This window comes from Clarias gariepinus, chromosome 3 (genome assembly GCF_024256425.1).
Source record: "Clarias gariepinus isolate MV-2021 ecotype Netherlands chromosome 3, CGAR_prim_01v2, whole genome shotgun sequence".
Taxonomy (NCBI): domain Eukaryota; kingdom Metazoa; phylum Chordata; class Actinopteri; order Siluriformes; family Clariidae; genus Clarias; species Clarias gariepinus.
In genome coordinates this window covers 18,244,338-18,377,500 of record NC_071102.1, presented here as the reverse complement: position 1 = coordinate 18,377,500, position 133,163 = coordinate 18,244,338, and the positions used below count along the sequence as shown (strand labels likewise).

Here is a 133,163-nt window from a genome sequence, read left to right as displayed (position 1 = left end):
CCCTGCTGATTTCTTCTTCATTTTTTTTCTCTCCACAGGGAATTACTTTGCGAGTCACTTCTTCATGGGAGGGGAGAAGTTTGACACCCCTCACCCAGAAGGTTATCTGTTCGGCGAGAACATGGATCTCAATTTCCTTGGTAACCGTCCGGTGCAGGTACGGAAGAGCCGAGTGAGATTATAAAGTCTTCGAGACGTACAAGTGTGTGTTTGTGTGTATTTCCTCAGTGTCATTATTATCATGTTCGTTCATCACCGTGTAGTTTCCGTACGTGACTCCGGCGCCACATGAGCCCGTGAAGACTTTGAGAAGCCTTGTGAACATAAGGAAGGACTCCTTGCGCCTTGTCAGGTGCAGAATTACTTTTAAATATTTATAACTCAGAATGTAATTAGTAAATATCACATGTCTCGTTTATGGTGCTCGAGTATCTGGTTCATCATAATAATAATAATAGAGGTAGAGAATACTTTTATGATGGCTGTACGGACTGATGCTCGGTTGTGTGATGCGTATAGGTATAAAGACGACGGCGATTTGCCTACCGAGGAAGGAGCGAAACCCAAGTCTCTATACGGAGTGGAGTTCACCTTTGACTCAGACGCCCGAGTCGCCCTCACCATCTACTGCCAGGCGTTTGAGGAGTTCTCCAACGGGATGGCCGTGTGAGTGTCTTATTCAACTGTGTTTGTTTTTATTCCCCTCCACGCATCACCTCAATTAATTTATATATATTTTTTATATATCTCTTGATTATATGATCTTGATCTGTGGACAGATTATCGAGCAGACACGGTTCCTCTCAGTGTGTATTTACAGGCTTAAAGAAAACATTTTGCTCTTCTAGTGATGATTTCTTCCTCGAGGCTTGAAATAAATCATAGCCGTAAATCTGTGAGAAACCGAGTATCATTTGGAGCGCTTAGCAACAGCACGTTTCCATGGAGATGCAGAAAAATGTATGCCAAGAGGGGAGAGCGTGTTGTGGGTTTCTGGAACCTTTGATTAATTAGCTACTAAAGTTTTCGTTCTTGACACACTCCTCCACATTTATCTTTTATATTCGATCAGATTGGATACTGAACCTGCTTGATCTTGATATTTCTCTTAGTTTCTGTAGCCTACTAATAAATAATATTTTTTTCCCCTTCCTGTCAAGTTATAACCCCAAGAGTCCCGCTATGGTGTCTGAGACTGTGCACTACAAGCGAGGAGTGAGCCAGCAGTTCTCCCTACCCTCCTTCAAGATCAATTTTTCCGAATGGAAGGAGGAAGACGTAAGTGAGGGCGGACATAAGGAATATCAATGTCTTTGGGAGAGGTAGGGGGATAGGACTGTATAGACATGTGGGTAAGCAGTTTAATGTGTTTAAGGAAATGCATTTAATACTGAACACCAAGGATAGCGACCATCGTAGCCTAGCTGACACGTGCTGGGAGCAATTAGCCTGCAGTTGGCTAAAATGACCGAACACAAACCCTGTTTCTTTTAGAAATTGCAGTTCTACAGCAGTTTAGCCATAGCACAGACTAGAAGCATACACAGGTACTCTGTGATTTGTAAGGGAAATGAGATGTAAACAATAAACAACACACAGTACAGAAGATTTTAAAGTTTCATGGGTGCTTTTAGTTGTTCTTAATAAAACCAATCCTGTCCCTGTTTGACAAATCCGGCAGAACCCGTCAGTGTTGAAGTGAATCAAAACGAATCGGTTCACAGCTTTAATCACAAACTCAAAGTGCAGTCTCTACTAAATGTGTATTGCTTTTGTATCATCGTGTAAAAAAACAAAACAAAGGTTAAACAAAGTTGTGTACCGTGTGTGTAAATGGATTTTTTAAAATGAATAACAAAAAATGCCTTTATGTAATTTCTTTAAATACAAAATAGAATAAACAAGTCTGTTATTGACAGATTAATATAAATGACGGTAAAGATGAAGTAATTATATAGTTGTATAAGTACGCTGTAATTAAATATTGTGGCTAGACACACACTTATCTCACTGCACGGAGAGAGAGAGATTACGTAAACCTACACAAGACAGAAGGGCTTAAGTGTGTCGGGTTAGTCATTACTGTCTCACTCGTCCCCAGCCAGGACAGACGTGTAAACCCTAAGTGCGCATGCGCGTGTAAAACACATGGTCACACTGAGGTCGGCTCGCTTGATAATTTAACATTCAGTCGGCGCCCCTGTAGTCATAGACGCCCCTCTGACTCACTGTGGTGGTTTTCACACTGCAGGTCTGTTAAACTTCTAAAAAAGGAGTTAGTTTGAAAAACATCACGCAGTTTAAGACGTCTTGACATGAGTCAAGTTTTCAGTAGCACTTGTGTCCATACTCTGTAGAAACAATAAACAACAACAACAGACTGACATCACTAAGGCCCATCTTCAGTGTTTTTGTGAATCTGATTGATGATGATGATGCTGCATAGTAAACCTGTGTAGAGTTTTAACTCTGTGTTCCATCTTGCGCTCTTGTCCTTCCAGCTGAACTTTGACCTGGACAGAGGAGTTTTTCCCATGGTCATCCAGGCAGTAGTGGACGAAGGAGACGGTACGTGGTCATGTGACAATTTTACGTTCTACCTTAGCAATGACGCAGGCGCTAGTCTCTAAATGCTGCGTTCTCATTTCAGATTGTTTGGGACACGCGCATGTGCTGCTGGCCGCCTTTGAGAGAGTGAGTAGAGCTAAACTAGCCATTAAAGAGCAACACAAGGAATATACTTTCATTAACATTCGGTGTGTGAGTGTGTGTGAGCTGTTGGAAACTAATTGTCCTTGACTTTACTGCAGCATGTTGATGGAAGCTTCTCAGTCAAACCTCTAAAGCAGAAACAAATTGTAAGTAATATAAATCATTAATAAAAGAAGGAATAATTCTTTATACGAGGTTAGAGTTTAGTTCGACTCGTTGCTTGGTGTCGATGCTCGTGTTGGCTGTTTTTACAGGTGGATCGGGTTAGTTACTTGCTTCAGGAGATCTACGGCATCGAAAATAAGAACAACCAGGAGACTAAGGTAAATATGAAGTACAAATGCTATCGGTTTATTCTTGCAGACTAGTTTAGTCCCTTAGCATTTCCTGTCTTGAGTGCTAACACTTCTAAAAGGCGTAAATGTAGACGATCCTAAGGCTAAATGATGAAAAGTTGTGATCTGTGATCAAGAATGACCAGACATGTATATATTACAGATGAGGGGGGAATTAAATTAATGGATTGCCCTTCTTTGTGTGTAAATTCATGCATCATACTGACTCCAAAAACAGTAAAAAAATTATTATTATTTTTTTTTTACATTTATACTGTATATGTTTGCATTTGAGGCGATAAAACGTTGCAGTTCCTCTACAATCCTACAGGTGGGGCTCTAAACTGTTTACAAATTATTAGATAAAGAATTGAAAACAAACCACAACGTTTTCTATTTATTTTGGGATATTTAGAAAATGGCGACACAAACTAAATCTCCTAAGACACAGGAAGTGAAAAGTGTTCTTGCTGACATCGACACCTTTATGTTTTAATTTAACTGCTAAACGCCTTCATTTGATTCCCTCCCTCAGCCCTCTGATGACGAGAACAGCGACAACAGTAACGAGTGTGTGGTGTGCCTGTCAGACCTGCGGGACACACTCATCCTGCCCTGTAGGCACCTTTGTTTGTGTAACTCCTGTGCAGATACGCTGCGCTACCAGGCTAACAACTGCCCCATCTGCAGACTCCGTATGTACTAGCCGGACTGTACATAAGCATTTGGTTCATACATGATTAAATACTGTTTGTTATATATATATATATATAATGTGTGTGTGTGTGTTTAGCTTTCCGTGCCCTGCTGCAGATCAGAGCAGTGAGGAAGAAGCCCGGCGCGCTCTCCCCCGTCTCCTTTAGCCCCGTGCTGGCTCAGAGTATGGATCATGATGAGCACTCGGTGTGTGTTGTTGTTGTTTTTAACCCCACTGCACTATAGTTGTACAGACGTCATAGTTGATCATCAAGCTAATGTTTCTTTTTTTCTGTCTCCATCATTAGAGCTCAGACTCGGTTCCTCCTGGATTCGAGCCCATTTCTCTGCTGGAGGCCCTTAATGGTCTCACCGCCATGTCCCCTGGTGTGCCCTCAGCCCCTTTGTACGATGAGATCAACTTTTCAGGCAGCCTGAGCGGGGAGAGCAGGCAGCTGAGCTCTCCTGAGCACTCTGGAGAAAGCACTCTTCCAAAAGGGAAAGTCAGCAAGTCACCCGACAGGTACGGGGCTGTTCCTACACAACTCCACAAAGACTGCAGCGTAGAATCCTGTTTAAAACCTGCATTTCTCCACAGCACGCTGTGCTCACCTTCATCACCGATTCAGGAGGAGGACGAGGAGAAGCTGTCGGAGATGTCTGATGCACAGGCACACACCCTGCTGTCGAGCAGTCCAGCTCCAACCGAGGTCAGGTTCGGTGTCCAGTCAGCTCTGTTTTCTCTGATTAACAGTCTCACACACTCACGCTTCCTCACTCTCTGATTTGTAGGGCACCGGGGCAGAGGACGCTCCTGACTCTCTCACTCCAGAAGACGGTAAGTGCACAAGAAGTCTTTCACTTTTTTCACAGGCGGAGACCGGGATCAGACGCAGATCCGGCACCAATTTTTAATTAGATAGAAAGTAAAGAAAATAAAGAGTGAGATCCAATTTCATAGTGCATGTAATCTGAAATATTATAGTTTTTTGACACACTTTAGAGTGTAACATAACGCCGTATAAAGCAGGTCATGTTTTTAGAACACAGTCAACCTTAAAAAAAAAAAAAAAGCCTGTACTAAGAAACCTTGCTACCAAGCAGTAGTAAAAACATTGTGATAAGTGCATTAGTGTATCAGGGGATTATATAGAAAAAATTAAGGGAGTTTTTACTCTCAAGACCTGCTCAAAAGTCCCGCTTTGACTTCATTTTCCCCCATCTGGGAATGTTTTCCTTTTCTTTATTGCATCACCAGAACTTGTGTTGTACAAACGTACATGGGGCCTGTGCTTACAGGGGAAAATAAAAGAAAAATTTTATTTTAATTAAGTTCCACACTGAGTTTATGTGAACTTTATATGGTGATATACAGGATGTAATCTTGACAGACATCAAAAGAGAAACGTTTGACATCATTGAATTTAACACACTTTAGGTTGTTTGATCTTTGCGATTGGTGTTTTGTGTGATGTACTGTTAATATATGTGTGTGTGTGTGTGTGTGTGTGCAGACGACAGGGTGAACTCTGAGGGGGAGATGATACCCGACTGTATCAGCGAGCGCAGCAGCCTGACCAAAGCTGAGAGCGACCCACCCGGTGAGCAGTGTTTCTAATTCTGGAAAAAATTTCCATCTCTTGCTCCTCCTCGCGCTGTGTGCTTAGTTGGCAGTGTGTTTCATCAGTCTGTTCCTCTTCGGCAGTTTTTCTAGCAGCCTCCCCAAATCACTTTAACCTGTGTGCTTTCTCCTCTTCTTCCTACTTTTGTTTGCTTGCGTTCTTTTTTTTCTCTGCCTGTGGCTTCGCACCCGAGCAGCTCTAGGTCCTGATTCCTGCTCTATCGGTATGGAAGAGTAACTCTGGTATGTAGGCCTTTCTGTCTGTCCTCATGTTCTCCTCTAAACCTCCTACTAGACAAATCGTGGTCTCGAAAATGTTGAGTTACATCACGGCGTCTGTGTTTAAAAACTGACTTAACATACACGCACACGTTTCTGCCCTGCAGGTTTGTCAGGCTCCATGGAGAGTTTGATCACGCGGAGCACGAGCAGCTCTAGCCAGCCGCTGCTCTGTCCCATGAGCTCTTTGCACATGGAGGATGAATGACTGGACCTCGACCTCCGTCTCCCCCCTCAGCCCAGCACAAACCTCCGTCTTCTTCAGCTCCGCTCACCAAATCCGGTGTCTAGTCGCTTTTTCTGTGTTTTTGATCTACTTTTGTTTTATGCAGATTAAGAGATAAAGTTTGTTTCTTTGTGCAGTTTATTTATTTAACAGCGCTGTCAGATCCATCCTAGCATACTGTACAACAACCTAAGAAATGAGGGAGAACTAGAGGATTTATTCTTGTTTCCTGAAGTTAGGATTGTAGCTTTTAGTTATTAAATGGAAGAATCTAAATTTTACAAGTATTACTACAGATTTAACACTAACCCTGATATCGTTCATATTTAAAGCACAATTTAATATTGTTTTGTTTTTTATATAAAGTAAACAGTGTTAATTTATAATCTAGAAATATTGAAGATATTTGTGTATAATACAATAACCTGTAACTTAATGAATTTGATACGGAGGCCAGTCCCGGACCTTCTTCCTTGTTTAAGATGCGTATATGTAGTGTACAGACTTTAGCTTTATCAGATTCATGACCAAATATATCCGGCTTGACGTGTGTGTGCTGCACCTCCTCCTGCGTGTATACTTCCTGTATAAGCTATGACACTATGTCACGTTGGAGTGTGTATGAAGTCATTCCTTTACCGTATGTAGGTGTGAAGGAGAGATCGGCACGTGGTGTGTGCAGTGGGCCGAGTGTCCTCACGTGTCCGTTCCGTTCCCGCCGATTGGCCGCACTGCGATGTGCGTCGTCACGCAGATGCTTTGTAAATGCAGCATTATGCATACGAGGTGTGTATGTGTGTGCCTGCCTTTATAAAGAGGCTCTGTTGTTCAGTTCTCGTAATTAAAGAACACATCTGTTGGAAAGAGGTGTGTGTGTGGTGTGGTTTGGTGTGTTCTTTCAGCTTTACACTCTAGACCGGTGTTATGATACTAAGTGAGTATTTCTAAAATGGCTTCCCAGTGTTTTATGATGAAGTAATCAGCCACAATATTAAATAATTATATTCATTAATACTTGTTTGGGGTGTGTAGAGAACATGTGAAGGCTGTATAAAAGTGCATACACAGTACGGGTGTGGCTTTAGCGTAACACCAGACGAAGCTCTGCATGAAGTGTAAATAAAGACGATCTCTGTACATCTGTATTTAACACTGTTTCTGATCTCTGACGACGTGCTGTTTCACCCCTGACGATCCACCGTGCCTTCTCGTACCTCCTTGTAATCTTATCGGCCTGGTATCCAGGATGTTAATGTCGGCTCAGCTGTGCTTCTCAAACTCAACATTAACTCCATGATGTGTTTAAGTGTGCAGTGTACAAGTGCATGTGAATGACCAATAAAATTAATTCTTCAATAATTATACCTCTCGTCATTTTTAATGCAGAAAACAACTAAACTAGGACTCGATCTTATGTTGAGAAATCAAATAAATCCCTGAGTGCTACAACACAAAGCAAACTGTTTTAAAACCTACAACGAAGTGTCTAATTATTAATGCAGTGTTCTTTTATGCAGTATTTAAAAGAAGTTTAAGTGTGTAGTGTTACGGGAAAAACCAAACAGCAGCCCCTTTTATAGTTCAATTCATTAAAGTTAATATAGCGGCAAATTGGCACACAAATGTTACGCCTTTTGAAACCGATCAAAACTTATCTACGTCAGTGGAAAGTCAAATGAAGCTGATTTACATTATTTTTTGTTCGTTTTTTTGCATTTTGTGTAAGATTTAGTGAAGACGTAGCAAGAAGAAACGGGAGCCACTTTCAGTTTGTTTTTTAAAGCAGTTGTTGCCAAGAGGAATCATAAATTAAAGTTAAGTGAGGTTTACTGTTAATTTTCAATTGTTTTTAAATGCAAAAATATAATTATAGTGTTAAAAATTGGTAATATTGGTAATATTGTTTGGTGGCTGAAACGGATTATCTGCATATACATTATTTCCTATGAGACACTGTGTTTCACAATACAACATTTCACCTTAAGGACTCGCCTCCAGAGCGGATTAAACTTGTATGCCGAGGTACCGCTGTACCAATATTTGACCTTGTTTTGGGCCCAAAATGCAAATACTTTTTCTTAAAGCAATATAAATTAACATAAGCAAGATTAAGTGTGATGGTGAAAATATCTTGAAGAGGTGTCAGTCTTAGCTTCTTCACTAAACCTCTTTGCATTACAGAAATCTCCCACAATCTGCTTATCTCTTTCTGTCTGTGTGTGTGTGTGTACTGGACTCCACCAGAAGACACCGACCCACCTGTCCTTACGTGCTTAGGGCCGAGGGTTCAGCTCCAGTCATGACATCATGACCTTTAATCAGACATTAATTAAACAATGATTGTGCTTAAACAATTCTAATTAGTCATGAATGATTGATATGATTTAATAAATAAAGTGATCACACTCTGGTCCATGTTGGAGTCCTGGAGCTACCTGAAAGGACGTAACCTTTCCCTAGTGTGTCTCTCTGCCTGTGTCTCGTTTGTCTCGTTTTGAGGTTAATCGTGTTACTCAGACAAGTTGAGCTGCATCAGCTCACCTGACACCCACGGCTCTTAAGACTCACGTGCGCTTGTGTCCATCCGTCCCTCTTTAGAGGGCGACGTTTAAGGGGATCAGGACTGGGGTCGAGAGAGGGCATGGTGAGAGGAGCAGGGTTGGGCGAGTGGGCTGGACCAAGAGAGATAGAGAGAGGCTCAAGAGAAGAAGAAAAAAGTGTCAGAGCAGACAGAGAGTCGGCAGTACGAGACACTGATGGAACTGAAGTTGTGAATGATGATGATGATGATGCCCCAGTAGCTGAGTTCTTTACTCTTCCTAAAGATGCCCCTGAGCGTGCCCAGTCATGTGCGCCAGCGACGCCACACGCTTCCCGCCAGTGAGTTCCGCAACCTCACGCCACAGGACGCCATCAGCGTGTTCGAGATCGAGAGAGAGGGTAAGGAGCGGCCTGACACAGAGGAACCTCTATCTTTAAATTACTGATTAAACTTTTTGAAGTTGTTGAAGTTTGGAGTCAGCTCCACCGTATTATTTGTATATTACAGATTATTACATTATATTTAACCGAAACGTCTGTACACCTTCTCAGCCGATCACATGGCAGCAACATCACACATTAAACCATGAATCCACAGGTCACGAGCTTTACTGACCCTGTCGATGTTCTGAGCTAAATACAAAAAAATAATCAGAGCAGAATAAAAAAAAATGGTGAGGAGAATGACCAGACTGATTAGAGCTGAGTTCAGAAACACATGATCAGGTTTCTCTCCTGTCCAACACCAAGAACAGAATCTGAGGCTATAAGAGTGATTATACACTATAAGTCACTGTATCCTTCCTGCCAGCCTGAAACAATCCGTCCATTATTCTCAGACGTCTCTCTCACCGGCCTCGGACCTGCCGCTCACTCGCTGGTTTTTAAGCGCAGGACTCAACCCTAGGCTGAGGTTAATCTGGCTCTGAGTGAAGACTTGTCTGTGTGTCTGTGTGTGTGTACGTAGCTTTCATCTCAGTGTCCGGCGAGTGTCCGCTCACACTGGACGAGGTGCTGAACTTCTTACATCAGTGTCCCGAGCTGTCCATGGGCTGGTTTGAGGAGGGACAGTTGGTGGGCTTCATCATCGGGTCTGGCTGGGACAAGGAGAAACTAACACAGGTAACGTGTACAGATCAGACAGCACTCTTCTATTAGACACGTGTTAACACAGCGTTTGTTCTTTTAAAGGTTCTCTTCTCTACAGCCTGATTTATTTATTTATTTAGAGAAATGTTAGAATATTGTGGGGGTGTGTGAAGGTCATGACCACGAAAAGTCTTATAACGAATTCACTCTGTACATATTTGGAAGATTCTAAAAGCACAGATGGGAGTTAAACCTTGGGGTAAACTAAAACAAATCTCTAAGGGTAAAAATGGTGGATCAGGAGGGTCCGGGAAGGTGGTCTCCTAACAACCCTATCTAATTGGAAGTCAAAGTTATCAGAGAAGAAACCCAGGGCTGTTTTTTTTTTTTTTTTTTTTTTTTTTACCACTTAGTGTTCCTCTGCTTTAATAAACTCATACATTACAACCAGCTAGCGATGGTAATGAATAATCGTTAACTCTATTGTTAAGAGTTTAACCAATTGAAAATGTATTAACCGATAATGTTTGTTGTTCGTAATATTTCTCACATGCTTATCAACTTGTTCACCACCAGAGGGCGCACTCGGTTGTCAGGCAATGCACAGTACTGAACAGCACATTTTTTAAATAAGGACAGAGATACACACACTGTATTTTTTTTCTACAGCCTTATATGTTTTATTTTATTGCAACCCTCATACCCAAGTGTGATGTCCTCACACACACACACATCCACCTGTGTTTGTCTTTTCCAACAGGAGGCTCTAACACGTCACGTCCCCAACACTCCTACTGTCCACATCCACGTGCTGTCTGTGCACCGGCACTGCCGCCAGCAGGGGAAAGGCTCCATCCTGCTGTGGCGCTACCTGCAGTACCTGCGCTGCCTTCCGGGTCTGCGCCGAGCCCTGCTCGTGTGCGAGAAGTTTCTCGTGCCTTTCTACAAGAAGGCTGGCTTTAAGGAGAAAGGGCCTTCAGCCATCACAGTAGGAGCTCTGCGCTTCAGAGAGATGGAACACACACTCGCAGGCCTGGCCTACGCGCGGCGCAAGAGTGACTGCTGAAACCGCTGGCAGGGGTGTGTTTGTACAATACAGGACACTGACGCTCAGATTGTGGGCGTTATTCTGAAGACTCAGGAAAGAATTAAAGGCCTTTGTGTCATCCTGATGAGTGGAATCCAAAGCGAGGACTGAAATAATCGATGGTCGTTCTGCACATCGTAATATAAATGGCACAAAAGGTGGCAATGAAATGACAGAATGTGTTAATGTGTACAGTTTTTTTTAGTTTAAATGATTCTGTAAGCATTGCATTGTACAGATTTAACTACACAGGGAGAACAATCGATTCTGTTCGGTATCACGACTCTGAAATGTATTTTTAACATAATTTTATCATTTATACTGTATACGTTAACATGTGAGTTGGTAAAACGTTGCAGTTCCACTGTGATCCTACAGGTGGTGCTTTAAACTATTTACACATTGGCAATGAATTGTGATAAACAAAATAGTATCGAATCAGGATAATTTGGTGATATCATGATACTTACAAAATAGCAACGCAAAGTGAATCAGCACCTGGGAATCGTGATGAAATCGTCTGTCTCCTGGTGCGTCCCTTCACTACTGGACATACTGGTATGATATACAGGATACTGTTCTGGTATATTGTTTTGTATTGTGCTACAGTATATTGTATTGTAACAACAGTATACTGATTTCTTTTTTCCGTCTTTTTTTTTCCCGCCTCCTCAAAAGTTTAAGTTTCCTTTATTAAGTTCATTAACGCATGCTGCTTGACTTGGACAAAGATGAGTTAGAATTATAATTATACGATTCTATATAATTTTTTTTACATTTATATTTAATTCTCTTATATAAAATCTAAATGAAAAATTGAGACATTACAAAAAAGTTTATAAAATAAAGTTCGGAAAGACAAGAGATTGTTGGTGTCTCAGGAGAGCGTCTGTGGCCATGAGTTTGAGCTGCTAAAAGTGTTATATTTTGGATTGATAAAATATTTTTAAAGATTTTTTTGTTAGGATCATTTAAAAAGTAATCAGACCTAATAAAACAACGATTTCAATTGTGTGTTGCTCATCATTTCTCTGTTTCTCGTGTGTTGATCAGAGAGCGCCATGATTAAAGGCGACCGTGGCCTTCATGAGAACATAATCTGTAGATCAATAGATCTCAGACAAAGCCTGGCACCTGACATACAAAAACTACACACAGATTTATTCACAGCCTTCATTAACAAGCAGTCCCAGTTTGACTCGAACGGTTTTGTCAGCACCGTATGGTTTTATGTTGTGTCACATCTCCTTTTTTTCCTTTTTATTCATGGAACAAGAACCAGACAGACACCACGATGAGGTGAAGAGTGTTTCAAGCTGTATTTTGTAACAAGTAATCATGAGGGTAGCTAAAACGCTACCCTTAATAAAACATTTCATCATTACTCCATTTGAAGCAGTACACAAATAAAAGAATAACATTTGAGTGCTCGACACGTAACCAAAATACGGTAGGATTTACCAAGGCACTGGTGGTTCCGATTGTTTTTCTTTTATGTCCCTGGAAAAACATCTGAGGTTATATCTGAACACTAAAACCTTCGCCTGATTTCGTGGCACGATAAAATATGAAAAGTAAAAAATAATACATCTAGTAATACCTATTCTTCTGTTTGTGGTACCAGTGCTTATAATCTCTCTCTCTCTGTCTCTGTCTCTGGGCGTCTCGGAGTATGTGTAAGAGACGCTCGTGGCTGCCTCCGTGTTTCACAGATGAACAATAACAGACAAGAAAACTAAAAATAAAAAACTACCAGGAGAAAGGGGGTGGGGGTGGGGGGAGGTGTTAGTGGCGGCGGTGACGGCGATCTCTTAAGATTCATCCAAGTGGTCAAAACTGGCGTTGCAACGTACAGTAAGAGAGGAAAAAAAGATACAACACAAGCATCGTCCATGTTGTCATCGTCCATGCGTCAGGAGGAGCCGTGGGGCAGTTCTACAGGCGCTTTCACATCCAAAGCTGGAACAGAACCAGAACCAAATGGACCTGTCTCTCTGTGTCTCAAAGTCCTGCCTCATCTTCCTCGCGTCTCTGTCAGTGGAGATGTGCATTCAGGTCGTACTTCTCACAAAACTTGTCTGTCAGGGGAATGCAGGTGAGCAGCTCGCACCACTCACACTTGATCTGCTCGACATAAAACAGCACCACGAAACCCGAGAAGATGCCCACAAAGAGAGTGAGCGACACCAGGATCTGGCAGCGCTTCCGGTACATGTCCAGGCGGCCGAAGCTGATGTAGGGCAGGAATGCGAACGACAGGAAGAACCCCGACACGAAGCCGCAGATGTGGGCAAAGTTGTCGATCCAGGGCAGCAGGCCGAAGGCGAAGAGGAACAGCACCACGCACAGGAGCTTGGCAAACGCCCGCCACGGCTGTGCCAGGATCTGCCAGCTCTGGAAGAGCTCCACGAAAAGGCACGCCAGGATGCCGAACTGCGACCCTGCAGGACCGACCTGGGCACGGAGGGACAGAGAGCTGTGTCAGAACCAAAACACACCTGCAGTAATTATACACCATCAGACATCAAGACGGCGTGTCGCGGGCACCTCGGCTCTGTAGGGCAGGAAGATGGCACTCGCTAGGTTCCCCGTGATGCCGCTCAGGATGTAGATGATGGAGATACGCAGCCAACCGGCCAGCTTCTCAATATCTCTCAAGATGGTCATCTGAAATATCACCGAAACGAGGCAGTGCAAAATCCTGTAATGCACACACATATACACACACACACACACACATAGAGGAAGAGATAAGAGTCTTAGAGCAGGTCACTTTCTTTGGGTGGATTTCTGAATGTTGCTTTTACACAAATCCAGTCCCAGACCTGGAGGACTAGAACTCAGCACAATTCTGTTCCAGTCTGTGTTTAAAAACGTGACGTCACTGATGCCCTGAGACGTTCAGAGCTGTTTTGGGCCAAATGAGCTCAAAGAGGAAACTGGAGTGGCTGTGTGGAGAAGCGTGTGTGTGTGTGTCATGTGAGGCACGTGCACGTGGGCCAAGCTGTGGAACGTGCTGAGCGAGAGGGAATCGGGAGATGAGTGAGCGAGCACTCTCCTAATCATGGTCCAGGTTCAGAACAGATTAGACGAGGCTCAGACGCTTAGACGCCACTGAATCAGAACAACTCAGTTACACAAAGCTTTCATTAGATTCCCTGGTCAAACACGAACCAAACAGCAACATCAACGTGTGTGGAGGCGACCCAGCTTTCAGAGGTAAATTCAATAAATCTAAATGTACATGAAGCTGCAGCTCTAGTGTTCATGTGCAGATGAGGAACAAATAGATTCCTAGATTTTTGTCATTTTTTTCTTTTTGTAATGAAACAAGTCAATTACATGAAAGCCCTCATGTGACATCATATAAGAAGAGCCCCTCCCCCGGCTTGTTGCTCAGGTCTGCTCAACTGTGCATGAGGGGGCGTGGCTCAGAAATAGCTCATTTACATAAACACTTAAACTGTGTGTTTGGAGGAGGAGTGAAATAAAGGGAGTGTGAGATACAGTACGTCCATTATCCAATAAATTAAATACATTAGTTTAAATAGTTAATCAAAAAAATAAACAATTATTCAGTGATGTATTGCAATTTTTTTAAAGCTTATAACAGCCCTGCCCTGTAAAAGAAAGTTTTTTTTATTTTGTATTTTTATATTTATATAAACTCACCCAGCGTGTAGAAAGAGAGAGAGCCATAAGCGGTAGAACTGGTCCGGTTTCTCAGGGTTGAGGAACGGCAGCAGGCCGCAGACGTCATCCATACAGTGAACCTGGAGACAGAGACAGAGACACGCGTCAGACCGGACGAGCAGTGCTGAAAAAATCACACACACAAAAACCTATATGACTGTGAGGAAATCTAACACACACACACACACACATCCTACGGCTGTCTTAGTATGACGCTCAGACAGCAGTCACGGTAAACAGAGATTCTGCACGGATTAACGCGGCCTTAATGAGCGCTGAGAAAAAAACACTCTCCTTACACCAGAAGCGTCGGGACTCAGTACAGACAGGAGAAAAATCCACTTAGTCACGTAGCACAATTATTTGCTTTTCTGGCAATTTCTGAAAAATCCATCGCGCCCCATACTTCAAAATCGATTTATTTATTTATTTCGAGGCATTATTAGAGGTTGCAGTTCCTCTATGGTCCTACAGGTGGTGCTGTAGAAATTATTTACACATCAGCGAGCAGCAAAGTGTCCTGTGTGATAGGAGCGAATTATTCGCCAAGTTTGTTTCATGGTGATTTTGTTCCTATAATCTTTCGTCCTTTTTAATGGATGAATAATTAAATACCTGTTGTAATACTTCAATCGTAGTTAAAAAAATTAATAATACAATCTTACTTGTGAACACAGCGTCGCTTCCTCGTGGAAAAATCCGTTCATGAAGTCGCAGTATTCCCGTGACGTGATCTCACACCTGCACAGAGCGAGCAGCAAGTCAGAGTGGCTCACTACGTTCATACTTCTTGTACAGCTTGTCACACACACACACACACACACACACGCACACAGGTAAGGCTGACCTCACCTCCCTTTAGTTCCGATGCAGCACGGCCGGCCGGTGATGGTGCAGTCAATGTGGGGAAGGTTAGTGTGGTTGCCAGTGTTGTACTTGGTGCAGATCTAAAGTGAACATCACAGTTTCAGAATCACACGACCACAAAAACCTCATCTCATCACCAAACACACACATAAACCACACAGGGCTAAATCTGTGCTATACTCATCTCCTTCTACAATCCTCTAACGGTCCAAAAAACACTCACACACTTTAATATTTCATTAGACACCAACTTGATACAAGATCATAATGTTTATTTACAGGACCTTTAGAGGTTTATTCATTTTTCTCCAGCAAGTCCTAAACACTCTCAGGACTCTGTGTTGTTCAGTTCATGTGTGAAAGTGATTCCTTACGCTCCCTGAATCTCTCTCACACACACTCAGAGAATTAAACCTCCATAGATGTGATACTCTGGTGATTCTGTACATTCAGGTGGTCAGCTGACTTCATTTTATTGCCCCATAACGTTACTGAGTCTAGACCTGAGTAACTGATCAACCCCAGATCATAACACTGTCTCCAGAGGTTTGTACAGTGGACACTATGCATGATGGGAGCATCGCTTCATGTCCTTCACTTCTTACCCTGACACGCCCATCACTCTGGAATAGGGTCAGTCTGGACTCATCTGGTCACATGACCTTTTTTAATCGCTCCAAAGTCCAGTCTTTATGCTCCCTAGTAAACTAGAGGCTTTTTTCCGATGAGTCTCACGGACACACAGCGGTTTAGTCCCAACCCTGTGAGTTCTCATCACATTGTGTGTGTTTAAAAAATTGCACACGCAGCTATAACGTATTAATAATTGCAATAATTATCCCGTTACAGTCTCCTAAGCAGTTTCTTATTTAAACCCATATGATGACTTTCTTTTGGTCAGACAGTGTACCTGTACATAATAACAATCATCAGTACGGCTCCACATCAGCTGTGCCGTCACACTTACCGGCCACTTGGTGATGTCATCAGGCCACTCGTGCGGCGCTACAGACGCTGGCTCCAGACAAATCCTGCACAAAAATCCCCACACAATTATTCAGACCATGAGTACCACAGTGTGTAAATCATACAGACCCACGTGTTCACGGGGACAGCCGTTTACCTCACCTGGGGTCCTGATGGCAAACGGAGCCGTAGCTGCGCGGTTTGCCATCTAGTAGTGGAGTGCTGTCGTGTTTGGGCCACTTCACCCACTCGGCCAGTGTGCTCTAAGAAAAAGCGAGAGGGTAAAACAGCGAGACTGAGTCACAGGCTCGTTTACGATCACCAGCCGTGTCCTAAAATCACACTGCGTGCTGAACTCTATTAAAAACGTCCCCATGGTTAAGCGGCAGTTATTATCTTAACGGTACCAGAAACTGCAAGCAACATCTACAGATACAGAGCAATAAGGCGGAGTTCAAACCTCTTCAGTTTTCACACACTTTATTAAATTACATATTTCATTAACTTGATCTACAATGATTGCAAGTTGAGTTTTTTGCTTTCCTTATCTTCAAACGCCTTTGGAGCTTGACTGGTGTCTATTTGTGGCAAATTCAAGTGTACTTGTGTGTAAGTTCTCACAATTCACAATTCATACAAGACCAGAAGAAAAGTCATGTCGCAGCCTGGAACTCTGTGTAGACCTCAAGACAACTATCCAAGAAACGCACAACCATTCAGACATTTCAGGTTTAAATGCCATCTGAAATTTTCTAGCTACCCGCGGTTTGCGAATGTTCCCGCAAGACAAGAAAAAGAAATTGTAATAAATTTTGACATGGAAAACGAACAAGTCTTGATTTACGAGTACCATGTATCATGCATGCGCGTCTTGTTTTGATGCCAAGCGCCACGTGATCACAACTGAGCCAACGGTTTTTCTCTCTCTTGCGCTGCAGAATTGTGAGTAATCGTCTCCCCTGCTGGGTCTTAGTGCACGTCTCTTACTGGTTTAATCAACATCCGTGCACGCGTGTACTGTTTACTATAACACTGTGACCACATGTGTGTGCATCCTTTATTTTGTGTTTGTATGCGTGTGTGTAAAAGTTGTATTTTTTTTGGGCTGTGGAATGAATAATTTAAGTTTACATTTACAAGAGTTTTGAAATATGAGCCCGCTTCCGAAACGAAGTATGTTCGTAATCCAAGGTTCCATTGTATGCAGCACAGTTCGAGTCAAAGCGGGACTTTTGATTGTACAGAATAACAGAACACAGTTCTGAGAGTAAAAACTTTGTATATACATTTTATATTATATTACTATTACAGCACAGATCTTATTACAGATGCTATTCATGCTCTCTGAAGGCAGTGTCTGTTCTCATCAATATCAGCGAGTTTATAACACTGAGAGCGGTAGGAGTTTACCGAACACTCCTCCTCAGACGTCTGCAGGCAGCCCGAACGGTCGTTGCGCACACAGCAGCCAGAGTTGCGCTCGATCTCACGTTTCTTCAGGATTTGAGCGTGCACCTCCTCATCCTGTCGCATACAGGGTGAGAATTTGGCTCCCAGATGGATCAGAGCCTCCTGATGGTGGTAAATGAAAGAACCATAAGAACACAAACACCACCAGGATTTATTTATACATCATGTGGAGTGACGGCCAACATACCGAGCTTGGTCCAATCCAAAAGTTCTCTTGCTGCACATACTTGACATTCTCATATACACCTTTGTTTCTTAAAACCTTCGAAATACAAAAACCACAAAGTCGTACCTCCATACCATGATTTTGGTTTAAAACTTGAAATTAAATAAATAAATTAAATGCTTTGCACTCACAGAATCAACCGTCTCGTGCTGAGAGAAGCCCACGGGTGCTATGCCATAAATACACACAGCCAGAATAGTGATGAGGAGGTGGACAAACGTGATCCAGTAGGTGAAGAAAGGCCTGAAAAAAAAAGACTTACAAGTTTACCATCTCATACTCGTGTCAGACACATGCAACCATGAAGTTATGTCATTATTTAAAGAAACAGAGGATCTCCATTAATGTCACATGGCTAAGGGGTCCTTCACACATTCCAGATGTTTAACCCTAAACCTGAACATAGGGTTCATCAGAAACCATCAGGAAGTTGGTCAGAATTTGGTACAGCTCGCCATGATTTAGGGAGCCATCAAAAAAAAATTTTTTAGGTAAAATACTGAACGGTGCACAAGTTATTTGTAGGTTGATTCTTGTAGTTTTTTGGAAAATTGTAAGCATGTTGTTATTTGTAATGCATCTTAGAATCCAAAAATATGCAGAACTACTGTTTAACTAAAAAACTTTCCTGAACTTTCACAAACACAGCTCCTGATATACCAGCGAGGTTTAGCATTTGTGCTAAAGTGGGCAAACATTCATTAGCACACGGTTCAGACATTGTGTGTGCATTTCGTTGCCTCTAGTGGACAACATTGGTACTGCCAACTGATCACTGGTATAATTGCAACAGCGAATCTTTAAAAAGTTAAAATAAGGTGCTAACTTAACAAGGTTTATGTTTTTAATGTTTTAAACACTCCCCATTTATTTAAAGTGTCACTTTTCTTAACTCTTGGACGAATATTGGACGAATATTAGACTCAATTTAGTGACGTATTTCAGCCACTGGGGGCAATGCGCAGACACATTGTAGCAGATCAGGAGGCTTCTTGGGTACATTACCACATGGTTCACAGATAGTCTGGCACAAGTCATAAACTACACAGTAGCTCGAACTGCCAAGAATTTCATTTTCAAGGAACAGTTTAAGAAAACCAGGACAAAACAATGTACCTGTGGTCGTCCATATCCTCAATCTGCCTTTTCACGTAGCTGTCTATGCGTTTGCGGTACGTCCGGTTGGTCAGCTTGCCCACCATGCCGAGCCCGTACGGCCGTTTCTCTCTTGCAAACAGCTTCTTGACGGGCACAGCAATCCGCTGCCCTCGCCTCTGCCCGCTCACGCTGACCACTTCCTGTTTTAGCCGGACTTTTGGTGGCGCCGGAGTTCCCTCCTTGGCTTTTCTCCAGCCTCTCTCTAGAGGTCTGTTAAAATAACGATGTGTCTTATTATTTGGCTCGTCTTAAAGTAAATCGCTGACTTCTGCCTTTATAATCACAGACTCGTTTACACTGTGCTGATTAAACCAGCGTATGCAGACTCACAGCATCAGGTGACTCCTCTCGAGTTCGTTCTTGTCTAGTGCGCTGCCCGTCAGCTCGGATTCGTCCAACTGTTTGCTGTCCACGTCCTTGGTGGTGGAGTCAGAAGGAGACTCGAACACCTCGTCATGAAACGTCGACATCTCCTCCTGCATCAGGACGTCCTGTGGGAGGTGAGGTGAAGAAGGTGGAGGTGCGACTACGTACGACCAGGAGACAGCATGTCTAATACTAAAGCCTTAAGCGAGACGTACTTCACTTAACTCTGTGTTATGTTTAATTATTTTTACAGTTTAATTTGAGATTAAGCAGACCGCTAACAAGCAGACGGCTCCTTTTGATCGGCAAGTAATGTAACCTGACATCGACACCACCCATGTGTACACCAACTCAAACTGACAAGCAGAAAAAAAATCAACAGAACAGACCTGCGCTGGAGGAACTCCATGCACCAGCACAATAATATATTAATATAATAATATAATAGTTTCTGTCTCCTTATTAAGAGTTTAATAAGGAGACAGACACTGTCAGCGCTTTAATGATTTCTGACTTACTCTTGCGAAGAAGGACGTGTCCAACTCATCTGGAAAATCCACCACGTCCTCCTCGATGAAGCTGGCCGGGGTGAAGCTGCGCCTATGAACCCGCCGCAGCGTGCTTTCTTTAAACGAGCGTCCCTAAAAAAGAAAAGAAAAAAATAATACACACAGGATTCATAATAAAAGCACGTGCTGGACATTATCTTACTTCTACCTAAAGGAATGGATTTTATGTAAAAGACCTCCACTTTGTGTCCGTCTGTTACATAAAATCCCAATAAAATACATTTACGTTTGTGGTTGTAACGTGACAAAAAGTTCAAGGGGTATGGATATGGATAAGGCACTTCACAGGAAGACATCAGAACATAACTTTTCTCCTCTGTGGAAAAACAAAACAGATGCCTTGGAGTTAGTTTTTATTAGCACCTCGTATATCCTCCACTCAGTGACCAGCAGCGTCAGTGCAATAGGTTTCAGAAGTGAATATTTCCGAATTACAAGTTATGACCTTTACTCAAGCGCAGCGCTTGAGGGCCATCGCTCCCACCTACAGAGGAGGATCAACTGTGCTCCATTGGTTTTCCCTGAGAGAATTACTATTTCTAAACTTTACCACCAGTTTATCTCTGCTCATGCTGCTGTTTTAATCAGTATCACTGAGCCCCGAGAGAGTCTGGAGACTAATCTTGACTCACCTTGACGAGGGCAGCTGCTGCCCTGAAGCTCATCTTGGCCACAGATTCACGCTTGCGTCTGCGAGGGATCCGGTTGAGACCGGATCGTGAGCTGGTGAAGGAGCAGAGAGACGTGGCACCGGGTGTGATGGGCGTATGGGGCACGCTGTAACCGTCCACTTCCTCCACCATGCGGAAGGCCCGTCCACGCGCCAACGGGTCCACGATCTGGGCAGAAAGTAAACTTAATTTAATGGATGTTCTCGAGGAAGAGGTCCATCAGAAATAATCGGCAGGGAATGTCAAATCCTTTGATTTATCTAAAATATGTTTAATCTTCAAAACGTGTACCTTTGGTATTCCGTGCTGGGACGTAGGTACATAGAGAGGCGGCGGTGTCTCCGTACTGGTCATGGAGATGTTGTCCTGGCTGGGAAGTTCCATCTCCCGGAGCACCTGAGGCTTCAGCTTACCGTAGCGCAGACTGCAGTGGCGCAGACTCTTTCTTTGCCATTTCTGTGTCGCGTCGCCATCCTTGCTAACCCCGAACCAGTCTGCTGTGCCCCTGATGGCAAAGAAACACGCCCTTCAGGCTCATCTCACTGATTCGAACACAGGCGCTGCTTTCCCGCACCATTATGCTCCTGTGGGTTTGGTTCTGCTACAGAAAGTGAACGTCTAACAGGAGTTAGAGGAAGGAGATTGCCTCCAAGGTGATGCGGTTTTGAGAGAATGTGTGGAAAATTCAGTGAGCTAATGAAGGCATATTCCAAGAAAAAGAATAAAGTGCTGAAGATCAACAGGTGCTTTGAAGGAAAAGAAAAAAAGGACGTGCCCAGACATGCCTCCGGACTCACTTCCCTTCTAGTAGAGGGGCTCGCTCTATCACACACACACACACACACACACCACTACTCCACCCCTCAGCACGACCGCCTGGCCATGTGCCACTGAGCAATAAAGGCAAACATCTGATTCATTTATGACTCACTTAACTTCGCTGATAACAACAACCAGCGTGCACACTGTATCTACGTTTATGCTCCGGTCCTCACAATGTTATTAAACCAAGTTTGTGTTAACGCAAATAAAACTGTAATGAATTCACCGGCCTAACAATCAGTCTTAATATATTTCTGATGAAGTTAAGAGACAATCACAAATCCTGATCATGTGTTTAAAGTTTGTCTTCACAATGAAAGTCTGTGATATTTCCACAAAAGCGTGCACTCTTCCACATGGCCTTGGCACGTGTAGTGAGCTGACACTGTCGTGATCCGCTATAAATAGCTTTGCATTCAGTTAGACACCTGGAGCCATTCAGAACAAGGTGGAGGCTAAGCTAGGTTCTTTCTTAAACCCTATTCGGCGTGTTTGGGATCGCAGCTACAGGAGGACCTGGAGACACATTGGACAGTCAGTCTACACTAGGAATAAACATTACAGTGCAAGTGTAATGCATCTACAATTTCTTTATATAAGATTACACTAAAGCATCTTGTCTGGACATATTTTACTATTGTCAGTGCTACTTTTCTCATTCTATTGGCAGGTAATTTAGATTCTTACCAGAAATAAATGCTTACAATTAGCAAAAAGTCTTCCAAAGGTGACGTGATTCATCTGCCTACTGAATGTTCTACTGTACATTTACGCTTCCTAATTAAGGTTCTGTGAGGGTTTGGTCAAATCTCGGGTGAATGGTGCTGACGGATGACACCAGCTAACCTTTGCTAACTTTAAGCATTTGTGCAGCTAGAATATTTTTTTATTTGGAAGCAAGTTCTGAAAATGTAGCTTGAAATTAGGAAACATTGATCGAAATAGGGAGGCTTCACTGTCTTACATTTGGTTTATTGTAATCTTATGGTGAGAATTAATAAATACACTGGACTTTATTCAAGACATTATTTTAGCAGCATGGGGTTTCCCTCTCTCTGAGCTTCGCGCCGTCGTCTTCTGGGACCTAAAGCTGCCTCAGAACAACATTTTATCGTAACCTTAGAACAAATGTTCTTGAGACAAAGAACAATCCCAGCCTCAAGTGGTGAGATGTAGTTTACAATAAAAGAACAGCAACAGGAGTTACACTAAACATCTGTTCCAGCTGAGGCCACCTGAGTCGACTCACCTGTGAGATTCAGCTCGTAATAAGTTACTAACTAGTGCCTGGGGACTGGAACTGATTTCAGGCACGCGAACGACACAGTTCACAGAAATGTGTGTGGAATCTGTGTTCAATCAATTCCATAAAATCCTCTGTGAACTCCAGTCATGTGTAAAAAGATGTGTGTGTGTGTGTGTGTGTGTGTGTTAGGTCTGCTCTCTACTTCTGCATTAATGCGTATGTAGGTCATGACACGGTATAACAGTGTGGTCTGCAGTCAGAGCCACAGGTCACGTATATCTTCAGGTGAACTCTTCTTGCTTGTTACAGAGGTGTGTCCAGGTGTGCCCACTGTAATGAGACACTATTTTATCGCCAGGTGTGATCCAATTCAGAATCATCTCATTGAGTTATGATGTTTAACAATTAAAAATAATTACAAATGTTAATTGTCCCCCTCCCTGTGTGTGCATGTGTTTCCCCCCCCCCACCACCCCAAATTCATTTATAATTTTCCCCTAAATTAACGGGACTGTATATACATCATTAAAGGAATAAAAAAAAGTGATAAATAAATAAGTAAAAATAAATAAATAAAGATCTAGACAAAAATGAAAGAAAAGGATGATCACAGGGGAAACAGTGGGGAACATGTATGAGCCGAGTTGACACTTTCATAATTTTTGTGACTCCTGGGTGTCACATGGTACGATCGCGGTGGGTGTGCCGCAGCAATCCACAGCTTCCCAGCGCGGGCCAGAAATTTTTCTGAGCATGCTCAGAAGCTTAATGGAGCAGCTACAGCTTTGTATGACTCTTCAGTGTGACACTTATGGCAGGTTCTGTGGCCACTCACGCCCCTCTGTGGTTAGTTTGGGGGGTGGGGCATGGGCAGGGTGTAGTGAGGAGACAGGATGGTGTTTTAGTTATTATATATTTACCCAGATGAGGATGGGTTCTCTGTTGAGTCTGGTTCTTCTCAAGGTTTATACAAATAAAACTGAACTGAATATATCTACAGATATGTTTTTTGTTGTTCAGTCATGTCAAGTGTGTTACAAACAGTACCGGTGCTTCCCATGGGTGCTGGACTGATTTGGGATCTGGGGTGTTTGGAGGCGGGTCGAGGGCTCTTCGTCTTAACGGGCTGGGGTACACTGGGTGTTCCCCTGCCTTTCTATCGTAACATGCATTGACCTTTCTTTTGGGTAGTTTGTGCTGCACTGGGGTTTCTGTGGGAAGTTCGGTTTCCGCAGGCGTGGGCGAGGCTTGGATGATCCTGTCGCCAGTTTACTGCACTATAAGTGACATCAGTGTTAATTTATTAATGGTGTTAATGTTACGGCTGTCAGTGTCGGAATCGTTTTCGTTCCTGCATTTATATAAAGCCACATTTATATAGTTGACGGTCGAGAGTTAATCATCAGAGCGCGTAGAGATTCTCAACAAAAAACATGAAAAAGAGAACTGGGCTGTTCTGGGATGTTTCAATTTTTTTAACCCTCTAAGCCTCCAACTGTACTTTACATCTCACTGTTTCCACTTTTATTATTTTCTCCTGCTCAGTTGCTGTAGGATTAGATATTATAAAGATGTGAGTTTCATGTTTGCTTTGGACGTGGTCATGTGATCACACATGCAGTCGTGTAAAAAACAGCTCTCACTGGGTCCTGACCTCATGTGTGTGTGTCTGTGTCTGTGTGTCTGGAGTCTGCTTGGTGTGTGTACCTGATGAGGGTTCTGGAGAGGGACTGGTGCTTCCTCACACTACGCCGCACGGCGCGGTGACCCTTAACGGGCACGGTGTTAATGCGCTCGAAGCGGACCCTCCTGCTGCTGCTCACGGGGCGCGAGGAGAGAAAGGGCAGAGAGGAGGAAGAGAGGAACGCAAAGACAGCGGAAAGAAGAAGAGGAGACAAAAAAAGAGAAGAGGAAAAGGAGTGTGAGAACAGCTGGAAGAGAGAGCGAGAGAGCCGGACAGATTAGCACGAGCTGAGACAGTTAAGGACGCCTGATTACGCGGCACACGGCAAAGTTAATGAGGAGTTACAGCGGAAATCCAAACCACTCTTTATCTCATTCACTTGCTAACACATTAACACACACACACACACACACACACACACACACACACACTCTCTCTCTCTCACACACTCACAAACACACTCACACACTCAATCACACACTCAATCACACACTCAATCACACAATCACTCACACTCACTCACTCACACTCACACACACTCATACACACACACACACACTTACTCACACAAGACACACTCACACACACACTCACACACACACACACTCACACACACACTCACGCTTACTCACACTCACGCTTACTCACACACACACACACACTCACTGTGATGCGGACTCTCAGGCATGCGGACGCTCACAGCAGAACAACACAAACATCACAGAGGGAGGAAAAGCCGAAGAATGTGTATCACAAACCAAACCACAGGGATGCAACAACCACCAACATAAACGCCAACACTGTACGTGCACGCTCTTCTTCTTCAGCTCACTTTTGTTAGACGTGACCTTCTGACCCTGCAGATGTCTCACAAAGCAAAGGAGTGAATCACGCCTGCTATTATTACCTCTTAATCGTCTGTGTGATGGACGTCTGGTGCTGCAGCGGAGGTCGCTGGTGATCAAAAAGGTCGTGCGGCGGGGACGCAAAGTGGGTCGTTTCGACAGGCATGCTGACGCTGCGGAGGAACCCCTGCCTCTTCACCGGCTGTGCGGAGAACGGAAACGAGAGAGAGAAAGAGAGAGAGAGAGAGAAGTGTGAGCAAATGTGAAAACAAGTGTTTCTTTTAGCATTTGGTGGAAATAAACAACAATAACAAGAGAGAGAGAGACAGAGAGACTCGTGCCTGGACAAAGGTGGGCGGTTCATCCAGAGACATCTGAGCAGTAGGAATGGTCAGTTTAAGCCATGGTGGCTTCTTCCTCTGTAGGCTGCTGGTGCTGTCACGCCGGGGCTCAGCCATGCTGTCTGTCTCTCCACACACCGGCCAGCTACAGACAGGGAGAAAGAGAGAGAGAGAGAGAAGGAGGGAAAAAAAACAAGTGTATAAATTTAACTGCCACGTTTCTCCAGAATCCTCAGATCTCACTTAACCCTGGCAGATATCTCCACTCACACAAGAATCAGGAATAAAAAGACTGAAATGAGGACATGTTCTTCCATCTGATCTAACAAACCTGAGAAATGAGTAGTCTCTCAACCCCAGGTACACACACACCAAAAACACACACACCAAAAACATAATAATCTATATAATTCAGGTTGCTCCGGCGACTGCACACGCGAGCTTCTCCATAACCGCCTGACATTATTTCTCCATGTACAGCACAGCACTCCTGCCTTGCTTTTTTTTTTTACTTTCTCTTTATAGATGTTTATTTTATGACTCTTGCATTATTGATTATCGGTGCAGAAACAGTTTAATATTTAACATTCAGTTCTAAATAAAACCGTACAACAACAAAAGATGTAACATTACAGAAAAACGCAGGTTGGTCCAGAACACGGCACGTTCCAGAACCGGAGCTGTGAGTCGATTCCAGATGTTTAGTGAATGATTTACTTCAAGAAGCTACTGCAAGTATTAAAACCTACTGGAAGTGTCTCGTACGTAAATTAAATGCCGTGTAACTCATGTTACTTATTTATTTTCTAAATGTTGTATTTCACACAAAGTGATATCTTCCACATCTGCTGTCACACTCCGGTCCTGTAGGTGGCACTGCACCAAAATACTCTTCCAAAACGTGAAGATGTAACTGGTTTGTGTTTTCTGCAGAGACTGTGGTGTATAAGTAATTTAAGGAATTCAGTGATTTTATTAGCGTTGACCCAAATAAGTCAAATGTTGATGTGAATCGGTTCTAAATTAAATTTCACCCATTAGACTAACTGAATCGATCAGCAAAAGATGAATTAAAGTGCATAATCAATTAAATCACAGCCGATACAGTCTAGGGACAGGAATTAGCGGTCACCTCCCGATACAAAATTATTGCGATGTCTCAGTGCCGAGTCGATTAAAATTGTTTTTATAAGTATCATGAGTTTATAAATATCCCAACCCAATATGATATTTCTATGAGTAATGTAAATATGAGTAATGTAGTAATATGAGTAAGGCAGTCTGCTCCTTATTACATTAGTTTTAGCATACTAACCTCAAATACAAAAGTTTAACAATTACCTTCAAATTAAATTAAACTTAGCAAATAATTCACTTCTACCACACTGCATAAAAATTGTAAAGGATTGTAAAGAAACAGTTACGTTTTACCGCCTCAAACGCCTCCAAAGTCTCAAAACTTAACGTGACCGCCAGCACGCGGATTGAGTGGCTACAATGATTTTTGACTAATTAGCGCTGGCAGTGTTGTAAGACTGGTGTAAGTGTGTGTAATGAGTGTGTTTGAGACTAATTCACTCACAGAGTTTGGAGAAAAAGTCAGATCAAAGTATTTAAACACGCGTGATGTTTGATAATGTAGCTCCATAAAAACACGTTTCTGTTGCTCCACTCTGAACACTGTGCTTCTGCGCTCGGTACAGAATGGTTTATATCTGAGGCTGATCAGCTGATCACCGGTCATGCCCACTCAGACTGAACACCAGACGATTCTGATCACTGAGCGATTAAGCGCTTCATCTCTATTATAAATTTAATAAATAGTTCCACTTTGTGGAGTCAGTGTGTCGATACGTGAATCAGCACACAATAGAATCGTGATTCATAACTGCACGTGTTATTTTAAACCAAAAGGTTATCACACCAAATACTGACTTTCTTTGGGTGACTAGTGAGAAAGTATAAGACATAAATAAAGGACGTCACCGTGTGAATCTTTTCACATGTGAACACAAGACGGCCAAACTCACAACTGTATTTATTGCCTTTTTTATTTCCTCCGAGAGGAAACGTCGATGCGGGTGCTTTAGCCCCGACTACACACATTGCGCGTGCTCTTACTGTGACTCAAAGTACGATTTTACTTCCTCTCCCTGTCCGTCACGCGCTCACACGCACGACCCACCAGGTTCTGTTTATTTAATGTTTATTACATTACAGTTTATTTAATCTGCTTTTCTGAAGCCCCTGAGCTTTCTCTCACATCGCTCTTGTTCCTGGTTCGGCTGCTGGTTTGTGTTTCGATCCTGACACTTCGCCTGGGTTGACGATCATCAGCAAACTCCAACGTTAGAGCAGGGATTTTCATTACACTCACTTCACTTCCAGCTAAGACACTCCGAGTCACTCATCACATGACACTCATCATTAGTCACTAATGACGCAAATCTTACTTCTGGAAATTTCTGTGCAAATAGAGATCCTGGTCTCTCAACCTTAACATCACCCACGTATTAGTGTGTAGTTCCCCCTTGTGCCACCAGAACCAGCTCTGAGGCATCGCGGCCTGCTCTCCACTAGACCTCTGAGAAGGTGTGTGTGTTGTCTAGCACTAAGCTGTACGCTGTAACGTGGCGCCGCCATGGACCAGACGGATCGGTTTCTCCAGCAAATCCCACTGATGCTCGATAGGATTAAGATCTGGAGAATTTGGAGGCGGAGTCAACACCTGGAACTCCTTGTCATGTCTATCAAACCGTTCCTGAACAGACCACTGGAATCAGGGACCACCGACTCTCGGTCAGACCACTCAGTCTGTAACAGTGTTTAGGCAGGTGGGGCGTGTCAGAGTAACGTTCACATGAGCGGCAGGACCTGAGGTTCCGTGTGTTCATCACCCTCACGATGGGTCACTCGTTACACGTAATGCATGCACTAAACGCTGCACAATGCACGAAACCTGTAGACGCTCTGACACAGACGTCTAGACACCACAATTTTTCCTCTGACATTCCAACAATTCCTTTTCCCCACACATCAACTTGAAGTGACAGAAATGACACATTTATAATCAATCATACATCATAGAAATGCCAACGAGAATTATGAGAAGATATTTCTGCCGTGTGACTCAGCTCTAATTCGCCCACGTGTTTGTGTCATAACCTAACACACAACCGCACCAGCAATATCTATTTAAATGAAGGTCAGGAGTTACATGATGCCGCCACCGCGATCCGTATAATGCTTCATCCTGTTCATACTTACACCACTCGCTGCTCCTCTTAAAGTCTGGGATTCTGGTTCAGGTTGTACTGCACAACCACAAGATGGCGCTCTGTAATCACATGGCCCTGCGATCTAAACCCAGAGCGTCGCCGTTACAGAGGAAGCTGCCAAATGCAAATGAAGAACAACTTGCCAGATGTTTGTGTTCAAACTCAAACGGCCAAAGAAGCCCAGGCTCGGGGCGAGTCTCCCTACAGCAGATGAAGTCTAACCTGATTATCCTGCACGAATCCCACAATAATCATCAGTGCTTTAGTTCAGAACCACCGCAGGTAGAGCCACATCACTGCAGTTCCACATCTTCCTGTAAAGCGAAAGCATTTCAAAGAACTCGCTGAGAAGGAAAAAACAAAAAGCTGACGTTTGTGAGGAGAGCAATTACACGTTCCTCAGAGGAGCAGCTAAGTTTGGAAAGTGTACAGCGAAGGCATGCCGTGTTCCTCTGTCGTGCCTTTTAAAGATTCGGGCAGGTCTGCAGGCAGTCAGCGCTCGGAGCCAGCGCAGAGATCATCCACACACGCTGTCGTCTCCACGAGCGCGACACATCTGGATTAGGTTAAAGCAAACTGGATTGTGTTAAAGCAAGGTTTTAACACAATCCAGAGATCTTTTGTTTCACACCACGGTCGATCACGAAACCTCAGATCCAGCATGCCGGTGATGGAAACACGGCCTGACAAGTGTGAGGTCTGGAAAACGTCTTCTGAAGAAACAAACGAGACACTTTAACACTTTACTGTCCTAAAATGTGGAACAAGCCTTAGAGTGAGTGATTCCCGTTAGGAAGGATGTGTAGGTACACGACACGGCCATCATCACACCCTTCACTCAGCACTCGTGTGGAAAAACACTAATTATTATTATTACTACATTTTTTTTTTACTTTATATAATCTGCTTTCAAAAGTACCAGAACAGTATTCACCACTTGGGGGTCTTGCCCAGGTTTAATATCTAGGGTTAACAGTAAATAAAAACTATAGCGATATTTCTGCATACCACGTCAAAATGCGTCACAAGGTCTTGCTTGGAACGGAGCAACAGCGCTAATGTTTCCTCTGTGGTTTGTCTCAAGCAGCTGTGTTTCTTACAGATTTGGAAGTATTAAAAACACTCAATAGTATCAAACATACACTAAAATATCATGTCCATCATTTCCTGCTAATCTACCGCGCCACACTCCGGTCCATTAGGTGGCGGCATTGCAGCAACCGCCCATCAACACTCAATGAAGGAGTGGAAGGAGTGATGCTCTCGCAGAATGTGGAAGACAGAAACTTTTCTGCAGACACTGCGCCGTATTTTTACAGGATTCATTAATTTTGGAGAATTTAACATTTTTATCTAAATAGTTTGAAAAAGTGTGAATCGATTCAGGATTGAAAACTGACCAACAAAAGATTGATTTAATCGCACACTTCTGTATAAAACCACCACTCATTTTTTTTTAGTTTTTTTTTTACTAGAAAAATCCAGTTCCCCCATGTTTCACTAAGCGTTCTTCTTCTTTGTGGATTTTTCGTGGCTAGTAATCAGTGAAATGGTCCATTACCTCTACAAACTGGTAAGGAGTGTGGATCAAGATTTTGTTCCCTACACCACTCTCCTAAAATAAATAAATTATAAGAATACAATGTTTTATTTATTTATTATTCTGGTCCATATAAGAAACTGTAACAAAAAGAGATAGAGATTTCTCTCCTGCCCTGAGTTTTTCCCTTCAGTATTCATCAAATCCCAGTTGTGTTTAATATTTTTAAGGTTTTCAGTATAAGATAATGTTAGTTATATATTCCTGGTTATACAGTATTGATGCCAGGTTTCACAGCCACATCCATCAAGCAAAAACCCAGAAAAAGGCAACGCAGGAACAAACGTCACGTCACAGAGGAGAAAAAAAATGATGTGGTTTCCATTTATTGTTGTGTTTAAGGAAAACCCCTTCCCCTCCCCGCGGCCTGTGCCAGGGCGTTACTCCAACACCGACGCCAGCTCTTACTCAGATGCAGCGGCTGCTATCATGGAGTCCGAGTCTGATGTAAAAGCCAGGAAACACACACACTCACCCTGCAACACACTAACGACAAAACATGCAAATGTGTTTTTTCTTTCCTGTTCTGTGAGAGGAAACAGAGCCGCAGTGTTGCTCTCTCTTCATCTCTCCTCCGTCGCTTTCCTAATCGCATTCTCCATTAAATCGGAGCAGAAAGCTACAGGCTGCTCGCTGCTCTGAGATGAGATTTAAGGCTGAGATCTGCTCATCTCGTCGTGGGATAGAAGCCTAATTGTGTCCTGCGTGATCCGATTCCCGCTCCAGCGGCACAGCGGGGACTCGTCTCTGCCAGGAAATGTTCTGCTCAGCTTCTTCTCGCTGTACTCTCGCCGATACCGTCCCACATCCCCAGGCCCAACGGTTTTATAACAGCACAAACGTGCCAGCTGTGTACTGGCAGACCAGCAGCTGGATACAGCAGAACACCAGCGGGTTATGAAGAACCATAAATCTTTGTCCTTTAGAGCTGAAGAACACTTCTGTATACGAGGTGGAATAATATTCTCAAATGTCTCTGAAACCTGAACAGTGTTACAGAGAGGGGAAAGATCTACTGGTTTCTGTTTGTGCCAGCCTGCCCCCCCCATGCCCAAGCTTGTGAACCAAATGGGCAAAAGTATGTGAACACCTGACTATCACATATACTCCGTATGTGCTTATTGATCATCCTGTTCCAGATGTTATTATAACCTCTGCTCCATTCTTCTATTCTGTGATGGCTGTACACTAGATGTTGGAGTGTGTGTCTGTAATTGTGTGTGTGTGTGTGTGTGTGTATTCACACACTCTACAGTAAACATTACTGAGCCGATGGTTCAGTGGGGTTGAGTTCATTCAGGGCTCTGTGCAGAACACTCGAGTCCTTACACTCCAACACACTCTTAACACACCGTGTCTTCACGGAGCTGACTTTGTGGGCGTCGTCATGCTGGATAAGGCTTCGGTTAGTTCCTCTTAGTTCCAGTGAAGGGGAACTCTATATGAATGGCTCTGAATGAGGAACATGAGAAAACTAAAGGACCGAACTAATACTAAAAAAAATCTAATCCAAAGAATGCAAGATAATTAAAACTAAACCTCAACGTAGAACTCGCTCTGAAGCGCGCGCTCGCAGAGAACCGGAAATCCGTAATTAAGTCCTAATTTATTCCATGTGTAGAATGTACAGGATTATGAAGTCCAGTTTGTGAACGCAGTAAGGGAATGTCTAGTAAGTGTGTTACATTCCACTTCGTGCTAGAAAAGCGCAGTTAGCTTCCACACACACGGCTCGACACAAACACCACCAAGCCTCAAAGATAAAAACAGCCCGGCCTTCTAAACCATTTCTGCATCTTGGATTAAAGGTCCCGTGTTGTACTATTTGTTTAATGTGTAACATGTCTCAGAGTTTGTGTGTGTGCCTGTGATTGCTCCAGCTGTGATAGACCACAGATAATGCATTTTTTTTTTTATTCCTAAAGCTTCATCTTTTTCACTCTGCATTTCTCATTTCAGACGCCACGTCGTTCGAAGGTCTTTGTGTGTTTGTGACTGAGCAGCTTATGAAGGACGAACCGACAAGAGACGCTCTCGTCTACGGAGGACTTTATCACACCAATGCAATATGAAGTGCAAATTATCTGTAAAATTATAATGATTGTGATGAGGGAGAGAAAGAGAGAGAAGGAGAGAGAGAAAGAGAGACAGAGGGAGAGAAAGAGAAGGAGAAAGAGGGGGGAAGAGGGAGAGAGAGAGAGAGGGAGAGAGAGGGAGAGGGGGAGAGAGAGATAGAAAGAGAGGTAAGGAGAGAAAGGGAGGGAGGGAGAGAGAGAGCACCCCTGACTGCAGTGAGTATTATTATTATTATTATTATTATTATTATTATTATAACACACTTGTAATATGTTTTCAGAGCGCGAGACCGACATGCACGTGTTGTACTGTGTGTGTTAAGTGTCGTAGAGCGTTTTTTTTGTAAGAAAGAAGAATCTGCTGATCTCTCTCTCTTTCCCTCTCCTCTTTCCTCTCTCTCCCTCTCTCTCCCTCTCTTCCTCCCTCTCTCTCTCCCTCTCGCTCCCTCCCTCCCTCTCTCTCTCTCTCCCTCTCTCTCGTTGTGTATATTTCAGTTCGCCGTGCGTTTCCATCTCTTATCTCGCAGCAGTGAGGACAGACGCTCCCTACAGCTCACTCTTAATAAAGGCTTCCTGTCTGACATTCAGAAGAAATATAAATACACACACACACACACACACAGAGCACCTGTGCAGAGGGGAGAGACACATTTCCGTTGATAGATAACACTAACGCAGAGACGGCAATTTTAAAATACTACTTTTGAGATATAAAGCATTAAATGGTCTCGCTCTGCAGTATCTGAGTGAACTGCTAGTGTCTTACGAACCGCCACGCCTACTTCGATCAAAGGATGCAGGCTGCTTGTCAGTACCGCGTATTATTAAAACTACAGCAGGGGGCAGAGCTTTTTCTTACAAAGCCCTAAATTTATGGAATAGTCTTCCAAATAGTGTTCGGGACTCAGACACAGTCTCAGTGTTTAAGTCCAGGCTAAAAACCTATTTATTTAGCCAAGCGTTTTTATAAATAGATTTGCTATAGGTAAAGGAGCAGATCTGGGGGACTCATGGACGTAGAGTATTATGGTGAACGTGTATGTTTACATTCTGTCCTCCTCACTCTAATAGCCCTATCTTACCCATGCAGTTTGACTCGCGGTGAGAGACAGTGTTAGGCACTGTCTTACTTTGTCTTTTCGGCTGTAAGTGACAGTAAAAAAAAAACCCACACACAAACACACCAACATACACACACACACAAACATGTAAGTCTTGTGACATTCAGAGAGGTTTACACATCATGTATTGCATCAGAGAGGTTTACATATATCCCAGGGGGAGGGGAATCATATACAGGAGGATAATTTTTAATACTTTTTAAACATTTTAAATATTTTTAATACTTCAAAAACTTTAGTCAGTGACGGCCTGAAGTCTGGAACCCCTGACCATCACCACATGCTGAGTCTCCTCCCTAGCGCTGCTTTCTGTGTGTGTGTGTGTGTGTGTGTGTGTGTGTGTGTGTGTGTGTGTGTGTGTGTGTGCGTTTAGCCTAACAATCCTCTAACAAGCCTAACGAGCCCTCTCACTTGCACCTCATCAGCACCTCTTTGCACCGCATGTTGAAGAGTTCTCATGAAGAGCCAGCAGGTTTAAATTCAACACGCCGAATCAACTCCAGACATTTTATCTCCTTAACTAGTCATCAAAGAACTAAGAAACAGGACACGCCTCGTTCTGAAACCGCTTATGAGTCAGATGTTTAATTACAGAGTAAAGATGGGAAATAAAATCTGAGTAATACCAGTTAATGTGATATTTTTCGTCAAACTGCTCAGATCGCGTCACTTAAAATCGAAGTGGTGCAGCACCGAAGCACAGATTAGACCAAACAGTGTCCTTATATATAAATATACAAATATGTATGGACCTGATTGTACATCTGTGTGTGTGTGTGATGGACATTTCCTTCCTCAGCGCTGCACATCCTGCTCATAGCCCTGGTCGTTCTCACCCTCTCTACACTCCCTGAGATTTGTTGTGTTCGTGACTAACTGGGAAACGGGATTTCCAACTAGGAACGCTCGATCTCAAAGCCTCTCCAGCTTACTTTCGATCCACATTTGATACATCTGGAAACCAGCTGTTCATAAACACAGACACCGTTCCAGCACTGAGCGCACACACACTGATTCACTATTACAGCGTTATACTGTACAACAGATTGTCAGGTGTGATTTGATCTGTACTGCGCTTCTTTTGCAATTTTATAAATTTCTCAAAGATACTAGAGAGAAATATAGAGGAACTGCAACATTTTACACCTCAAATGCAAAAAAATCGATTTTGTAGTCATTCATGGATGTTTCATGAAGACATTTCTCAGTCGAGCTATGGACACACTCATGTCACTTGACACCTGGGTTAATGCAGAAGGCAGGTTTGATCACATTCGAACAGCAAACATGAGAATACGTCAATACAAATTAGCAATGCTAGCTAGTGGGAGTTATGCAAAAATGCTCCGCTATCAGACTTTTGGGGAATTCTGTTTTCAAGGAAGTGACAGACGTGTGCATCGTGAAACTACAGAAACCAAACTATCTATGTGCATTAAAGGTCACATTTTGTTGCTTTTTTAACAGGTTTGCATTTATTTCTGTTTCACTTCTGTTTCAGTGTCTGTAGCTTTAAATGAAGCCCAACCAGCCAATCAGAACGCAGGGATCACAAATTTGGTTATACAGCATTCCTCTCCCATTCACGCATTTCTGACAAAAATGGGGGAAGAAACAGAGAGTATAGTTTGCATTGCTATAGGGTGACCCCTCAAAGGGAGCAGCCAAAAACTAACAACAAAGTGTACGTGCGCTATAGGGAAAAAAGTACTTGGCCAAACCTGCAATGACCTTCTACATATCCAAATACCCACACTTCAATATGGACTCGGTCCCCCTTTCACGGCTATAACAGGACTTGCTGTTCACAAGACTATGGAGTGTTTCTGTGTGAATTCGTGTCCATTCACTCTGTAGAGCGTTCATGAGATCAGACACTGATGTTGGACGAGGAGGTCCTGGCTCACGATCTCCGCTCCAGTTCATCCCAAAGGTGCTCGATGGGGTTGAGGTCAGGGCTCTGTGTTCGGGACGGTTGAGTTCCTCCCACACCGAACTGTTCCATCACTTTTCCATCACACTGTGTCTCTATAGTCCTCGCTTTGTGCACTGGGGCGGAGACCTGATTAAACACCTGAATTCAATAATTAGCAGGTTTGGACAAAGACTTCTGTCCATATAGTTTGTGTGTGTGTATATGTGTGTAAGAGTGGTAATTTATAAAGACGTTTTTAAATTAGTGAGACTTTTAGTTTAGACTAAGAGGTTGGAGCTGGGGGCGGTCTCTTGGTGTATGATGTCACAGTGGGGTGGGGGGTGGGGGTCTGATTTGCTTGTTTAAGGCCTGGTATGGAGAACAGACAAACAGCAGGAGGGGATTTTTTTTTCATTGTTCTTTTGTTTTTATGTATGGTGTGCACACAGACTGGAGACGCGTCGACATTGGTATAATATCTGCCCTTTAAATCAGGCCAGGCCTCAATCAGGTGAAAGTTGTCTTGTGTATTTTGCCACAGTGCACCGTGTGAGGCTTGGGTTAAAGATTAATAAAGCTGGAAGCGGCGCTGGCCGAGCACGGCACTGCTGACGGGGTGACTTCTGAACCAGATTCGATTCTAAAAATAAAGCTCATAATGTATGAGGAGAAGCAGAGCGGAGCGGAGCCAGGTGACTGGACTGTATTTTGGAGACTGATGCCAGAATGATGTAATGAAGGGTGCAGAGCAATACACAGCGCTCTGTCTCTCTCTCACACACACACACACACACGGTTATTAACTCGGTTATATGATTCTCACTCGCCGTCCCTCCCTTTACATCCTCTCTCTCTCTCTCTCTCTCTATTCTAGTCCTCAGCCATGATTTTCCTGCTTTTTAAATTTTATTGTATTTTATATTTCCTACATTTTGTTTTATTAAAAACTTCACTGCACCCTCAGACAATTACCTTCATAGCCAGGGGGATAAAACGCTGATGCGGCTCTTATAACTAAACGCCGTGTTTGTTCCTGACGCAGCTGTAAATCATTAATGTGTGTGAGATCCTGAGATCTGATGCCGCGTACACACACTTGGCCTCTGTGGTGCTTCCTGTTAAATGTGAATAGCTGTACGTTACAGCACGTAGCCTGTCCCCCACGCGTGCACTAGACAGTGTACACACGCCTGGACGGGGTGAAGAAGTGCGTCTACACACTCACGCTGAGGAGAAACAGCACATGAACACACACAAAAGGGAAAGTATTACCAGAATAAACAAAAACATACCTTGAATTCATTATGGCAGGTTCACATCGAGCAGAGTTGCTGAACGTCTCCATAATTTAAATGTTTTGATCATTATTATTTTTTCCCTGAGTAATTGTCCAGCCCTAGACATGATGATTAAAGCTGCATTTTCGTTCACTGTTCTTAACTGGAAGAATTCACTGAACAATACCAACTACATTGATAATACTAATAAAATTACAGCGGATTATCTCGGAATACAAACGGCCCCGCCTTAAGAATTTGCGGATTAAAAACTGAAATTTTGCAAGAAATTCGTCTCGTCATACAAAGCATTTTCAGCCTAGAAGTGAAGAAAATAAGTCTGAAATGAGTCTCGCTTACGTCTGGGATATACAGGTTTACACTTTTTTTTAGTTGCATTTTTTGTTAGATTTAGTGAGACGCAGCACCACGGATCCAGAGAATGTTATCAAGGACGGCAGCAAGAAGAAAACGGAGTCGATTTCAGTTTGGATTTAAAGCAGCCGGTGCCGAGAGGAATCATAAAGGTGAGGTTTAAGGTTAAATGAGGTTTAACATCTATTTATTTCATATTCTACTTCATTTAAGTGTCTTTTCTAAATGTTTTGATTGTTTTTATATGCATGAATATGATAATAGTGTTTAAAATTGGTAATATTGGTAATATTTTTGGGAGGCTGGAACGGATTATCTGCATTTACAGTATTTCCTGTGAGACTATAATGCAGCACATGAATATGCGTTTCGTATGTGTTTCACAACGTGAAATTTCACCTTAGGAATTTGCCTCCAGAACGGATGATGAATTATTAATTAATATCCCGAGGTATTAGTAATAATTAGAATGCCTTTTATTGTTTTGATAATAATTAATTTTACTGAGACAGTGTGTGTGACAGGACGAGGTCTAGAGCTGATATTATGTGGCTGGTTTTTATGGAAATGGGCGGGTTATCAGGACTGCATAGGGGGATTTTCAGTGTGACATCTGGCAACCGTGGTGAGCACAATACGAGTGTGTGGTAGAGCATTAGAGCGAGTGGTAATAACATTAATCAATGTCGCAAGAGGGAAAGTTTTAGAAAGTGAAAATGTCTTTGTGTGTGTGTGTATGTAAAAACTTGTGAATGGGCCAAACACCTACAGGGGCACAACACCATGCAGAGGCAGAAACATTTTATTTTGCTCTATGATACTTCAAACCCTCATAACAGACGCGTACTCGCACGCTGTACACCATCGCACACAATAATAAAGAGGAAATAAATAGAAAATAAATAAATAGACCCGGGGACTAAATCCGGGCCCTGGGTGAAATTTCAGCACCGTGTTCTATACATATATATCCAAACACACACACACGCGCGCACGTTTTGTCTATTCCTGTGCTACATGTGTTTATAGAGGCGAGTGGCAGGTTGCAAACCCAAAATACCCGGTCTTACTAAATAACAAGCACGTCCACGCATGCGCTCGCCCACCACAGCTGACCGCGCAATCGAGTCTCGGTGTACAGTGGGCGGAACCGCTCTTACATGGCGCTCGGGGACTCGGTAGCGTCTGCAGGTGGTGAGGGCTCTCCTGAGGGCTGTACAGAGGGAGGTGAAGTGTGTGAGACTGGAGCTGAATACGGTTCAACAATCAGATTGAACGTCTTGATTAGAAGTAATGAGCAATAATGAATAATGCACAAGAGGAAGTAATCTCTGTCTTTGTCTCACTTTGTCTCTCTCTCATTTGTCTTTATCATCACAATCACTTTATTCCAATCCTGATAATCACAGCCACAAATCTCCACAATAAATAAAGCTACAGGCTCCATTCTCAACACTACAGTACACACACACACACACACACACACTACGTCTGGGGTAGGGAGGAGTCGTACTCACACTGCTGCACATTGTTCACTGACCTTTAGCTGCTCGCGGTATTATGTGGACGTCCAGCTCTCAACACCCAGGTCTGGAAATAGGCGGATCACTCCGAGGCCCTTAAACTGGAGTTCCAGACATAATGCCTCGCATAAGTTCCTCTCAACACTTTACAGCAGGTCCTTACTCTTTATAATGCAGAGAGAGAGAGAGAGAGAGAGAGAGAGAGAGAGAGATGGGTTTTATAGCTCCAAAGGGCAAAGAAGGCCAGGAGACGTAAAGCGAAGGAATGAGGAGAGAAAGGAGCTGAACGCTAAATAAATACGGCGCGATTCCACCACGTCCAGGTGATTTCATTTCCACCTGGATGCACACTTTACAATCCTTCTCCCTCCCTCGTTAATTTAGACGTTGATGATTGTTTTTGATCAACTCTGTGGTTCCACTCAAATTTACAACACGTTAATTATTATAAATATCAAATTAATCGCTGTAGTGAATTTTGTTAAAAGAAAAAAAAAACACTACTCCCTAATTACATAGTTTAATTAATTACATAATTACACTAATAGTAACTACACTACTGGATTTCCACCATATATATACAGTGGTGTGAAAAACTATTTGCCCCCTTCCTGATTTCTTATTCTTTTGCATGTTTGTCACACAAAATGTTTCTGATCATCAAACACATTTAACTATTAGTCAAAGATAACATAATTGAACACAAAATGCAGTTTTTAAATGATGGTTTTTATTATTTAGGGAGAAAAAAAATCCAAACCTACATGGCCCTGTGTGAAAAAGTAATTGCCCCCTGAACCTAATAACTGATTGGGCCACCCTTAGCAGCAATAACTGCAATCAAGCGTTTGCAATAACTTGCAACTAGTCTTTTACAGCGCTCTGGAGGAATTTTGGCCCACTCATCTTTGCAGAATTGTTGTAATTCAGCTTTATTTGAGGGTTTTCTAGCATAAACCGCCTTTTTAAGGTCATGCCACAACATCTCAATAGGATTCAGGTCAGGACTTTGACTAGGCCACTCCAAAGTCTTCATTTTGTTTTTCTTCAGCCATTCAGAGGTGGATTTGGTGGTGTGTTTTGGGTCATTGTCCTGATGCAGCACCCAAGATCGCTTCAGCTTGAGTTGACGAACAGATGGCTGGACATTCTCCTTCAGGATTTTTTGGTAGACAGTAGAATTCATGGTTCCATCTATCACAGCAAGTCTTCCAGGTCCTGAAGCAGCAAAACAACCCCAGACCATCACACTACCACCACCATATTTTACTATTGGTATGATGTTCTTTTTCTGAAATGCTGTGTTACTTTTACGCCAGATGTAACGGGACACGCACCTTCCAAAAAGTTCAACTTTTGTCTCGTCGGTCCACAAGGTATTTTCCCAAAAGTCTTGGCAATCATTGAGATGTTTTTTAGCAAAATTGAGACGAGCCTTAATGTTCTTTTTGCTTAAGTGGTTTGTGCTCTGGAAATCTGCCATGCAGGCCGTTTTTGCCCAGTCTCTTTCTTATGGTGGAGTCGTGAACACTGACCTTAATTGAGGCAAGTGAGACCTGCAGTTCTTTAGATGTTGTCCTGGGGTCTTTTGTGGCCTCTCGGATGAGTTGTCTCTGCGCTCTTGGGGTAATTTTGGTCGGTCGGCCACTCCTGGGAAGGTTCACCACTGTTTCATGTTTTTGCCATTCGTGGATAATGGCTCTCACTGTCGTTCGCTGGAGTCCCAAAGCTTTAGAAATGGCTTTATAACCTTTACCAGACTGATCGATCTCAATAATTTTTGTTCTCATTTGTTCCTGAATTTCTTTGGATTTTGGCATGATGTCTAGCTTTTGAGGTGCTTTTGGTCTACTTCTCTGTGTCAGGTAGCTCCTATTTAAGTGATTTCTTGATTGAAACAGGTGTGGCAGTAATCAGGCCTGGGGGTGATTACAGAAATTGAACTGAGGTGTGATAAACCACAGTTAAGTTATTTTTTAACAAGGGGGGCAATCACTTTTTCACACAGGGCCATGTAGGTTTGGATTTTTTTTCTCCCTAAATAATGAAAACCATCATTTAAAAACTGCATTTTGTGTTTACTTGTGTTATCTTTGACTAATAGTTAAATGTGTTTGATGATCAGAAACATTTTGTGTGGTAAAACATGCAAAAGAATAAGAAATCAGGAAGGGGGCAAATAGTTTTTCACACCACTGTATATATATATATTCATTTACATTTACATTTAGGCATTTGGCAGACGCTCTTATCCAGAGCTACTTACAAAAAGTGCTTTAAAGTTTACATCACTGGATTGATATTTACACTGAGTTAATAACTAAGTGCCATCAGTCATCACAACTGGGAAGAGGTTTTTTTTGTGGGAGGAGGAGGGTATTAGTCCATTTAATCAATCTTGGAATTTTCTTCAATTCAATTAGTAAGGATCAATTTTTGGAGCCTGTAACAATATGTAACATTCGAACAAACATAAGTTCCTTAGCGTCCTGTGTTTGTTAGATATTGTTTTGTAGTTTTTAACACCTCAAACGTGACAATAAAACTTCAATGCTACTGAATGAAATCAAATGCACAAAGGTCACACGGAATGGATTAGACACTTTTCCCATGATCCACAGCTTCAGTGATAATCAATCGTTCCCCGAGAAGAAACAGGAAGCGTGATGTCACTCAGTAAAGACAGACTGGATGATGAATTTTATGACTTTTGATTAATAAGTGATCTGAAAGTAATCTGCAGGGTGACATTGGTGAGTTATCTGGGACTTTATACATCAGCTTCTGATTCAAACTCGAAAAAAAGCCATCAGCCAACTACAGGGGACACGAGGATCAACTCTGGAATCAACTTAATTCTTGTGTCTGACAGCTTCGCTGGTTACAACAATCGTTCAAAGTGGATTCAACTAAGTGGTCGATAACCTTAAATGAAAAAACACAAAAAAAAGGGTACATCACTACTTCTGGTAAATAATAAAATGTAAACAAATACAACAAAATGATTTATCTAAGCTTAACACATTCTATTCCATGAACCCTTTAGGAAACATGTGAACTCAGAATAACTCAGATTTGAGTGATAATCAGTGATCAGTCCTTCGTATAAGCAAAGAGCCGTTTTATTATACCATCAGTGTCGCTTCCTCGTCTCACATTTTACTGACTGCAGTCTCTCACACACGGGTTTTTATACACAGACTCTATACTGTGACATCATAGTAGTGACTATGAGGTGGCGATTCTCTGTCACAGATGCTGCTTGTGTGTCGAGTCTGTACCTTTTACTCCATTAGTGACTGTGAGGTGATGCACACTGTCATGTCACACTCTGATCGTGTCCCAGGTGTTCCTTGTCGAATGACTTCAGCTCCATCATTTCACTTATTTAAGCTTTACAGACGTCACACCCAGAAGTGCCGTGTGTGTTTATACCCACATGACCTGTTGTGTGATAGGCTACCTGTATCTCAGCGCCTGGTTAATGTTTACAAGGTTCAACCGACTAATGATTGACATTGTGGACATTTTTATAGTTTATATTTATGATTAATGTTGTGGAAGTTTAGAAATACAGACTCCTGATCTAAACAACCTTAGAAAGAAAGGAATAAAAAGTGGGTAAACGTTAGTGTTTGAAATTATAATTAACCAAATTTCTGTCTCTGCCGCATGACCTGTGGGTTCAGACGAGCGCAGCTCTTTCTTACTAACACTGCACCAGAGAGTTATTTATTGATGTATTTTGCTTACTGTATGATTACTATTCTAAGCAGCACCATTTTACCCATCAGGCCTTTAAAAAAAAAAAAAAAAAAGTAATAAAAAAGTAATTTAACAGCATGCACAGTGAAGAATAAAATAAATATGGAAGCGTAAGGCTAAAATAAGAAACTTAAATCGTACATTAAAAAAAAAAAAAGTAGTCATGATCAGTAAATAACAAACCGCGATAAGAACGTTTCACTTGAGTGGTGCTCTAGAGGATGGCTGAGGCTTTGGGGGCGTGGTCGAGCGTCAAGCGGGGAAAACCAGCAGGGTGGGTGTGATGACTCAGACACTTCTGTCCCTGTCCTTAAGTACACACAGGGGAATCAATTTATTGATCGAATGTCTGACTCCACTATGATAGGTGGCTGGTCCTGTATTCACTGTCACCCTGTTATTACATCACAGAACAACTGACCAGTTAATACTGCACCGCCCCTCACGTTGTTGTTCTCCATACTCGTGTACACTTGTGTATTTATAGTCTCCCATACAGCAGAAAACCAAAAAATGTCAAAAGCAACGCTCTCGCGTGGCTTTCTACTGTATCAGCTATGACGGTGTATTGGCTTTCCAGTCTGGTTCCATCCGTACCTGTGTACGACTCGCGATTCCCAAGCTTGGACTTAATTGTGTTCTGTCTGATCAAAATGAACCAAACTCTGGGGCCGGGTGTTTTTGGAAACGATTAAAGTGAAAACACTGTTAGCTAGCCACAAACTGGTATCATGTCGTGAGGTGAAAACATGTCTGCGTCTAGACTTTACTTTTTCGTCCAAATGAGATGAGCGCTGTCCCTCATGTTTATGGTGTTTATCTGAAGGCAGGCGACAGAGCTTTCTCAGCTCGACTCCCAGCCGCATCATTATCAGGGTGTGCTAGTCTGACTCTGAGAAGTTTGATTTAGTTGGATTGTAGTGAGTCATATAACCGTTCCGACTGACTCGTTTTATCCAGCACACGAAGGCAACAGAGATATAGCTGGAGAACCTCGCACAGACACACCCACACACACGTCGCTGAGCACCATCATCAACCTGAATCTGGGTCGGACCCAGCTCCTGGGGTCAAACACCTGGGGTCAGGGGTCGCTCAGGGAATAAAGCACTACCTTCAGGGAATAAGGCACTACCTTCAGGGAATAAGGCACTACCTTGGTCACACCCCATGACCAAAAGTTGCCCCTTAACCTTCAACTGCTCAGATGTATATTGAGATAAAAAAGTAAGTCGCTCTGGATAAGGGCGTCGCCCAAATGCTCTAAATGTTAAATGTACACGAGTCAGCTAAAATTCTGCCTGCCTCCCGGGTCTTCTTCCACACCCTCACAGGCCGAGGTTCAACACATCTGATTTGATTGTCTGAACCGGCGGTTTGTTTCCAGTGGAGAGGAGTCTCATCTTTGGGACAGGGAAGGATGTGTGTGGGAGTTAGAAGAGCAATACTGTATGACCTCAGGACCGAACGATACAGATCATCATGGAAAAAATGAGGCGCGAGTGGTTTCACCAGAGCCGCCCGGGTTTATCTGCACAACAAATGCAAAGTGACACCTTAGTGTTGATTACCGTCAGGATGTGTGACAATGTTAACGCTAAATAATGTGTTAAAATCGAATAAAAACTATTCTCGAAGAAGAAGTTTTATCTAAAATCAAGAAGTGTCGTATTCAAACTGGACGTGCCGCGTTGGTTAGCGATTCTGTCCGCGTCAGGGTTCAGACCTCTTCGTGTTTGTAACGAGCTTAAAGTGCACACAGTTTCCTTTTCTTTAAAGCTTTAGAAAAAAAGGGGAAGTTAGCTAATTCTCAAGAGAAACAGCAACGGAGAGATTCCCAGATGCGTCCCCGAACTGCTGAACAAGCGGCTTATTGTCTGCTGCAGGCTGGACGCTGTCCCTGTCAAGTGAGCTGAGAAGAGACTCCGAGACGGAGCATGCCGAAACAACATGTGATCCCCGGCGAAATTTCCAGCATGATATCAGTTCACAAAGGCACCTATTGTGTGACCTGAACCGCACGTGGATCACAACGGGAGGTCGGCATCCGGGGACAGAACCGGCTCGTCTGTGCTCGTCTCAGCCAAGGTCGTGCTCGCAGAGATTAAAGTGTCATGATAATTAACTGCGAGCTGATCGGTTGGTCTGCGACCAAACACTGACACAATGATAAATATTACATGAAACAGGAGTAGTATGTCTAATATTTCTCTGTGAGATATAATCAGACTCTGAGATTTTATCATATCTATACCTCTGGCTGCTGAGGCACGTCACACCCATTGTCAGTGACCAGGAAGCCATGGGGGTCAGGGATTTGCTTATTTAAGGATCAGGGGAAGGAAGTGCCGAGCAGAGGAGCTGATGAGATCCAAATGGAGGCAGGAAATGCACTCAAGTCCGAGTCTCTTCCCCGACAGAGACAACTGCTTTTTACTGTTTTTCTTAAATTATGACGTTCCTTGGAGAAGACGATCCTGATGCTTTAATATCATGTGTGTAAGATCTGATCTCCAGACTTCTAACTTCTTCGGTCGAGGTGGCTGGTTTAATAAGGAAAGAAAAAAGAAAGAAACTAACTGAGTGAAAATAAAAATGATTAATGGATGACACATGTTGCATTACCCAGGTCCTTCCGCACAGGAAAAAACAAGGAGAGTCGAGCATTACGGCACTTCCTGCTATTTTTCAGCCTGCAGTTTTACACAGGAACGCTCTGAACGAGTTTCTGATGAATATATAAAAGGAGAATGTTGGACGTGACTGCGCAGAGCAGCACTAAATATAACGCATTTATTGATATTAAACCTCAAACTCTTCGTCCCAACGACTCAGGATCCTGATTCAGACACGTATGCGCTACGCTCTATGTAAGAAACAGGATCGTGTATCTGGTTAAACAGGCTGGGATTGATTTCTGAACGATAATTATTGAAGGAGTTAAACCTGAACGTGTCACAGCTGATTAATTGTTTAAAAAAAAAAAAAAAAACAACAACAACAACAACACAGGGTGAGACCTGATAGGTGTTAGTGAGTGCGAATAAAGACTCTCTGGACCTGAAAGGCTTAGTCGTAGTGTCTGTGTGATATATTCAGGTTTAAGACAGACTTAAGAAGAAAATGATGCACTGAGGAACTCAGCTGGGAGTTATTGCCACACCCCCGTACAGTCCTGAACTCACTTCAGGCCGGTGTTTCAGACGTGAATCAGATAGGCGGTCCAATCATGGCTCTGAAAAAACTTTCTACCGTAGTGTCCAAGCACTAGTGAGACACTGGGATAAGTGCATTAGTGTATCAGGGGATTATATAGAGAAATAAAGGGAGCTTTTACTCTCAGGACTGGGTTCTGTTATTCTGTACAATCAAAAGTCCTGGTTTGACTCCAAGAACCCTCATATGTACTTTTAAATACTTTTAAAAAACATTTTAAATACCGTTTGCCATCGAAGCCAGGCGTTTATGGTATCTTGTATTTAACTGTATTTATTAGTGACACCACAGATACATTTATATTTCAGGTAAAATCTGTCAGATAGAGAAAAAGACAGGAAGTTTCGACATAAAAAGATTCCAAAATTAGTGTGTGTGTGTGTGTGTGTGGTTTGGGCAGGTGCTCTGACCTGACATGTGGGCTTATTCACTCACACCCTCACACACACGAGGAGCGACACGCAAAACACTGTGCCACATCCAGCAGGTTCAAAGAGCAGCCCTGAGCAGGAGCCTGACTCTGCGACCGACAGAACGTCCCGCTGATACGATCTTCATTACCGTGCAAGTGGTGCGGGCGGACGGGGCCCCCGGCTTGTTCAAACAGGCTTTTATGTGCAGACACTGAAGCAGCTGGGATGCAAATATGACTAAACAGGAGCAGGTATTTCAAATAACTGCAAGGTTCAACTGTAGACACCAAGCTCGTGATATAAGCCTTTTGATCATGAACTGGATCAGGACAAGGTTTTACTCTTTATTCAAACATCTACTAGTCGAGTAAAGTGTCAGAGTAGAGCATTGAGGTATTTGGTTCTTCAGTGGTAGGTGCCATGTGGACGGTCCGGGTTCGAGTCCCAGCCAGTGCTCAAACCCCAACCCCAAGATTTAAGCAGAAAACAGCAGTGTGTGGCTGTAAAAACTAGGAACTACAGTTTAAAAAATTAAATAAATAACTCAGCAGAGTTCTGCAGGGTGACAGCTTTACAGTGACTCATAAGACACAATAAAACAAAAACCTCTTTCATATAGCATTGCAAAAAATGACATCTTAGCAAATAAAACATCTCTCTCTCAGTCGTCTACACTGCTTTATTCTGTATACAGGGTCACAGGGGGCCTGGAGCCTATCCATCGAGACAAGGCAGGGTACACCTTGGACAGGGTGCCAATCCATCGCTTGGCCCACCCATACACACACTCATTCATACACTACGGGCAATTTGTGAAAGTGCAAACTCCATGCACACAGAGGCGGGAATCGAACCCTGACCCTGGAGGTGAAAGGTGACAGTGCTACCCACTACGCCACTGTGCCGCCCGTCTTATATATATACATGATTTCCCTATTAATGAGAATACGGGGAAACCTGAAACCTAAAAGTCAAGCCAAAGTAGCTTTTCCAACAGGTTTTAATAAAAGTCTAAAAGAATAATGATTTATACTGTATTTAATAAGCATTAAATTCCACATCATTAATCTTTACTAATGTCTCGAGGATTATAAATAAAAAAGTGATTGAGAAGCAAAACTACTGAACATGTTCTTTTTATTTAACATTGTTTTACAATTTTGGGTTATACTGCACGTCTCTCTGCATCCTTGTTGGAAGTCACTTAAACCCCCTGTTTTTACACCTTTGCTGAGGGTTGTATCGCTGGTCTGGTGAAACAGTCATGGTGTCTCATGAGGAGAACGCTCCCTCTGGTGCAGTCTGTGGCTGCGGTTCTGTTCACACTCGCTCCCCGTGTCGTCTGGATTTTTGGCTTACTCTTTGGGGTTCTTCAGTTTCAGGTGGTTAAACCGGTTTTGGTTAAACATGTTCCCTCAAAGCGCCAACCTCGCCTTTGCACATTTCAACAACCTGCGCTTTCACGGTGCAAAGAAAACAACTCGGGGTGGCACAAGCCAGCGCTTTTTGGCTCAGCTGATGATCTTTAGTGTCATGGTCGACTTTTTGGAAAAACAGCTCGTGGCGAGATTTGAATCGTTTACAGGCTGTAACTGTGACATCACCACTTGCTGTAGCCGTAATGCTCTGCGGCTGGGGAAGGTCTTTCTCCCCGTGACTTGTCCCTCCGGTCTGCCGCGGCTCGCTCGACACTCCTGCATATTTGAAAGTGTTTACATCATCTATCCTGGCATGCGGCGCTGCCAAGCCGAGAGGCTCAGCAAATGGAAAGTAAAGCCCGATGACTCCTGCACTCTGGCATTCCCAGCACTGCACAGCTATCGAGGTTTGCAAATTGTACAACCCCGACATTACCCGCTATTAGGACATCCATCAAACCTGAGACTTGCCAGCCGAATAACAAACAGCGCGAGAACAACCAAACGGACCCAGACTCCTACAGGCATTTGCTCTTACACAAACCTCTGCGCCTGATAGTCACATTATTCGCTAGTCACTACACACCTACTCCCAAAAGGTCACTAGCGGTCCAGATCACAAACGGACACACACTCGCTTTTTAGAGAAGTCTATAAACGGTACAGGAAGTCAGAATCCAGATCGCTGTTGCTCTGTGCACAAGACATTCCACTTTAGTCGAGGCTCAGGGAGTGTCTTCAGACTGATACTGCCTTCTAAAAATAGACACGCGGGAGCAGGTCATGCTATTTAAAACCACACGCACTCGTTGTTTAACACGACTCTCGGCAAGTGACGTGGCTTTTAATATCGTACAGGATTGTGCATTAGAACGCCCGTGTAGTAAAGTTGTATGCGGTAAAAAACACACACCCTTTGACGCGTGTGCATGGCTGCTCTCAGTCACGACAAACATGCAACCTCAGGTCAGTGCGAGTTCAAACGCTTTATCCTGTGACATTTTCAGCCACATTCATCATTCAAACACAAACACAGACTAACAAGAACGAACGCTGACCCGAAGCTGGAGGACGCGACGTCGGGGTCGTTATAGTACACCAGGAGCACAAGGTGACAGGAAGCGACCCAGTGACTCCGGCAAAACTGGAAAAATGTTACATTGTAGTATTTCACATTTAAAATCCGCTAATCCGCTTTGTTCTTACTCTCCTGGCAGATTCAGGTTTAACTTTTTTCATAAAACTAAACTCTTAACCATTTAACATCCTCATTAAAGAAATTTTTTTTTTTATTGCATTTCTTTCTCTTTCCTTGCGCCTTGTCCAAACGGTTGAGATATCGCTTCCTGGTAAAAATATCAATATATTTACAAATAGTAAAAACAATCAGAAAGAATCACATAAAATGCTAACCAGCACTTGGATGCAATGGGATGTCCTATTTATTTTTCATGATAGCTACAAAGCAATTATAAAAGATTGATGTTTGATGAGCGTCATCCAATGTATTGTTTATAAGCATAGCATAGCTCAACCAAATGGTATTAACATTTATTAATTAGAGATGGGGATCACCGGGGTCCGCCCGATACTATAAATTATATATACTTTATTATCACGGTACCCAGGTGCCTTTATAATGTGTATTGTGATCATTTAAGTATCACAATTTTATAAATATCCCGATTCAATGTTATTTTTATTTTTTTAGATTATGTTACAATTCTAAACAAACTTAGCAAATAATTTGTTCTCACTGCACAAGACGGTGCGAGGGTGTGAATAGTTTAGAGAGCACCTACAGGATTATAGAGGAACTGCAAAGAGGAACTTTATTCACCCCCCACTCCCCCCCACCCCACCCCATCTCTAATGTTAATATGAAATAATTCCTTAAAATCTGCTCTCTATCAAAACGTTTAACAGAACATTAAGGGTTTAAAGTGAGAAGATGTAGCTAACAAAATAACATGACTACTGTTTAAATTCTGTAAAAAATTAGGTTTAATAAATCATATAGTTGATTTGGTCACATCTTATACAAGGAAATACCAGATAAACTTGACTAGATCTAAAAGATTTTGAGTTATAACAGAAATATAAAATAAAGTATAAAATAAATACCACAAATATAGTCTATAGATAATTATATATCATAAATAATGACGTGACAATTCTTCAGCCATGTGTGTGGATTTAATAAGCGTAATAAAGATGCATTTATTAGCGCTGTGAGCATTAATGCAGGACGGATCTGATTGGACAAATTCCAGAGCCGGGAGTCACGAATGCAGAAACAAACACGGTTCCTAAAGTGCTTCCTCATCTTTAGGTCTAACACAGGCTCGCTCACTTGTTTCAAAGAATGCTTTTACTGCAGAACTGTTTTTTTCCCCCACCCACAAGAGCATGACGTCTGCTGCACCATCCATTAGAGCGCGGGTATATCAGAAAGTAAACACACCCTGCATGAGCCTCTGCTGATCAAAGCCCTGGGAGGCTTCCTGTGGGAACACCCACAACATTCCCACTGACCTCCGAATTACACTCGGCACATTCTCAGGCAGCACAAACACACACACACACACACACATTCAAGTGATGCTGAGCGTTTACACACACACACATACCCGGCAGGACAGGTCCCACAACATGCTTTGGGTCAAACCTGCCGCTGAGATGCAAACTCTTCTTCCTCGGATGTATTGATTTATGATGTACAGTACAGTGTGTGATGAGTGAACTGGGCAGTGTGATGGAGCTTTAAAGCTGCTGTAGAATCTACACTGTGTTATAAAATCATCATAACGCTGATAGACTGGAGACACTTCAGACACCAATCAGCACTGAACCTGGGATGAACTGGAACTGCAGCCTGTAATGCTCCTGATCCTCACCAGCTGAATGAACACGAACCCCGACAGTGCCACGGCGGAAAGCCTTCCCCAAAAAATAGAGGTCATTAAAACAATCCCAAGGCTTGAGGATTTCCGATACCCAGGTGTCTGCGTGCTTTTGGACTCGCGGTCCATGCTAACAGTAGGGTGCTGTACTGAAAGCAGAGCTACATTTATGAAAAACTCCTCAGGGTGAGCAATTATGGTTATTAGGCTGCGCGTAAACGAGGCTATTAAGTCGATAGCAGCAGTAAAACAATGCCGTGGCCGCGGTACTGCAGACAAAGAACCACACACACACACGGACAAAGGAATTTTCTGAGCACGGCCGATTCCCAGTCGCACAGCCCAGGAGTGAGAACGCTCACATTTACTGACTCTGGCCGTGTTTCTAATGAAACAGGAAGGATCTGCAAAAGATGTAAAAAAATAAATAAAAAATCATACTAAGAAGCAGAAGACACACTTCTGCACAAAGCTGACCTTTTCCTGACACACTGTAAGAATTTTAGAGTTATATATCGACTTATTAATAAGAAAGACACGAACAGTAACTGCTTCACATGATTTACCTAAAGTGACAGCGATGGCCTGGATTTGTTTTCTACACATCATACGGAATGCGTCATTCATACACCACTACAGATAACAACAGTGCTGTGAAACGCAAGACCACAGCGCAACCCCGGTGCATCATGGGCCATTGCGTTTCCATGTTTTACAATAACATGCAGCATAAAAGCTGCAGATCTAAAAGCCGCACGTAGACGTGTCATTATTAAACCTTCTCGAACAGGGAGAGAATTCAGCAACAAGCAGGTTTACAACCAGAACATAAATACAGTTGGGTACCGAGTTTTCACAAGAAAGGATTTCGACACCGCGACGTGCATCAAATGTTTTACAGCAGTTGCTTGTAAAGGGGGAAACACGTCAAATCTAATGAAACATTTGAGAGCACACAGAATAAAGTTAAAAGCAGAGGGATGCACCGTGATTGACAGCTTGTGGACAACAGCTGGCACTATCGGTGTGGGTGACCCCAGCCCCAGTCATACCAACCGTGGCAAAAAGGAGTCCAGCGATTATGATGACAACAGCAGCCTTTCCGCAGGTTAGTTGAAGACTAATATAATATTAATCACAAAATGCAAATCTTGCATTCATGCTAACAAATGGTCAAACGATTACATTAGTATTTGTAAAAAAAAACATGGATTCTGTTTATAATTGTCTTTTCAGTTAGTACTAGTAGTACTACAACAGTGACCCCATTTACCATTGCAAAGAAGGCTATGCATGTCCTATGCAGGGCATGAAGTAATTCAGGAAATGTGTCGTATTTTGCCAGAAAAGGCAAATATGGTGAAATTTCTGCAAAAGAATTGCTAAAATTTGAAGCGGTTTAGTTATTGTAGTTGGGTTAGGTGGCTTATGTTTTGTTGTTGTTGTTTTTTTGTATTTACCTATATATTCATATATTCTTTAAACTTTTAATATATTGTTCAATTTTAAGCATTCAATTTTTTGTTCAATAAAAATGTATTCTTTAGTCATCCACCATCATTTTGTGGCTTTTGTAAAGTATCGGTTCAGGCACCGTTTTGGCACCGGTACCGTTTTAAAAGTATCAGATTTGGCACCGGTATCAAAAAAACAAACAAACGATACCCCACCCTAAACATGAATGAATTCAACACTTTAAACCTTTGATTTGGAGGTGTGTGTGTGTGTGTGTGTGTGTGTGTGTGTGTGTGTGTGTGTGGAGAAGGTTTACATTTCTGTTAATGTGAAAAAATAAATCTATTCTCAGGTTCCATTTTTTCACGGTCGTCCTGCACTCACACACTTGGTGCTGGTTTATAGCTCCACTGGGTTGTTAATGGTCGTCACCGTTTTGGGCGTGGGGACTAAAAGCAGTCGTGAGCGAGAGAGACACGCTGGCCTTTCCAGAAAAAGTAAAATACACATTTCTTGATCATAGTGTGACTCATCGGAGCGTGACTCTGCATCTCCTTCCTTTAACAGCAGCATCCACGCACCTCCACACCAGGCCACAGGATGCTCGCTCCAGCTGATGCTCCTCACGCCACGACTCAAACTTCTTCCCAACTCGTGTCATGGAGCGTGTGCACGTGGAGGAACGATGGGTACACACACGTTCTGTTTCTTAGCGTGCACGTTTTGTTTGTTTATTTATTTATTTATAAAAGTCAATATCCTGCTTTTAGTTCACACCAAAGTCCAAATTCCAAATTCCCCCCAAAAAAAGAGCTAATTCACTGATTCTGTTTTTTAATTAAACAGACACGCGTGAAGCTTTCGAGTCGATGCCACACACCGGAAATGATTCTTTTAGAGCATATATGGTCAATTAAATGTTTAATTTTAAACAAAACAACGCTTAAATGCCTTGACCTAGATAAGATATAGTTTTAAAAACAGGAAATCACTGCTGTTCCTCTATAATCCTACACACCACTCACACACACGCAGGCAGCACGGTGTCCCCTGTCGTACTGGCTAACAATTTGCTATGTTTACTCAAAATAGTAATAAAATCTGACAAAAATAAATCTTGATATTTAAAGAATCGCAGTACAAAGTGAATCGCACCTGGGAATCATGATATTATAGCATCGGGCCACCCCTCAGGATCCTCGTCCCTGGTGTCAAGTAGGGCTGGGCGATAAAATGATAACGATATGTATCGCGTAGACACGTGATCGATATCAATAAAAAATGTGTTCGATAAAACATTCGATAATTTTTATTCTTTGTCGGAAGAAAACAGGTTGTGAAGCTAGTTTGGTTGCTGTCATGCGCACTCGCTCCGCGACCTGCACTAGGACCCTAAAGTAGTACAGTGGTCATGATTCAGGAAGTATAGAAGGAGACAAGATGGCGCTTCACATCGCTCAGTCATTGAGTCTGCCCATGCCGTTTCCGACGCTACGCCAGATCTTATGTGAGTACTCACCATTTTGGGTCCAATTCCTGATTGAGTGTGTGTTGCTAGAACGCGGGTTTATTTGTGTAAACTTTTGCTCTTGGCGTGAGAGTTCTTACAATGACTCGCGTGGTTATCCTGCCTGTTCGTGCTATTTCCGCGTTTCAGTTTACCATCCATGCAACAAGGGCTAACTGCTAGTCTTCTGGTCAGCTTCCGGTTGCATTAACAAAGGCACTCGCTCCCTGGTAACCTAGATACGTAGGGAGTGATACAATAACGTCAATCATGTAACAGTATCACGTTTGGTTGAGCCATGTCGTTGTCTCATGCTGGTCTGCTGGATTCCTTTTCAAAAGCAGAAAATGCACTTTGCACTATTTTATTACACTTTATTAATTATTGCACCTTAAATGTTAAGAGATAATCGTTAAGTGTTCATTGTGACTTTAGACTTATGTTAACATTTTAATTATTTGAGTTTTCCATGGTTATTGACATTTCTGTCTTAATAACTGAGGGGACGATGATCACAGGAAGGTTAAGTTAAAATAAAAATGTTTAAATGTAATATATTTTTCTCCTGGTCCTTATTTTAAATGGGTCATAAAAAATATCAATAATTATCGATATCGACCGATATGAAACACTGATATCGTGATACAGTTTTCAGCCATATCGCCCAGCCCTAGTGTCAAGTGTCACAAACATCCTATTCATGTAATAATCGATATAGTAACATAATTATTATTATGGTGTAACCATTCATTAATTATTCAACAGTAACCTGATTGGTTCTGCGAGTGCTTATAAACCGCGTGCGACATTTCACTTGTGTAAAAATTCCACTTGCTAGTTACTACACTGGAGTTAATGATGTCACCAGTTATCATGGCAAATGCACAGGAAAGAAGAACAAAACCTTAAACAGGAATACACACGCGCAACTGCGAGCTAGCTAGCCGGTGTGCTGTAAACTGCATACGACTTCTGTGCAAGCGGTTTCTGATAGCGGAGTTAACACACAATGCGCATTATGTTTGAAATGTCACTCACTCTATGTTAACTTTCTGTTTATAAAACCATCTTTAAATAGCATCGACCTTGGGCTTGCACCTGCAGCGAATCACACTCACATGGAAAATATTCAGAATAACCACGCCTTTGGTCGCGAGGTATGGCCTAAATATACACCAAATGTTTTATTCTTGAATGCGCAAAAAGTGTTTCTACCGTGACACAATTCTCCTAAAAATTATTTCGCTGCAATTAGAGCTGAAATATTTCTGGGATGTGACTCAAAAAAAAAAAAAAAAAGGAAAGAAAAATCAGTTCTGCACATCTGGATTCTGATCATTTCACCCGAATGTTTGCAGACTGGATGGACTGGGCGTGGCCGTTACAGTATCTCTTCTTGACACTCTTATGTAAAACCCAGATTTTTAAAATCCCAGGCATCTCCTGTCTGATCTGTGGATCATTTTAGCTTCTTCAGAGTTAACCCTAAATCCATCTGTGCCATTTTTTTTATTATTAATCTGTTTATTTTTTAAGGAATAGATTTAATTGTCCACGACAGCAAGTCCTCTAACACAATTTAAGATTTTCCACAAACATGTGCTCCTGCACTGAGATCATGTGACACTTAAATTACACAATTCTGTGCCTTCTGGTGTCGAACGTCAGCACCGGAAACAGTGTCCACAGGAAAGGGGGTGAATACTTACGCAATTGTTATTTTTTACAAATCATTTTCTTGTTGTAAATAATTTTATAAACTATATTGTTTGACCTTTCATTTTTACAGGCTATTTTACATACACTGTGACACAGTATGTGCTTAAAAGTTTCTGTACCCCTGACCCTCACTCTGACGTGTCCTTGTTGAAGATTTCGGCTTAAAATGATCGCTGCTTTGCCGTTATAATGCCCTCCACTCTTCTCTTCTCTTCTGTGAAGGCTGCACGCTAATTGTTGAAACGTTGCTGACACTCTTTAGTAAACATTACTGAGCTCAGGCGCTGATGTCGTGATGTTGAGGCTCCAGTTCATCCAGTTCATCCCAGAGCTGTTGGTGGAGTGGGGCTGAGTTCAGTCAGGGCTCTGTGCAGAACACTCAAGTCCTTACACTCCAACACACTCTTAATACACTGTGTCTTCATGGAGCTGACTCTCACAGAAGATCTCATAACATTGTAATAGGGCAATTCAATATCATCACAAAACACAGATGCCGATTCAATCTGTCTTGCGATTCTGTTTGGATCACAATTTTATAAATGTCCGGATTAAAAAAAAAAAAAAAAAAAAATATATATATATATATATATATATATATATATATATATATAAACTATACACAATATTACCTTGTTTAATATTGTTTGTAGTATGATACTAAACTTAGCAAATAAACCGCTTCTTTCCGAGTCAGAGTGGCGATACACATCATACACATCATATATACCGGTTTTTCCTGTCTACAGTGTCACGGGGGGCCTGAAGCCCATTTCATGAGACTTCCTCATGCACCAAATTGAGTGGATGGGATGTCAATCTATCGCAAGGCACACAAATATATACACACACTAAGGGCCAATTAAAGCAATAATCTGCTTGTCTTTGTGTCTACTGGAAACTGAAGCACCCAGGGGAAACCCCTTGTATAAGGAGAACATACAAATTCCATGCACACAGAACCTGAGGCAGGAATTGAACCCAGACCCTGTAGGTGCGAGGCGACAATGTTGCGACACACGACACATGAATTGCCACTCAAAGAATTGCAATATGTAAACGAATTGATTTTCCCCCCTAATTCTAGTCGTCATGCTTGATAAGGGGGTTGTTTGGGTTATCGTGTGTGACGGAAACCTTAATAGTAAATGACAGGACAAGACAGCTCCACATATGGTCAGGGGTGCACATACTTTTAGCAATATAGTGTACTGTATGTAAGTGTCCATGAACCAGTTCTAGGCTGTAACGCGACACAAAGCCACGCCTCCTGTAACACACACACACACTACATACTGCGACTCTCACCATCAAATAAATGCCCCTGTCACCTTATGCTATGGGCAAATGGGGCAGAGACTGACAGGTGGCACCGCAGACAGGTACAGGCCTGGACACTCACTGATCGGGAGATCCTGGGACATCAGGTCACTGCTCATAGGGTTTAATTATAGGAAATAGAACAATGTTAAAAATAATAATAATAATAATACTGAAATCCACTCACCCTCAATCTGATCCCGAATTATCCGAGTGGACAGAGGATAGAGTTAAGCAGAAATCCCGCGGACACACACACACACACACACACACACACACAGGAGCGCGCTGTCACTTCATCACAGACGCGCCGGAACAATATGGAAAACAAGTCGGGTTTAATGAAACGACATCAAAGCGTCGCGCTGCCGCCGAGTCTCACAGCGCAGGCGGAACAACGATCATCTCAGCGCCGAGTCCGAGGCCGTGATTCCCGCGTAGGCTCCGGTACATTCCCCTGAGTCCCCTGATCCCGCTGCCGCTGCCGGTGAGCCCGTCTCCAGCGCCGGAGCCCCGCCCTGAAGCTCCGAGTATCGCTGCGTCGACCGAGGGGGCCTGGCCAACAGACCAGCCAATCACGGAGCGGATGGGCGGGGCATCAGCGTGGCATGGCACGCGGGCGTGACTAAGCAAGACGTTTCGGTTTTACCCGTTAAAGAGACACGACGGCTTGTATATAACACCTGTTATTATTATTATTGCTATTATTATTAATAATAATAATATTAATATTATTATATCTCACCTGTAATAAAAAGTAATAAACATTTAGTCAGCCACCAATTGTGCAAGTTCTCCCAAGATCAGCTCAACTATGAGAGACAAATAAATAAATAAATAAATCCAGAAAATTACATTGTAGGATTTTTAAAGAATGTATTTGCATTAAAATACTCTACTAATGCGCTACTGTCTCAATGTAAACAAACACATGCACCAATAGATATTAATTAGATAGATAAAGTGAATATTTTTACTGGGATTAGTTCATATTTTCACTTTGGCTAAGGTGGTATAAGGTGGTATATATTTTCACTAACAGTGCTAAGGTGGTTTAAGTGAATTTTAACACGAGTCGTTTTAAGACAAAACATATTTATCTTTATTCTATTAATATTTAAAAAAAATTGTATGCATGTATTTGTGTAGGTGGTTTCAGTTTCAGACTTAATTAAAGTCAGTTCAGTATGAGATGCTGAGTGGGCTGTGGTGTTTAGCAGGAGGTGGGTGAAGAAGCGTTTATAGTGAATGTGCCTAGGGTGCCAAAAAATGTAAATTAGGGCCATCAGTGTGCATTGGACTGTCTCATGCAGTAATATTTTTAAATCACTACAACTCATGAGTACTGAGGACCACCACAGGCTGATGTTAATGAGCAAATACACAATCTGTCTTTCCGGCTTATAACACTTTTTTGTTCTGTGTCCCCAGCTTAGACCACATGCCCTGTGGACCTTATGGGCAAAATGCATTAAACAATATAAATAAGAGTATTTATATTAATAATATAAATTTTTATATTAATAATATAAATTATTATTAATAATAATATTTAAGCTAAATTTCACATTCACTTAAACTAAACACTGTAACGCCATGTCATTTATTCCCTGAGATACTGAAAAGAAGGATCCAGACAGGTTATTGCATTATTAGATAAGACATTACCTAAAACAAAGATATCAGCATGCCATATATTGCATAGTTGAGATTCCTGTTATATTTGCACCAGGGGAGTTTCCACCATGCATTCCATATTCATCTAAATTCATGGTCATGTGCTTAAACCACAGGCCTTTCTTAACAGCTGAGAAAATGAACTGAATATCCTGCATACTTTCTTTATTTGTTTTCTCATTATTAACAATTTTTTTTTAAATAACCGCAAAAAAATGAGTGTGCCTTCACACCTCACAGCTTCGGGGTCTCTGGTTTCACACTGAGCTCAGATTGTTATCTCTGTAACTAGTAATTTCCAGGTTGTAATGATGTCATCACCATGCAAAGTGGAAACAAACATAGACGCCTCCGGGCTTGTCTTGTGTTAGAAACAAAGCTGGCCAGCTTACTGTGATGAGTGCATACTGTATGTTTACATGTTGACTCAAATAAAGCTCTACATGACACTTAGGTGTACAGCTTGTTTATGGTTAAAGCTATGTGGAGCCACAATGACTTAATTAGGAATTTAAAGGTTTTTTTTTTTTTTTAATTCACAAATTGCAGCATTCAGGCAAATGCAGAAAAACTGTCCTGCAACATTGTATATATAGGATGGCTTGAAGGACAGAAAAAATATGAATATTATAAATTACAGCAGATGCTTAAATTGCTCATAAGCCTGAATATGAGAACGCTGAGCACATACTTATTGTATCAGCACCGATTATGTTTGATGCAGAGAGGACATCTGAGACTACTGACTTCAGATCAGTCTAAATAAGAAGGTCGAGTGGTGTTAGGTCTGGGTCTATCTCATTTTCTAGTGTTATTTGTGAAGTAGTCTTGGGATTGACATATAAAGGTCATATCTAATTTAATTTATGATAAATGCACAAAAAAGATCAGTTTGACCAAACTTAAAGTGAAGCTGCATACTATATGTACTAGAGTAAATAATACTGGGAATGTTTTTTTTTTTCTTAAAGGAAAAAAACAGGCTCTGTAGATATATTCTGTTGAAACACTGTTGTGTAAAAGGAGTTTATGAGCTCAGAGATGCTGACTGGTCTCCAGCCAGACTTCCCAGGATATTGCACCTTAGTTGTCCTCTTTGATGCCCTTGACTAATACACAGCATTTACAGTAAGGCCTAAATCAGCAAGAAAGTGCAATAGATTGCACTACAGCACTTAAAGCTGTCTGGCTCCTGATGGCAATAACATGGTCCAGAAGTAAGGAATGAATTCTGAGATGCTCCCATGGGCCAGAAAAGTGGTGAGGCTGAGATGCGGGTTCTGACAAGCCTTCAGTAGCAAATCTGGGAGAACACTCAAGCTCCGCTGAAACCCCATCAATCAGGCAGAGATAAAGGCTGTGAAGACCAGGACGGTGGAAAATAAACAAATGGCCAATAAAGTGTTTCCTTTGCTGCTAACTGTGTGGAAAAGCGTGCAAGAGACTAACATCTCACGATGTCCCCTGGGCCCTGTTGGCCCCACTCGGCCGATAGACGACCTAGCCTGGTCCTCTATCGGCCGAGTGGGGCCAACTACAGGGCCCAGGGGACATCGTGAGAGGAAAGATGCTCTACCATAACCATACACAGAATGATTAAAAAAAACTTTGAAAGCAGTACTCCAACCATGGTTGAGCTAGAAGACATTAATGTACTATTTAGAAACAATCTCATACGGAAATAAAGCAAGAATCCTATTGATCCGAACTGTACAACAAATTTTAAACCACCTCTTTATGTGATCCTACATAACTTCTTGGAGCACACCGGTCTCTCAGGATAGATTTGGTTTTCCTCTTTGGAACAGGAGAACGAGAAGACAGAGTAGCATTGCAGCTTCACTGTGCAAACCAATTAATACACACCATACAGCAAATGTGCCATTTTTGTTTACTCTCAATGCATCACCAAGTTATACCCCCAATCACCATCATGAACAGTGCTGTAGCAATAAAGTCACTCCGGTTTCTCGACACCACCATCTCTCAGGACCTGAAGTGAGAAAAGCACATTGATTTGTCGTTGTTAAAAAGGCTCAGCAGAGGTAAGGAAGTTCAACTTGCCACAGGAGCTGCTCACACAGTACTACTCGGCCATCAATGACCCTGTCCTGTGCACTTCAGTAACTCTTAGGTTTGGACTGCTGAAAGGATTATTGTTGATCCCCTACCCAGCCAAAACTGTATGTATCCAGAGTGAAGAAAATGGTTTAGAAAATCACTTTGGACCCCTCACATCCAAGCCATCTTCTCTTTGAGCTTTTGACGTGTGATTGGCACTACAGACACGAACACTAGGACAGTCAGACACAAGAACAAGTCTCTTACCTTAGGCAATCAACCTCATGAACAGTTAAGTTCTCCCCACAGTGCAAAAAAAAAAATAGTGCAATATGGTGCAATACCACTGATATTAATTTGATAACACCTCACCATCCTGTTCCATTTCTTGTTAATTGGAAGCTTCTGTCACTAAAACAAATTCCTTACATGTGCAAACATACTTGGCAAATAAAATCTGATTCTTTCTAAATGTGATGTTGTAAAAAGTTATGTTCTTTAAATTTTTCATCTTTTGATGCAACTGTTCGATGTCTCATACACATCATCTGCCATGCTTCCGCTGCTCTCAGAGTGCCACCCCTGTGGATAAACGGATAGACGTGAGCCCTGCTGCCAGCTGTTTCTGCTCAACATTCATGGAGTCAAAGGTAAGGGCTTAATACAACGTGTTATGAAAGACCTGCAGTAATTCTATCTCGCCCTCTACCATTCACCCCCCGAGGACCTCACATGCACCTAATGCACCTATGGCGCCCGACGCAGTGCACAGCCGGAACACCCTTTAATATTCATGAGCTTTCAATTAAAATTTTATTTAATCTGAGAGGGCAGACAGAGCAGAGTCATGTTGTAGAAAACCACTGGTAACTAGGGTTAGAATAGGTTAGGGATTGAACAAGGCTAAAACAACACAGAGCACACATTCCTGGGGTCATGTTTCCTACACAGGGTCATGGACTGGTCTGGAGGAGTTGAGCCTATTCCAGGGAATCAGGGGCACAAGACCCAGGATGGGGTGTGAGTCCATCACGGGTCACACACACGCTCACAGCCTAAAGGCAATTTGGAAACACCAATAAAGCCAAACCTGGAGGAAAGCCACTATGGACAGTTGGACATGCAAACTCAACCCTGGAGGTGTGAGGCCACAATGCGTACCACTGTAGTGTTGGAACCCTGTTAGCCATAAATATTATATATTGCTTTATTAAACATTAGCTTTCTTAAACAGGCTGGATTTTTTTATTCTAATACTAATCTTTAGTTTCCTTCTCATAATTAATTTTACTCGTTGGGGTGTAAAATTAAACTTGCACCTCTGACCTACAGTATACTGTTGCTGCAGAAGAAAATCATGAAATCCTTATCAGGTTATAGTTACTTATAGGCAAAAGAAAGTATGCCCTCCATGAATTCTTTGTGTTTTATTTATCAGGCGCTGCTTACTGCTTAATGCATATCCATCATTATACTGTTAATGTGTCAATTCTTGTGATGTCATTGAAGACTGACAGTTAATCAGTGTTAATCATAAAAAAGGAGAAAATATTTATAAAATCTGCATCGGTTGCAGTATGTGCCCAAGTTAATAAAAATCTACTAAGTATATTAAATTCTATCATGTTAAGCATACTTAAGTGTACTTGCTCCAGACTAATGACTAGTATTTTTGAAGTTTGCTATTTTGGAACAACTAATTTTGTACTAAGTGTATTTAATCTATAATTAAATTGTACAAAAGCACAATTCTAAGTGTATTAAGTATTCTTTTGTGTACTAAAGTAAAACAACCTTAAATATACTTAGTACACTGAAAGAATATGGCTGTGTGTGTACTAATGTACATACCTGACAGTAATTTATGAAATTTAAGTATATATTTAATGTATTATAAGTACATTACAGCTATTTTTACTGATTAATATACTATGAGCCGTGTTGGATGTAACACGTTACAGTCCTCTAATTACTTTTTTGATCTAACGAGTAATCTTTAGGTCCGCCATTTAAGTACTCAGTTGTTTAGTTATATTTTCAAAAATGTAATCCTTTATTCAAACAATTTATGTAGTTGGTTGGAATATTTGCAAGGTTATATTGCTGCTGCAGTTCGTGCAAGTGTAGCTTTATGATAGTGAACGCACTGAAAAGACAAAGTTCAAACACATAAATGTTCTTGAATACTCATAAGTGAGTTTCAGCGTGCCGAAACAAGTCTGTATGCTGTGTGCATGAGAGAATAGTGCACTTATATTAGTAGTAGTTAAATATAAGCATTAATAAGTACATATAAATAAGTACATTTAAATTTAACTGAAAATATACTAAGACTACCGTATATAAAAATTTGTATTCTAATGTATATTTTCTACATTTCTACAATGATTATTTCGAGCATATTTTTTAAAAATACACCAATAATAAAATTAAAAAACAAAGTTTAAATAAACTTTGTAAAATTAGACCAACCTTTCACTTAAAGTACAATTTCCAATGATATATTTTTGGAAAGTGTACTATAATACAATTATTTTGAAGTATGTTTAAAGTTTAATTTCAAAATTTGGTAAACGCATGATGTTACTATACTTTTTATATATTAACTGATTGTACAATTTTTTGTTAGTATATTTAAAATGTACTATTAAGGATTTTTATATATTTGTAATACACTGGGATGTGTATGAGCATTTAAATTTAGCGAGCACACCTTTTTTTTATTTTTTTACTGGTCTTACCCCAAATTCTCCTAAACACTCAGAGTTCTCAAAGTGGTTCATTTGTTATGCTGTATGATATGAACGATATTTCCTGATTTCTATCATTGTTTATGATTTATTTGTTTGCAAAAATTTACACTTGACAGCTTTATAAATACTGAGCTTGGTTTTGAAAAGCCACAAAAAAATGTAATTGGACTGTACTGAGACATTGTAAAGTGCATTTAGAAGCATATCTGATGTTCTTTATCACACATCACATTCCACATACAGAGGTGTGACGGTTTAAAGCACATATATACAGTATATACATATAGGTGGACGTCTGGGACTCAAGGAACAGGGTGTGCAGTAAATATAAATGTGAATATAATCTTAAAATGAGTAAATAAATAAAGGCAGGCAGGCAGGCCCAGACGGTGAAGGATGTGGTCAGTTATGCAGGGATCCTCTCGTCAGCTGACAGAGCTATCAGGTTAAATTTAGCAGGGGTTCACTGAGGCAAAGAGAGCTGCCTGTGTTAGAGAAAAACACTCCCACACTCTGACCTCATATTTCACAGTGAGATTTTAACACACACTAATCCACTGGCCAGGTCCTACTGCAAAAGACTATGTCTTTTAAATGCCTTAAATACCGTACGTCCTGTATACTGTAGAATACTGTAGGTCTACTGTATTTGAATTAAAATGAACCAAATGTATAAGATGATTAAACCTAGTTCTAGATGTTCATACTAATTTCAAAATTTAAACATTTGCATTTTATTTGTAGATATAGAAATATTGGCAATAATACAAAAAGGTTTCTATAAACAGGTTTATTGTAATGTTATTGTAATGTAGGAAATATTAGCTAAACACTCACTTACTTATTATCTGTGCTGCTTTATCCTGTATACAGGGGGCCTGGACCCTATCTCATAAAACTTACAGTAGGGCATGAGGTGGGGTACACCCTGGACCCTGGAGGTACTTACCACTTAGCCCATTAGCTAAATACACTCTACAAAACACAGGATGAGTTAAATAAACATGCATTCCATGGAAAGATGCGGCACTTCCAGTTTTCACATCTTCACCTGAAAACACAAACCTAAAATGTGACTTGGTTACATGTATTCCTGCAAAGCCGTTCTAGGAAACATTTATAGACATAGTGTGTAAATAGGTGTGTGAGTGTGTGTATGTGTGTGTGCCCTGCAATGGATTGGCACCCTGTCCAGGGTGTACGCTGCCTTGTGTCATAAGCCTCCTGGGATAGGCTCCAGGCCCCGCATGACCCTGAATACAGGATAAAGCGGTGTAGAAGATGAGTAAGTGAGTGAGTATTCTGCTCTGTGCTTCTTCCCTTCCCTTCTTCAGTACGTTGTTCTGCAGGTGCTGTATGGTAAGAAGAGATGGGCGCCATCTGTCTGTGTAAATGATTTAGTGGGTAAATCGTTACATTTAATGCCCTTTAAAAGCTGTGTAAAGCAAGAAGGACGGCACACACCTGCCATGACAAGGAGAGGTTTTCGATCCCACGTCACCCCTAACATGCATACTTCAATCAGTCAGTGACTGACATTTTTGTAGGATCCTCTTTTATCTTTTTTTATTCTTTTTTAATGAAAATGTCCCAAATGTGTTACTGAAGCAATATGAGATGAAACGCATCTATACTACACTGTTGCTGCGTCCCATTAGCTTTGAGAAGTGGTGACTTACAGGTTCCAGATGATGTTGGTGGCTTGGATCAGAGCCCTTTCCATTCAGCTGACATGCACATGAAAGCAAGCCAAAGCATCATAACACTGACTTCATCCTGAGCAAGAGATATATATATGAGCTAGTCAGAAAACAATCTCTGTCTTCTACTACCAGTCATGCCAGCACAGCTTGTGTGTCTGACAATGCTGCGACCCTGATGCCAGTTGGCACAAGAGGTCACATTCTAGTGTTGACAATCGTCTGCAAGTGTACGAAGGTTAAATGAATACAAAAGATGTAATGGGTATATCAGCAAGAACACATATTTATCACAAGATGCAGTGCTATTTTTCTGATGCATATGCATATTTTATTTTTACTGAAAAAGGGTGGAAAACTAGGGATATTAGTGTGTGCCAATTATCAAGCTGTCCAGGGGTACTCCATGAACAGCTGGCAAGACTTACCACAGCCTAGCCACAGACAGATAGTTTATGCCACCCTCAGGATACTTAAACATATCACTTTACACATTAGCGGGCAACCATGTGCCCTCTGCCTATTTCTGCCACCATTACGTGGTAACCCACAGTCTCAGAGTGTGTGAGTGTAACAGGAAAGCCTTCTGATCGCTGGCCTCACCAGAGCACTGACCCCATGCAGTGTGATAAATTTTATTTTAAATGTAATAAATAAATGGCCAATGATTATGGTTAACCAGTCTCGTTGGTTAGAACTTGGTGACAACTGAAGGTGACAAATGAATCTAAGCACAATGCATATACCAGTTCTTCTTTGGCTCTTTTTCTACAACAACAACAACAACAACAACAACATCATAATATCATCAGCCACTTGAAAGACTTTTAAAGGGTTTCGAAAGGGTATTTTGGAATAAGGTAAAAGGTGGCTTTGTGCTTTTCAGGCTTTAGTCTTTCTCAGTGAGGGGTTCCTCTGGGAGGAGAACCAGGGGCTGGAACAGGCAGCAAGCCAAGTATTTAAAAGTCACTTTGCTGCTGTTGATAACAGACTGATGGAGACTGCAGAGTAAACATGTCAGTTAAATATGTTAAGTAATGTGCCAATTTTGCCACTAAAACAGTAACACACCGTGTGTTTTGACACCTTTCGATCAGAATCAGCCTTTTAGTACTTTGAGCTACAGTAGCTCTTCTATTGGATCAGACCATGGCAGAACAAGAACATCCCACAAGAGATGCTGTTTTGGAGTTGCTCTGACCCAGTCATCTAGACATCACGGTTTGTCCCTTGTCACAGAAGTGAACATTGCCTAAAGTTGATGTGTTGGAAGTAGAAGAAATGGGCAAACATAATGATTTGAGTGACTTTGACAAGGGCCGATACGCTCTGCCCTGAGTAATACAGTGGCTTGCAAAAGTATTCGGCCCCCTTGAACTATGCCACATTTTGTCACATTACAGCCACAAACATGAATCAATTTTATTGGTATTCCACGTGAAAAACCAATGCAAAGTGGTGTAGACATGAGAAGTGGAACAAAAATCATACATGATTCCAAATAATTTTTTTTACAAATAAATAACTGAAAAGTGGGGTGTGCGTAATTATTTAGCCCCCTGAGTCAATACTTTGTAGAACCATCTTTTGCTGCAATTACAGGTGCCAGTCTTTTAGGGTATGTCTCTACCAGCTTTGCACATCTAGAGACTGAAATCCTTTTAGGAGTTGTTCTGTTTTTGAAGTTGTTCTGAGGTCATCTAGACATCACAGTCTGGCTGATTTCGAGAACTGCCTGTTTATTTTGTGCATGATATATCCACCAAGTAACAGGTACCTTAATTATTAAGTGTTTGTCTTCTGTCCTAACTTTTTCTTCTTCTTTTTTTCACTTGTTTTTAACTGATTTATTTAGAGGAAAAAAACTGTGCAAACCAGCATGGCCCTTTGTGAAAAAGTAATTTCCTGCTTGCTAAATCAAGAACAAGCTGTGATTTTTGGAAAGCTAAGTTAAATTTCACTTGTCACACCCAGGCTGGATCTGCTGAATCAAGAAATCGCCTAAATAGAACTTGTCTGACAAAGTGAAAGATCTCAAAATGCAACATGATCTAAAGCAATTCAAAACATATGAGAAACATAGTAACTGACAGGTGTCATTCTGGAAATTTCTAAGGCTATGGGACTTCAATGAATCCAATATGCACAAATGGAGAAAACTTGGAACAGTGGTGAACCTTGTGGCCAGCCTAAAATGACCAAAATTACTCCAAGATCACAGACAACTCATCCAGGAGCTTATAAAAGAACAAGATGCAATATTATTTCGATACCTCAGTGCCCATGAGAGTAAAATTGCAATTCTATACGTATCACGATTTTATATATATTGTGATCCGAGATCACAGACAACTCATATTACATTTTCCCCAGATTTCGGGGACCCTTATGTGAGCACGTGCGGCTTCTAACACACGTAATTTTTCGACTAATTAGCGCCTGTGGTGAGACTGGTGTAAGTGTGTGTAATGAGTGTGTTTGAGACTAATTTGCTCACAGAGTTTGAAGAAAAAGGCAGATCTGAGGCTTTTAATGCACGTGATTTGTGATTTTTGAATCTAACATCATCAGTTGATCTGCTTACTGACCGATCTTACTGACTGCTTACTGACAGATCGACCGTCTTTATTATTAATGTAAAAACATATATATATATATATATATATATATATATAATTTTGAAGTCAATGTGGCCATACAGTATGTGAATCAGCACACAGATGATTCGTGATTTTATAACTGAATCAATGTTTTCTCCATCTCTAATGACAAATATGTAATATCAGGAAGGGGCAAATACTTACCACGCTGTATATAATCCATGTTATTTACTTCACCTGTCAGTTTGAATGTATTTTACTGTTATGACTAAATAAATGTTCATGTCACACGCACACACACACGCACAAGCTGGTAGGAAATCTCTCTCCTCTCTGTGTGAACACGTGTTTCAGCAGAATTGTGTCGCGGTCCCTTTAACAATCCCCCAATTCTTTGCGGTTAAGAAAAAAAAAAAAAAAAAACGAACCCGGAAGCAAATGCAGAATTGCAGAATATAACATCAACATTTATAACATGTAACGTTATATATACACAAGACTGAAATGAGCAGCAGGGGGAAATCAGTCAGTGCGATAAGTTTAAAGTGAAGCTTTGTGTGTGTGCGTGTGTGGACATGTCGAGTCTGAAGAGAAGGTTGATGTCTCAGAGTGAGGTGCGTGAGCCGGGACAGAAGCGCCTCCTGGGGCCGAGTGAGGAGCACGAGCCCCGCTGCAGCCAGTACTTCTCCAGTAAAGCTGTTACTGGGACCAGACTGAGCTCCCAGTTCTTTAACCAGCAGTGCGTTGATTTAGCCAAAGCACTTTTGGGGAAGGTGAGCAGGAAGGCTTAAATTGGAAGTGATGGCAGATCAAAATGTCACCTGAGAATCAGTTTTTATCTCTATATAAATAAAATAAATGTCTGTATATGGGTAAGAACTCTCTCTTTCAGTGATTTCTTTAGGTTTCACACACTTGTGAAACTGGAACCTGTCGCAGTGTCACACAAAACTGTCTGGACAGAATTTACTGAATCTCCTGCAGTCCTCAGATCTCTGCCTGAAGTTTAATCTGCACCATCAGTGAAATCTAAATGTTAAGTAAAAGTGATGTTATGAACAGTTATGTCTGGGATTTAATAATCTACTTTAAAATAATCTACTAATGCGCTACTGTCTCAGTGTAAACGAACACCTGCACCAATAGATATTAATTAGAAAAGATAAAGTGAATATTTTTACTGGGATTAGTTCATATTTTCACTTTGGCTGAAATAACAGCGCTGAAGTGGTATAAGTGAATTTTAACACGCTGGAGTCGTTTTAAGACAAAACTTCATCTTTATCCCATCTACTTTTTCCATTTCTCATCTGTGATTCACTCTCCGATTACCGAACAGGGAGTGTATTTGTCTGACCACCAAAGAAGGACAACTTAGTGTAAACAAGGCGTAAGATACTTAACCTTACAGAATGTGATTCAGGTCAGGGTCAGGGGTAGCTCAGTGGTTAAGGCATTGGACTATGGTTCGGAAGATCCCAGGTTCAAACCCCACAACCGCCAAGTTGCCACTGTTGGGCCCTTGAGCAAGGCCCTTAACCCTCAACTGCTCAGATGTGTAATGAGATAAAAATGTAAGTCGCTCTGGATAAGAGCGTCTGCCAAATGACTAAATGTAAATGTGATTTCTTTGTAGTAATAAGTTAGACAGAGAGTTCTGCTGTACAGAAAGACACACAGACATGTACGTGGGCTTCAACCTCAAATAATAATAATAATATCACTGATTAAATTAAAGATCAGATCAGATTATTATTGTAAGATTTAACATTTTACCTGTTTCTACAAACACTTTAACCATCAACAACACATACTTCTGCTAGTATACTGTATGGTCAAAATTTTGTGCACCCAAACCTTCACACGGGCTCCGATTATTTTCTTAATATAATATCTGATAGTTGCTCGTCTATTAACATGGACATTGAACTTTTATGGACATTTAAAAAAAAAAAACGAATGTACAAACAGAAAAACAAAAGAGCTTTTGTTTTAAAACAGCGAAGCTCTGGACCAGCAGGTGTGTCGATTTACTTTAACATTATCAGTGATGAATTTAAGCCTTGTTTAGTGAAGCTTTGAAAACAATCTATAAAAGCAGCTTGACTTTACATACATAGCAGTTTCTATAAACCTGAAATTACAGCCAAAAATTATATTCCCTGTAATAATATGGCCAGGCTAAGGAAAGAGGCTTATTTCTAATAAACATTGGCACAGACTATAGCTTCCAATGGTCGTAAAATCCAGACACATAACTGAGGGCAGAGCTACCCCAAAAACCAGGGGTCACTGCGAGGATGTTAGGATGGCACGAAAAGCTGTATAGCCAGCAGCATTAGGAGAAGCGACAAACTAACTTTGGGGCTGTAATGATCCGACTCTTAGTACTCAGAACTTGAGTTCAGATCCAAAAGTTTTCCAGGGCTTTAGGTTGGAAAATCATATCCGGATCCTTGCTCTGCTTGCACTGTTTGTCATTTTAGACTGCTTAGAATGGTAATGAGCGCGGGGGTGAGACGTATGAAAGCAATTATGTTGGAGGGCATCCGGCTTGCTGTGGAACCCTCAGACCCCCACACCATTTACGTGTGTGTGTGTCCTTTATAGCGAGAGAGTGCGAGAAAGGAAGTGCTGGTTACTAGGGTTAAAATAAGAAACCTTGCACAGTCAGTTATTAGTCATTTTTAGTATTAAGTGGCTTTCATATAACAACACTTCAATTTAATTAATGTTTATCTTTTACTGACACACACATGTTAACACCATAGTTAATGGATTGTTTGCTGTATAAGTTTAACCGAACATGGCAGAAATAGAACAAACAAATAGTACGTACGAACTCTGCAGCTGACCGTTACTGGTACCCACTTTTAACAGTCATGGGGCGATTGCGCCCCCTGCTGACTGTTATTAGTTTGCATGCGTTCATGTTTTTTTTCTGGCTTCACTGGAGTTAACCAAGAACTTGTAATAAATTTAAAGATCCTATTTCTTCAGAAGAGATACCCGAGACATCCTTGTTTAAGTGTCTAGAGCCACACCTCTGAAGAAAAGAGCAGAGCTGAGCAACTCCTTATATGAGGTTACAATAAATGGAAAAATCTAATTGGCTTTTTTTGAGCCCCAGTCAATACAACAAAAAAAATGGAAGATAAATAAATTAACAGAGGTTTTGAATAACAGGTGCCATTTTGTGTGTGTTGTTAAGGTGCTGGTGCGCAGGCATGCTGATGGCACAGAGCTGAAAGGTAGGGTGGTGGAGACGGAGGCCTACTTGGGCGGGGAAGACAAGGCATCGCACTCAGCTGGTGGCAAGCGCACGGAAAGAAACGCAGCCATGTTTATGAAGCCTGGCACCATCTACGTCTACCCAATTTATGGCATTTATCTCTGCATGAACATCTCCAGCCAGGGTAAGGCTTCCTGCAGGAACTTGCCTTAAGGTGAAACGAGACAATCGTGTTGATTTCTGTATGTCTGTGGGTGTGTGTGTAGGGGAAGGGGCAGCCGTGCTTTTGCGCTCCCTGGAGCCTCTTCAAAGTCAGGACATCATGAGGCGGCTGCGGGCATCCAAACGTAAAGAAGGCGCCAAGATGGTGAAGGACAAAGAATTATGTAATGGCCCGTCTAAGCTGTGCCAGGCCCTGGACATTCAGCGCTGCTTCGATCGCAGGGACTTGGCCTCAGACACCGATGTGTGGCTCGAGACGGACATGGAGTGGGTGACGCCGGACGCGAGAGGCGTGGTCTCAGCTCCTCGGGTCGGAATCAATTCGCATGGAGAGTGGGCCACCAAACCATTACGCTTTTACCTGCGAGGTCACCCGTGTGTCAGCGTGGTGGACAGAGCGGCCGAGAGCAAGCAGGAAGACTGATTAATGAGAAAAAAAGAAAAAAACTGATGTAGTCCACTAATATTTGGAAATCTCTAGATCCAGGAGTGTGTGGGAGTGGGTCTTGTGCTTAGTGAGGTGTTTTTCTTACTGGAGCCTGGAATGATAAATAAGGGGCAATATTTTTTAACCCAGTTGATTTATGACATCAGGGATTATCTCTTAACCTCTTATAGGAAAGAACACAAACTACTAATTTAATGGCCCCAAACACATGACTACAGCTTACGAATAATAAACTCTTCTTCATCTTCTGACAAAACCACATCGTCACAATGCTTTACATCATAAAAGCTTTATACAGTGAATCAGTCCAGCCTTATAATATGAACAACTTCATTCTCTTCATTTGTACAGTGGGTTAGGATCTCCAGCACACACACACCTAATCAAAACTATATAATGGGGTATACAGTCCATAAGGTCCCAGGTTTAAACCCCACCACCACCAAGTTGTTGGGTCCGTGTTTAACACCCTTAACCCTCATCTGCTCAGAATAATGAATAATGAGATAAAAATGTCGCTCTGGATAAGAGCGTCTGCCAAATGCTAAAATGTTAATATAGGTCAGTTATTCTGGTCAGTTAATATACTGTTATTCGTGTCAGTGCTACTCGGGTGGCGTTTGGAACAGTGAGATGACCGGGTCCTCGTGGTTGGTGACCACTAAAACGCTGCGGAACTTGTCAAAGAGAGTCTTTAGCTGCGAGCGCCGCATGTTCTCGTTGTACATGATCTCCTCAAGGTGGTGATGCCCTCTGAAGTAGTGGAGCAACCTGTGGGGCACATGGAGGTTAATCAGGATGGCAAGTTCTGCTGGATCATGAACAAATTCAAGCGTTTAGTGAGTAATTTAAAGAAGTCATACCAATACTATTACGACTTATATTTTAGATAAGTGGGAATTTTATGTTTAGATCTCCAAAAAGCCCCAGATACTGGGAAAAGAAATCCTTAGAAAAACAAGAGGGCCCTGACACACTATGACATCAGCACTTTTAGACATTAGCGCTATCATAGGCATTGCGCTGACATAATATGAAATAATAGCTTGGGCCCTAATAATTCTTAAAAGAACGAGAGGGCTCTTACACACTATGACGATATAGGGCTGACGTTATAGTGCTTGGACCCCAATTAATTAATGAACACTAGATTGATCAGAATACTGGCTAGATATTGTTAATGTGTTAATAACTTAATGTACCTTGGAATGTCTGTAAATAGTATCCCATAAGTCAATGGTGTACTGTTTTAGTTATTAAAGTAAAATGATCTTAAACCAATAGTCCAGCGTTGGAACGCCCTAGTGTGATTGTGACATGGCTGAAATCATTTTGTTTTGATTACATAAGTGTGTGAAGCATCAGTATCGCTCTGTGTGTGTGAGATAGAGTCTGTTTAGAGACATGACTATTGCGTGTGGGAATACAGCCAGGAAATTAGCAGATATCAGGACAAAAAGAAAAACCTTTCACAAGTGTGTTTACTGATCTGTTTAGGTGTACAGTAGCTCGAGAGTAGATAAAGAAGTGAGAGGCCCAGGGGCAGAACGGTGGAGGAAGATAAATACATCAGATTTCTGTAGATGAGAGACACATACCTTACAGATCCTCAGTGTGCACCTTTTATTAAATAATACTCAAAAAAGTGAAGAGGAGACTCTGGTATGCTTACAGTTTTAATTAAACAGAAAAACTAAAATCGGGGAAAGAAGGAACACAGACGTTGGACAGAATGAAAACAGTGTTATGGAGAGAGAGAGAGAGTGATGTAAGCCTGAGGTGTTGGAATCAAATCACAGAACATGTAAGACACTGGAGAAGAGCTGCATGCCACAGTGGCAGGAGTGTGTGTGGGGAGTACCTGACTGGATAATACAAAAGAAAGCAGAAAAAAACAAACCCTCAACACCTGCATCCGGTTCACGGCAGGTGCTTCAAGTGAAGTGAAGCTGATACGGCGTGCTTTAACACACTGACAGCAAGAAACAGGCGCAGAGGGTCTGCAAGGACCTAATTGTTTAAAAAATGATTTTATATTTTTTTAAATCCAAGTTCATCCTTCATCTATGGCGCTGTCAAAAAGTATTAGCTCCTTTCTGATTTTATTGCATATCTGTCACATTTAAATGATTCAGTCTGTTATGACCAAGAGTCATATATATATAAATGTGTTGCATAATTAATAGTTTTCTTTCCTTCTTTGGATGTGTTGTGGGTGTTTTGTGAGAGTGGGTGTGTGTGGGTGGAGTTATAGCAGATCTCCTGTGACTTGCTGTGTCAGCTGATTGGACAAGTTGGGATCCCATGTTAAAAACCCACCGATGACAGCTATCCTTCTGTCTCTGCCCTGCCACCCCCACTGAACCATTTGTATGTGAACTATGTCTCATGAGATGTGATGCTAAAATGTGCAGTTTCATCAGCGACCATAACGGAGTAGCAATAAACTAGTAGTAAAATAATCACTGTTTATTGAGCACATTGTAGCCTCCATAGGAGTGAGAAGCCCTTTTAATTTACCTCTGTATTTTTCTCCTGTTGTTTTGTTTAGGAAGTTCGGTTAGAACAACCTGCATTTTATTTTGCGTTTGATTTTGGACTAGACAAGCCTAGGCCGCCGGTAGAGTGTTTCTATTTGTTGTTTTGGGCATTGCTTAACTCCGAGTATAAATAAAGGCTACATTTACTTTGTTGAACCTCGTGGCTACCTTTACTTGGGAGTGGGAAGGTGGTTAGAGGCCTGATCATGTTGTGCCCATTACAACCCTAGGTAGAGTCCAACAAACTAAATTTTAATATTACACAAAGATAACCCGAGTAAATACAAAAATGCTGTTTTTAAATGATTTCATTTATTGAAGAAAAAAAACTACCTGGCCCTATGTGAAAAGAAATTGCCCCTTCATGATTTAACACAGAATAAACTTTGTAAAACTTGTAATTCATCAGTGGCTCTTTGTTACCTGGCAAACATGCGCAGGTCATCAGGGTTCTGTGCAGCAGGCACACTGAGGATGGCTTGGCGCTCATGTTCGCTCAGGCTGGCCAGGAGCGTCTCTGTCATTCTCTTGTTGAGTGGAGAATCTCCACCCGGCAGCAGCTCGGCACTGGAGTTGTCCATGCTGGGGCTCGTCAGGGTCATGTCGTCGCTGCTGGCTGGTGATGGACAAAGAGGAACAGGACTGATTAGGCTTAATGAGAGAGAGAGAGAGAGAGAGAGAGAGAAACGTCAGTCAGAATGACTGAAGGCTGAAATGACGTGAGGATGTTACTCGGGGAGCCAAAACTGAGAGTGTTGGGCGTGCTGAGGCTGCGTCCGGATACGCGGTTAACCACTGGCATCTCGTCCTCCACTGGGCACGTCTGTTCCTCGCTGGGGGGCACAAGCAGGCATGCGTAGGTGTGGAGCTGGATCAGCAGCCGCCTCTGCAGCATCCACACCACCATCTGGATCAACTGGGCCTGTCTCAAGAGACAGACTTTAGCACTCGTGTCTCCACCACACCACCATCCTGACAACCGAGATAAGCTTAGACTCGGCCATGCTGCCTTTTATGATACTGACCTCGTGTACAGAAGCGTCCAGTGGGTTCTTGAACTCGGACAGAGATACAGGTAGAGAGAACTTGGCTAAGACGGAGGGTAGGTCGTAACCTGGGAACTGCTGGGAAAACTGCTTTGCCAGTGGAGAGTACCTAGGACGAGACGTAAAACCTTACCTACATACAGTATATCTACAGCTCGTTCAAGTGAACCTTTTTATTATCCTCTTAACAGTAAACCAGTTTTACAGGTTAAAAGAGTCGAAAGACTGTTAAGTTGAGGTGGGTCACTCACTCACTCACTCGTCATCTTAGGGGTGGGAATCTTTTACCATCTCACGATTCAATTCGATTCCGATTCTTGAGGCCACGATTTGATTTAAAATCGATTTTTGATTCAAAAAGATTTTCGATTCAAAATGATTCGATTTTATTCATAATGATTTCTAATCGGGTTTCTGATTATGATCTACTCTCATCTGCTTTGCTATACAGAATGACAAACAGACATTAAAGTGTCTTTTTCACATTTATTAAGTTAAATTCTCAGGCTACTCATTAGTAGCTAGCTATAAAATAAGTTGGAACAAAAATAAAGTGCTTCTTCATAAGAAAATCTATATTTTACAGTCAGATTCAGTAACTTAAAGAATAACAAGTTATGAAAATAAAGTACATCACATATTAGTGCCACTCTGGTCGTTTCGGTTAGGGCACTGGCGACCTTTCCTTTCTTTTAGTCTCAATGTAAAGCTGTGACACAGCTGTTTCAGTGAAAAACTTGCGGGACGGTATGGTGTACCTCGGCTCCGCTGTCTGTAACATGCAGACGAACCCCTCGTTCTCCACCACACTGTAAGGCCTTAGTTCTTTGGCAATGAAGCAAGCGATAGACCGAGTTATTTTTTTTGCTCTCTCGGAGTTGGCAGGGAGTTTCGTGAAGCACTGCAGTGTGCGCTGAGCTCCGGGTGATGACTAGTAATATGACCATGCGCATTTGTTGTGCTGCCGAAGTACTTGGTCTTCGTTTTGCAAAGCTTGCACACTGTGTATGTCATGTCCAGCGCAATGCTTCCAGACATTCGGTAAAAACCGAAATGACGCCAAACTTTAGCTTTAAGTGAAGACGGGGCTGACTGGATCTCCCTGTCATCCATATTTGCCTTCTCTTCGTTTTAGTGATTTGCCGTGCACGCTTACGTGCAAAAACCGGCTGCGTGGTGGCATCAGTACAGACCAGTAGGCTAGTTACAAAAATGGAGACGAACAGCCAGCTGATTTTATTTATTTATTAAATCGATTCTTGGACATTTCAGATTGATTCTGAATCGTTGCAAATGAGAATCTAGATTTTTCTGTAAATCGTTTTTTTGGCACACCCCTACGTCATCTGTACTGCTTTATACTGTATAAAGGGCCTGGAGCCTCTCCTAGGAGACTCAGGGCAGGGTACACCCTGTACGGAGTGCCAATCCATCACAGGCCACTCTGATGCACACTCACTCACACACTACGGACAATTTGGGAACGCTAATACTGTAAGTCCAATCTGCTTGACTGTGGGAAAAAAAACAGTGTACCGGAGGAACCTCACCAAGCACGGCGTGAACATGCACAATATCTGCACAGACCCCGAGGTGAGAATCGTCCCAGATCCAAGAGGTGCGAGATGATAGTGCTAACTAGTGATGGGGTGTAGGGGTGTGCCAAAAAATCTCGTTCATGAACGAGAGTCTTTAACGTGACTCAAATAAACGAGTATCGTAGAGAGTGATTCGTTCATTTTCTATGTTCGTTTCCTCTGTAGGTTATAGACAGGAAACAGAAATGAGTCTTTTTGGTCCGAATCATTCGTTCTTTTGTCATGTGACTCCCATAGACGCTATTTGGTGCAATAGATTTAAAAGAACGAACGTCTCAGACTAGAAGATATGATGGTGAGCTGCTCATTCGGTTTATTATAATATGTCCTTAGCTGCCTTGTAATAATGTCATTACTGGAACTATAGACAAGATTTGTGTATGTAGACGTCTGTTTATTTGAAAATGTAACATTTTATTTCTGAAAAAAAAAAAAAAGTCACTAAAATGATTTAAACTTCCCATCACTAGTGCTAACCATTACGCCACCGTGCCGCCAGTTGAGGTCAGTTATACTCACAGAAATATATTGGCATGTGGAGACAGCATGTATACGTTGTTCTCACAGAGTGGATACACGATGATGGCTTTACCCCAGTAGACCAGCTGCGCAGCTATCTGAAAGACCTGTGGAGGCAGCAGAGAGCCAGGGGAGAGATGAGGATCGTCCACAGGCATACGCAAACATAACAACTTGTACTGATAATGTAGCTGGTAAACCAAATCACATACAAGATGTAAAGGCATTGGACTACTAAGTGGAAGGTCCCAGGTTCAAACCCCAGCACCACCAAGTTTGAGCGAGGCCTGTGACCCTCAACTGCTCAGTGGTATAATGGAATGAAAATACAAGTTGCTTCGGACTATAAGAAGCTACGGACAATATAATAGGCTTCATTAAACAAAAAGACTATTATTTAAAAAAAATTAATAAACAGCTTAATATTTAATTATTTGAATTAGGGTTGTACCTAATCTGTGCTAATGTGCCTGCATATAACTGTTTCATAATTTAATCAGCTTCCTGTCTGAAAAATGTTTTAGCACCCCTCCCTTCCCCCATTTATAAACTGCTGTAAATCATGCCCACTAGATGGTAGTATTCGACCAATTATCACAATCTAAAAAGAACTTTGATGACGGCATTACTCATTGATTTTCCGACACTATAAAATCAATCATTTTTACATACAACATAAATGACATCTTAAACTCTAAACTCTGTGTACTGTGATACATTTGCATTTCTGCACTTTAATTAGACATAAGAGCTAAAGGTCGCGCGCAACAGATGTGCGCTCTGTTAACAAATATGAATGAAGTAAAGGATTTGTCCCAAAAGAATCATTTAATTTAAATATCAGTAAGAAATCAGTTTATAATCAAAAAATCCCTGTCCTGGTAATCTGGTAACGGATATATTATTGAAGTGCTTATTCACCTGCAGGAGAGCCAGGTCAGCGTCTTGTGCCAGCTGCTGGAGGTTCTTCATAGCTGAACAGATCTTAATGAGCCGTAACAGAGCAGGAGAGCAATCGAGCGGGAGCTGATCCAGCAGAGCCTTCTCACTGTCCAGCAGCAGCAGGGCATGGTACGGCCTACAGGGACATTACACACCCTTAATACACACCTTAATATACAGTTAAATTAAAAAATACTGTCAACACATCAAATGAAACCATATATTTTGTTTCCTATGGTTTGCATAAGGCTTTCAGATCCAAAGATAGAGACAGTAAAAGCAATTTTTTTTCTCCTAGCAAAGTATTTTTTTTCTCCTAGTTTTGACCATCTCTCTGTTTATTTGGAAGTCAAACTGGGACTTTTGCTGGAATTTATGGTGGAGCTGTTAAAAAAAACAAAGACATTTACAGAAGACATTCAGCACAGTACGGTGATAAGACTCTTAGGCGCAATAAAACATTTTAACAGTGCAAACATTTTACAGAAGGCGGTACAGTATGTCAAAAGTCCCAGTTTGACTTAAACAACCTCTTATATTTGTCATTGGTCAACATTCTTTGTTTAACAAGATACATGAATGTATATTCATTACCTGACTTGTTTTAAATCAAGATTCTGTCTCTTTTCTGTTTATTTATTTTTTTTATTCTAATAAGGATTTTGAATGTGTGACAATATTTAGGCCTATAGAAACAGGTCGATATCGAACAACAGTGTTCTTAAAGACTACAATGATAATGTAAATGTATATCCATTACATAAATGCATTAGAAACATTTTAGGAGAAATGGAATTTGTAAATAACAAAAATAATAATAATAAATTTATTTTATGCAACTGTATTCTAATATTTCTAAATGTTTCTTAAGCTTCTGTTATACAAACATTTTTGACCAATCTCTTATAAGGTGCTAATACAGAAAATAGAAAAGAAAATCTCACACCCCTATGTATTATAAATGAAATTAGACAAGGGAACAAACATTAAAATCCATGTTAAATTCATAATTCAATGTTAATTTATTATGTTGGAAATGTATTTATTTAAAATGTTACTAAAAACAGATAGTCTTTGCACTTGACAGTTTATTTCTGAATAAAGTGGGGGGTAATATATACAAGAAATGTTATTTAAAAAAAGACAATTATAATTCTGAAAATAATATTTTTTCCACTTACATCAATGGGACACGTAATCACAGTATAGATAGATAGATAGATAGATAGAAAAAATACCTGCCTCAATGCAACATCACCGTTTTATAATTAATTGAGCGAAAGAGCGAGGACAGTCATTAAGCTCGTGACAGACTCTCACCACTAGGGGCACACTCTGCCCAACTGTGAACAGACTGCCTCTACATGATGGTCTTACCGGATGGCCTTTAGGCTACGCTCCAAGGCGTCAGGGGGGATGTGGTTCCCTCCGACACGATGGATCTTGTGGGGCAGACAGAAGCTGACCTCCAGCCAGTTGTTGATGTGAATCCGCACCACTCCAGTTGTGCAGAGGCTGCGGAGAAACACAAAAAATAAATCGTTACATTAACGCAACCTGGTGACCAACTCTTCACATGAACAGGAAGAGTTCCAGATAAAGGCTTACCTGTCATAGGCTTCCTTTAGGTCTCTTGCCAGTTTACACTTGGGAAGAATCTGTCGAAAGGGAGACTGCAGAGTGCCATCCGCTGAGATGGTAAACAAAAGAGACAGGGTCAGGTGAGAGTCAGGTGCCTGGGCTATAGGGCTAATGCTAATATCATAAAATATAGTGCAAGCAGTTACTAGTAAGATAAAGAGCTGGAAAAGAGAATGACTGACAGAATCAAGATCAGAATTTATTTTAGTTTGGGTTTGAGAGGCCTCACTTTCTGTCATGGTGGTGAGCTCATCTTGCACCGCCAGCATGAGTTTGGCCTCTCTGGTGAGGTACTGGCAGCGACGCTCCTCATGCTGCAGGGCAATAGCGATGCGCCTCGACAAGTTGTGCATGCAGCTTATCACTGATGAGTCTGCATTGGCCTGCAGGGGGCAACAGAGAGAGGGCAAGTGTGAGAAGAGAACAGTAACAATGGTAAAAAACCAAACTCCAGAGAATCACTATTAGTCAGAACATACCCTGCCCTAATTATTCACAGGGATCATAAGATGCCCAGGGTAAAGCACACAACTGGCAATGGGAATTATCAGAGAGAGAAGCCGATATGATTGAGATTTTGTAAATATAACAATTTTACATACATTTACAATCATTTTTCTGATTTTGTTACAATTCTAAACCTTTGCAAATAATTCCCTCCTACCACAAGGCTGTGCGGCCTGCCAACATGCGAGGAGTTTAGAGCACACCACTTGTGGGATTTTAGAGGAACAGTGACGTTTTGCCACCCAAAATGCAAACTGATAAATCAAAATTATATTTAAAACGTTGATTACTAAGTCAGTGTGCAATACACAAACAAATCACGATACATTGCTAAATCGATTTTACCCAATCTCTATGATCTACACTCGTCGGTACATTATACATTATATGAGCTCACAAATGCCACAAGAACTTTGTCCCATCCACAGAGTCATGTCCCATCCACACAGACAGTTGCTCCTAGCCACAGACTGTGGTGGCATTGTTTAAACTCCTGACAATAGGGCATACAATATAAACCACCTCTGTGTGGATTTAGAAATACCTAACCTTAATTTACCACACTTATATCCAGATAAACATATGGAAATGTGAAAGATCTGGTGTGTTTTTCATGTGGAGATATAGACGGCTAAATTTGCCCCAAAGCATTATTGATTAATATTTTTTTGTTAATTTCAGCAGGCCATAAATTGGCAAACATTCAACTAGTATTTGGACCTCCTATTTCAGACATCCTTCAGTCAACATATTAATGACTTTTTTCTTTTCCGTAAAAACTGAACGGTGTAAAAAAGATAAAAACGTAATTCGCTCTGGATAGGGCGTTGGCCAAATGCCATAGATGTAAATGTAGTTGTGCGAGGCTCTCATGCCAATATGTTCTAAGAAATGTTTCCAGCGCCTTGTTGAATCTGTACCATAAATAATTAAGGCAGTTCTAAAGGTGAAAGAGGTCTATTCCCATACTAGAAATTAAATGGCAAAAACTAAGAGAAAATACTTGCATTTATTTAAAAAAACAAAAAAAAAAATTGTAAAGAGAAGGTTTTTGTAACATTATGTAGGTTCTCCCAGTGTCGCTGTGGAGCTTCAGTGTGCAGGTCCCAGAATACAGAGCCTGCTCTACATAACATTGGTACAAGATCACAACATACAGTTATAGCAGTATTATTTAAAATCATCTATTGCACTATAATATCGTGGATTGCACTATAAATACACCAGAAACTAAATTACTCAGCTACCTTATAAACATCAGCCAAGTAAAGACAAAGTAAATATTATTATTGCTACACCTCTCGTGTAAGCACTACTGCAATTCCTATTGGCCCAAACATGGTATCTATGTTTGGTATTTATGTTAACAACAATTATTATCCAGATTATAAAAACCTATTTTAACTGAATAAACTATAGATATTTTTGTTTTACAGCCACTTAACATGCGGTGTGTGTCTAATTTACAGCATTTACAGTATGCAAAACCACTGTTGGTTATTTGGGGAAAAAAATACTTAATTTTGCACAGAATGTTTTAATTTACAGCGATTTTCACAGGTCATACGCTTCTAGAAGGTTACACCAATTTAGGTATCAATAATCTAAAGAAAAATGAATAATTTGCATTTTAAATGATTATTGTTTGAAGTAAGACAGTGATAAATGGCCATTTTTGGGGCACAAATAAAAACATCTCTCCAAAAAGGCTAAAATTTTTAGGGAAGCAAGATCGGTCACTTCAATGTTGTATAAACTTTAGAAGTAGCTTCTTTGCCACACACATTTTCTGTATTATATTTATAACATAAAAAAATATATAATCTACACTGTATTTTCGCCATATATTTCACTGAGAACTATATGTGTCACTTGTGTAGCACTAATATTAGCCTGAATTTATTTTGTTTACTACTCAATTATACATCTAGAAGGTTATATTTCAATCATACAAAACATTTTTTAAACATAAAACAAAATTTAAGTAAGCAGGCTTGGGGTGTTTTTTGCAGAGTCAGTTGGACCTTGGGTGAGGTTCGAAGGAGGGGAGGGGGACATGCAGGTGTCAGATATGAGCGGCTGTAAAAGTTGACTAAGCACTATTTTGTGCTGAGTCAAGGTGGCACTGCGGAGCTGAGTAAGGGTAGGGCAGGGCAGGGAAGGGCAGTGTGACTAAGCTAAAGTGGATTCCTGATAGACAGGTTGCCAGGGGCTTATCAAAACCCCACTCCCTTACTGGAAAAAATAAAGTCATATCATCAGCTTAATTGGAAACAGCTGTTTCACTTCGTCTTCTTAAAAAAAAAAAGGTGTCATTTGTCAGCATTTTCTTACCCTTAGTGCAAACACAACACTAAACAAGATCATGGTTGGCGTTTCTCTTTTTGGTGAAGGATCTGTTTTGGAAACCTATGAAAAAAAGAGAAAGACTAATTACTTTTCATTTTGCAATAAACAGCACAGCATACAGCTTATTATTTAACATCAGTTATTAATAAACGCTTTAGGCCCGAATAAATAAAACATTTATTGTTCATACTAATTACAGTTCTGACTAGTACAGGCTTTTTTTCATACAGGTCAAAAATATGATGCGCATCAAAACAACTAAAAAATTGTATTAATTTAAACTGCATTTGAATTCTGTTTACAATCATGGTAATATTGCTGTTACTATGTAAAGCAGAGGAACATTCATCTGCAGAAAAAAAATTAATGAATCTCCACTACAGAGCATAATTTGGATAGATTTTTGAAACTTTATGATTTTCTCATTTTTATTTTTCAATTTCAACCTGGCCTTAATATCTTCTTCAACTTGTTGCTATCTATCTATTCATTCATCTAATTTGCGTAAAAACAACGATTAAAACTACAGATCAAATGTGAAATAGCCTTTAAAAGATTGCAAAACGTATTACGTATAAAAAAAAACATTTAATATAAAATTATTTATTATTACTTATTCTTAAAAACACACTTTAGAGAAGTGTAATCCATTTTATATTTACAAGGTTATCTAGTAGCAGGCAAAATGAATGTAGTTAACTCAGCCACTAGGTGATGCCCTTAGGTCAAAAAGCCATCATGTTTATCTCCTACATGCCACATGGTCCAAGCCTCAAGCCTAAATCAAGCTGATATTGTTCATCTACGTTGTTGTTGTTGTTTATTTTTCAAACCTGAATGTTGTGTGGTGTCTGCAAAAGAGTAGGATGTCCAACAAAGCGAACATTATCGATCTTCAGTTCAAACTTTTTGCCGCACATGTCTGACTTGGTGGCCAAAATGGTTGCGAGAATGATGTCTGAAAATCTTTCGGGAAGAAAAAAAGTCAGGATAAATTAAACAGCAATTGGAAAAATCAAATCTCAGAGCAGGAGTGGATCGTAAATTTTCAGTTCTTATTCAGGAAACACATACTGATTGGCTACAATACTGTGTACCAACAACAAGTTAAATGACTTACAGGGAAACTTACAGAGGAAAGACATTAACAGTACATAGGCTAAGAATAATATTTGAAATGACAGATACACATTTTTACTGCTCATGCTTTAAGACAATCAATAAAGATGTGATTAAAACCCCCAGAAAGGCCCGATGATGGAAGAAGTGATCTGTGGTCATACAAAAACCTTTTAACAAGTAGTGAAAAGATTTTGTCAGAAAGAAGAAAAAGAAAAAACTGCATTTATTTATTGAATATGTGCATGAATTGTAAACTTTATTATTTTCTTGCAGATAAAAAGATTTAACACCTTAAATTACATGAAATAAATTAATGCAAATTATTTTGCATTATTTTTATTTACATTGATTTAGGTAATGAAAAATTCAATGTATAACTGATGTTGTAAAATGTAACATGATTAATATCACCCATAATTATACACCAGGATTTCTGAATTACCTTTGACTGGCTTGTAAATGATCATCCATTTACAGTTATACTTGATTATTAGTACAAAAGTACTTTTCTTCAAATTAACTTAAATATTACACCCAGGTTACACTGCATTAAACGGCGAAAAACTGTGAAACCGGAGTGAAACAGTAAATTAATAAAACACAGGTGTTCTAGGGGAGAAAAAAAGGAAATGTGGTTTGAAATGATTTAATCTTACCCTGCTACCAACTGTTCATCAGTTAATGGAGTTTGCTCTCTGAAATGGGAATACGGCCATAAAAAAAAAGAAATACAGGAAAATAACAGCACAGAATTCGAATTTACCAAACAAGAATCGTAAAAATTAATTAGTCGGGAATTTCCATAAATTCCGTTCTCAAGGAAACGTCTGCTTAAACCATCACTAATACAAAAAAATAAAAATATCTGTTGATGTATACCTGTTTAACATTCAAAAGTTATTGTTACGTGTAAAATACATTAACGCACATTGTCAGTTCAATAGATGTTTTTAAAAGCAGTGTTTGGCAAAGTACACAAATACTTTATTTGAGTGAAAGTAAAGATACCCTAAATAAAATATTACTTTATTAAAAAGTAGTCATCATCCATTTAGGTATATTTGATTAGTGGTAGAAAAATACTTTTCTTCAAATTTACTTAAATATTAAATACACTGAGCTTGTATTAGCTCACAGTAGTCTTTAAGTAAAAGTGAAAGTCTCTCTCTCTCCCTCTCATTGCTTCCCGACTGTGAGCTCTGTAAGTGCTCTGTAGTCACTAGCTTTGTTCCATTCGAAAGGGTACTTCGCAGGGTGCTTCAGACCGATGGGAACACACCTTCTGTCATCTCCATTTCTGATTTTAATGACCAGGGCCCGTATTCACAAAGCTTCTTAGAATTCTCTCAGAGAACTCATATCTTAGCTTAAAAAAATCCTAGCTTGGAGTCTTAGACTAAAAGTGATTTAGGAAACTTTTTAGTGCAACTCTGAGTAAGGAAAGTACAAAAACGTTTATCTCAGTGAGGAGGTGTGGTTGACCCAGTTGCTAGGGAAGATGCAGCAATTCAAGGACTCTCACTGGTTTATACAAAATAACCTCTGACCTCTGCAAAGGTCTTTAAATGCGCTCTTTGTGAAAACAGAATACATGATAATAGAACAGACAGTGAAATCATGATGTTTGTATATGAAGAAATTGTATAGTCATGACTACAGGCTACTTTATGCAAAGTTTCTAGGCTAAATATCTTAAAGGTAATTAAACAGCCAAATGTTGAAAATTTGTCTAGTTTTGAAGCAGTAGTTTTCTTCAAGCAGTGCGTCTACTTTTCTTCACAGTAGTTATTATATTTAAGTTCTTACATTTATTTATCATACTGATTTTATTAATTGTAATCCATTTTAGATCGATGGGAGCAAAATGGCTTTAACCAGTTTACATGATTGCAGGACAGTCTGTTTAAGTCGCAGTTTTGGATGGTATGTAGTCAACAATCCAAGAGAGATGGAACGTAAAACAACAAGAGAACCAAACTGGACAGAAAAGCAGTGTTTACTTTGAGCTTTATGTTTAGTGTTTGGAGAATATTTCTTCTTTCTGCCATTTTGTCCTCAGCTATAGAAACTCTTAAGCCTCTTTAAAGTCCTCCTCTCTACTCTAAACAATTTTCAACTTAGGAGTTGTTTTTAGGAATAAGATGTTTCGTGAATCTTTACTAGTATTTAGTCCTAAATTTAAGGGGAAAATGTCATAATTCTAAGAATTTTTCTTAGAATTTCGTCATTAGGAGCTTTGTGAATACGGGCCCTGATGCATGATTACGAAATGCAATTATACAGAATAGTCCCTAGGTGGCGATATTACCGCTTTTAATACCACACACCACTCTGGTTACGTACAGTACACTATGTAGAAATGTAGGGTACAAAGAACATACAGTATATTGTTGTAGGATGTACTGAAGTACAAGTAAAAAGCATGCACTAATAAAAATGACCAAATAAAATACAAATACAAATACTATAAACATGAACTTAATTCATATAAAGTAAAGGGAGAAAACTTACTTAATTAACTTCCACCTCTGCACAAAAAATAAACAAGTGTTCAATCTGAAATAGATTTTTTTTTTAACTGTGTCTAACATAAATTAATTTCTAAATCCAAATTGGAAACAAAATGGATATAGCCCAACTATTCTTTTAATATCTATTCTTTATCTTAATCTCTATTGATAATAGTTTAAACTACTAGGTCAAATTGGCACCAACACCTAATGATTCTCAGCGTGCTTTAAGAGACCGCCGTGATACTGAGTAGGACTGCTGACTGAACTCACAACACATACACACACACACACGCACACATGTATCACCCCCTCACACACACACACGCACACACATACATACATACATACATGCAAACACACGTACATGCACACGCACGCGCTCTCACACACGCAACCTAAAGATCTGTTGCTTGTTAGATTTTAAAATTCAGTTTTATTATAATCCAAATTTAAATCGATTTATTACCTTAACGAATATAGTACTGTACAGCACTTTGGGAATTTTTTTTAGTTCTTCTAAAGTATAATTAGCTTATAAAATAATAATAATAATAATAATAATAATAATATATTATACACTTTGTATACATTATATGAATACATATGTATATATTATATTGGTCATACAGTATGAAATCTGCATTATGTCATTTTGATGATCTGATCATTCAAGAAAAATTTCTTCTGATATTTAAAAACCAGAAGTTGAGGATTTCAGAAATGTATCAAATCTCTGACAAAAAAAGTTGGAATATAAATTGGAAATTTACAAAACTCTGTCCACTGATTATGCATCAACATTAATGAGTCATAGATCATTTACAGTACCGTGAATCCCCATCCTGGTCCTCAGTGACATCATTTGTGGTCCTCAGAGCATACGGACTTCTTTGTTTTGCTTCAAACACAAACAAAAAATGGACATTCACACACTTTAATAACAACATAGCTTAAAATTAAGACAGGATATAAGTTAGCCATTAAGGGTCAAACATTTAGTGAAAGGTGATGGGAAAAAGAGTTTGTAGACTTAAAAGTTTAAAGCTAGAAATAATCTGCTAATCTTTAATGTAATCAGTGATATTATTATTATTATTATTATTATTATTATTATTTGAGGTTGAAGCCCACGTACATGTCTATCTGTCTGTCTGTCTTTCTGTACAGCAGAACTCTCTGTCTAACTTATTAATACAAAGAAATCACATTCTGTAAGGTTGAGTATCTTACGCCTTGTTTACACTAAGTTGTCCTTCTTTGGTGGTCAGACAAATACACCCCTTGTTCGGTAATTGGAAAGTGAATCACAGATGAGAAATGGAAAAAGTAGAAGAAGTAGAATAAAGATGAAGTTTTGTCTTAAACGACTCCAACATGTAAAAATTCACTTATACCACGCTGTTATTTCAGCTGTGTCATGCTATCGTCTGTTTCTTGAGGATTTTGGTGGCTTGTAGGTGCTCATAACCTCACTTCTATTTAACATTTTAAATTCATTTTTGCCACAGGTTTAACTTTAGGCAAATACCAAAGAATTATTACGTTCTGTCTTGCTAGTTTTGCTTGATGCTGTGACAAAATCGGATGGACAGACATTCAGATATACAGACGATAAACAGACAGACAAATTTTTCTGAGACTGGTTTCTGGTCCTGCAATGTGTGAAACATAAAGATATCATAGAAAGAGTGGGTTCTGGCCAACATACAGACAAAAGCTTTCTTTTATTTGTAGAGTAAATCAGCGTCATTCGCAGTGGTGTTAGTCTTGTGGCTGACCAGTGTTGTAAAAATCTTATCATGACAAGTCAATGAATATACCAATAGAGATGTCACATGTCGAACTTTAACAATTCTTTGTGCATGAGTCAGCTACTTTCTCCTGAAAAGAGTTCCTGAAACTGGTCGAACTGTCAGACATATACATTTACAGTACAGTACACACACCGTTAGAATATATATTGATATCTATCACTCTAGAAGAGTAACTGTGACAGTGACTCACTTGCAGTGCAGGATGTGGTGTCACTGACCCTCACAAACGGGTATCTGAACAGCAGTTTGTTCCCTCGGCTTCCTGAACTCACCAGGATGACACTTATAGGGCTGTTCTTCTCCCCATTCTTCTGGAAGGTGGTCTCGGGGTGTTTGGATGTCGGCTTGTGATCTAAATCTAGCGATGACTGTTTGTACATATCGCCTTTAAAGAGGTGTTAAAGGGAAGAAACACGAGCAGAATGTCTGGGCTGTCAGAGGAGTCTCCTGGGAATTAAAATGTGTTCTTTTAGAATAAAAACTGTCTACTTAACTGTAGACACATAATATGCACGCATGCCGTTTCATATTTAGACGATTCCAACGTACATTAGACCTGATGTTTGGAGAAAATGCTGCAGTAAATACTCCTCCTCTGCTTTACATCACAGCGAGTACACTTTACTTCTGCTGCTCTATGATATAAGGGACACTTTACCGTGACGGAAGACACAAAACATCCAACATTATAGTTCCACTCGGTGAACTAGTCTGCAGGACTGTTATATAAACACACAAAACACAAAGTAAACAAAATGTCCTACCCTTAAATTGTTTCGGGTGTAAACATCTGCTTCAAGAAAAAGGTTCCGCTTCCATTAGATATGTCTGGGTAGGAATCGAAAAAATGGATTTAAAAAAAGAACAATATTCAATGTAAAAAAATTAATATAAAAAGACACAACATTAAACATCTGATTTTTTTGTGTCCATTTCGGGTTGTGATATACAGTAATTATTGGCTATGAATTTCAGTATGCCTTCCTCAGACAATATATAGTGGATGTAAAAAAGTCTACAAACCCCTGGTAAAATGCATACATAAACATTTTTTAAACCTCTGAGACAGATGCCCTTCATGAAACACTGTTTCATGATAGATAGATAGATAGATAGATAGATAGATAGATAGATAGATAGATAGATAGATAGATAGATAGATAGATAGATAGATAGATAGATAGAAAGCAGTGATATCTTGTATGCTGTAGTGTGTTGGGGTAGCAGAGGTAAGACAACCCATGCTCAAAGACTCAATAAACATTTTAGGAAACCTCTCTCTGTCATTGGAGTGGAGCTGGAGACTCTAGCGAAGGTCACGAAGAGGAGAATGCTAAGGAAATTTTTCACTATTCTGAACAATACGTCCCATCCCCTGCATGTCAAACTGGTGTCCTACTGAAGCACATTCAGCTGTCGATTGAAATCACGGAGCAGCACCACAAAGGTCTTTCCTTCCTGTGGCCATTAGACTATATAACTTCTTCCCCTTCTGCTGGGAGGAGAGCTAAAATAATGGTCACAGCCCAGAAACAATAGGTGCACTAGCTTTACATTTCCAATATATTTGACTGGGTTCCTTAACATCATGTGTAATATCATTTAGCAATATCATGTGCAATATTACAGTATCTGCATTTTACCTTTCTTGATTGTTGCATTCTGTTTTTGTCTATCTTATCTTATCTTATCTTGAAAATTTACAACATAGCACATTTAATGGCAGACCACACTTTTTTAAAGATGTATTGAAACATATAGTCTTAAATTGACTTAGTCAGTCTAAAACCTTCCAGTTTGCCCCCAAATTATGTCATATGTTGTGTGGGTAAGTTCCTCCCAATTAAATTGGATGCATTCATCTGTACATCAGCAGGCAGAATGTTTACATAGACTTTAGAAATTCATTCTATAAGCTGCCATGAAAATTCAAGCCATAACCAAACATTTATTGTGCAGGGTCAATTAGCTTGTATGCTTTGGGTCATGAACAGACCCTTTCTTTCTTGCCACATTTGCCTTTCCATCACATTAGATTCCAAAACTTTTAGAGTAGTTTCTTATAACTAATGGGTGGTTTGCATCATGTTGTTTGGCTCTATGTTATGGCTATTTGAAAGTCTTTTTCAAATAGTGAATTGCAATGCCTATACCCCTGCTCTGTGAAGGTTATTGGTGATGCCATTAACTTCTGATTTGGGTTTTTGTCCCAACAGCTCAAAAATCCTATATTAAATATGAGCCTTGTAAACAGTAATCCATCTTTTTGACTCACTGAGATCTATAGCCCTTATAAGAATTCAAAGGAAGCATCCCTGAAATCACCCGGCATGCTTCTGTCCCAGATGGAAAATGCAAATAGATGTAGAAATATCCACTTTAGAACTCTAACTAATTTGAATCCCAGAAAAATATTCCTTTATGTCCATGAGCCAATTTGACAGAAAAGAGATGTTCTGTGTAATGCTTTAACAGATGCTGAAGACCATCCGTTATGGGGACAAGCAGATGTTGGCTTCATATTGTGCAAAACAAAGTTAGCACCTTGTCTGCAGTTCACAGTCCCTCAGCTGGGATTTTGTGCCAATAGGAACAAAAATCATGAACGAGTCTGTGTTTGAAGAATGGGGATCAACCAACCTTAAACAGTAGAAGTACATTATCAGTCAAATATTTGGACTCCCCTACTGAGTTATATTTTTTCCACCTGTTTGCTTTTTTCTTTTTTACACTGTAGAACAAGAGTGACAGGATCAAAACTAACATGTTTAATATTTTTAGTTCTTCAAAGTGGTCTGGAGGTGGAAGGTGGAAAGTAACGAATTACATTTACTCGCGTTACTGTATTTGAGTAGTTTTTTTGTGTACTTCTACTTTTTAAAGTAGTTTTTAAAATCTGTAATTTTACCTTAACTTAAGTAAGTTTTGTTTGAAGTATTGTACTTTGCTACATTTGAAATCATATTCACTACTGAGTAAAAAAAAAATGAATAAAAATGAAAAATAATGAAAATAATGCAACGGGAAAGGAAAAAAATGCACCTCGGAAACCATGCGATGGTTCTACATGGACTACCTGATTCATTCAAGCCACTAGCTGTCCACATAACACAAAACGAGGACAATGTCACGTTCACAGACTTCAAAAAAAGACTGCGGGTTTATGATGAGGCAGAGAAAATGAACGGAGTTGAGACTACAGATAATGTGATGAAGACTCACACGAGACAAGGACAAGACTTGTACAAATTTCACACAAAGGAAAGAAAAAATGGAGATGCAAATTTGACATGTTACAAATGTGGAATAAAAGGACACAGAGCACAAAAATGCTAAAAAAGAGTGTGGTGTAACCACTGTAAAAATAGCACACATGCAGAATACCTGTGTAAGAAAATGGGTGACAGAGATGGGGCCAGAAAGGTTACAGATGGATGCAAATATGTCCAAGATCATCTCTTTAAAGCTGAACACTCAGAATACGAAAGACCACAGCACACCGTGTAGAAGAAAGGTATCATGGTAGACGCTGGTGTAACATCTCACATTGTGAATGACATAACTAAGTTCAAGGATTTCGACAGCTCTTTTCAACCAAAGACTCATTCAGTGGAACTAGCTGATGGGACAAAGTGCAGTGGAATGGCACAACAAAGAGGAACAGCAGTGATTTATTTCCTGGATGATAGTGGACGAAAACACAGAGCACAACTAAGGGGTGCACTGTACATGCCTTTCTACCCACACAACCTTTTCTCTGTAGCAAGAGCAGCAAATGGAGAAGCGACAATCATTTTTGAAAGAGGAAACAGCCGCATGATTACCAGAGAAGGTAGCAAATTCAATATCCACGAGAGTGAAAATCTGTTGCCAACTATTGAAGAAAATATTGACCAGTGCAAAGTGTGCCACGATTTACAAACTTGGCATGAAATTTTGGGCCACTGCAACTATAAGGATGTTCAGAAGTTGCAACAGGTAGTTAGAGGTATGAAGATAAAAGGAGATCCAGCTAAGCAAAACTGGTTATGTGAAGTGTGCACAAAGGGAAAATTTACACAGACAAGAAACAGAGAACCTGACAGAAAGGCAGAAAAATCTCTAGAGCTGATTCACACTGATTTGGCTGGTCCAATGCAAACACAGAGAACACAGATATGCTCAATCTTTTACAGACGACTACTCCGGTACAATGTTAGTATACTTTCTAAAGTCTAAAGCAGATACAATACAAGCCACAGAAAAGTTTTTGGCAGAAATCGCACTGTATGGAGAAGTCAAGTGCATTCGTTCAGATAACGGCACTGAATTTACGAGATGAGAATTTCAAGCACTGTTGACGAAGAATAAGATCAGGCATGAAACGTCTGCACTGTATTCACCTCATCAGAATGGTACAGCAGAGTGAGGCTGGAGAACACTCGGTGACATGACCAGATGTTTGCTAATAGAAAGCAAGTTACCAGACAGGTTATGGAACTATGCAATGCAGACATCAGCTTACGTGAGGAACAGGTGCTACTGTAGATGCACAAAAAAAAACGCCGTATGAGTTATTCACAGGCAGGAAGCCAGATGTTTCCAAAATGCAGAAATTTGGATCCACATGTTTTGCTTACAAACAAGAAAAAGGCAAACTTGACTCAAGATGCGAAGAGGGTGTTTTCATTGGCTATGACAAAAACAGCCCAGCTTATCTAGTATACTACCCCACCACAGCAAAGATAAAAAAACACAGATTAGTCAAGTTCACGGCCAAGACAACAACAGAAAAAACAACAACAACTGGAATGCTGTACATGAATGTTTGAGAATGAGAACAGAGAATGGGTTTATGCAAAATCCAGCTGATACAGTAACTGTGTCTATACAAAAGAAACGGCTAATGAGAAAGTAATCCTGATTGTATGGGTTGATGACCTAATCATAGCAACAAACAGTAAGAATGTTCTGGAGAGTGTGAAGGGGATGCTCACTGAAAGGTTCAAAATAAAAGACATGGGAAGATTGAATCATTTCCTAGATATAGATTTTAAACAAGCTGAAGGTCTGGTCACAATGTCACAGGAGAAAAACATGCAACAAAAATATAAACGCAACACCTTTGTTTCTGCTTACCATTTCTCTCAAATATTGTTCACAAATCAGTCTAAATGTGTGATAGTGAGCACTTCTGCTTTGCTGAGATAATCCATCCCACCTCACAGGTGTGCCACATCAAGATGCTGATCTGACATCATGAGTAGTGCACAGGTGTACCTTATACTGCCCACAATAAAAGGCCACCGTGAAATGTGCAGTTTTTTGCTTTATTGGGGGTCTGGGGACTCAGAACCGGTCAGTATCTGGTGTGATTGTCAATTGTGGCCTGTGGAATGTTGGTCCACTCCTCTTCAATGGCTGTGCGAAGTTGTTGGATATTAGTGGGAACTGGTACACGCTGTCGTATACGCCGGTCACTACTCATGATGTCAGATCAGCATCTTGATGTGGCACACCTGTGAGGTGGGATGGATTATCTCAGCAAAGCAGAAGTGCTAACTATCACACATTTAGACTGATTTGTGAACAATGTTTGAGAGAAATGGTAATATTGTGTATCTGAAATTAATTTTAGATCTTTAAGTCCATCTCATGAAAAATCGGAGCAGAAACAAAGGTGTTGCGTTTATATTTTTTGTTGAGTGTATGTTAACAAGATACTAGAACGCTTTGATATGCAGAGCTGTAGATCAAGGGAAACTCCGTGTGAAATGAAACTTGATTTTTCAGAAAACACTGAAAAAATAAAAGACAAAAGAGAAGCAGTAGGGAGCCGCGTGGTTCATGTAATTTTTTTCCTTTAGGCAAAACTTCAGCCCTTTTCGTATTTTGCCTAAGGTGGCTATTTAAAAAAAAAGTTTCGCCTTCCAAGGCAACAGATTATGGAGCTTCTTGACCTGCTCAGACCTGCGCTTGCCAGGCCAATGCGTCGGACTTGCGCTCTACGTCCCGATGTCCAGCTGCTCGCTGCTTTTTGTTTCAAATATGTTTCATTGATCATTAGCCATCATTCATGGCTGGATGGACTTTTCTTTTTTTATTTTATGATGAAATTTGATAGAAATTTGATAAATTTGATTTCTTTTATGATGAAATTTGAAGCATTTGGTTGTAATGCTTTATACCCCTATATCTCACCTACGCGGTTTGACTCGCTGTGAGATGCGGTGTTATATGGCCGTAAGTAGGGTTCATCATGATTCACCGCGAGTTTTTGCGCTGTGATCAGGGGCGGACTGGGATAAAAAGTGGCCCTGGACTTTCTGGCCCACAGCAGCCCACACCATAATACATTGGCTCATTAATGTAGCGATACATGTTTAACACCAGTTACAAGTAAAAAAAGTATAACACGATACAGAAATCAATGCTATTTAAACATATTATTTGACGTATCACTAAACATATATTGGGTCATATTAGTTAAACAAAGAAACAAAGGAAAGAACATCAAGACAAACAACATATAAATCTATAAAGACAATATAAAAAATGGCAATAAAACTGAACAGGTAAGCTGAAATAAAATCAGTAGCAGCATTAGCTCACGCTAGTAAACTAGTTACTTATCTTAATTATTATGGTAGTCAATATTAATTCGAAATAAGGCTGAGAAACGTTATTTTAAATTAATATTGACTACCATAAGAATTACTAGCACGAGTTAATGCTGCTACTGATTTTATTCCAGCTTACCTGTTCAGTTTGATTGCCATTCTTTTCACTTGGCTCTAGATCAGGGGAGAGGTGTTGGTCATCATCAGCAGGCACTGGTTCATCCTCACTGACCTGCTGCACTTACAGCTTACACTGATGAGTGGGATATCTTACACTGATGAATGGCATATCTTACACTGATGATTGGCATATCTTACACTGATGAGTGGTATATCCTATACTGCATCATGATGATACCCCCTGTGAAATGTTCATGATATTTCTCAAAAAAAGCCAATGTGTCTTTTCCTCATAAAGTGTTTAGGTGAAATTCCACCCGTACAAGTGTGACAAATATGCAAAGAAAAAAAAAATCAGGAAGGGGCAAATACTTTTTCACGGCACTGCACATGTAGTCAGATTGTTCCACTGGGATGAAACTGTGCCAGGAGGAGTTATAGCACTTTAAAAATCATACTAACTTTACACTGATCTAAATAACTTTGAATAATGAACTTATTGTTCTGTCCTTTGTTTTACAAATATGACCTGTTGATATGTTCAGTGATACTTTTTTTTTTTACGTTTTTGTTTGTGTTACATTTTTATACTACAGTACCTGTATGTGGTTTTAAAAATGAATCTCCACTTTAATGAGCCAGTGTATTATGATGTGGGATGTGGTGGGCTGCTGGACTCAGCCTCGCTGTCCCTGACCGTAATGTTAGAGCCGTCAGAGCGGAACTGCCTTTACACCAAAGGCAGAATCTGTTCATTTGAAGCATTTCACAGCATTTACCTCTAAAGCTTTTTCTTATTTTCGTGTAACTTTCAGCTCCACCTTTTCTTCTTCCTCCTTTTTATTTATTGAAATTATTATTAATTTGCTCAAAGAAATACGCTGCATCGAGAAAGGATCAATATCTCTCCCTCCGTAAATCTAAAATGAAGGTGTCTAATTAATATTGAGGGAGGGCAATACATCCGCACGCGCGGTAATATAAACACACTGTAGCTTCTCCGCTATATTTTAATGTTGCTTGCGGCAGCGTAACAGCCCGTTAATTCATGCTCGTGTAATGATGAGAAGGACAAACTGGTCGATGCCCGTACTTTTATTTGCTGCATTGCCAGGTTATAGTACAACATTGCGGGTGGATCCTGCACTTAAATCCAGCTAACACCAACTGAAAAGAATTAAATAAAACAAAACTCAAGCTCTATATCCCAGCTTCGCGTTCACACACACCGGACCTTATTACCCACAATGCATCTCCCACACTGGACTATACACTCCCGTAAACAGCTGCCACTGGCTGTGATTACGTTAAAATGATAAAATTAAACATGACAAAAACTCGCGCTGAATCATGATAAACCGTACTTACGGCCCCTGCGCGAAACCGTGTAGATGATTTGAATTTGATTAGATAGGTAACCGTGTAGATTATTTGAATTTGAATTTGATGAGATAGGGGTATTAAACCTCTACTCTGTCATCTCATCGTATTCATTCCATAGTGCTCTATACAACCCCAACCACTGACATGCTTCCCATTGTTTCTGAAGCTGGTAAAGAGTGTTATCAGCTGTTTGTCAATCAACTATGATTGTATACCCGGTTCGTTTCACTGTCACTACAGGTTACATAAAATAATAGCGACAGTTTGGTGATTTAATTTATATATTTGTCTATTATTTCATGCTATTGATAAGTTAACCCATGTCGAAATAAACGTTATTGGAAGAAGTTTGTGCAATGTTTAATTTGCATAGAAAGTGCTGTCTTTCTTAACATGCAAAAGAAGTCAAAAATCGATTCCCGAGCAATCGATGTCAGCTAATTCAGGACCTTCACTGTAGACAGCGCCTTGTAACGTCGGACGTAAGAGGCAGCGACTTAAGAAAACTCCTAAGGGAAAGTTCGAGAAACACACTTAGAAAAGTAATCACTTTACGTAAGATATAGCCTATCTTAAGAGTCTTCTTATAGTGCGCTAAGAGTGTGCGTTATCAGTTCAGTCCGGATGTTATTTAGATCGTCTGAGTGATTTGTGTGTGTGTGTGTGTGTGTGTGTTTTATTTAATTCAATTTTATTTATATAGTGCTTTTAACAATGGTCATTGTCTCAAAGCAGCTTCACAAAAATGAAAGATTATTATTATTATTTTTTTTTAAAGAAAATATTTGGAAGTGTGTGAGAAAAATGTGTCTAGATAATAATGAGATAAATGAATGAATGATGAATGAAATGTCTCAGATGAGCAAGCCAAAGGTGACGGCGACAGTGGCAAGGAAAACCTCCCTGAGATGGCAATAGGAAGAAACCTTGAGAAGAACCAGACTCAACAGGAAACCCATCCTCATTTGGGTGATAACAGATAGAAATGATATAACATCATGTGTGTTATGCAGGTATCAATATAACAGAAGTTCTTTAAATTAACATGAAGTCCAGTTCAGCATAGGGACGAGTCAGTAGGTGCAGAGGGCAGATGGGGTCTGGGTCACTGGGAGCACAGGAGCAGCATGTGTAGCTCCAACCATCATAAAGCAGAATCCAGCTGGAGCTGGTCCTTCTCTGAATGCCTCAGGAACCTTGCCGGGTTGGCCTGTCTACTGAAGCTGGCACAATCTCCAGATGCCTCGGGATGGGTAGAAAAATAGAGAACAGAAGGAGAGAGTTAGCGTAGTTGCCATTTAGGATAGATGTACTGGAGTATGAGGTTATGTGATGAGTTAGACGTATATGCCAGATTAAAGAAATGTGTCTTGAGTCTACGTTTAAGCTGGGAAACTGTGTCTGAGCCCCGAACACTGTCTGGAAGGCTATTCCAAAGCTTTGTTGCTAAATATGAAAAAGCCCTACCCCCTTTTGAAATTCTGGGAATTACCAGAAGTCCAGAGTTTTGTGATCTTAAGGAGCGTGGTGGATTATAGCGTATCAGAAGACTGGTTAGGTACGTGGGAGCTAAACCATTTAAAGCCTTGTGTGTAAGTAATAATATTTTGTAATTAAACTGAACAGGTAGCCAATGCAGGGATGCTAACATTGGGGCTATATGATCGTATTTTCTGGATCTAGTGAGAACCCTGGTGGCTGCATTTTGGACTAACTGAAGCTTGTTTATTGAGGATACAGTACAACCACCTAGTAATGCATTACAATAGTCCAGTCTGGAGGTCATGAATGCATTAACTAGCTTTTCTGCATCAGATACGGATAAGATGCTCCTAAGTTTGGCAATATTTCTAAGATGGAAAAAGGCTGTTTTTGTGATATTGGAAATATAATTTTCAAACGACAAGTTACTGTCTAATATTACACCCAGGTCTTTTACTGTTGAGCTATATAGAAGTAACAGTACATCCCTCTAAACGCAGGCTGAATTGTGAAAGCTGTTGTGTACTGGATTTGGGCCAATAGGTAATATCTCTGTCTTATCTGAATTTAGTAAAAGAAAGTTATTGGTCATTCAATCTTTTATGTCCTGGACAACTGAGTTAGTCTATAGACAACTTAGGTTTTTCATCTGGTTTTGTTGAGATATATAATTGGGTATCTTCAGCATAACAATGGAAACTATAATCCCATGTCTTCTAATTATGTTACCCAAGGGAAGCATGTATATTAAGAACAGAAGTGGTCCTAAAACTCACGCCCTTGTGGGACCCCATATTTCACTGGCATTACGTCAGACGGTACTCCATTTAGATCTACAAATTGATAACGATCGGACAGGTATGATCTTAACCATTTTAATGCCTGTCCCTGAATATCAATGGGATTTTGTAAGCGATCTATGAGAATATAATGATCTATAGTGTCGAATGCAGCACTAAGATCAAGTAAGATTAGTATTGAGTTGCAGCCTTGGTCCGAAGCTAAAAACGGAAGCGGCTTAATAACTTGCCAAGTTTTTTAAACAAAAGGTTTAGGGATGTGACCTGTATAATGAGGAATTAATAATGTTTAGAAGTGGCTCTCCAACCGTATGCATCACGTCTTTTAAAAATCTGGTTGGGATTGGGTCTAACAGGCATGATTTAGCCGAGGTGATAAGTTTACAGCTCTTCCTGTTCTATATCTGTAAAGCAGTGAAAATCTAAATGCGAAGCTTTAGACTGAACTGGATCATGAAAAACTATCAGAGTTTGAACCTCCGTTATATTCTTCCTGATACTATCGATTTTTTTAATTAAAGAAGTCCATAAAGTCTTTACTTCTAAACTGTGATGGGATACTCTCTGCGGGCATTTTAGGTTTAGTTAGGCGAGCCACTGTACTAAATAAGAACCTGGGATTGTTTTGGTTTCTTGCTATCAGTTAGCTCAGATGCTCGGTCCTAGCAGTTTTAGAGCCTGTCTATAGCTGCACATACTGTCTTTATACGCAATTCGAAAAACTTCTAATTTAGTTTTTCTTCATTTTTGCTTGAGGTTACGGGTTGCTCTCTTTAGGGTGCGAGTATGACTGTTGTACCATGGTGCAAGTGTTTAATCTCTGACTTTTTTAATTTGATGGGAGCAACAGTATCTAATGTACTGGTAAAAATAGTGCCCATGATGCTAGTCACTCTCAAATTAAAGCTGCTTTGCATATTTTCTATTTGTAATTACAATAATAATTTCGAAATCAATTTAATTACAATAATATTAATAATTAAAAATGAATTATCTCTATATTTTAACTACAACGGTGGTAGGGCCATGTAATAACAATCAATTTTATAACGTAAACTTATAATGTGAGTCAAATATTCACTGAAAAAAATGAATCTGAGATGTTGTAAATGTAGCATAATTAAATCTGTGTATTCAACAATAAATAATCAAGTTTGTACATTTACATAAATATATCTAAGTTAGAACTTAATCTGCATTTGTTAAGAATACAAGACAATGTGCATTTTTTCCTTAACATATATTTTTTACGTAATTCCTGACAATCTTTTTAAGTGGACACACACAACAAGCAATAATCTTGTTCATTTTACTCTGTTTAAATAAAACTGCCTCCCCATGGAAAAAGCATGGGAAACCCCGTATCAAATTAGTGTACCAAAGCCTCATTGCGGTAGGAAACAACTCTTTGGAGCGTTATGTTCACCTCGTGTGTAAAAAGTTTTAACGGGTTGTTTTTTCTACCCAAACGCTGGGTTGCCGCTCTTGGGTAATTGTTCTGGGTTATTTACAGAGAGTTGGGTAGTTTTTGTGTAACCCAGCTGCTGGGTTGAAGTTTGCTTGACTCCCCCCCAAAGTTCACCGGTGGATTCAGCGGCTGTCAGTCAGAGCTTCATGTCTCTCTTCAGCTCCCACACCGCTGATGACGGTTCATCCTCCTCGGGCATTTAAGGGGAAATGGCGTTAAATACAAGGTCTGTATTCACATGTTCACTCACCTAAGTCACATATGACTGAAAAATTATTACTATATGTGAGATTTATTACTGTTACCGTGTTAAGGTTACACTTAAACTTTCAGGCTGGTCTGAGGTAAGATAATTTAGCTGACAATAGCTGCTATAGTTAGCCACAGAACCCCACCTGTGTGTGAAAGAAACGGATAAGATGTCTGAGCTTTTTATCTTTCTCTGTAGAATGTTTGCGGAGTGACGAAGATGCTGAAGTGATGAATGAACGCTAAACCGTTAACTGTAGTGCTAGCATGACGCAGGCATTTAGTTAGGTTACTAGCGTTAGCAAACACATTAAGATTAGAACTTTATTAAATCTCACTGCTTGTGAGAATAAAATGCTGGGGTGTTACAAAACACTGACCCTCTCACAAATATACACACCTGCTAACCCCCTGTTTTTCACTAGTTAGTAATTTACTCCGCGGTCAAATTTCTCCCGAGGTATAACAATATTTTACACCTTTCCCCCTTTGATAAGTATGCAAATGTATCACCAGTAATTGCATGTAAGCTAACCAGGTAGCCCTCTTTAACCAAAGTTGCCTGTGACTCAGGCTAAATTAACTAGTCAACGCGCTAACTACAGGAAAAAGTACCACAGCTGAACAGGTAACTACTAGATGAAAGTATTAATATTTGGGTGACTGTGCCAGTATGACCCCAGCTATGACATTTTTTTAAAAAATTAATTAGCTTAAAATCAACGCAGACCACAAGATCAACTAGTCTGACATATAAAAAGACTTTATCCTAAAAGCCATGCTTATTTTGCTGTTTTATTTTTGGTAGTAGCTGTCTCCATGTTTTTGTTTCAGGTTACCTATACCTTATCTTATTGGACAGCTTTGTCATTTTTTATTTAGTATCAATCCTATTACACACTAAATTAATAGTTTTATTCAGTTTAATCCTTGCTATTCAACAAAATTGTTTACTTTCTTTCATTTTTTTTTCTTCCTAAGGTTGGAACCAACATGGTGAAATACCTCCAGCAGGCTGAAGGGTCAAGGCCGTACCCCTACATCCTGACGTTGGGAGAAAATGACCAGCGCTGCTCTTAGGCATTCGTCATTCTGGTGGGACAGGCTCTGGAGCAATGCACACTACTTGGGGCGGTTGATGTGTGCTTAAAGGCATTTTATATTTTTGACATTAACTATCCAAAGGAGTGTGCACCTGTATAGGACTTTTTGTAATGTTGCTATGAAATAGCGAGGCCTACTTGAAAAGTCATAGACAGTGTTTGTATGTTAAAATGAGACCAGGGCTGGATAGTTTTGTTCTGCAAAAAAGATATTTGGAGTCACAGAGATCCTGCTCTGTAGAAGCTGCCTCAGCCTATTTGTGCAATTACTCCATTCTGCCCTTGTGAGTAATAGTATGGTAATGATGTTGCTGTTGATTATCTGTTCTTGTGCTTTTGAAAAATAAATATTTTTTCTAGGAACATTTAATAGTATGATGTTTATTGCATATATGTATGGTTTGCAAAACTTGGAAGTTTTTTTGTAATAGACCAGTATATCAAAGTATTTTAACTGTTTAATAGACATTTTTTTTTATTCATTTTTTTTTTCTTTTACTGATTCACTATAAACAAATAACCCATTTTGCTGGGTAAAATTAACCCAGCATTATAATTAAATGTGACTTAGCATTTAGGTTGAATATTTAACCCATCTTGCTGGGTTAAACAAATAACCAATTTTGCTGGGTTAAATTAACCCAGCAATATTTACCCAGTATTTTTTAGGGTGGTTCTTACTTCAAGTTTTGTGCTGGATGAAGTTGCATTTCAAAGTACAAAATTACACAACTAGTATTTTAACTATAACATATAAGAAATGCCTAACTAGATAATGTGAGTATATATAACTTTAAAATGAGACTAGGACATTTAAAAATAAAACAAAGTAGGCCCCACTCCAAGTAATGTGAAAACTTTAACTGAAAAAATTGTTAAATTTCAATTAAAAATACATATTTAAAACTCTTAAAGTTAAGTAGCATGGACACAAAAGAATGACTAGGGAAATTATTAAATTAAGTAGGATTTACTTGTGAAATTAAATAGACTTTACTAGAAAAAATTAAGTAGACTTTACTAGCAAAAAATATTTGTTACATAAAGAAATGTAAGTAGTAAATACTAAGAATAGTCTTGCTTGAACTACATAATTATCTGATGCAAAAAGTTACCTTAATTTTTTTAAGTAGATCAGGCTGGATATTTTTTCAGTGTTGTATATTTATTGTATATTTGTTTAATAACCAGTTTAGAATAGCCTTGTATACCATCATCATAAATTCAGTAGCTAATTTATACAACATTAAAATGTTATTTAGTAACAGCAATAAAACTGCTACACACCAGGCAGGAAGTTCAAAATGTTATATTTGCGACTGCGCTGTCGGAGTGTTTACAAACCATGCTCGTTTTTATCAGGTGAATTGCGATTAATTACCCATGACATGAACCCCTATCATCTTAATTTTTATATGAATAATTTAATGTAGCCTAATAAATTAAATATTCAACAAGTAAAACGTAGCAATATTTTATTATGGTAATTTTTTATTAAGATGCTCCACAGTACTTTAAATCACTCAAGCCCAAGTAAAAAAAAAAGCCAAGTATATTAAATCCTAGCATGCCAAAGCATACTAAAGTGTACTTGTTCCAGACTAATGACTAGTATAATTAAAGTTTGCTATTTTGGAACACTTTATATTGTACTAAGTGTATTTAAGTTGTAATTAAATTGTACAAATTGTACACAATTTTAAGTGTATTAAATATACTTTTGTGTGCTAATGTTTAACAACTTTAATGAAAGTATATGTGTGCTAACGTACATACCTGACAGTAATAAAAAAAATATATTATAAGTAGATTATAGCAATTCTTACTATGTTACAAATACATAATTAATATACTATAAAAATTAATATAGCCTATGAATTATGATTGCAGCAGTAGCATGCTGTTATACTTCTGGCCAATTTCAAATACTAAAAAGGTACATTGTGAGGTTAATACAACACTGAAAACCCTAATAAGTTAATTGGACTAAATTGATTGAGTAAACTAGTTGCCTCAATTTAATTGAGTAATTAAAAAAAAAACACTTCCAAAACTTGCATATTTAAGTTTATTTAACTTGGCGGTTTTGTAGACTGTACTTAAATCATTCAGTTCAACAAACTTAGCACTTATTTAATGCACTGAAAAAATTGCGTTCACTTGGTATAAATTTTTTTTAAGTGTACTTATCTATTTACATACTCAACATGAAAATGTAACTTAAACCTGTTAAACAATGTTGTTATATTTGACTGCAAGCTTTGTGGACACCGAACTGAAATAAAACAATAAACAGCATTTTTAAACTTAGATTTTTTTTATTGACGAAATGCTGCAATTTTCCGTCGGAAAGAATGTTGGAGAGTACTTTATTAGGCACACAGCATGTACGGCATGAGCAACACATTCACACAGGAACCACCATCCAATTCAGCCTCAGCATGAACCGGAGTACATTTCACACATCACCCCTTACCCACACACACAAACAGGGCCGAAGCCACTAACCCAAACACCCTTCCCCAACATGGTGAACACACCGACATCCCCGCAAAGCATGCTGGTCGTCACCCGCTGCCCCGCCCACGCCACATTCACATTTGTGAAAATTGACCTTTTGAAAATGTTTTTCCCCCAAAGGATTAATCATGATTTTGAGCTCACAACACTTAAAATCTTAAGTTTATGCATTTTGATGGTAAATAAGTTAAATGAACTTATATTTTTAAGTGATGGGTCCAAAATGCAGAATTTTAAGTAATGTTTAGTCAACATTACTTGATTGTATAAGTAAAGACAACATTAGGGTTTACAGTGAAATATACTTTATTATATAAGACAGTACACACAGTCTTCTATAATACTGTATTGCAAATGTGTTACTGATACACTTAAGGTGTTTAGGATAATTTACACATGCTGAGTGGATTTTCTAGACTATAACATGTTTTTGAAACACATTACATCAGTTAAAGGCAGATTTTATCATGAGTTCAACAGATTTCATTTGCACAAGGTTACAAAAAAGTCCTATAGTTTATTTGTGTTCAATAAAACGTCAGGTTGTCTTACAAACACACAATCTAAATTTTAAACAGTTGTCTTAACAAAAAAAACATTAGTATTAGAATATACAGGTACAGTATTAGTTTAAACCTGGTGTGTTGATTCAGAGACTGAAAACAGGCCGAGAGCTACGGAGTATTATACCAGAAGTGAGGTACATAAGATTTAGCAACAACACATTAGACAATACATTCTATAGATTAAAGTATGTACTTAATTACAAATTACCTAACAAAAAACATGAAATTTACCTTATCCCGATGAGTTCAATATGATAACGATACGAACTAACGCACGCAATGATGCAGCTTCTAGCCGTAAACTAGAAGCGAAGGACTGGGGAGCCAATCAGAAAACAGACAGTCCGAATCTGCCCGCCTCCATTTTATGATTGGCTGATGTTGTCTCTGGTTGGCTGGAATGGTTGCAGGATCTAACTACACTTGCACGAACGCTTCTGCAGCTTGTGCAACTGTATGTTTATGATAGTAAGCGCACAAAAGAAAGAGAGAAAACATAAATTATTTTGCACACGCAAAAGTGATTTTTAGCGCACAAAAATGGATTTAAGAGCGAGCGCGAGAAAGATTCAGCGTGCAAAACCGAGTCTAAAAGCGCGCAAGAGAGAGTTGTGCACTATATAAGCATAAATAAGTACATATGAATAGGTAAATATAAATTTAACTGAAAATATACCTAGACTACCGTATATTAAAATTTGTATTCTAATGTATACTTTCTGTACAAAAAACAAAGTGTGCTTAGGAAATTAGACCAACCTTTCACTTAAAATATATTTTTCTATAATATATTTTTGGAAAGTGTACTGTAATACATTTATTTCGAAGTATGTTTAAAGCTTAACTTTAAAAAATTTGGTAAAAGCATGATGTTAGTATACTTTTTATATTTTAACTGATGGTGCAACTTTTTGTTAGTATATTTGCAATGTACCAAGATTTCAATATATTTGTAATACACTAAAGTGGAATTGTTTTTTACTGGGAAGTCCAAACTGTCTTATTAAAACTTTCATTGGTTGCACCATGTCAACAGTTACAAAACAATGCTACTCCCAGGGAAAGCTTAGAAGTAGCGGCTACTTAAAGCGGCGACGACGACTGCCAGGAACTTCTGCCATGTAGCCTGAATTTCAGGGGTAAAAGCGGCTTTGAGTTTGGTCGCAATCACAATGGTGATACAATCGGACAAAAGCTGCGTGAAAAAATGTCATGTTATAAAGCAGTAAATGATACAGAATAATAGATAGAATTAACATCATGATATATAACGTAACATACTAACTTTGCTTTCTAAAGGAAACAAAATACGCACCTTGAAGTTATCGGGGTCTACTTTGAGAATCTCACAGTGGAGTTGGCTCAGATTCGAATAGATCGTCTTGATGCTGTCCAGGTTCTTCACTGCCTTGTCCAAAGAGTTCAGCACAACTTTGCCATGGGCAGCGACATTTGGGTTCCCCAGGATGGCAGCTACACTGTTTAAATTTCCAAATTTGCCGAAGTAGCGCTGAGTCCAGGGGTAGACAATCAGTACCCTGTCGCAAATGAGAAGGTATTGGAAAGGTATTGGAACCGTGCATTATTCAAGCTATTTAGCGATCATATAACCATGCAATGTTTCCTGGCTTGACACCAGTCAACTCTAGGTTTGTTATCTTAATCCTTCAGCGATTTACCTTGCCAGGGCCTGAGGACCGATCTCTTCGATATTGATTTTGCCCCAAACATCTTCAATGACATTCCGTTCAGATTGTGACCAGGAGACCATAATGACTGCTTCTTACAGTTTTGATTCACTGTGTTTAATTCCCTCTCTACCTCCGCCCCCGCAGGTCTTATAGACCCGCTATAATTCAGTCATTAATGCCTGGAGGCAAAGCACAACAAGCAAAATATATTATGACCGTCTTTATTAACGTGTTAAACTTATAAATATATTAAATATATAAAAAATATAAATCCATTAAAAGGAAAAGAATAGGATAAAAAAACAAATCCAAAATTCAAACTTTCTCCAATAACCTTTATTAGTTGATTGAATAGTTACAACAAAAGAAGTATGCAAAAATATTTAGATATAATATTGGGTTACCATATTTTATTCTGTTTTATTTGCAAATGCATTGCTCATTTAGTTGTCATCCAGTGAGTTTTAACAGTAGCATGGCTGCATTTTGATTTCAGGGAGCCTATCCAATTTTAGAGTGTGCCAGTTTTTTTTCTTCTTTTTTATCAACCAGCTCTGGCATGTTACACCCATTACTTTTCAATTGGGCGAAAGTATCTGCTTTATCAAAGTACGTTATTTTTTTTTATCATTCCTCTCAGGGTTTTTTATCCTCAAAAACACATTTGGTCGTGCGTCATTATCAAATGAACTGGAAAAATGCCTGTTATAACCTCCACAATTTAGCTCTCTGCAGAACTTGTGAATCAGAGCAGATAATGTCCATAAAAATCCGTTAGAAGCTGCATTCATCGTGGGTTAAACGTAACACAACTTCAGTCATTTCTGCAACCTACTGCTGGGTTAAATCGATATAAGGTTAATTTGACCACAGGATTTTTTTTAATCTAATTTTTTCGGTTCATAATGAAGCAGCATGGCGTCATATACGCCTTGTTTGTTCGGATGGTTCATCCTATGTATGATTATGTAATAATGTTATTATTATTATTATTATTATTATCATTATTATTATTTATTAATTAATTAATAAGCAAGAGGGGGCAGCGCCGCCTCAAATAAATGTCTTGCCCACTTAAATAAAAATTTTGAAATGTTGAAAAAGCACATGTTAATATACTCACATAATGAATATATTACAAGTTGATAAAATGATCTGCGGTAGCGGAAAAATCTGCCTAAAAAGGGGACACTACACAATACGGTATTAGATTTCCCTTACATCTCTGTCCCTCTGCTGTGTGTATTCATTCACCGCACGCACGTACACACACACACACACACACACTCTTCCCCTGAGCCCTCTGTAAACATCTGATCACCGTCCGTATGCAAATGAGTCAAGACGTAGCCTAACGTAGTGTCGTGTCGGATTTCAGCGGTCACGGAGTGGAAAGACTGAAGAAGAAGCTGCAGCTTTTTTTTCAGTTACAACAATAACACCGATGAGTCCACGTCCGCTGAATTTGACAGACTGAAGACAAATGACCGTTGTCTGACAGACCCCTACGTAAAGCCCCGCCCTACACTGCAGTTCATGGATGAATTTGTGAGAAGTTTTTTCAAAGGGAAATAGGAGACTGTTGTTGTAGAGTGGATTGGAGAGAAGAGAGATGTTCATTTACTATAAAAAAAATAAATATATGATCTGTTCTATAGCCCATCTGTTTTTGACCATCCATCTTAGATAAATGTTATGTCATTGATTGATAAAATCTGGATTAAGGATATTTTATTTAATTTTGTTTTATTTATTTAATTTTTATTTTTTATTTCCCCCCTGAGGGATCCCCCCCCATAATAATAATAATAATAATAATAATAAGGATTAATTTAGGTTAACTGTGTATTCCTTTCACCTGACAGGGCTGACCTGTCAACTCTGAGAAAGAAATATAAAAAAAATAAAATAAAATCATGAATGGAAAAAAATCTAGTTGCATGGTAAAAAAAAAATGTCCAGTAGCAACCATAACTATGTCTAATGGTAAAAGTAAGAGAATTTTCATACATTTTCCAGTTTCAGTTCCAATAAACAGTTGTGTGTTTATTAGTGAAACCAATGAGAAATCAGCCATTAGAGAGCATAAAGGTTTGACGTTGCCGAAATGAAATAAAAGGTGTTTTGTCATGTGGGCTGATGAGTCCATAATGACCCTAGGTTAATCAGAATAAGAAGGTAAGCGCATGGAGCAATGCACCATGCAATGTAGCCATTGTACAAGCCAATGGAGACTGTGTTATGATCTGCTGTTGCTTGTTCAGATGCTCAGGTCTAGGCTCAGCAACATTATGTGGCAAAAAAATGAAGTCAGCTTAAGGCCATGAATGTACTGAATCACCAGGTCTGTAATGATCACATCAAAGGAGGTTTTCTTCCCTGATGTGTTGAAAAATCTGAAGAAGTTATGTATTTCTGCATACATCACTTCTTCAGTGAAGTACTTATATGACGATCCATGACCAAAAGTCAGGATACTCTTCTCCTTCCATGCTGTTTGAAATAATTTAGTTTGACACCATTTATGTAGTTTTCAAGCAGTTGTTTTAAAAATGTGTGCATGATCATTTTACCAGGCGGCTATTTTTTTTCTCTTTAATTATTGTTTTTTTAAATGCTACACTATCTAATGAAACATTGACTCTAAGCATTCATTTGCCTGATGGATTTCTGGGAAGGAAGATCCAATTCGGTAACTCTGAGAAATTATAAATACAGTTATGAACAGTAGCGTAGAATATTGTTCCATAGAGGGATCTTTGTCTTAAATACAAGCTAATCAGCAACAGAATTTGACATAAACAGAAAAAGGAAAAGCCATGATTGAGAACCATGTGCTGTCTACATAGGTCTTTTTCTCTACTTACAGAAACATTATATTATATAGTGACATGACCAAAAACAAAGTTGCCAAAGAGGATGCCATAATGCTCCTCTAAAATCCATTAATTCCATACGTTTTTGGCATGTGTTGGCATCTAATTTACATTAAAACAAGTTTAAACAAGTGGTTACAGACAGACTTCTTTAAGTTTTAGTTTGCCATATCAGAATTCTGGTGGGACATATATCTCAAGTTTTGTATCACTGTATTTTGTCTGGAATAGTTTGGACGATTTCAGAAATTGATATTATGACTTTCAGAAGCCTTTGATTGGTCAGTTCTTGGAAATGCTTTGGGTAATTGGGAACCTTTGGCTATATTTATTTATTATTACAGTTTTTTAAATTCTGTAAAGCTGCTTTGTGACAATGAGCACTCTATAAATAAAACTGGATTGAAATTAAATTGAACCAGATCTCCTCTGGAGCCACAAAGAATTGTATGCAAATATGCAATTCTTGGTAATACAGACACATCGTTTACTGAACAAAGCATGAATGAAGTCTGGATGAACAAAAGTTGTTTTTAAGGTTCAAACCCAAAAGAACAATAAGAGAAATGAAAGGACTTGGAGGCATCCGATACCAGCGTATGTATATTTACTTGATTGATCTGTTTAAAAGAGTTGTATATATCCATGACCTGAAAAGGTGTTAAGCAGCATTTTAACAAGATATTGGTCAGGGTAAAAGTTAATCTTTTATTGTTAAATGGAGGAGTAAAAATCACATTGGACATTATTTTAAATACAATCTTAATTTGATGCTTTTAGAAATTTTAACAAAAAAGAATTGAGTAGCTTATATAAAAAAAAAACCATTTGACCCAAGTAAACTTTTGTTGACTTAATTTACCGAGTATGGTCACATGTCTCACAACTTATATTCTTTTATTAAATTCGAAGTTTTTTGATAGTTTAATAGATTTATTAATTTACTAAATTAAAAAATGTCAATTTGTTTTTACATCCTGGGTTTAAAAGATGTGTTTAAATGTAATGAAGCAGATTTTTTTAAAATTAACATTTAACACAATGTAATGAAAATAGCTGGAACTGCATGCTTGAAAGTTTCTTCCAAATTTTATTTTAAACCTAAAGTACCACATTACACATTTTTTGGTACTAAAAATCCAAGGCAAACAGGTCAAAGGCCAAACTGTTAAGCAACAGCAGATTGCAGATCTGGAGCATCTTGCAAAACAATATCTTCCTCCAACATAACAGAAAATTTTACGACACTGGTCAAAGTGGTAGGGGAGTCATCATCTGAAGTCACAATAGGACCTCCCACTTTCATCCCTCTAGTCTGTTTGTCATCAGGAGTACTGTGTAACAGAGAGTACAAAAAAAAACAAAAAACTTTGAGATCAATCTTTTCTATGTTGTTATATTTTTTTTTGTTCTATCAAAGTCTTGGATCATACTACAGATAGATTAATGTAGACAAAATAGACAGAAAAAACTAATAAATCCTTAAAATCGGTTGTCTCTGAGCTATATAAGATTGAGATGATCAGCTTAAGTAAAATAAGATATATTTTAATAAGGTCAACACAAACATTAACAGCTGTATTTTAGTCAAAGCGCCGGCAGAGAATCAATGTTTTAACATACTTACCAAGAAACATACTTACCAGACATGTTCTGAATATTGCAGATGAATCATCACAAAAAAAAAAAAAACACACAGAGACCTTACAGGACAGTTTTCATTCTGTGAGCCACAGTTATTTGAAGTCTGCAAAAAGAGCACCAATGTTATGCATTATTACTTTTGATAAACTTGCAGGTATTTATAAAATTTTACATTAGGAAGCCTCTAATTATGAGAGAAAGAGTTTGAAATATGCACAAAAAATTTGCAAGTTTGCGCTCAAATGTCTTAGTATCAATTTTTTAAATGTTCTCTCAACTCTACATGTGCACAAGCTGAAGTCCCAGCTTCAGGTTTACTTTTCAGCTCAGGGTCTGTTTCATCCAAGATTTTTTTTAAATCCTTATGCATTTATCTGAAATCTTTTATGTTTTTTTGGTCTGCTTTGTTCTATGGCTGCTAAAGCTTGAATCTACATTTCTGTGAGGGGCAAAATATGATGTCTTTATTTCTTATATGTTTTCCAAGGTGAGAGAAGAACTGTACTTTATAGCAGATCTTACTGAACTTGCACAGGTTTGTTTATGAAGGCTAAATTTATTTGATCAGAAATACAATAAAACAATAATGTGAAATATTAAAATTCAAAACAGTTTCTTATTGGAAATGTATTTATAAATTTAATTTAATTTATTGCTGTAATATAAAGCTGTATTTTTTTTATAATGAGATATAAATGTAAGTTGCTCTGGAAAAAAGCGTCTGCCAAATGCCTAAATGTAAATTTAAATTGGCGAAAAAGAAACTCTCTATACAAAACAATCAAGAAATTTTCCCATAATCAGATCTTCACATTACAGTAGATTTCTAAGGAGCATGTGACACTAAATACTTAAGTAATGATGCTGAAAATTCAGTTTAATGTCACAGGAATAAATTACAGTTTTAAATACAGTACATTCCAGTAGAAAACAGTTATTTTTAATTCTAAATTTATTTCACATTATTCCTGTTTTACTATGTCAAATAAATGTAGTCTTTTAATTTTTATCAAATAAATGTAGCTTTGATGCACATAAAAGTCTTTTTAAAACAAAAAAATAATACAGGTCTAAAATTTTTAAACGTTAGTACACACTGTTTTAATAGTTAATCTGATTAATTATAGGTTTGAAATATTCAATAGTACTTTTTACGTTTTAATTAAGTCTTAATGAGATCCATCTGCAGTATATTCAATGCACATTTAATGAAATGGAGGAAAAAAGGTTATGAATAGTCTTACATAAAAAAGTAAACTAGTAAGGTTATACCAAGTATTATTTTTTTGCCATAACTTTATACTTCATACTGAAATGGCAACGTTTGAGGGAGGAAATCTGAAAATCCGTTTATCCGGGAGGATAATGAGAGTATGTGTTTTGAAACGTAAAATGCAATTTAAATGCAATTACAAACACATTCGTGTCACAAATACCGCATATTTTGAATACCGAGTTTCGAAGAGTTATTAGAAAGTAAATGTAAACAAACAATGCTCTATGTACCTCGCACGACATAGTAACGCTTATTTATGTTAGAAGTTACACAAAGGACTCCCATGTCCAAAATGTACACCCACAGTACATACTGTGTATATTTCTCGCCGCTGTCTCTGCAGCACTTTCTGAGAAATGCAGATGAAAAAGATAATTGTTTATGAATTCAATTCAAATAAAACCAATAAGTATTAAAAAGAATGCATTTTTATGAATGCTCCACAAAAAAAACAAAAACAAAAAAAAAAACAAAGAGGCTTTAAATCTACCAAGAGTCAATAAATGAGCCAGTAAATTGTGAAAAATCGTGTGATTTAATGATGAAAAATTAGACTCCTTTTTGTTACAATATAATTCCTGTCTCCCTGCTCCCAAAAGAATGTGAATTGTATCTGCAAAAATACTCATGCAACTTTACAATAAATATTATTAATGGCTTTTAGCGCACAGTAATTTAAGAAACACTAGGGGCGAACCATCTAATACTTGCAAAAAAAAAAAAAAAAAAAAAAACTACAGCAATTTACAGATGCAAGAGCATTGCAGCTTAGAGAACAGTCTAACGATGACAGTTAAGACTAACAGAATCAGAATAATAAACAGATTAATATCGTTATTATAATCAAATTAACTAACTGAATGCTAATTTGGATAAACATCATTTTAGTACATTTGGTGGACAATAATATAAAAAAGAATGACAAAAGCAGGCCAAATCAGACGCCAGACGCCAGATGGTCAGTCCGGGCCCGCTCTTACCCTTTAGCATATTGTTTCTACCATCGGTCATAACTTTATACAAACTTCTTATTGTATATTATTTGTTTCTTTATTTATAAGGTTGCATACGCTTCCAAAGTACTTGCGGGCAAATTGCAAAATAGGGCATATTGTTAAATAAAAAGGATCGGTGGCATAAACGAGTTTACTGCAAGTAACATACTCCTACCCTCAACTCTTCTACTGAATGTTTCAGGATCTCTAAGAGTTCTAGGAGACAAATGTGCCCTAATTTGTAATCTATACGTAGCATTTCATTAGTAGAAACGTAAACAGCCTCGATTCTTGAAACGATCATGATTTCTGCAGAAAATGTGCAATCTATTAAAATGTGTAAAGTTGTTAGTCAATTTTATTTGCTCTAACTACTAAAATTTTTGAAGTAATTAAAGCTGTTTACAAATCAACATTTGTTTTTGGTTAAACTAACACAATTACATACTGTCAGCCAAGCTTAATTACATGATTACATGAATTTTTTTTGTTTGCTTGTTTGTTTATTTGTGTGGCCTCTAGTAAAGAACTAAGAAACCCTTCAATTCCAGTGTATGTATACCGTAAGTAAGTTAATGTTTGCTGCTTTTTTAAAACTCCTTTTAAGATTAAGAATTTACAGAAAAGTTACATTTGCGTTTTCCAGTTTGTTCAAGATGTATAGTGGAACTAGTTGACATTCTACAAAAGACTATACAAAAAAACGTGTTTTTTACGTTTTATTTCATGTTTTTGTCACAGAGTAAAAGGGATGCATATTTTATACTCTGATGCTTGCTTAGTGGTATTGCTTTCCTAGAGCATCCACGACGACACTCAGGAATTTTTCGAAAATCTCGTGCACGTCAGCGGTGAAGACGGAGGGTCCGAACTTTGCAGCCAGAGTTTCGGTGAGAGTCTCAGCAAGGAGCTGAAAGCAGACAAGTCATAAACACACGATAAGGTTATAGTCAGAAATTAGTGATGATTTTGTTTTGAATTTTGCAGGTATACCGACGTTAAACCTACCCAGAAGTTGCTGGGATCCACGTGCAGTTTCTCGGAGTGCAGTTTACTCAGCTGTTCAAATGCACCCTTAACGTTGTCCAAATGCTTCACAGCGTTGTCCAGACCACCCTTAACCACCTTTCCATGGGCATTCACCTTGGGGTTTCCTTCAATTGCTGCGGCACTGGCTAGATTACCAAAGGAAGCGAAGTATCTCTGAGTCCATGGATAGACAATCAGGAGCCTAGGCAACAAAAGGGATACACACATATATATAATGTCTAAAGTCCCCACCGAAAGAAAAACTTTAATTTTTAGTGTAAGTTTCGAATTTTCACATAGCATAAACCTACCTGGCCAGGGCATGTCCGATATCGTCACCGGTGACCTTACCCCACACGTCGTGGATGACTTGACGCTCGTGGTCTGACCAATGAACCATAGTGATGTCTTAATGAATTCTCTGAATTCTTAAACAAAACCTGTTCTAAAAGATTCTTTACCTATTTTGCTTCGGGGTTCTTTTTATTGACACTAAAACTCCCCTCCTTTCACTGAGAGGAAATTTCGATTGGACGAGCTCTGAATGTGGGCAAGCTCGAAAAAGATCGGCAGTGAGCCAAGATTAAACTTTTTTGGCTAATAGTTATGTAATAAGGGTGTTTCCTTTTTTTTAGTTATTTGCGCGATCAGTTATGTAATCAGTTGAGTTTTTAAATTGGATGTCAAAAGACCAAATTAGCTGCATTATATATATAAAAAAACACAAATACATTTGAATGAATGGCTTACAAAACTTTAATTAAAGATCAGTTTTAGCCAAAAAACAGGACTTAATTTCAGATGGCCACGCTCTGTAATGCACTGTTTTACAACCGAAATAGACTATTATTCAATAGACCTAAAGAAACGTAAAAAGTTTATTCATTTACACACTACAAATTGTACATTTCCTTAAAATACCGTATTCTTTTTCTTTGAATAATAATAATAATAATAATAACTGTGTCATAAAGAACTACTACCGGTTTAAGTAAATTTACTTATTTACGTAATAAATAATGTGTATAAATTAAAATGATCAGATTGTCCCTAATATGCAAAAATTTCCTGAGATGGCAGTAAGAAGAGACCTTAAGAGGAACCAGATTCAACAGAGAACCCATCCTCATCTGTGTGATAACGGGAGGATAGTTGTGCAGTCATACTGTGTTACTGTGTGTTATGAAGCTGAAAGTTTAATATAACTGTTGATGTCCAATGATGATCTCAGATAAGTTTCAAACGTAGAAAGAAGGTTTATATATATATATATATATATATATATATATATATATATATATATATATATATATATATATATATATATATATAAGATCCAAAGATGACTAGACAGTTCAAGTAGGTGGAGTCTAGATTTGATATGGCAGGGTGTGCCAAATATCACACTCAATAAAAAGAAGCACACAGCACCAACATCCACAAAGTTCTTTGCTATACATTTTTGAGCTGAAAACCCAGACAAGTGCCACAATGAGTCTCACAGCTAAGGACAAGGCCGTTGTGAAGGATCTTTGGGGAAAGATCTCTTCCAAGGCTGATGAGATCGGCGCCGAGGCATTTGGCAGGTGAATTAATCGCTTTTAATAACTGGACAACAAATTGTTGTGGTACATACAAGTTTATACTGACTAATTCTTTTTTTATTTGCTTGATGTTTTTTAATGCAGGCTGCTGGAGGTCTATCCTCAGACAAAGACCTACTTCTCTCACTGGTCTGATCTTCATCCCGGATCACCCCAAGTGAAAAAGCACGGTGCCGTAATTGCCAGGAAAATTGGAGAAGCCGTTGCCCACATCGACGATCTTTGCGGATCCCTGGCCGCACTAAGCGAGCTGCATGCTTTCAAGCTCCGTATTGACCCTGCTAATTTCAAGGTAAGCAGCAGACTATTAATACAGATTTTCCTGCGTTTAATTAAACACAGACTGTGTTGTGACAATGCTTTCATTTTCCTCCCATTATAGCTCCTGGCCAGGACCCTTAAGGTGAGCGTTTCCATGCTCTTCCCTGGCGACTTCACCCCTGAAGTTGAGGTGTCTTTTGACAAATTTCTGGACAACCTGGCCTTTGCTCTGTCTGATAAGTACCGCTAAATGACGTACCAGTTTCAGAAGACGTCGTTTGATTGACATCCAGAAATGATGTTGACAATAAACAGAATTAAACGATACATAACTGTTTCATGTTATTTATACGAGTTAACAAAGCTCCCATACACACATATCAGTTTTATGCACACAAAAATCTTTAAAATAATAAAATGCAGAGATTCTGCATGGGCTTTTAATCTCATAAAACATTCTAGTTCGAAGCACATTCTGGTAACTCACTGTGCTGTTTATTCATTTATTTATTTACGTATTTAATTTAATGCAAATTGTTGGTCGTATACACTGTAAGAATCGTAAAAACAGTCAAATGACTAGTAGCAACGGCTGTCAAACAAAAACTGTACAATTTACGTAAAATACTCTAATTTATATTAGATGCAAAAAAAGACATTTACAGAAATTATTTAATATTTCGCAGAGCAAACCCGTTATTTTATTTTATTTTTTTACAGATTTTTACAAACTCATGATTGCAATAACATTTTTAATTTGGAGGACAAAATAACCCGTAGAACTGTGACACAGTATAGTACAAGTTTAATACAAAATACAATAAAAACATTAGTATTATAGTAGGCTATTTTAATACTCTATACAAGAAACAAAATTGAGCAATTCTTTTCATTCCTGCTTAATTCTGTTTCCTGTGTAATGCACTGCATAGTCTATAAGAGTCACATGAAAAAAGAGCAAACGATTTGGACCAAAAAACATTGCTCCGTATTGACCCTGCTCATTCTGTTTATCATAATATATCCTCTGTATATTTTTATATAATATGTGCATTGTAATATTTTCATTAGCCAAACTATAGCCATAATTTGTGTATGTAGATGTATTGGTGTCTGTTTTATTGAAAATGTAAAATTCTATTTGATTTTTGATCAAAAGAAACTGAAGGAAGCAATGCTATCCACCGTGCCATCATACCACCTGCTATGTCAAATTACTTTAGAATCATATGGTGTGTTACACACCAGTAAACTGATACTTAATAAAAGTTTAGGTTTATTAAACCAGTGCTGAGCGTTACCTTTTTAGCGACAGGGCCATAATGAATAATACTTATATGTATAATATGTTTATTATAGCTTGTATAATCAATTATATGATCTTAAAATTATATTGACATAATCAGTGATCATATTACTTATATCAAGCAGTTTACAGCTAATTTATGTTATTAAAAATTAGTTTTTTTAATAACTCATATTCACTTATCAGAAAATAAATGCTGCTAATTTGAACTGTCCCAATTTACCCGATGCCACACTAACCGGCTAGTATTTTCGACTATACAGTGAGAGGACTAGGAAAGTTTCTTTAGTCGATAACTCTATCATGCAAAACAATAATCAGGACAGAAATCGTCCTGGAGAATGGTACTTGACTAACTACATTGTGCCAAGTGTAAAGTTTGGTGGAGGGGGGATTATGATAAGTGTAACATATTAATTATGTGATAGAGCTGTATGGATTAAAATCAGGTAAAATATTTAGTAAATGCAGCACATTTGTTTTTTTAAATAATAGTCTAATTTTCAGCTTCTTTTACATTTCAATTATATCTACTCAATTATTTTACTCATTTTCACTTAGGGTAACCATTGTATTAACTTCTGAATTTTATTACACTTACTTAATTCTGTACTTCATTGTACTAAATATAGTTATTCGGGTCTACTTAATTTTTAATGACTTGTACTCAATTCATAAAGTATATTTTACCTGATTTCGCAACTTTTATATTTACTCAATATTTTTAAGTGTAAAAATGTTTCATAAAAAATTATTAGAGCACAGTTTTATTTTTTAGAGTGTAGACACAGGCTTGTATATGTATATTATTTATTTATTAATTAATAATCTAATTAATAATTAATAATCTGATTAATTAATTAATTTGTTAATCATTAATTGATAATCTTATCAATTAATTAATAATCTTATTAATTAATTATTATTACTTGACTAATAAATAATATACATAGGCCTATACATGTTAATTACTTACTTACTTACTTACTTACTTAATTACTTAATTAATTAATTAATTAATAAGATTGCTTACTCTTACAAAGTACTTGCGTGCAAATTGTAAAATAGGTCACATTGTTAAATAAAAAAGGAACTCTAAGGTGGCCTTACAACTTTACTGCAAGTAACGTACTCCTATGTACCCTCAACTTTCCGACTGAATGCTTGAGGATCTCGAAACAAATGTGCCCTAATTTGTAATCTACACACATAGCATTTTTATTTTTACAAACGTAAACAGCTTACTCGATTGAAACGATCATGATTTCTTTAGAAAATGTGCAATGTATTAAAATGTGTAAAGTCATTGGTCTATTTTATTTTCTCTAATTACAACAATTTATGGAGCAATTAAAGCTGTTTACAAATCCACATTGGTTTTTGGTTAAGCAAAGCATACAGTCAGCAAAGCTTAATTACATGATTACATGAATTTTCTTTGTTTGCTTGTTTGTTTATTTGTGTGGCCTCTAGGAAAGAACTAAGAAACCCTTCAATTCCAGTGTATGTATACCGTAAGTAAGTTAATGTTTGCTGCTTTTTTAAAACTCCTTTTAAGATTAAGAATTTACAGAAAAGTTACAGTTGCGTTTTCCAGTTTGTTCAAGATGTATAGTGGAACTAGTTGACATTCTACAAAAGACTATACAAAAAAACGTGTTTTTTACGTTTTATTTCATGTTTTTGTCACAGAGTAAAAGAGATGCATATTTTATACTCTGATGCTTGCTTAGTGGTATTGCTTTCCTAGAGCATCCACGACGACACTCAGGAATTTTTCGAAAATCTCGTGCACGTCAGCGGTGAAGACGGAGGGTCCGAACTTTGCAGCCAGAGTTTCGGTGAGAGTCTCAGCAAGGAGCTGAAAGCAGACAAGTCATAAACACACGATAAGGTTATAGTCAGAAATTAGTGATAAGTTTGTTTTGAATTTTGCAGGTATACCGACGTTAAACCTACCCAGAAGTTGCTGGGATCCACGTGCAGTTTCTCGGAGTGCAGTTTACTCAGCTGTTCAAATGCACCCTTAACGTTGTCCAAATGCTTCACAGCGTTGTCCAGACCACCCTTAACCACCTTTCCATGGGCATTCACCTTGGGGTTTCCTTCAATTGCTGCGGCACTGGCTAGATTACCAAAGGAAGCGAAGTATCTCTGAGTCCATGGATAGACAATCAGGAGCCTAGGCAACAAAAGGGATACACACATATATATAATGTCTAAAGTCCCCACCGAAGGAAAAACTTTAATTTCGGAAACCTTCACTTTAAGTGTCGAATTTTCACATAGCATAAACCTACCTGGCCAGGGCATGTCCGATATCGTCACCAGTGACCTTACCCCACACGTCGTGGATGACTTGACGCTCGTGGTCTGACCAATGAACCATAGTGATGTCTTAATGAATTCTCTGAATTCTTGAGCAAAACCTGAAAGATTCTTTACCTATTTTGCTTCAGGGGTCTTTTTATTGACACTAAAACTCCCCTCCTTTCACTGAGGGGACATTTCGATTGGACGAGCTCTGAATGTGGGCAAGCTCGAAAAAGATCGGCAGTGAGCCAAGATTAAACTTTTTTGGCTAATAGTTATGTAATAAGGGTGTTTCCTTTTTAGAGTCATCAGTTATGTAATCAGATTAGTTTAAATTGGATGTCAAAAGACCAAATATGCTGCATTATAAAAAAAACCCACACAAATAATCGAATAAATAATTCACAAAACTTTTATAAAAACTCAGTTTTAGCCAAAAACAGGACTAAAAGTTTATTTTAATTTCAGATGTCCACACTAATGCACTATTTTACAGTCGAAATAGACTATCATTCAATAGACCTAAAGAAACGGAAAAAGTTTATTAATTTACACTATAAATTATACATTTGTTTAAAATACCGTATTCTTCATCTTAAAAAAAAAAAAAAAATAATAATAATAATGTGCTTAGCGATAATGACTATTGTTAAAAGCGCTATCCAAATAAAATCAAATTAAATTGAATTGACTGTGTTTCAGCCCATTTTGGAGAAGATCCAAAGATGACTAGACAGTTCAAGTAGGTGGAGTCTAGATTTGATATGGCAGGGTGTGCCAAATATTACACTCAATAAAAAGAAGCACACAGCACCAACATCCACAAAGTTCTTTGCTATACATTTTTGAGCTGAAAACCCAGACAAGTGCCACAATGAGTCTCACAGCTAAGGACAAGGCCGTTGTGAAGGATCTTTGGGGAAAGATCTCTTCCAAGGCTGATGAGATCGGCGCCGAGGCATTTGGCAGGTGAATTAATCGCTTTTAATAACTGGACAACAAATTGTTGTGGTACATACAAGTTTATACTGACTAATTCTTTTTTTATTTGCTTGATGTTTTTTAATGCAGGCTGCTGGAGGTCTATCCTCAGACAAAGACCTACTTCTCTCACTGGTCTGATCTTCATCCCGGATCACCCCAAGTGAAAAGGCACGGTGCCGTAATTGCCAGGAAAATTGGAGAAGCCGTTGCCCACATCGACGATCTTTGCGGATCCCTGGCCGCACTAAGCGAGCTGCATGCTTTCAAGCTCCGTATTGACCCTGCTAATTTCAAGGTAAGCAGCAGACTATTAATACAGATTTTCCTGCGTTTAATTAAACACAGACTGTGTTGTGACAATGCTTTCATTTTCCTCCCATTATAGCTCCTGGCCAGGACCCTTAAGGTGAGCGTTTCCATGCTCTTCCCTGGCGACTTCACCCCTGAAGTTGAGGTGTCTTTTGACAAATTTCTGGACAACCTGGCCTTTGCTCTGTCTGATAAGTACCGCTAAATGACGTACCAGTTTCAGAAGACGTCGTTTGATTGACATCCAGAAATAATGATGACAATAAACAGAATTAAACGATACATAACTGTTTCATGTTATTTATACAACGCTCCCATACACACAAAAATCTTTAAAATAATAAAATGCAGAGATTCTGCACGGGCGTTTGATCTCATAAAACATTCTAGTTCGAAGCACTTTCTGGTAACTCACTGTGCTGTTTATTAATTTATTTAAGCATTTAATTCAATGCAAATTGTTGGTCGTATACACTAAGAATACTAAAAACTGTCAAATGACTGGTAGCAAGGGCTGCCAAACAAAAACTCTACAATTAAGGTAAAATACTCTAATTTATATTAGATGCAAAAAAACATTTACAGAAATTATTTATATTTTGCAGAGCAAAATCGTTATTTTACAGATTTGTACAAACTCATGATTGTAATAATATTTTTTATTTGGAAGACAAAATAACAATTCGCAGAACTGTGACACAGTATAGTTCAAGTTTAATACAAAATACAATAAAAACATTAATTATAGTATTTTATTACTCTATTTCTAATTCTAGCTCAATTCTGTTTCCTGTGTAATGCACTGCATAGTCTATGAGAGTCACATGAAAAAAGAACAAACGATTCGGACCAAATAAATATAAGAGGTGACCTGCTCATTCTGTTTATCATAATATGTCCTTTGTATATTTTTATATAATATATGCATTGTAATATTTTCATTAGCCAAACTATAGCCATAATTTGTGTAGACGTGTTGGGTGTACGATGTAACATTTTATTTGATTTCTGATCAAAAGAAATTTAAGAAAGCAATGCTATCCACTGTGTCATCATACCACCTTGTCTGTGTCAAATTACTTTAGAATCACATAATGCGTTACACACCAGAAAACTGATACTTAATAAAGGTTTAGATTTATTAGGCCTAAATCTAAGTGCTTGCAGAGCGTTACCTTTTTAGGGACAGGGCCATGATATCCTAATGAATAATACTTATATGTATAATATGTGAATTATAGCGTGTTTAGTCAATTATATGATCTTGAATTAAAATTATATTGACATAATTAGTGGTCATATTACTTATATTAAGCAGTTTACAGCTTATTTATGAGATATTAAAAACAAGTTTTGATATTTATTTATCAGAAAATAAATAGTATAAATAGTAATATTCGGTAGTCCATAATATACTGTGTATTATCTCCAATGGCCTACACAGTCACCAGATCTAAATATTATTGAGCCTCTTTTGGGTTTTGAAGGAGCGAGTTAGGAAACGTTTTCCTGCAGCATCACGTACTGACTTGGCCCCTATTCTGCAAGAAAAATGGCTTAAAATCCCTCTGGCCACTGTGCAGGACTTGTATCTGTTATTCCCAAGACGAATTGACTGAATTGAAGGTCCTACACCATACTATTTAATTATTGTGGTCTAAAACTAGGCGTTTCAGTTTCATTGTCAAACTCATATAAAACCGTCACACAAATATAAACTATTAAGTGCTCAAACCACTATATATAAAATGCGCGCATACACACCTACAAGACGCGCGAGCGCACGCACACACACATACTCTCCTACACACATCTATGAGACGCGCGCAAAGTCTCTGTGCACACACTTGAGTCGTGCGGATACACAGTATGATACATAAGGTGCGTTCCGATCAGAAGTTCGAACTGCACACAGTATGATACTTAACTGTGTTAAGTCATGTTAAGTGTGATTCCAAACCGCAGGGAGATCAGTTCAAAGGGAATTGTGGTAACAGTGTAGTGAACGAGTAAACAACGGATCTTCACTTCAACGGAAATTTCCTATCAGTTATCGATGGAGGATGAAAAAAGTGAGCTCGAAAAAGCATTTATATATTTATTATAGTTATTATCGAGAACGACATCATATAAATAGGCCACAATATATATATATATAACAAAAAAATAAATACATCTCCGTACATCTTGTAAAGTATTTGAATCATTTTTATAAGTTATAAACGGTTCAATACATTATATATAGCCTATATATATTTTTACAATGGTATCAGTTTTTATTTCAATAAATATACTATATTTAACGTCGGTAGCTTGAAATTTCCACAGTAGCCGCGACAGGTATCCGAGGTGCCTATGTTACCATGGTAACCATGAAAGAAGTGACGTTGGAGGGTGTTCCGAATGGTGAAATTTTGTAGAGCGAACTTCCCTTAACTCCCCTTAACAGATATTCCCTGCACACGGAGCAGGGAGTAGGCTGTAGGAAGTAGGGTGTAAAAAGTAGGGTGTAGTAATTTCAATGTATATGTATTTGCCGATTAATTCACCCTGATTGTAGTGGTATTAAACATCAGGTTATTGGGCTGTTTAGAAGACAGCGAGTTATTTATTTATTATCACCACAAAAGTGAGTGGTATAGACGGTCGAAACCATGTTTGAATTTCCTATTCTGTATTTGAATTTAATCGAGTTGAGGAAGTCACGTCGGATTCCGATGAGTTACAGTAGTTATTGTTTGTATTAGCGAAGGCGAGGGAAGCACATTTTGCAATATATTATATGCTTCTGTTGCAGGATCCGACATAGCCAGAGATTCCGTGCTTCAATTATTTTCTTAGAAAGTTGCAAATCATCACCTGCGTTTTCTGTCGCTGCAATATTCAGACATCATTTTAACATTTCTGAATACATCACGGCCATCATAACGTCCCAGTGAAAAAAATACACTTTATTATGGAAGCAAATTAGCATCATAATTATTTGAATTTTATCAGCCTGTAAAAAACACGTTTTGAAAATTTAATCATTGTTGAATTGTTAGTTTTAAAATTAAAATACTACTGAATTTATTCAACTGAAATATTTATTTATTGGCATTGAAAAGCATTTTTTTTTTTTTTAAGAACTTTGAATGTCACATGAAATTCTCAACAGTCCATTTCAAGCTGTAAAATTCAGAAAGAAAAAATTTAAGCTTGGAACAGGAAAAGCAATCAAGCCAGAACGGGATCCGTTCGTCAGTCACGTGACCCAGGGAAGCGGACATCTTCGGATTGCTCCCCTACATAATTTATATCAAATGTTATATTAGAACATAAATTCATAGGTTTATGATTTAACACTAAACGAATTTGGTTATGAAATAAGCAATATAAACAAGACATGTTTTATAGGGAATAATATATAAATAATATATTTTTTCATATACAACATGTATATTTTTATATTGCTTATTTTATAATAAAAGTCGTTCTGTGTAATTTTTCATCATAAACAATATTTATGTAGTGTAAAAATTTTTGTATTACATGCCAAACCTCTGCAAAATAAATGTGCCACAAAATAAACATTATATGAAAATTTGTATTATGTGTCTTCATTTTCGTGTATAAATTTGTCACGTGCATAGGGTTAATTATATAGTAATAATATATTTAATAATAATATAATAAAATATGATAATAATAATATTAATTTTTTATTGTAGTGTCCTAATAAATTTGATAGAGATTATGTGTGTACATTTATTTTTTAACATTAAAATATATCATTATACAAACACATAAGTTGTGCAACTTAACTTTCAGAACTAAAAGTTTCAAAATGTATAGCTCAGGCATAACATAAGCCTTTACTGACAATTTCTGTCGTTTTCTTTTGCTGCTTTCTTCTTCTCTTGACTCGCTGATATTTTTATCACTCCTTTCCATTTTGCATCCCGCAACAGGACGCTCCCTCAAATCAGTACACAGCTAACTGTTTGCGTCTTCTTCCGCTTTTTTGGTGACGTAAGCGCTTCTTCTTCGTCGGTTAAACACGTGCATCCGGAAGCGAGCTGTGTCACACCGAACAAATAATTGCGCAAAAACATAACGCAAGTTTTTAAAATTAATTAAAAGAAGCTTCGAGGCAGAATATTTTGCCTCGATCATTTTTTGTAATCGAATTACTCTAAAAATAATTTCATCTCTAGTATATTTGTATTAACCACAAAGTATATATATTTTTTTGTGTTTAGAATTGGCCAGAAGTATAACAGCATGATACTGCTGCAATAAGAATAGCCTATATTTATAGTATATTACTCATTTATTTGTAACAGTAAAAATTGCTGTAATGCTGTAATACATTCTATATAGCCTATTTTAATTCATTAATTACTGTCAGGTACACAGTATGTTAGTACACACACAGACATATACATTATTTAATGTATACGGCTGTGTGTGTACTAACGTACATACCTGAGAGTAATTAATAAATAATTTTTTTCTATCACTGATAAAAATATCCAGTCTGATCTACTTAAAAAAACTTTTTGCATGAGATTATTCAAGCAAGACTAGTCTTTGTATTTACTACTTTCATTTCTTTATGTAAAAAATATTTTTGGCCAGTAAAGTCTTTATTTTGATAGTTAAGTCTATTTAATTTTACAAGTAAACTTTACTTAATTTAATAATTTCCCGGGTCATTGTGTGTGTGCTCTACTTAACTTTCAAATATGAGTTTTAAATACGTATTTTTAATTGAAACTCACATTCTTTTTTTTAAGTTTCCATATTACTTGGAGTGGGGACTGCTTTGTCTTAATAAATGTCTTAGACTCATTTTACAGTTACGTGTACTCACATTGTCTAGTTAGCATCTAGCCATTTCTTACACATTATAGTTAAAATAGCAATTGTATAATTTTGCACTTTAAAATGCAACTTTACCCAGGACAAAATTTGAAGTAAGGACACTTTTTATTATGTGCTCCTGAACATACAGGTCCTTTAAACTGCACTTGGTTCTGAACTCACACCATAAAAAATAAGATAAATACCAGCATAAATAAATAAATAAATAAAATAAATAATAATAAATAAAAACAATAAAGTAGCATGACATAACAGAGGACTCATTATAACTCATTATAACTTTATCAATAGCCTCTATAGAGCTTTTAGACATGCGAGATTACATACCTTGGAGCACATTTTTGTGCCATATCCTCATATTGGCAACTCAACCTCAATTCTCATTAAACAATGAAGAATACAAATGTTACATATAAAAACAGTAGAACTACAAGTGCATTGGTAGAACTTGAGTACAGTTTAAGAAGAAGAAGAATGTCTAATTAATAATAATTAATTAATAACAATTTTGAGGGAGTTTATTTTAGGATATTTAGATTATGCTGACATTTACTAAATTCACAGCAATTCTATTGTATCATTTCCATTTCAAAATTTACCCACATAATATTTTATTTGTGCATTCTGGGACTTATTTTCTGCAGTATGGGTAAAATAATGCCCTTTCAGATAAGCTAACAGACCTGTAAACACAAAAGTTAATAAAGATTTCATGTTTACTTTTAAACTTCATGACATCGTAATAGCTAACCTCAGCTTGTTGGTCTGTGCAAACACTAGCTGAAAGTGGGACAGTGCTCCGCCTATTAATCAATGCTACTACTACCAAGCTAAACAAACTTCCAATTTGCTTGATAGTAGAAGCATGGATTAGTGTTTATAATATTTACAGTTTTTTTTAAACTGTTTTTGTGTTTTATTTTACATTTTATTTAATTTACATGGTTAATTTAATCGGTCGACTTGTGGACTTAAGTCAGTTACTTAAGGTTTTAAGCATTTAACTAAATACAATACAAACAGCACTCACTCTAAACTGGCTTGTTCTATGATTAGGTCACTTTCCTATTCATTTTTACATCGTTAATCTACGGTACTTAAATATAATTAATTTCATGTTATTCGGCACAGCCGACTTAGCGTAGAAACTCCAGCGTTTTTGAAAATAACCACGCTAGTTAGCTAATGCTAGGTAATATAGATGTTTTTAGCTATCTAACACTGACACAAAACTCCATCTACAAAGTAGTTGTTCCTGATATAAATCATAAATTTGCTCATGGAAGAGATAGATTTACCATAAAAATTACATGAGTTTGCTTTTTTACGTGGTTTAAAAGAGTTTTCTTTGAAAAACTATGGTGGCCAGCAGAATGTAATTCAGTCCGTGATAATGCTACGTCATGATGTCATGTGACACAGCAAACTTTTGATTTGAAGGAGAAATGTCCTTTGAGTGAACGGATTACATTTAAGTGTAACCAGGGGCTGTGATGTTTGCTTTTAAGGAAAGTAAAAATATTAGTTTCGTATAGCAAATCAAAAATTTCCATCTGACCAATGTGGAAACATACTTTATATTAATGACACAGCAGTTTCACTTTTTTCAGTGTACCTTCCATGGCATCTATATGGATTTTAGGCATGCAGGGTAACCTTGCGACTATGTACTGTGGATAATTTTTTTTGTTTGTATTCTCAAGCTACAGGAAGATCTGCGGAAAATTCTCAAATGTGTATTTCAGTTTCTTAGGGTAGCCCAAATCAGGGCATAGATAAGGTCTATCAAGTACCCACATCAGGAATACCAAAGAGCAACGCTGTTCCCTTGATGGGTATTTCAGCTTGCTTGTAGAGTACTCCATCCCTGGCTTTAGTGACCACAAAGATTTTGAGAACAAATGTAGAAAGGGCTTCTTGGATGGCTGCAGCATCATCATCCTCAAAAACCTTTAACAATAGACCAAAGAATAAAACCTGATTAAATACTAATACAAACATTTAGCAGAATGTAAAATCAAATATATGGTCCAGTAGAAAGGTAACAAAAATCATCTGTTATTAAATTTATCTTTAAACGATAATAAATCAAAATGTCATTGTAATAAAGCTAAGTACATGTTTAAAAAAAAATCTTTCATGCAAGTATAGGGAATTGACTAGCTACAAAACGTATTGTTGCATAAAAGTTGCTCCGGATAAAAGTACGTGACAAATGCCTAAAGGTAAATATTTTTCCCCTACAGGTAGGTATAACCTGTCAGTAAAAGCACCCTTTCCATGTATATATATATACACACACACACCGCTTATTAGGAACACCTGTTCAATTTCTCATTAATGCAATTATCTAATCAATCAATCACATGGCATGGGTGTGGTCCTGGTCAAGACAATCCAACTGAATGTGAAAGAAAGGTGATTTAAGCAATTTTGAGCGTGACATGGTTGTTGGGGCCAGACGGGCCGGTCTGAGTATTTTACAATCTGCTCAGTTACTGGGATTTTGGCGAAAATGCCTTGTTGATGCTAGAGTACAGAGGAGAATGGGCCGACTGATTCAAGCTGATAGAATAGCAATGTTGACTGAAATAACCATTCGTTACAACCGAGGTATGCAGCAAAGCATTTGTAAAGCCACAACACGCACAACCTTGAGGCGGATGGGCTACAACAGCAGAAGACTCCACCGGGTACCACTCATCTCCACTACAAACAGGAAAAAAAGACTACAATTTGCACGAGTTCACCAAAATTAGACAGTTGAAGATTGTTGCCTGGTCTGATGAGTCTTGATTTCTGTTGAGACATTCAAATGGTCAGAATTTAGCGTAAACAGAATGAGAACATGGATCCATCATGCCTTGTTACCACTGTGCAGGCTGCTGGTGGTGGTTTAATGGTGTGGGGGATGTTTTCTTGGCACACTTTAGGCCCCTTAGTGCCAATTGGGCATCAGGGCTACCTGAGCATTGTTTCTGACCATGTCCATCCCTTTATGACCACCATGTACCCATCCTCTGATGGCTACTTCCAGCAGGATAATGCATCATGTCACAAAGCTTGAATCATTTTAAATTGGTTTCTTGAACATGACAATGAGTTCACTGTACTAAAATTACCCCCACAGACACCAGATCTCAACCCAATAGAGCATCTTTGGGATGAGGTGGAACGGGAGCTTCGTGCCCTGAATGTGCATCCCACAAATCTCCATTAACTGCAAGATGCCATCCTATTAATATGGGCCATCATTTATAAAGAATGCTTTCAGCAGCTTGTTGAATCAATGCTATGTAGAATTAAGGCAGTTCTGAAGGCAAAAGGGGGTCAAACACCGTATTAGTATGAATATACAGGTCCTTGACAAAAAATTAGCATATTGTGATAAAGTTCATTATTTTCTGTAATGTACTGATAAACATTAGACTTTCATATATTTTAGATTCATTACACACAACTGAAGTAGTTCAAGCCTTTTAATTATTTTAATATTGATGATTTTGGCATACAGCTCATGAAAACCCCTCAATCTCAAAAAATTAGCATATCAAGGAAAGGTTCTCTAAACGAGGTATTAACCCAATCATCTGAATCAACTAATTAACTCTAAACAGCTGCAAAAGATTCCTGAGGCTTTTAAAAACTCCCAGCCTGGTTCATTACTCAAAACCGCAATCATGGGTAAGACTGCCGACCTGACTGCTGTCCAGAAGGCCATCATTGACACCCTCAAGCAAGAGGGTAAGCCACACAAAGAAATTTCTGAACGAATAGGCTGTTCCCACAGTGCTGTATCAAGGCACCTAAGTGGGAAGTCTGTGGGAAGGAAAAAGTGTGGCAGAATGAGAAGAGGTGACCGGACCCTGAGGAAGATTGTGGAGAAGGACTGATTCCAGACCTTGGGGGACCTGCGGAAGCAGTGGACTGAGTCTGGAGTAGAAACATCCAGAGCCACCGTGTACAGGCGTGTGCAGGAAATGGGCTACAGGTGCCGCATTCCCCAGGTCAAGCCACTTTTGAACCAGAAACAGCGGCAGAAGCGCCTGACCTGGGCTACAGAGAAGCAGCACTGGACTGTTGCTCAGTGGTCCAAAGTACTTTTTTCGGATGAAAGCAAATTTTGCATGGCATTCGGAAATCAAGGTGCTAGAGTCTGGAGGAAGACTGGGGAGAATGAAATGCCAAAATGCCTGAAGTCCAGTGTCAAGTACCCACAGTCAGTGATGGTCTGGGGTGCCATGTCAGCTGCTAGTGTTGGTCCACTGTGTTTTATCAAGGGCAGGGTCAATGCAGCTAGCGATCAGGAAATTTTGAAGCACTTTATGCTTCCATCTGCTGAAAAGCTTTATGGAGATGAAGATTTCATTTTTCAGCACGACCTGGCACCTGCTCACAGTGCCAAAACCACTGGTAAATGGTTTACTGACCATGGTATTACTGTGCTTAATTGGCCTGCCAACTCTCCTGATCTGAACCCCATAGAGAATCTGTGGGATATTGCGAAGAGAAAGTTAAGAGACGCAAGACCCAACACTCTGGGTGAGCTTAAGGCCGCTACCGAAGCATCCTGGGCCTCCATAACACCTCAGCAGTGCCACAGGCTGATTGCCTCCATGCCACATTGAAGCAGTCATTTCTGCAAAAGGATTGCCGACCAAGTATTGAGTGCATAACTGAACATAATTATTTGAAGGTTTACTTTTTTTGTATTAAGAACACTTTTCTTTTATTGGTCGGATGAAATATGCTAATTTTTTGAGATAGGAATTTTGGGTTTTCATGAGCTGTATGCCAAAATCATCAATATTAAAACAATTAAAAGGCTTGAACTACTTCAGTTGTGTGTAATGAATCTGAAATATATGAAAGTCTAATGTTTATCAGTACATTACAAAAAATAATTAACTTTATCACAATATGCTAATTTTTTTAGAAGAACCTGTATATGAATATATATATATATATACTCAGCAAAAAAAAAAGAAACGTCCTCTGACTTTCAACTGTTTTTACTTTCAGTAAACTTAATGTGTAAATATTTGTATGAACACTAAAAGAGTCAACACTATAAGACATAAACTAAAAATGTTTCACAATGTGTCCCTGAATGAAGGGAGGCTCAAAATCAAAAGTACCAGTCAGTATCTGGTGTGGCCATCAGCTGCTTGAAGTACTGCAGTGCATCTCCTCCTCATGGACTGCCTATTGCGGACAGTCTGAGCACTGATGGAGGGATTGTGTGTTCCTGGTGTGACTCGGGCAGTTGTTGTGGCCATCCTGTACCTGTCACGCAGGTGTGATATTTGGATGTACTGATCCTGTGCAGGTGTTGTTACACGTGGTCTTCCACTGCAAGGATAATCAGCTGTCCTTCCTGTCTCCCTGTAGCGCTGTCTTAGGCAACTCACAGTGCGGACATGGCAATTTATTGCCCTAGCCACATCAGCAGTCTTCATGCCTCCCTGCAGCATGCCTAATGCACGTTCACGCAGATAAGCAGGGACCCTGGGCATCTTTCTTTGGGTGTTTTTCACAGTCCGTAGACAAGTCTTTTTAGTGTCCTGCGTTTTTAGAACTGTGACCTTAAATGCCTACTTTCTGTAAGCTGTTAAGGTCTTAACAACCATTCCACAGGTGCATGTTAATTAATTGATTATGGTTATGTAAGCATATTTTAACCAAATACGTATGCATGTTTTAATCAACTTATATTCATGTAAGCATGTTTGAATTATTATACATTTGTGCAGGCAGAAATATAAAAGGCCTATAAGTATACCAGTATAGCAGAAAGACAGGACAGGAGCAAGTCAGAAACAGTGGTACCAGGAGCTTGGGAAATACCTAAAAACTGCCCATGCAGATAAACAGAAACCAAAGCAATAAGAGAAAACATAGAAAAAACAGCAAAGACCAGGTCATAGAAAAACAGAACAATGAGAGAAGTTAGTAAAGGGCACAGTAACCTATGTAATAAATTATGTCCTCTAAACCAAACTTAAAAGGAGCAGGAATTTCCCTAGAACATAGGTGTAAGGCACCACGGGCACAGGCCGGTACGAACAAACAAAGAGCAGGAAAAAAATCAGAGACACAGAGCCAGTCTTGTGAATAATATAGTTTAATAAGAGTAGATACAGAATAAAAATGTGTATCTACATGGTAATAATATAAAAATACAGAGTATAAAAGCCCAACGTATAATACAAAATCATAAGGGGCCAGGGTGAAGCATCAACAGAAATAAAGTTACATATCAAACCTTCTTTGAGCTAAAACAACACCAATAGGAAGGTCAGTGAGAGGAATAAAAGCAGAAATGCCACGATTTAACAGAGGAACAGGTGCTTGAGGAAAATCTGTTTGAGTACCAACAGTAGCTGTCTCGTTAGTCTGTGTACTAACAGACAGTTTAAACTCAGTTTGGGTACCAATACTTACATACCCTCTAGGCTTTCTGACAGATGGAGCCGGAGTACTAGACTCTGGCCTTACTGGCTTAAAAGAACAGTGAGGACTCTCAAAATCCAAACGCCGTCTTTTAGAAGGACCAGGTTTGGAATCACCTTTCCTAACATAGGTAAATCCTTTGTCACGTAGATAATGCATTAAAGAACCAGACAACTCAGAATCAGCTCGGACAGGACTCACGGAGGCCTGATCCATAACAGGTTCAGTCGGGTTGTAGTCCTCAGAAGGAACGCGATCTGGACTGCCTTGGCTGTCTGAATCATCCAAAGGGATAAAATCATCAATGGAGAAGTCGTGGTTAGCTATAAAATAGAACAAAATACATGAGAAACATTGAAACAGGTAAAATAAGGCAAATAAGTGAAGTAGTGCAAAGGAGATGCTTACCCATGGCTGGTCTCTTGAGAAATGAAGAACAAACCAAAGAAAAACGAGAAAAAGCCTTGAGAACAAGCACCACCCTATATTTTTTTATAAAAAGATACGAAAAGTGAAAAGATAATAGAAAATAAATATTAAAGAAAACGATTTATAATGGGAAATTAATAAACGTAGGAGGAGTCAGATAAGCGCAGGGAGGAGTCAGATAAGCGCAGGGAGGAGTCAAAAATAAAGAAATGTAATTATAATGGAAATATTAATTGACATAAACTGGATTATAATGGAATAAAAATTCTGATAAGGTCAAATGAGGTGAAGGTACAGGGGAGGAGACTGGAGATCCCCCCCTCTCAGAAACTGTATAAAAGAAGCATGATTTTGACTGAGAAGGTAGTCTGATTTTGGCATTGCTTGTGATCTGATCTAAAGCATTGCTAATCCGGCTCACCTGGGTTCTTATTGCTGCAATAAAAGCCTGACTTACTTCATCCAGCTCTGCGTGGCGTAAACTTCTTTGATTCTTCTTTAATTCTATTTGTTTATGATTTGTTAACTGATTGATATTTTAAACTAACAGCAACATCAACAGGTGGAAGAATTATCTCCCACAGTTAATTGAACATGCATGCAAAACATTGTTTAAACCCTTTACAATGAAGATCTGTAAAGTTATTTGGATTTTTACAACATTATTGTTTTTTAGTCCTAAAAAAGGGACTTTTCTTTTTTGCTAAGCATATATATATATATATATATATATATATATATATATATATATATATATATATATATAGTAGCATTTTACCACCAGAAAGGATGTTGGAGAGACGAGTAAGCTTAATTGCTGCCCAATGCAATGGCTGGGAGTACTTTATTATGCACGCAGCATGTATAGCATGATCAGCACATTCACACGAGAACCTACCTCCAATTCAGCATGAACACACATGAACGAAGCCCCGCCTATGCCACAATATATATATACACTATAGTTATATAGTGCTTACCTTGCTCATTTCCACTTGTGGCAAAGTATACTACTGTATATGTAAAATGTTCAACATACCTGAGAAAGCTCAAACAGCGCAGACCATCGAGCTTTAAAGTCAATCACAGACGTTTTTTTGAGGATTACATCATTTCGATGTAATCTCTTTTTGTACTCATAGAGAAGCTCAACTCTCTTCCTT

General features: G+C 39.2%; 10 protein-coding genes and 2 long non-coding RNA genes across 19 annotated transcripts in view; 6 read left to right on the top strand and 6 right to left on the bottom strand.

The window, feature by feature from the left end:
- Positions 1-6,221, top strand: part of mgrn1b (mahogunin, ring finger 1b) — a 23,732-nt gene extending 17,511 nt beyond the window's left edge. Inside the window, exons 3-18 of one of the 2 annotated variants that reach the window (XM_053492943.1) lie at positions 39-157; positions 264-352; positions 520-666; positions 1,161-1,278; positions 2,502-2,568; positions 2,651-2,694; positions 2,811-2,858; positions 2,967-3,035; positions 3,583-3,742; positions 3,841-3,950; positions 4,052-4,266; positions 4,342-4,453; positions 4,536-4,581; positions 5,258-5,344; positions 5,562-5,607; positions 5,751-5,868. In XM_053492943.1, coding sequence (XP_053348918.1) covers positions 39-157; positions 264-352; positions 520-666; positions 1,161-1,278; positions 2,502-2,568; positions 2,651-2,694; positions 2,811-2,858; positions 2,967-3,035; positions 3,583-3,742; positions 3,841-3,950; positions 4,052-4,266; positions 4,342-4,453; positions 4,536-4,581; positions 5,258-5,344; positions 5,562-5,602 — 1,472 coding nt within the window. In that variant the 3' untranslated portion in view covers positions 5,603-5,607; positions 5,751-5,868. Of the gene's footprint in view, positions 1-38; positions 158-263; positions 353-519; positions 667-1,160; positions 1,279-2,501; positions 2,569-2,650; positions 2,695-2,810; positions 2,859-2,966; positions 3,036-3,582; positions 3,743-3,840; positions 3,951-4,051; positions 4,267-4,341; positions 4,454-4,535; positions 4,582-5,257; positions 5,345-5,561; positions 5,608-5,750 lie in introns of both variants that reach the window. The other variant, XM_053492942.1, reaches the window with a different exon arrangement.
- A 2,246-nt stretch (positions 6,222-8,467) lies between these two features.
- aanat2 (arylalkylamine N-acetyltransferase 2) lies at positions 8,468-10,835 on the top strand. The gene is made up of 3 exons (XM_053491989.1): positions 8,468-8,809; positions 9,378-9,532; positions 10,260-10,835. Exons 1-3 carry the CDS (start codon positions 8,695-8,697, stop codon positions 10,563-10,565), a joined length of 576 nt encoding a protein of 191 aa, XP_053347964.1. The 5' UTR covers positions 8,468-8,694; the 3' UTR covers positions 10,566-10,835.
- A 1,046-nt stretch (positions 10,836-11,881) lies between these two features.
- rhbdf1a (rhomboid 5 homolog 1a (Drosophila)) lies at positions 11,882-56,887 on the bottom strand. Of its 4 annotated transcripts, none has more exons than XM_053491985.1 (18): positions 56,578-56,887; positions 25,511-25,655; positions 25,232-25,371; positions 20,864-21,077; positions 20,534-20,740; positions 19,851-19,973; positions 19,297-19,457; positions 18,925-19,176; positions 17,940-18,051; positions 17,770-17,844; positions 17,523-17,684; positions 16,275-16,375; positions 16,114-16,177; positions 15,132-15,226; positions 14,945-15,020; positions 14,259-14,359; positions 13,134-13,287; positions 11,882-13,040 (listed from the first exon to the last, which is right to left on the bottom strand). In XM_053491985.1, the coding sequence occupies exons 2-18, from the start codon at positions 25,625-25,627 to the stop codon at positions 12,621-12,623; spliced, it is 2,574 nt and encodes an 857-aa protein (XP_053347960.1). In that variant the 5' UTR covers positions 25,628-25,655; positions 56,578-56,887; the 3' UTR covers positions 11,882-12,620. The 4 variants fall into 4 exon arrangements, with proteins under 4 accessions (XP_053347960.1, XP_053347963.1, XP_053347961.1 ...); XM_053491988.1 differs by lacking the exon at positions 56,578-56,887 and adding an exon at positions 56,379-56,397; XM_053491986.1 differs by lacking the exon at positions 56,578-56,887 and adding an exon at positions 38,692-38,830.
- Positions 56,888-59,969: 3,082 nt separating this feature from the next.
- Positions 59,970-67,468, bottom strand: LOC128518798 (uncharacterized). Its single transcript, XR_008357777.1, has 3 exons — positions 67,386-67,468; positions 64,561-64,657; positions 59,970-60,060 (listed from the first exon to the last, which is right to left on the bottom strand). It is a non-coding gene; the product is annotated as an uncharacterized LOC128518798 (long non-coding RNA).
- A 142-nt stretch (positions 67,469-67,610) lies between these two features.
- On the top strand, positions 67,611-71,074 carry mpg (N-methylpurine DNA glycosylase). Its single transcript, XM_053492147.1, has 3 exons — positions 67,611-67,954; positions 70,393-70,597; positions 70,680-71,074. The coding sequence occupies exons 1-3, from the start codon at positions 67,757-67,759 to the stop codon at positions 71,057-71,059; spliced, it is 783 nt and encodes a 260-aa protein (XP_053348122.1). The 5' UTR covers positions 67,611-67,756; the 3' UTR covers positions 71,060-71,074.
- Positions 71,075-71,121: 47 nt separating this feature from the next.
- On the bottom strand, positions 71,122-88,443 carry nprl3 (NPR3-like, GATOR1 complex subunit). 4 transcript variants are annotated; one of them, XM_053492143.1, is made up of 15 exons: positions 88,224-88,443; positions 87,865-88,121; positions 86,689-86,758; positions 84,004-84,042; positions 83,059-83,191; positions 82,211-82,285; positions 79,599-79,752; positions 79,337-79,418; positions 79,106-79,243; positions 77,708-77,864; positions 76,787-76,893; positions 74,649-74,778; positions 74,356-74,545; positions 74,047-74,239; positions 71,122-71,854 (listed from the first exon to the last, which is right to left on the bottom strand). In XM_053492143.1, the coding sequence occupies exons 2-15, from the start codon at positions 88,052-88,054 to the stop codon at positions 71,689-71,691; spliced, it is 1,824 nt and encodes a 607-aa protein (XP_053348118.1). In that variant the 5' UTR covers positions 88,055-88,121; positions 88,224-88,443; the 3' UTR covers positions 71,122-71,688. The 4 variants fall into 4 exon arrangements, with proteins under 4 accessions (XP_053348118.1, XP_053348119.1, XP_053348121.1 ...); XM_053492144.1 differs by lacking the exon at positions 84,004-84,042; XM_053492146.1 differs by lacking the exon at positions 88,224-88,443 and having other exon boundaries at positions 87,947-88,031.
- A 10,883-nt stretch (positions 88,444-99,326) lies between these two features.
- Positions 99,327-101,243, top strand: LOC128518385 (uncharacterized). Its single transcript, XR_008357715.1, has 2 exons — positions 99,327-99,752; positions 100,757-101,243. It is a non-coding gene; the product is annotated as an uncharacterized LOC128518385 (long non-coding RNA).
- A 3,542-nt stretch (positions 101,244-104,785) lies between these two features.
- Positions 104,786-105,752, bottom strand: LOC128518379 (hemoglobin cathodic subunit beta-like). Its single transcript, XM_053491462.1, has 3 exons — positions 105,644-105,752; positions 105,280-105,502; positions 104,786-105,159 (listed from the first exon to the last, which is right to left on the bottom strand). Exons 1-3 carry the CDS (start codon positions 105,733-105,735, stop codon positions 105,031-105,033), a joined length of 444 nt encoding a protein of 147 aa, XP_053347437.1. The 5' UTR covers positions 105,736-105,752; the 3' UTR covers positions 104,786-105,030.
- A 7,400-nt stretch (positions 105,753-113,152) lies between these two features.
- Positions 113,153-113,944, bottom strand: LOC128518377 (hemoglobin subunit beta-like). Its single transcript, XM_053491460.1, has 3 exons — positions 113,787-113,944; positions 113,455-113,677; positions 113,153-113,356 (listed from the first exon to the last, which is right to left on the bottom strand). The coding sequence occupies exons 1-3, from the start codon at positions 113,873-113,875 to the stop codon at positions 113,225-113,227; spliced, it is 444 nt and encodes a 147-aa protein (XP_053347435.1). The 5' UTR covers positions 113,876-113,944; the 3' UTR covers positions 113,153-113,224.
- A 959-nt stretch (positions 113,945-114,903) lies between these two features.
- LOC128518380 (hemoglobin subunit alpha-like) lies at positions 114,904-115,672 on the top strand. The gene is made up of 3 exons (XM_053491463.1): positions 114,904-115,061; positions 115,164-115,371; positions 115,462-115,672. Exons 1-3 carry the CDS (start codon positions 114,967-114,969, stop codon positions 115,588-115,590), a joined length of 432 nt encoding a protein of 143 aa, XP_053347438.1. The 5' UTR covers positions 114,904-114,966; the 3' UTR covers positions 115,591-115,672.
- A 2,272-nt stretch (positions 115,673-117,944) lies between these two features.
- LOC128518378 (hemoglobin subunit beta-like) lies at positions 117,945-119,098 on the bottom strand. Its single transcript, XM_053491461.1, has 3 exons — positions 118,947-119,098; positions 118,606-118,828; positions 117,945-118,507 (listed from the first exon to the last, which is right to left on the bottom strand). The coding sequence occupies exons 1-3, from the start codon at positions 119,033-119,035 to the stop codon at positions 118,376-118,378; spliced, it is 444 nt and encodes a 147-aa protein (XP_053347436.1). The 5' UTR covers positions 119,036-119,098; the 3' UTR covers positions 117,945-118,375.
- A 672-nt stretch (positions 119,099-119,770) lies between these two features.
- Positions 119,771-120,517, top strand: LOC128518384 (hemoglobin subunit alpha-like). The gene is made up of 3 exons (XM_053491466.1): positions 119,771-119,928; positions 120,031-120,238; positions 120,329-120,517. The coding sequence occupies exons 1-3, from the start codon at positions 119,834-119,836 to the stop codon at positions 120,455-120,457; spliced, it is 432 nt and encodes a 143-aa protein (XP_053347441.1). The 5' UTR covers positions 119,771-119,833; the 3' UTR covers positions 120,458-120,517.
- The last annotated feature ends 12,646 nt before the right edge of the window (positions 120,518-133,163 follow it).

Excerpts from the sequence above, each read along its gene's own strand:
- aanat2 (XM_053491989.1), top strand. The coding sequence starts at position 8,695 with ATGCCCCTGAGCGTGCCCAGTCATGTGCGCCAGCGACGCCACACGCTT. Across the intron at positions 8,810-9,377 it reads GTTCGAGATCGAGAGAGAGG|CTTTCATCTCAGTGTCCGGC; the intron begins GTAAGGAGCGGC and ends GTGTGTACGTAG. Across the intron at positions 9,533-10,259 it reads ACAAGGAGAAACTAACACAG|GAGGCTCTAACACGTCACGT; the intron begins GTAACGTGTACA and ends CTTTTCCAACAG.
- rhbdf1a (XM_053491985.1), bottom strand. The coding sequence starts at position 25,627 with ATGGCTGAGCCCCGGCGTGACAGCACCAGCAGCCTACAGAGGAAGAAG. Across the intron at positions 19,177-19,296 it reads GAGAGGAGTCACCTGATGCT|ACCTCTAGAGAGAGGCTGGA; the intron begins GTGAGTCTGCAT and ends TTATTTTAACAG. Across the intron at positions 16,376-17,522 it reads CGTCTGAGGAGGAGTGTTCG|AGCACACTGGCCGAGTGGGT; the intron begins GTAAACTCCTAC and ends GCTTTTTCTTAG.
- mpg (XM_053492147.1), top strand. The coding sequence starts at position 67,757 with ATGTCGAGTCTGAAGAGAAGGTTGATGTCTCAGAGTGAGGTGCGTGAG. Across the intron at positions 67,955-70,392 it reads CCAAAGCACTTTTGGGGAAG|GTGCTGGTGCGCAGGCATGC; the intron begins GTGAGCAGGAAG and ends TGTGTTGTTAAG. Across the intron at positions 70,598-70,679 it reads CATGAACATCTCCAGCCAGG|GGGAAGGGGCAGCCGTGCTT; the intron begins GTAAGGCTTCCT and ends GTGTGTGTGTAG.
- nprl3 (XM_053492143.1), bottom strand. The coding sequence starts at position 88,054 with ATGTACAAACAGTCATCGCTAGATTTAGATCACAAGCCGACATCCAAA. Across the intron at positions 83,192-84,003 it reads GATGAACAGTTGGTAGCAGG|ATTTTCAGACATCATTCTCG; the intron begins GTAAGATTAAAT and ends TCTTCCCGAAAG. Across the intron at positions 79,753-82,210 it reads GTGTTGTGTTTGCACTAAGG|GCCAATGCAGACTCATCAGT; the intron begins GTAAGAAAATGC and ends TGCCCCCTGCAG.
- LOC128518379 (XM_053491462.1), bottom strand. The coding sequence starts at position 105,735 with ATGGTCTCCTGGTCACAATCTGAACGGAATGTCATTGAAGATGTTTGG. Across the intron at positions 105,503-105,643 it reads GGTCCTCAGGCCCTGGCAAG|GGTACTGATTGTCTACCCCT; the intron begins GTAAATCGCTGA and ends CATTTGCGACAG. Across the intron at positions 105,160-105,279 it reads TAGACCCCGATAACTTCAAG|CTTTTGTCCGATTGTATCAC; the intron begins GTGCGTATTTTG and ends TTTTTCACGCAG.
- LOC128518377 (XM_053491460.1), bottom strand. The coding sequence starts at position 113,875 with ATGGTTCATTGGTCAGACCACGAGCGTCAAGTCATCCACGACGTGTGG. Across the intron at positions 113,678-113,786 it reads ATCGGACATGCCCTGGCCAG|GCTCCTGATTGTCTATCCAT; the intron begins GTAGGTTTATGC and ends TTTGTTGCCTAG. Across the intron at positions 113,357-113,454 it reads TGGATCCCAGCAACTTCTGG|CTCCTTGCTGAGACTCTCAC; the intron begins GTAGGTTTAACG and ends GTCTGCTTTCAG.
- LOC128518380 (XM_053491463.1), top strand. The coding sequence starts at position 114,967 with ATGAGTCTCACAGCTAAGGACAAGGCCGTTGTGAAGGATCTTTGGGGA. Across the intron at positions 115,062-115,163 it reads GGCGCCGAGGCATTTGGCAG|GCTGCTGGAGGTCTATCCTC; the intron begins GTGAATTAATCG and ends TTTTTAATGCAG. Across the intron at positions 115,372-115,461 it reads TTGACCCTGCTAATTTCAAG|CTCCTGGCCAGGACCCTTAA; the intron begins GTAAGCAGCAGA and ends CTCCCATTATAG.
- LOC128518378 (XM_053491461.1), bottom strand. The coding sequence starts at position 119,035 with ATGGTTCATTGGTCAGACCACGAGCGTCAAGTCATCCACGACGTGTGG. Across the intron at positions 118,829-118,946 it reads ATCGGACATGCCCTGGCCAG|GCTCCTGATTGTCTATCCAT; the intron begins GTAGGTTTATGC and ends TTTGTTGCCTAG. Across the intron at positions 118,508-118,605 it reads TGGATCCCAGCAACTTCTGG|CTCCTTGCTGAGACTCTCAC; the intron begins GTAGGTTTAACG and ends GTCTGCTTTCAG.
- LOC128518384 (XM_053491466.1), top strand. The coding sequence starts at position 119,834 with ATGAGTCTCACAGCTAAGGACAAGGCCGTTGTGAAGGATCTTTGGGGA. Across the intron at positions 119,929-120,030 it reads GGCGCCGAGGCATTTGGCAG|GCTGCTGGAGGTCTATCCTC; the intron begins GTGAATTAATCG and ends TTTTTAATGCAG. Across the intron at positions 120,239-120,328 it reads TTGACCCTGCTAATTTCAAG|CTCCTGGCCAGGACCCTTAA; the intron begins GTAAGCAGCAGA and ends CTCCCATTATAG.